General features: G+C 51.7%; 1 protein-coding gene across 1 annotated transcript; it reads right to left on the bottom strand.

Moving 5' to 3' along the window:
- Positions 1-46,846: 46,846 nt before the first annotated feature.
- On the bottom strand, positions 46,847-143,129 carry RSU1 (Ras suppressor protein 1). The gene is made up of 9 exons (XM_077154967.1): positions 143,022-143,129; positions 142,387-142,498; positions 135,760-135,810; positions 113,643-113,763; positions 108,964-109,082; positions 107,830-107,912; positions 107,486-107,600; positions 82,104-82,236; positions 46,847-47,203 (listed from the first exon to the last, which is right to left on the bottom strand). The coding sequence occupies exons 2-9, from the start codon at positions 142,493-142,495 to the stop codon at positions 47,101-47,103; spliced, it is 834 nt and encodes a 277-aa protein (XP_077011082.1). The 5' UTR covers positions 142,496-142,498; positions 143,022-143,129; the 3' UTR covers positions 46,847-47,100.
- Positions 143,130-144,179: the final 1,050 nt, after the last annotated feature.

Below are 144,179 nucleotides of genomic sequence, written 5' to 3'. Positions count from 1 at the left end.
CAGGACTGTGGAACTCTACAAGGTGGCTGCTCATAACAGAAGCTCAGTGATATGGAAACAATAATTGGGGGTGTGCTTGGTTCAAAGGGAAAAAGCAGCTCTTCCTGGGTCAAAGGGAGCCTGGGGAAACAAAAACGTGAGCCTGGGAGGAAGTTCCTGGGCGCCGCCAGGGACTCTGCGGCCCTGAAAGCCAGAGGCTGACGGCGAGGGGCGGGGTGCAGGGAGGAGCCCCAGAAAGGCAGCAGAATAAATCAGGCCATGCTGTGGGAGAACAGGACCCACTTGCCAGCTGGCCCCTTCACCCCACCCTGTCATGGACAGGTGCACGGCTGACCTGGCCCCTGGCTGCAGCCCTGAGGGTGGGGGCCCACCACTGGCTGCACTGCAGGACAGCCAGAGCCCACGAAGCTTTAGAGCAGCGTGTCTGCCCCGCGGGGCGCTTAGACCCAGGGCAGGGTGGGTGGCTGGAGGGGCTGCTGTGGGCTGCACAGCCCCACCCTCCCCCCACCCCCACCCCTGCCCCCGCATGGAAGGGGCCCAGCGGAGTATCCTGGAACTCCATCCTGGAACCCTCGGCCATGCACGCGACTCCCGTGCTGTGCCCCGTTTTTATCCAAACCCACACACGGCTCCCCTCGCCCCTCATCCCGGCAGGCCTGCCTCTTTAAAATCGGTGCTGGGAGGTGCCCAGAAAGTCCTGGTTTCTGTCCCGGGCAGGGGCCTGCGGGGCTGGGCTGGAGGCCGGCTGACTGCCTGCCTCGGCCTCTCTGCTGGTGGCCAGTGAAGCTGAGCACCTGGGCTGCTCTAAGGAGCTCTCTGCAGCAGCCCCCGGGGGTCCTCGGCTGCGGGGAGCTGGAGTCTGTTTTATTTTCTGAGGCTAGCACCCTCCAAGGTGGCCCTGCAACTCTCGTTCCCGTGGAAACACAGAGGCCCGAGCGTGACTTGAAAATGCAGTGGCAAGAAATGGCTCAAAAGAATGAGTGGCTGTAATTGGAAATCATTTGAGTCGAAGGGATATGAAAAAGGAGCTTTTTATTATTAATTCTATTCTTTTTGATCATTTGCAGCACATTTATTTTGACAGTGGCCTAAGATATTCACTTGAACCAGTTATAAACTGAGATAATCAATTTCTCAGAGATTATACTGATTAAGGAAATTATTCACTTACTATATTTTTCATCTCAGATATTTTTCAAATATCACTTAAGTCTGTTATGCTTAAAAAAAGTTGCTTTTAGCCCGGACGCACCATACATGTAAACCGATGGCACAAATGTCATGAATAGTGCCTGTAAGGACAAAATCTGACGTGTGACGGCAGCTGACCTCGTAAAGAAAAGCCGAGCTGTCAGCGTGGGTTCTCGGGGAGCTCCTTCACTCACTTACAGCATCTCTGTCACTTCATGGATTGAGAAATGACTGATGGCAACATTAATATAGAAAGTCTGTTAATATTAGAACAGCTTTCCGACCCTCCCCTGGGAAACTCTCCCCTCCTCAAAGTGGTGTAATTTGGAAGAAGGGTCTTGAGGACACAATACCTCTTAAACCACAAGCCCCTGGATGCGAAAACTGTTTTTTAGAGAATGAAATTAGTTTTATTGAGGTGCACTTTATATGCAGAAAATACCCTCATTTTCAGCGCACATTTCAGTGAGTTTTGAAAAATTGCTGTACCGTGTGACATCGCCAGTCAGGCCACAGGACATTGCGCGAGGAGGGGCCAGTGTGCCCGGAGCCCCGCGGCCGCGCCACCGTCCCCCTCCGGGATCCCACACCGTCCCCGCACCGCCATCCCCTCCCCGTCCCCACACCGTCCCCACACCGCACCGGGTCAGTCTCTGTCCTGTGGCGCCCACTGTTTGGCCGCATGCGCTCAGCAGATGCTTTGAGATCCGTCCACACTGCTGCATAGATGGGAAGTTGTTTCCTGTTGGTGTGTGTGTGAGTGTTTGAGTGTATGTGTGTGTGTGAGTGTGTGTGGGTGTATGTGAGTGTGTGAGTGTGTGTATGTGATTGTGTGTGTGAGAATGTGTGTGTATGTGTGTGTGTGAGTGTGTGTGTGAGTGTGTGTGTAAGTGTGTGTGTGCGTGTGTGTGGCTTGTGAGGATTCTCTTGTTTGAATCTGGCAGTTTCCGCATCTACCTGCTGAGGACAGACTTGTGGTGTGTAGAAGACGCTGCTCTCTACACGGGTGCGTGCGCTGCTGTGCACGCTCAGCTCTTACTTCTCTTGGGTAAACACCTGGGAAGCGTTTGGCCCGACACAGAGCGAGTGTGTATCTACCTTTATAAGAAACTGACAAGTGGCAGCGCAGTGTCCCATCCCCTGGCATGAGCAACTCGCAGCTCCGCGTGGCACCCACGAGGCCCGTCCAGGACGTACAGTCACCCGGTGGGTGCGGGGACGCGGTGGTGGGTGCGAGGACGCCGTGGTGGGTGCGAGGACGCCGTGGTGGGTGCGAGGACGCCGTGGTGGGTGCGAGGACGCCGTGGTGGGTGCGAGGACGCCGTGGTGGGTGCACGGCTGCACTGCGCTCTGTTCGGATCCGGGGCTCATTTTTAAAGTTGCGTTTGGGGGCTTACTCGAGAATTTTCAATCCTTTATGTTTTCTGGATGTAATTCTTCATCAGCTCTATGTATTACAAATGTCTTCTCCAGGCTCTAGCTTGCCTTTTCATTTTTTAAACAGTCTTGCAAACAACCAGGAGCTGTTAATTTTGATGAAAAAGGATTCTGTTTAATGCATAAAGCTTTGTCTCCCCCAAAGCTTTGATCTCCGAACAGAGCTTCTGACACAGAAGTGGGTGTGTAGTGAGTCTCTACGTTAACTCCGGGTTGAGAAGTCTGTTTCAAATGCTGACATTCCAGCATTCTTCCATCAAACTGTGCAAGGTTTTCAAAGCAGTCCTGGGAGGTGGCGGAAGTATCACAGCTCCCTTTGTATAGAAAAGCGCTCTGCGGACCGAACCTGGAGCCCCGGATATGAGGTGATGGAAGAGAAGGGGGCAGGGGCCGCAGGCGGGGAAAGGGGCCGCGGGGAGGGGGGGTGACAGGGGCCGCGGGGAGGGGTACAGGGGCCCCGGGGGGGGGTACAGGGGCTGCGGGGGGTGCAGGGGCTGCGGGGAGAGGATAGGGGCCACTGGGGGGTACAGGGCCCACAAGGTGCAGGGGCCTCTGGTCCACACCCTCCATAGGCCTGCCAGCTGTGCCCGAGTCTTTGGTTCTCCTCATTTGGCTTCTTCTCTTTTTCCACCTTCCCTCCCTCCCCCTCCCCCCTCCTCCCACCCTTGTCCCTTCAGCTACATTGTGTCCTTCATCCAGCTGCTTAGCTTTGCAGGGTTCCCTCCTTCCCCTTTCCTCTCTCTCTCTCTCTCTCTCTCTAAAAAAGAACACATACTTCATAATGAATCAAAGTCTGATTTTCTAGTTGTAGAGGAAAATGTATATTTGATGATGCCTCTTGGGTCTCCAGGTGGTGGGACGGCCAAAAGCTGAGACCAGGCACTCGGCAGCCCTCAGATGCCCAGGAGACACTGGGCAGGTTTTGGTGGAAGAGACGGAGGGTGTGTGTGTGTGTGGTTACACACACCTCACACCTTTGACCAGGTATGACATCAAACCACCCTGCAACAACGGAAAAGAGAAGTGATGGGCTCACAGGTGCTCAGCACTGCCAGGTTATTTAAACCGAGAACACACAAAGGCACCCCATAAAAGCACATTTCCCTACCCTTCCTGCTATCTTTTTCCAGTTTGGGAGGAGATCCACTCCCATCGTGGTCTAGAGAATGCCTCTGGTAAGTTGGTTTAATGGGGTTTTTTTGCAGATTTTATTGAGATATATTCATTTACCCTATCTTTCATCCAAATCATACGTCTCACAGTATCATCACTGAGTTGGTATCATTCTCACTTTTAGACCATTTTCATTGCTTCAAAGAGAAAACTATCAGATTAATACAAAAAAAGAGAGCCTTAAATACCCCATATCCCTTATCTCTCCCATCACTGACCCCTGGTATTGGTGTGAAATGCCAGTTACTGTTTGTACTGGTTTGGAATTGTTGTGCACCCCAGAAAAGCCACGTTCTTCAAAGATGCAACATGGAATCTAATTCAACATTGCTGGATTCAGTATTCAGAAATGCTGATGCAGTATTGCTGGGTGGAACATTTTTGATTGTTTCCATGGAGATGTGTCTCCACTCATTCAAGGTAGTTCCTTCCTGGAGTCCTTTAAGATGGAATCATTTTGAAAAAAGCTAGAGAACTCAACAGCCAGAGACCTTTGGAGAAGCAGAAGGAAAATGCTGCTGGGGAAGCCTGAAGAAGCCAGGAGAGAAAGCTAGCAGATGTCCCGCATGCCTTCCCAGCTGAGAGAGGTGTACCAGACGGCTTCGGCCTTTCCTGAGTGAAGGTAGCCTCTTGCTGGTGCCTTAATTTGGACATTTTCATGGCCTCAGAATTGTAAACTTGCAACTTAATAAATTCCCTTTTTAGAAGCCATTCTGTTTCTGGTATACTGCATCCCAGCAGCTTTGCTAAATAAAACACCATTGATGAAAGAATTTTAAAATATTATTGTTAGCTATAGTCTGTAGCTTGCAATAGATATTCTTCCCCGCATACCACTTGATTATTAACTCTTTGTACCAGGTTCATACATTTGTACCAGATCATGGAAGAACTTATTTAAATTTGTGTTATTAACCGATGACATGCATAGCTCTTAAGCACACTGTTCTAGTTTGCTAGCTGCCGGAATGCAATATACCAGAAACGGAATGGCTTTTAAAACAGGAATTTAATGAGTTGCTAGTTTACAGTTCTAAGGCCAAGAATATGTCCCAATTAAACCAAGTCTATAGAAATGTCCAATCAAAGGCATCTGGGGAAAGATACCTTGGTTCAAGAAGGCCGATGAAGTTCAGGGTTTCTCTCTCAAGTGAGAAGGCACATGGCGAACACAGTCAGGGCTTCTCTCTCGGCTGGAAAGGCACGTGGCAAGCACAGTGTCATCTTCTAATCTCTCTCCTGGCTTCCTGTTTCATGAAGCTCCCTGGGAGGCGTCTTCCTTCTTCATCTCCAAAGGCCGCTGGCTGGTGGACTCTGCTTCGTAGTGTTGCTCTCTCTGAATCTCTCATTCTCCAAAATGTTTCCTCTTTTATAGGACTTCAGAAACTAATCAAGACCCACTCAAATAGGTGGAGACACGTCATCCCCTAATCCAGTTTAACAATCATTCTTAACTAAATCACATCAACCAGGGAGATGATCCAATCACAGTTTCAAACATACAGTGTTGAATAGAGATCATTCTACCTTTATGAACTGGGATTTATATACTTCCTTTCAAACCAGCACACACACTTTTCAACCAAATTCACCTAAAGTACTGCACTGATCCTTATATTCCCGCTAACATTCTGAACATATTAGGCGACAGCTCCCCCTTCTCTAATTTCTGCCTGTTTCTGGGTACCTTCTATTCTACATTTTAAGACTCTGAGACTCCTGGGAGGATGGTGGATTAGGATAGATCAAGTTCATGCCTGCTCTAAGGAGCAGCTGGAGAAGGGACAGCAAAACAACGGGACAGCAGTTCCAGGGCGTAATTGACTGGGGAGGGTCTCCAGCACCACCCGGGGAGGCCCTGGCTGCGGAAGTAGAAGTGAGACACAGAAAGCCAGAGACTGCCCAGCAGGGCAAATGGCCTCGTGCACCCATTTCCAAACGGGGCCCAGAGTCCTCAGGAGTGCGCGGACGGGACATGGGGACAAGGACGAAAGCTGAGCTGCATTCTGTGAACATGCCACAGTCAGGAGCCCACGCAGCCTCCCCACCCCCACAACCTGTGACCCACCCTCCTGCGCTCCAGGCACCCCTGCCCCACCCCTCGCACCCCCCACCCAAGCCCCAAGCAACTCCACATCGACCCCCGCTGTGACCCATGACCAACCTCCACGCACACACGCCCAGCCCCCACACCCACCCATGCACACGTGCCCAGCCCCCCCGCCCCCCACATGCCCAGACCCCCTCCCCCCACATGCCCAGCCCCCCGCCCCCATGAACATGCACCTATCCCACTCAGCCCCTACCCCCTGTCCCCCTGTGCCCTGTGCACACGCACACCCACACCCTGATACCACGCACTCGTGTGCATCTGAGAACCACACACGCGTGCACACACTCTCCACCCTTGACCGGCCCCACACCCCCTGACATGTACATCTGCACCCCAACTCCCCAAACCTGAACCTGCCCTGAGCCCAGTCATGTGTCCGACCCCCATGGCACACCCCACGCCCTTCCACAAGCACAAAATCCTAGAGGATTTGGGGAAATCCACTTAAAAAGAAAAGCAGTAGTAACTATACTAATATCAGACAAAATAGCCTTTAAAGATAGCATAAGAGACAAAGAAGAACACTGTATGTTAATAAAAGATGGACACTATATAAAAATAAAAACTCACCGAGAAGAAATAACAATCTTAAATGTGTATGCTCCCAACCCAGGACTCCAAAGTACGTGATACAGACACTGGCAAAACCAAAGGGAGCAAGATGCTCCTTTTATCCAGGATATGGACAGATGAGTAAAAACATATGAATAAAAAAATAAGTAAATAAGTAAATAAATGAATAATAGTGGGGGGCAATAGGTAAAATAAATTGGGAAGCTGGAGATCCTACGGTCAATGAGAAGGAGGGGTAAGCTGTATGATACGTATGAATTTTATCTTTTTATTTATTTATTCTCTTTTTATTTCTTTTTCTGGAGTGATGCAAATTTTCAAATTTTCTAAAAAATGATCATGGTGATGAATACACAACTATGTGATGGTACTGTGAGCCACTGATTGTACACCATGTATGGAATGTATTTGTGGGAAGATTTCTCAATAAAAATATTTTAAAAAACATTGAAGGGAGTGATACATTTCAAGAATAATAGTGGGAGACTTCAATACACCACTCTCCTCTATAGAGAGAACAACCAGACAGAGGGTCAGCATGGAAACAGAGAACCGAAACCATCTGATAACCGAATCAGACCTCACAGACATACATAGATCATTACACCAAAAAACATCAGCACGTACATTCTTTTCTAGCACACATGGGCTATTCTCCAGGATAGATCATGTGATGGGACACAAAACAGGTCTTTATAAATTGAAAAAGAATAAAATTATTCATAGTACTTTCTCTGATCACAATGGAATGAAGCTGGAAATCAATAATCAGGAATGAGACAAAGATGCCCTCTGTCACTACCTAACCCTAACCCTAACCCTAACCCTAACCCCTAAACCCTAAACCCTAAACCCTAAACCCTAACCCTAACCTAACCCTAACCCCTAACCCCTAACCCCTAAACCCTAACCCTAACCCTAACCTTAACCCTAACATTGTCCTAGAAGTCAGGCAGGAAAAGAAAAATAAATAAATAAATAAATAAATAAAACACATCCAAATCAGAAAGGAAGGAGTAAAACTTTCAATATTTGCAGATGATGTGATTCTATACTTGGAAAATCCTGAGAAATCCATGACAAAGCTTCTTGAGCTAATAAACAAATTCAGCAAAGTGGCAGGATATAAGATTAATGTGCAAAAAGCAGTAATGTTTCTATACACAACCAATGAGCTAACTGAAGAGACAACTAAGGAAAAAATTCCATTCAAAACAGCAGCTAAAATAATCAAGTATCTAGGAATAAACTGTAAAGGACCTGTACTCAGAAAACTACATAACATTGCTAAAAGAAATCAAAGATCTAAACAGGTGGAAAGACTTGCCCTGCTCATCGATAGGAAGGTTAAATGTCGTTAAGATGTCAAATCTACCCAAATTGGTCTACAGATTCAAGGCAGTACCAATCAAAATCCCGACAATCTGCTTTGAAGACAGGAAAGAGACCTCGAATAACCAAAAATACACTACAGAAGAATAACAAAGTCAGAGTACTGACACTTCATGATTCTAAAACATAAAAGTGACAGTGGTCATAACAGCATGGTACAGTATGTGTGAGGATGTGTCAATAAAAATATTTTTAAAAAATACCATGGTACTGACACAAAGATAGACATACTGGCCAATGGAATAGAGTTGAGGGTGCAGAAACAGACCCCCAAATCTATGGTCAGCTGATCTCTGACAAGGCCCCCAAATCCACTGAACTGGGACAAAAAGTCTTTTCAATAAATAGGCATGGGAGAACTGGATATCAATGGTCAAGAATGAAAGAGGACCCTTACCTTACACCCTATAGAAAAATTAATTCAAAGTGGATCAAAGAACCAGTACCATAAAACTCCTAGAAGAGAATGTAGGGAAACATCTTCAAGACCTAGTAATAGGAGGTAGCTTCCTAAATTTACACCCAAAGCACAAGCAACAACAAAAAAATGGATAAATGGGAACTCCTCAAAATCAAATGCTTTTGCACCTCAAGAGACTTTGTCAAAAAGGTGAAAAGGCAGTCAATTCAATGGGATAAAATATTTGGAAACCACATTTCCCAAAAAGGTTTCATATCTTGTATATATAAAGAAATCATACAACTCAACAACAAAAGAACAAACCACCAGATTATAAAATGGGCTAAAGTTATGAATAGACATTTTTCCAGAGAGCAAATACAGATGGCTAAAAAGCACATGAAACAATGCCCATTTTCATTAGCTATCAGGGAAATGCAGATCAAGGCTATATGAGATACCACCTCACACCTATAAGCATGGCTTCTGTTAAATAAACAGGAAACTACAAATGTTGGAGAGGGTGTGGGGAAGTTGGGACACTTACGCACTGCTGGTGGGAATGTATAATGGTACAGCCACTATGGAAGATAGTCTGGCGGTTCCTCAGAAAATGAAATATCAAGTTGTCCTATAAACCCGGCAATACTACTACTCAATATTTACCCAGAAAGGCGGAAAGCAGTGACACAAACAGACATTTTCACACTGATGTTCATAGCAGCATTATTCACAATTGCCAAAAGATGGAAACAATCCATGAGTCCATCAAGTGGGCAAGTGGATAAACAAAATGTAGTATATATATAGGATGGAATATTATACACCCCAGTAAGACAAAATGACAGTCCAGAAGCATATGACAACATGGATGAACCCTGAGGACATGATGCTGAAGGAAATAAGCCAGAAAAAAAGGGTAGATACTGTATAATTTTGCTTTTATGATCTTAGTAAAGGTAAACTCAAAGGCTTATAATATAGAATATAAGGGACCTAGAGATACACTGAAGCTTGAGATGGGTGAATGTTTAGCTAACGAGGTGGAACTTAAATGTAAGAGAATGGATAGAAGTGAAGGCAGTTCACTAGTGGGTCTATAAGTAATATTACTGTATTGAAAGTGAACATGATTGAAAGGGGTTGTATAGACCCATGTGTCCCACTGCTTAACACTAGAAATATAAATAAGTTCTTGAATGAACTACTTCAGAGGTATGAATCTTGTACAAAGAGCAAATAATATCAGGGTATAGAGGGAGACTACTTTTGCAGCTATGGGCTGTGTTTAACAGGAAGATATCAACACTACCACAGCAATACCAGGGGGAAGGAATGGGGGAAAGGCCAAGAGTTAAGGGGAAGTTTGTATTTTCTATTTGGTGAGGGTGTGCTTGTCAGTTATTTTTCTCTTGGGAGCAATGAAATGAGTCTAAAATTGAGAGTGCTGATGATTATACAACTAAGTAAGGATAACCTGAGACATGGATTGTTGACTATTGACACTGTCCATGATGCACAATGAATGGAGGTGACTGAAGGATACTGTCTGAGTTTGTAAAAGCTGTCAGAATGCAATATATCAGAAATGGAACCACTTTTAAAAAGGGAAATTTATTAAATTGCAAGTTTACAGTTCTAAGGCCATGAAAATGTCCAAACTAAGGCATCCAGGGAAAGGTACTGTGTTGTCAGAGTTCTCTAGAGAAACAGAAACAAAAGGAGAGATCTATAAACATGAGATTTATAAAGGTGTCTCACACAACCTTCGGAATGGAAGAGTCCAAAATCTGTAGGGCAGGCTGTGAAGCTTGCAGCTCCGATGAAAGGTCTGGACGAACTCCACAGGAGAGGCTCACTGGCTGAAGAAGCAGTGAAAGAGTCTTTTCTTCCTTAAAAGCCTACATTGATTAGAGTATCTTGTTGTGGGAGACATGCCTTAGTTAACCACAGATGTAATCAGCCACAGATGCAATCAACCAACTGATGACATAATACACCAGCCTTCTGGTTTGTCTATCAACCAGCCACGAAGTATCCTTGCAGCAATCGTCAGGCCAGTGCTTGCCTGACCAGACAACTGGGCATCATCATTTGGCCAAGTTGACACCAGAACCTACCATCACAAATACCTAAATTCAAGAGAGGCCGATGGGTCCGGGACACATCTGTTCACTGGAAAGGCACATGGTGACGTCTGCTAGCTTCCTCTTCTCGTTTCACAGGGCTTCCCAGGGTGTTTTCCTTCTACATCTTCAAAAATCTTTGGCTCTGTGGGCTCTGTCAGTATCTCCAAAACGGTTCCCTCTTAAAGGGCCCCAGTAAGCAGCCCCACCTTGAATGGGTGGAGACACATCTCCATGTAAACCATTTAATCAAAAGTTACCAGCCGCAATTGGATGGGTTACTTCTCCACGGGAACAATAAACAAGATCTCACCCAGCAATATTGAACGAGGATTAAAGAGCATGGCTTTTCTGGGGTGCACCACAGTTTCAAACCAACACAGATATACTGACTGAGAAGTAGAATGGTGAACTGTGGTGTGTACATATGATTAGATATTGTGCTGCTACGGGAAAGGACTGTAGTCGTGAGGCATGCAATGATGTGAATGAACCTGGGGGACATAATGTGATGCAAAGTAAACCAGAAACTAATGAGAAAATATTATATGGTCTCGTTTAGAAAATACTTATAAGAAAATTGGGGCCTAGATTGTAAGCCTTTATAGCAGTCACTTTGGTCTGGAGCTGCAACTGTTACTTCTAGATTTTGAGTATATATGTATAACTCTGGAACTCTGGGTGCCTGTGTGACATCTAAACTCAGAGTAGGAGTTCTGCAGCTCTGAAAGCCAGCATTGCCACATACAACCACTGTTAAAGAAACCGACAGAGAGATGCACCTTTAATAAGAGATGAAGACAAATCCGATCACGCCAGGACTAAGGTAAAGCAGAATACAGGGGCAAGGAGGGCGTCGTCTACTGTTTTTAGAACTTCACCTACTCTATGAGACCAAAGGAAGAGAGGTTTATTTTGTCCAAAACCTAAATCTTCTGTAGCACATAATCTAATTCAACCTATCTGGATACCTCATTTAAATCACCCAAATACTTGGAGCCCAGAACGGGAACGAGGTCTTGTAATTCTGTATAGCTTAAGGTAATACCTGGATACATGCCAGAGTATGTTGTGCAGATAATTAAAAAGAATTAGCAAAGGCCCTTGGAGAATGAGGGAAAACCCTGATACTGTCTCAAACATTAAGGACTCCCAAGTCACTAAGGCCAAGCCCTTGATCTTGAAGCTTGCTCTTGTGAAGCTTATTTATGTAGTGGATAACTAAGCCTGCCAATAGTTATGCCTAAGCATTACTTCCAGAGGACCTCTTTCGTTGCTCAGATGTGGCCTCTCTCTCTCTAAGTCCAACTCTGCAAGAGGAATCGTTATCTCCCCCCCTACGTGGGACATGACATCCAAGGGCGAAAGTCTCCCTGGTGATATGGGACATGACTCCCAGGGATGAGCCTGGCCCTGGTACCATGGGATGGACAATGGCTCCCTGACCAAAAGGGAGAAAAGAATTGTAACAAAATAAGGTATCAGTGGTTGAGAGTTAAAATAGTGTTGAGAGGCAATTCTGGAGGCTACTCGTAAGCAAATTTCAACTAGGTATTTCTATTTACCATTGTTTGCCAAACTCTAACCCAAATCATTCCTGCCAACCCTAAAGAACACCTAGGACTCTATCTGAGCTCGTACAAAGGCTCCAGGCACTATGATTACCTTCCAGAAACTTACAAACTCCAGATGGTTCCTAGGCCAGATAAGTTCTAAAACTCAGAGGGTCAGCCTCTCCAAAACATCAGCTAGTTCCATCCCCCTATCCCACATTACCGATAGCCCCTTCCAACATGAAAAAGTTAGAATGGGCATTGCCCATATACCCCTAAAGATTGGGAGAAGGATCAAAGGAGAAGTGGGAATTACCACAGAGAAGATAGGATTTAACAAATGAGTGTGACTGCTGAATCATTATATTGCTATTTCTTTTAATCGTCGTGTCTTGGAGCAGCTAACAGGAGAAACCTAAAATTGTGGCACTGTAACCCATTCCAGACTCTGAAATCTGTTCTATAACTAATTATTGTAGTGTTTTGAAATTTACTCCTTTTTTATATATGCTATTTTTCACAATGAGAAAGACTCTGAGTTTACATATTCTACTTACTTCCTATTAGTGAAATCATACAATAGCTATCCTTTTGTGTCTGACGTTTCACTCAGCCTTACGCCCTCAAGGTTCCTTCATGTTGTCATATGCTTCAGGACCTCATTGCTTCTTACTGCTGCATGACATTTCATCATATGTATAGACCTTATTTTGTTTATCCATTCATCTGTTGATGGACACTTGGGGTTGTTTCCATCTTTTGGTAGTTGTGAACAATGCCACTATGATCATTGGTGTGCAAATCTCTGTTCACATGCCTGCTTTCAGCTCTTCTGGGTATATTCCTAGGAGCAGGATTGCTGGGTCATTGGACTACTCTATACTTAGCTTCCTGAGGAATCATCAAACTGTCCTCCATAGCATCTGCACCATGTTACATTCCCACCAGCAGTGAATAAGTATTTCTGTTTCTTCACATCCTCTCCAATACTTGCAGTTTCCTGTTTGTTTAATAGCTGCCATTCTTACAGGTGTGAGATGACATTTCATTGTGGTTTTGATTTGCATTCCCATAATAGCAATGAAGATGAACATTTTTCATGTGCTTTTTATCCATTTGTATATCCTCTTTGGAGAAATGTCTATTCATATTTTTGTCCATTTATAATCTGCCCAATTATAAAACCCTTACATTGTAAGATTTCTTTATATATACTGGATGTCAAACACTTATCAGATATACAGTTACCGAATATTCTTTCCCATTGAGTTGGCTGCTTTTTCACCCTTTTGACAAAGTCCAATGAAACACAGAACTGTTCAATTTTGAGGAGTTCCCACTTATCTTGTTTTTTTCTTTCGTTGGATGGGGTTTGGGTGTAGAGGTCCATCACTGGCTAGCTGAATGCCGGAACTGCTGCTCTGATTGTTTTCTGTCTGTCCTCCAGTCGCTTCCTGGTGGAGTGAGTTCTGCTGTCCTGTTCCAGCATCTCCCTGGACGTTCGAGAAGAGTAGAGAGCAGACAGCTGGTGAGAGCGCACACTTGTGGGTGTGTAGCACACAGGAGCGCCCACAGGTGGTGTTCCTAAGACTGGACCCCTAGACTCTCTATGGACTAATCAGACTTGAATGGTCAGGATCGATGGTTCTGGCAATCTTTTATTCCAGCACAAATGGTCCAAAAGAGCAGAGGAGACCTCACCACGGTCCACCTGCCGGGAAGGCCGACCAGTCGGGTCAGGGTCGGGCGATGGCAGCTCCCGTACCCCACACTGCAGTCAGGCGCAAAGACGCGCACGGATTTTAACTCAAATACAGCTCTCGCTTCAGGCAACCTTCAAAATGTGCAGGAAACAATCAGTTCCATTTCAGCCATTCATGATTTTACTTGTTCTTTTTCTAGGTTTTTTCCAATGAAAAAGTGCTCATCTTTAGATGGGTCTTTACTCGTTTTCTTACATGACTAGTGAAGGGTGTTTTGGCTTTTGGGGGACTGTTTATGTCTCCCCCCACCGCCAACGAAAAAGAACTCTCTGGGAGTATCCAAACACCTGCATCCTGTTATACTGTATTCCAGGTACCAGGTACCAGGATGGGCTTTGGCTCGGCTCCAAGCAGCCGTGATTCACACAGGCTCCTGATGGGGTGGAGGTGGGGGAGTCTGAGTGCTGTGTGCCTCTTTTAAGATTTCTTTTATAATGCATACTTATTTTTTTTTCCTTTTAAAACACTTTTTTTATTAATTAAAAAAAGAATTAACAAAACAATTAGAAATCATTCCAATCTACATGTACAATCAGTAATTCTTAATAACATCACATAGTTGCATATTCATCATTTCTTAGTACATTTGCATCGATTTAGAGAAAGAAATAAAAAGACAACAGAATAAGAATTAAAACATTAATAGAAAGAAAAAAAAAACCCTATACCTCACATGCAGCTTCATTCAGTGTTTTAACATAATTGCATTACAATTGGGTAGTATTGTGCTGTCCATTTCTGAGTTTTTATATCCAGTCCCGTTGTACAGTCTGTATCCCTTCAGCTCCAATTACCCCTTCTCTCTCTTTTTTTTTTTTAATTAACGGAAAAAAAGAAATTAACCCAACATTTAGAAATCATACCATTCTACATATGAAATCAGTAATTCTTAACATCATCACATAGATGCATGATCATCAATTCTTAGTACATTTGCATCGGTTTAGAAGAACTAGCAACATAACCGAAAAAGATATAGAATGTTAATATAGTGACAAAAATAAAAGTAATAATAGTAAAGTCAAAACAAAACAAAACAAAAACCAATAGCTCAGATGCAGCTTCATTCAGTGTTTTAACAAGATTGCTTTACAATTAGGTATTATTGTGCTGTCCATTTTTGAGGTTTTGTATCTAGTCCTGTTGCACAGTCCGTATCCCTTCAACTCCAATTGCCCATTATCTTACCCTGTTTCTACCTCCTGCTGGACTCTGTTACCAATGACATATTCCAAATTTATTCTCGAATGTCTGTTCACATCAGTGGGACCATACAGTATTTGTCCTTTAGTTTTTGGCTAGACTCACTCAGCATAATGTTCTCTAGGTCCATCCATGTTATTACATGCTTCATAAGTTTATCCTGTCTTAAAGCTGCATAATATTCCATCGTATGTATATACCACAGCTTGTTTAGCCATTCTTCTGTTGATGGAGATTTAGGCTGTTTCCATCTCTTTGCAATTGTAAATAACGCTGCTATAAACATTGGTGTGCAAATGTCCATTTGTGTCTTTGCCCTTAAGTCCTTTGAGTAGATTCCCAGCAATGGTATTGCTGGGTCGTATGGCAATTCTATATTCAGCTTTTTGAGGAACCGCCAAACTGCCTTCCACAGTGGTTGCACCTTTTGACATTCCCACCAACAGTGGATAAGTGTGCCTCTTTCTCCGCATCCTCTCCAGCACTTGTCATTTTCTGTTTTGTTGATAATGGCCATTCTGGTGGGTGTGAGATGATATCTCATTGTGGTTTTGATTTGCATTTCTCTAATGGCCAGGGACATTGAGCATCTCTTCATGTGCCTTTTGGCCATTTGTTTTTCCTCTTCTGATAGGTGTCTGTTCAAGTCTTTTTCCCATTTTGTAATTGGGTTGGCTGTCTTTTTGTTGTTGAGATGAACAATCTCTTTATAAATTCTGGATACTAGACCTTTATCTGATATATCATTTCCAAATATTGTCTCCCATTGTGTAGGCTGTCTTTCTACTTTCTTGATGAAGTTCTTTGATGCACAAAAGTGTTTAATTTTGAGGAGCTCCCATTTATTTATTTCCTTCTTCAGTGTTCTTGCTTTAGGTTTAAGGTCCATAAAACCTCCTCCAGTTGTAAGATCCATAAGATATCTCCCTACATTTTCCTCTAACTGTTTTATGGTCTTAGACCTAATGTTTAGATCTTTGATCCATTTTGAGTTAACTTTTGTATAGGGTGTGAGAGATGGGTCTTCTTTCATTCTTTTGCATATGGATATCCAGTTCTCTAGGCACCATTTATTGAAGAGACTGTTCTGTCCCAGGTGAGTTGGCTTGACTGCCTTATCAAAGATCAAATGTCCATAGATGAGAGGGTCTATATCTGAGCACTCTATTCGATTCCATTGGTTGATATATCTATCTTTATGCCAATACCATGCTGTTTTGACCACTGTGGCTTCATAATATGCCTTAAAGTCCGGCATCGCTAGACCTCCAGCTTCGTTTTTTTTCCTCAAGATGTTTTTAGCAATTCGGGGCATCCTGCCCTTCCAGATAAATTTGCTTATTGGTTTTTCTATTTCTGAAAAATAAGTTGTTGGGATTTTGATTGGTATTGCATTGAATCTGTAAATCAATTTAGGTAGGATTGACATCTTAACTATATTTAGTCTTCCAATCCATGAACACGGTATGCCCTTCCATCTATTTAGGTCTTCTGTGATTTCTTTTAACAGTTTTTTGTAGTTTTCTTTATATAGGTTTTTTGTCTCTTTAGTTAAATTTATTCCTAGGTATTTTATTCTTTTAGTTGCAATTGTAAATGGGATTCGTTTCTTGATTTCCCCCTCAGCTTGTTCATTACTAGTGTATAGAAATGCTACAGATTTTTGAATGTTGATCTTGTAACCTGCTACTTTGCTGTACTCATTTATTAGCTCTAGTAGTTTCGTTGTGGATTTTTCCGGGTTTTCGACGTATAGTATCATATCGTCTGCAAACAGTGATAGTTTTAAGTCTTCCTTTCCAATTTTGATGCCTTGTATTTCTTTTTCTTGTCTAATTGCTCTGGCTAGAACCTCCAACACAATGTTGAATAATAGTGGTGATAGTGGACATCCTTGTCTTGTTCCTGATCTTAGGGGGAAAGTTTTCAATTTTTCCCCATTGAGGATGATATTAGCTGTGGGTTTTTCATATATTCCCTCTATCATTTTAAGGAAGTTCCTTTGTATTCCTATCTTTTGAAGTGTTTTCAACAGGAAAGGATGTTGAATCTTGTCAAATGCCTTCTCTGCATCAATTGAGATGATCATGTGATTTTTCTGCTTTGATTTGTTGATATGGTGTATTACATTAATTGATTTTCTTATGTTGAACCATCCTTGCATACCTGGGATGAATCCTACTTGGTCATGATGTATAATTCTTTTAATGTGTTGTTGGATGCGATTTGCTAGAATTTTATTGAGGATTTTTGCATCTGTATTCATTAGAGAGATTGGTCTGTAGTTTTCTTTTTTTGTAATATCTTTGCCTGGTTTTGGTATGAGGGTGATGTTGGCTTCATAGAATGAATTAGGTAGTTTTCCCTCCGCTTCGATTTTTTTGAAGAGTTTGAGGAGAATTGGTACTAATTCTTTCTGGAACGTTTGGTAGAATTCACATGTGAAGCCATCTGGTCCTGGACTTTTCTTTTTAGGAAGCTTTTGAATGACTAATTCAATTTCTTTACTTGTGATTGGTTTGTTGAGGTCATCTATGTCTTCTTGAGTCAAAGTTGGTTGTTCATGTCTTTCCAGGAACCCGTCCATTTCATCTAAATTGTTGTATTTATTGGTGTAAAGTTGTTCATAGTATCCTGTTATTACCTCTTTTATTTCTGTGAGGTCAGTAGTTATGTCTCCTCTTCCATTTCTGATCTTATTTATTTGCATCCTCTCTCTTCTTCTTTTTGTCAATCTTGATAAGGGCCCATCAATCTTATTGATTTTCTCATAGAACCAACTTCTGGTCTTATTGATTTTCTCTATTGTTTTCATGTTTTCAATTTCATTTATTTCTGCTCTGATCTTTGTTATTTCTTTCCTTTTGCTTGCTTTGGGATTAATTTGCTGTTCTTTCTCCAGTTCTTCCAAGTGAACAGTTAATTCCTGCATTTTTGCCTTTTCTTCTTTTCTGATATAGGCATTTAGGGCAATAAATTTCCCTCTTAGCACTGCCTTTGCTGCATCCCATAAGTTTTGATATGTTGTGTTTTCATTTTCATTTGCCTCGAGGTATTTACTAATTTCTCTTGCAATTTCTTCTTTGACCCACTCGTTGTTTAAGAGTGTGTTGTTGAGCCTCCACGTATTTGTGAATTTTCTGGCATTCCGCCTATTATTGATTTCCAACTTCATTCCTTTATGATCCGAGAAAGTGTTGTGTATGATTTCAATCTTTTTAAATTTGTTGAGACTTGCTTTGTGACCCAGCATATGGTCTATCTTTGAGAATGATCCATGAGCACTTGAGAAAAAGGTGTATCCTGCTGTTGTGGGATTTAATGTCCTATAAATGTCTGTTAAGTCTAGCTCATTTATAGTAATATTCAGATTCTCTATTTCTTTATTGATCCTCTGTCTAGATGTTCTGTCCATTGATGAGAGTGGGGAATTGAACTCTCCAACTATTATGGTATTTGTGTCTATTTCCTTTTTCAGTGTTTGCAGTGTATTCCTCACGTATTTTGGGGCATTCTGGTTCGGTGCGTAAATATTTATGATTGTTATGTCTTCTTGTTTAATTGTTCCTTTTATTAGTATATAGTGTCCTTCTTTGTCTCTTTTAACTGTTTTACATTTGAAGTCTAACTTGTTGGATATTAGTATAGCCACTCCTGCTCTTTTCTGGTTGTTATTTGCATGAAATATCTTTTCCCAACCTTTCACTTTCAACCTATGTTTATCTTTGGGTCTAAGATGTGTTTCCTGTAGACAGCATATAGAAGGATCCTGTTTTTTAATCCATTCTGCCATTCTATGTCTTTTGATTGGGGAATTCAGTCCATTAACATTTAGTGTTATTATTGTTTGGATAATATTTTCCTCTACCATTTTGCCTTTTGTATTATATATATCATATCTGACTTTCCTTCTTTCTACACTCTTCTCCATACCTCTCTCTTCTGTCTTTTCGGTTCTGACTCTAGTGCTCCCTTTAGTATTTCTTGCAGAGCTGGTCTCTTTGTCACAAATTCTCTCAGTGACTTTTTGTCTGAGAATGTTTTAATTTCTCCCTCAATTTGAAGGACAATTTTGCTGGATATAGGAGTCTTGGTTGGCAGTTTTTCTCTTTTAGTAATTTAAATATATCATTCCACTGTCTTCTTGCCTCCATGGTTTCTGCTGAGAAATCTACACATAGTCTTATTGGGTTTCCCTTGTATGTGATGGATTGTTTTTCTCTTGCTGCTTTCAAGATCCTCTCTTTCTCTTTGACCTCTGACATTCTAACTAGTAAGTGTCTTGGAGAACGCCTATTTGGGTCTAATCTCTTTGGGGTGCGCTGCACTTCTTGGATCTGTAATTTTAGGTCTTTCATAAGAGTTGGGAAATTTTCAGTGAAAATTTCTTCCATTAGTTTTTCTCCTCCTTTTCCCTTCTCTTCTCCTTCTGGGACACCCACAACACGTATATTTGTGCAGTTCATATTGTCCTTGAGTTCCCTGATACCCTGTTCAAATTTTTCCATTCTTTTCCCGATAGTTTCTGTTTGTTTTTGGAATTCAGATGTTCCATCCTCCAAATCACTAATTCTATCTTCTGTCTCTTTGAATCTATCATTGTAGGTATCCATTGTTTTTTCTATCTTTTCTACTTTGTCCTTCACTTCCATAAGTTCTGTGATTTGTTTTTTCAGTTTTTCTATTTCTTCTTTATGTTCAGCCCATGTCTTCTTCATGTCCTCCCTCAATTTATCGATTTCGTTTTTGAAGAGGTTTTCCATTTCTGTTCGTATATTCAGCATTAGTTGTCTCAGCTCCTGTATCTCATTTGAACTATTGGTTTGTTCCTTTGACTGGGCCATATTTTCAATTATTTGAGCGTGATCCGTTATCTTCTGTTGGTGTCTGCGCATTTAGACAGATTTCCCTGGGTATTGGATCCAAAAGTTAGGAAGATTTTCCTGTGAAATCTTTGGGTTCTGTTTTTCTTATCCTGCCCAGTAGGTGGCGCTCGTGGCACACGTTTGTCTGCGGGTCCCACCAGTAAAAGGTGCTGTGGGACCTTTAACTTTGGAAAACTCTCGCCGTGTGGGAGGTTAGCTAGCCGAAGCGGCTTGGAAGAGTTCTAGCCGGCCCAGGGACTGAACGCAGGGAGGGTTGCTGGCCGCCGCAGCCCGGGAAAGCGCCCGTCTGAATTTCCTAGTCAGCCCGGGCGACAAGCGTGGCGGGAGGGCGCCAGCGGCAGCGGCCCGCCCGGGAGAGTGCACGTTCCTGGGGAGTCACGGGTTTGGAAGGGGCCTCCCCCACCCGTCACCGTTCTCTGCAGCCTGGGGATTTCCGATCCAATTCTCTCAGTTGGTCCGGGGGGGGCCGCACGTGGTGTGGGCGCCAGCCACCGCGGTTTGAGGGGACCGCCTCTCCAATTCTCCCAGCCGGCCCGGGAAGGGGGAAGGGAGTTACTCTGGCCCGGGAAGGGGGAAGAGAGCGCCACCCGCGCGCCTCGGCGATCTCACCCAAGCGGCTTCTCTCAGCCAGCCAGCTGTTCCAGGATGGGGTACGCTGTCTTTTTTATCTCTGTTGTGGCTTTGGGCGCTGTTCTGTATCGTTTCTACTCCCCTAGTAGCTGTCCTGGAGAAGAAACTAAGATCCGCGCGTCTTACTAAGCCGTCATCTTCTCCGGAAGTCTATAATGCATACTTATAATCTCTACTTTATAAAATTGGTGATCTCTGTTCTCTTACAGTCAGATAGCATAAAAAAAAAATGACGAGATTCCATGAGGGCTCTGTTAGCCCCTTGAAGAGTCAAATGGCAAAAACTAAAATAGAAATGTCACGAATTGATTCAGTGTGAAGACTTGGTTTTGCTGTCATTATATAGCCCCAATTTTATCAGTTTTCAAAAGGATGGTACAATTGTGCTAATAAATTAGTGCTCATTGTAATTCAGGATGAAATTCACTTTATTACACTTAAAAGTTAGTGTTTTTTGAGCCCAATAGTAAGTGAACCTCTTCTGTTGCTGATTACATCTGCAGTCGGCTAGGAGGGGTGCCTGCTGCAGTGGATGGTGTTTGACTTAATTGGCTGGTGCTTAAATGAGATAACGTAGCACAGCCCAAGCAGCTCAGCATTCCTCATCTCAGCACTCGCAGCTCAGCCCAGGCCTTTGGAGATGCAGAAAGGAATCACCCCAGGGAAGGTTGTTGGAACCCAGGGGCCTGGAGAGAAGACCAGCAGAGACCATCCTGTGCCTTCCCACGTAAGAAAGAACCTCAGTGGAAAGTTAGCTGCCTTTCCTCTGAAGAACCAACAAAATAAACCCCCTTTTATTAAAAGCCAGTCTGTCTCTGGTGTGTCGCATTCCCGCAGCTCGCAAACTAGAACAGCACCAAACGAGGATGGGCCTTAATCCAGTTTAACTGAAGTCTCTGTAAGCCAAGGAAGTTGGGAATAAGAAGAGAAGCCGTAGCAAGAACGGGAAGTAGAAGCCAATGGGACCTGGAACACAAAGGAGAAGACCCTGCTGTGTGCATCGCCATGTGACAAAAAAGCCGGAAACCACGCGTTCCATCATCCAGCCATAAAAATGCCACAGTCTTCAGGGAGAAAACATTACGGTGCCTGTGCCTCAGTTTTGCACTTTTTAGACTTAAAATCATGAGCTTGTAAATTCCCTTTGTTTAAGCCAACCCACTGTATGGTGTTTTTTTATTAGCAGCCAGAAAACAATCACAGATGGATTTCAAGGGAGTAATAGGTGATCCACATTAATATTAGTAGACTTCAACACACCATTATCAATGATGTATAGACCACTGAGACAGAAGTTCAATAAGGAAAAAGGGAATTTGAACCATAATACAAACCAACTAGCCCTAGTAGACATACATTGAACACTTCATTCAACAACAGCAAAGCACAGATTTTTTTCAAGTGGGCACAGATTATTCTCTAGGACAGTCCATACATTAGGTCACAAAACAAGTCTCAACTTTTAAAAAACTGAAATTATACAAAGTATCTTCTCTGACCACAATTGAATGAAACTAGAAATCAATTACAGAGAGAGAAGTGGAAATTTTTCAAATGTGTGAAACTAAACAATACATTTTCAAAAATGGATCAAAGAAGAACTGCAAGGGAAATTAGGAAATATCTTGAGAAGAATGAAAATGAGAACACAACAGACCAACACTTATGGGAAGCAGCTAAGGCAGTGCTCAGAGGGAAATTTATAGCTCTAAATTCTTGTATTAAAAAAGAAAGATGTACAACCTCCAGATGGGTCCCTGGTCCAGATAAGTCCTGAAACCTAGCCCAGCCTCTCCAGAACATCAGCTAGTTCCATTTCCCTACCCCATATTAGTGACAGACCCTTCCAATTTGAAAATTTTTCCAATATGAAAAAGTTAGAATGGCCATAGCCCAAACACTCCTAAAGAGAGGGGTGGAAAGATCAAAGGTGATGGTGGAGTTATACAGAGAAGATAGGATTTAACAAATGAATATGAATGCTGAATCATTAAATTGATATCTCTTTTAGTCTCCAGTATTTTAGAGAAGCTAGAAGTAAAAACCTAAAATTGTGGAATTGTAACCCATGTCAAACTCTGAAATATGTTCTACACCTAATTGTGGTACTGTGCTTTGAAATTTATAGCTTTTTTGCATATATGTTATTTTTCATAAAAAAGAAGGAAAAGAGTTGATTGTGATGATTAAAAAATATTTATTCCTTTTAGCCTCCTATATTCTGGAGCAGCTAGAAGGAAAAACCTGAGAGGATAATATGGTAGCCCGTGACAAATTCTGGGATCTGTCCTGTAACCACTTGTTGAAGAGTACTTTGAAAACTGTTGCTTTTTTCTTTCTTTGCTTTGTATATATGTTATACCATACAATAAAAAAGTTAAAAAAAAGACCTCTAATCAGTAACTTACCCTTAAACATGGAGTAACTAGAAAAAGAAAAGAAAACCAGAACCTCAGTGGGAGAGGAAGAAAATACTTGAATGAGTTAAGTGAAACAGAGAATAGGAAAACATTCAATAGAACCTAAAGTTGGCTGTTTAAAAAGAACAATAAAATAAAAAATCTTTAGCTAGACTAACAAAGAAAAAAGAGAAAGGAAACAAATAACAGAAATCAGAAAGGATTTTTGTTAATATTATTAGTATTAAATACTAATATTTTAATCAATATTACTGACACAAATAACAAGTCAGAAATGATTTCTGTTAACACCACCAGTATTAAATACTAGTATTTTTAATCAGTGACCTTGCAGAAATAAGGATTACAAGATGATACTATGAAAAATTGCATGCCAGCAAATTAGATGAACTAGATGAAATGGATAAATTCCTAGATGCATTAAAACTATATAAACTGGGTCAAGAATAAATAGAAGATGTCAATAGCCACTAAAATTGAATCAATAATCAAAAAAACTTCCTAACAATGTGAAGTCCAGGACCAAACCGCTTCACTGGTGAATTTTATCAAACATTGAAAAAGATTAACACTAATCCTTCTCAAACTCGTCAAAGTTTGAGACAAACAAAGCCAAAAAGAAATGTCAAAAAAGAAAAGAATATTTCTTTTTTTCCTTCTGAATATAGATGCAAAAATCCCTGACAAAATCTAACAAACCAAATCCCAATGTGCATAAAAGGATTATACATCATGACCAAGCAGGATAACTCTGAGTAATTCAAGGATAGTTCAACATAAGAAAACTAATCAGTGTAACACACCACATTAATAGAATGAAAGCTAAAAACAGCCTGATCATCTCAAGTAATGCAGAAAAGGCATCTAACAAAATCCAATATCTTTTTTTGATAAAAACACTCTGGAAAATAGGAAAAACATTTCCTCAACATGTTAACAGGCATGTATTAAAAACCCACAGGAAACGTCACATTCCACAGTGAAAGACTGAACAATTTCCCCCTAAGATCAAGAACAAGACAAAGAGGCTGCTCCATGACGGCTATTCTACATTGTGCTGGAAGTTCTGGCCAGAGCAATGTAGCAAGAAGAAATAAAAAGCATCCAAATTGGAGAGGAAGAAGTAAGAATGTCCCTATTTGCAGATGAGACAATCTTATATAGAGAAAATACTAGATAATCTATAAGGAATCTGCAAGGACTAATAAATGATTCTGCCAATTTGCAGAGTACTGGATCAATATGGAATAATCAATGGTGTTTCTGTATATGAACAATTAATAATCTGAAAAATAAATCAAGAAAACAATTTAATTTACAATATCAACTAAAAGAATAAAATATCCAGGAATAAATTTAACTAAGGAGGTAAAGGACATGTGTGCAGAAAATTACAAATCATTACTGAAAGGAGTTAAAGAAAAACTACATAAACAGAAAGATAAACCACACTCATAGATTGGAAGACTTAGTATCATTAGGATGTCAGTACTACCCAAAGCACTTTACAGAATTAACACACTCCAAATCAAACTTCCAACAGCTTTCTTTTCAGAAATGATAGAGCTAAACATTAAATTTATATGGAAGTGGAAGGGGCCCTGAGTAGGGAAAAAATCTTGAAAAAGAACAAATTTGGAGGACTCGCACTTCCTAATTTCAAAACTTATTGCAAAGCTACAATAGTCAAAACAGTATGGAGTTGGCCAAAAGACACACGTATAGACCAATGCAATAGAACTGGGAGTGCAGAAACAAAACCACACAACTGTGGCCAGCTGACTTTTGACAAGAGGTCCAAATCCATTCAATGTAGAAAGAAGAGTCTTTTTAACAAATGGTGCTGGGGAAACTGGATATCCATATGCAAAAGAAGGAAAACGAGACCTTACTCCATACTATACACAAAAATTAACCCAAAGTAGATCAGTGTCCTAAGTATAAGATCTAAACCTATAAAACTCTTAGAAGAAAACAGAGAAATATTTCAGGACAAGTAGTAGGCAACGGATTCTTAGACTTTACACTGAAAGACTGAGCAATAAAAGAAAGAATAGGCAAACTGGACATCATCAAAACTAAGAACTTTTTTTGTACCAAAGGACATTATCAGGAATGTGAGACAACTAACAGATGAGAGAAAAAATGTGTAGACCATGTGTCTGATAAATGTTGAATATCCAGAATATATAAAGAACTCTTACACCTCAATAATAAAAGGACAAACAAACCAATTAAAAAGTGGGCAAAGGAAAAAAAAGTGGGCAAAGGACCTGAATAAATATCTCTCTAAAACAGATACGCAAATGAACAAAAATCATATGAAAAGATGCTCAACATCATGAGCCATTATGGAAACAAATCAAAACAAAGAGGTACCACATCACAACAACAACCAACAGGAGACATCTGAAAATATGACATTTTACAAAAGTGCTCATGCAACTGTGGGGAATCATGAGTCCAAATTCCACAGGGCAGGCTGTGAGCTGACAGCTCCCAGGAAGGTCTTCAAGGAATCCCCCAGGAGAGGCTGGCTGGCTGAAGTAGGGAGAGCAATCCTCTTTTCTGACATCTCATTTAAAGCCTTCAGCTGGTAGTATTAATACTATTAATTGTGGAAAACACTCCCCTTGGCAAGTGCAGATGTAATCAGCCATGGATGCAATTAATGTGCTGATGATTTAAAAACCAGATTTCTGGTTTATCGACGAGCCATGAAACGTCCTTGCAGTAGCAGTGAGGCCAGTGCTTGCTTAACCGGACAATGGGGCATCATCAATGGGGCATCATCAACTGACCATGTTGACACATGAACCTAATCTTGTTAACAGTCCATCCCTTGTCAACTTGGCAGCTGTACACGTCACCTTAAATCACACTAAATCTCCAAATAGAACACAATAGCAGACTTATTTTTTGTCTAACGACACTCGACTGTCCTGCGGACAACCGGACATGTACTAACTCTCTTCAGACCAGGGGCAAGTCCTAGGGTGATGTTAACTTTTAAACTTGATATTCTATACCTTAAACACTGTGACATGAACAATACTACTTAGGTCACGTGATAAACTTGATATTCTATACCTTAAACACTGTGGCATGAACAACACTGCTTACGTCACGTGATAAACTTGATATTCTATACCTTAAACACTGTGACATGAACAACACTGCTTACGTCACGTGATAAACTTGATATTCTATACCTTAAACACTGTGACATGAACAATACTGCTTACGTCATGTGATAAACTTGATATTCTATACCTTAAACACTGTGGCATGAACAACACTACTTAGGTCACGTGATAAACTTGATATTCTATACCTTAAACACTGTGGCATGAACAACACTGCTTACGTCACGTGATAAACTTGATATTCTATACCTTAAACGCTGTGACATGAACAACACTGCTTACGTCATGTGATAAACTTGATATTCTATACCTTAAACACTGTGACATGAACAACACTGCTTACGTCATGTGATAAACTTGATATTCTATACCTTAAACGCTGTGACATGAACAACACTGCTTATGTCGTGTGATAAACTTGATATTCTATACCTTAAACACTGTGGCATGAGCAATACTACTTACGTCATGTGATAAACTTGATATTCTATACCTTAAACACTGTGACATGAACAACACTGCTTACGTCATGTGATAAGGGGATAAGACAGAGAAAAAAACAAGGATATTTGCTTTATGTACAAATATAAACATACCCGTAACAAAACCAGGAATAACTATTCATACCATGAAAGTCCTCATTTCTGTAACTGGTCATGTGGTCACAGTTCATGTTTATCACTACCTTCTTCCACTGCCCATTCCATGTTCCTTTTACCCCAGCAAGGACTTCAGCTGGCTGTGGTTTTTCACCTGGCAGGGTGACCTAAATCTTCATTCCTGAAGTTTCTGGGCCATTGGTAGTCCTACCTGGATTGGGTTGTTGTAATTTTCCATTGACTTTAATCACAGGGCATGGTAGCACTAACAGATGTCCTAGGGGATCTCTTGTATTCTAGAAAAACTCATGCTTACCTCCGCTGTGTGGCTGCAGTCTTATTAACTCTTTTTTGTTTTTTAATTTTAATTAATAAAATCCATCAACATACAAACACGAACATTCTTAACATATGAACATTTCTTTCTTGGTGTACAATCAATGGCTCACAATATTATCACATAGTTGCATGATCATTTCTCAGAACATTTACATCACTCCAGAAATAGAAATAAAAAGAAAAACCTCATACATACCATACCCCTTACCCCTCCCACTCATTGACCATTAGTATTTCCCTCTACCCAATTTATTTTAACATTTGTTCCCCCTATTATTTATTTATTTTTAATCCATATGTTTTATTCATCTGTCCATACTGTAGATAAAAGGAGCATCAGAATAAGGTTTTCACAATCACACAGTCACTCTGCAAAAGCTACATCATTATACTATCATCTTAAAGAAACAAGGCTGCTGGAACACAGCTCTACAGTTTCAGGCAGTTCCCTCCAGCCTCTCTAATACACCTTAAACTAAAAATGGGATATCTGTATAATGCATTAGAATAACCTCCAGGATAATTTCTCGACTCTGTTTGGAATCTCTCAGCCACTGACACTTTATTTTGTCTCATTTCTCTCTTCCCCTTTTGGTCGAGAAGGTTTTCTCAATCCCTTGGTGCTGAGTCCTAGCTCATTCTAGGATTTCTGTCCCACGTTGCCAGGAAGGTTTACACCCCTGGGAGTCATGTCCCTCATAGGGAGGGGGATGGCAGTGAGTCTGCTTGCCGTGTTGGTTCTATTTATTCTTGATAGTCAGGATTAATCACCCCAGGAGTGATCCCCATCTTTGTCTGTTGATTCAGAGGCATGAGAAGCCCAAAATGGCCAGGTGCCATTCTCAGCTTCTAGTTCAACGAAATCATTGCTGTGTTTCCTGGTGGGAATATCCCACTCTTTGGAAGTAAAACCTACAGAACAGCAGAGCTGAAGGCTGCAGGGACAGGGAGCAAATGTTTCCTGGTGGATCACTAGGAGTGACAGTGAGTAGTGCGCCCCATTTCCACCCCATTTCCTGGACCCGCGAATCCTGGCTGTGGGAGAAACAGCACCATACAGCGGATGCTGATTCACAGCACACACAGCCTCCGGGAGAACATCACCCCAGCCCTGCAACATTGCCACCTAGTTGGCACCATAATTGGGTCTTTAAAAGGCCATTCTACCATTCCATCAACCCAGCTGCCCCTGTATGACGGGGAACATGGTAAGTCCAGAGAATTCCATGATCATGTGCAGACTCCTGCACTGCATCTGCTGGGAAGTGGGTTCCCTGATCAGAAGAGTGCCATGTGGAATACCATGATGGCGGATAAGGCATTCCATATCTATGGATGGTAGTTTTGGCAGAAGAACTGTGTGCAGGGAAAGAAACCCATATCTGGAGTATGTGTCTATTCCAACTAGAAGAAATCACTGCCTCTTCCATGATTGAAGTGGTCCAATATAAATCAATGTGCCACCAGCTAGCAGGCTGATCACCTTGGAGAATGGTGCCATACCGGGGGCTGAGTGTGGGTCTCTGCTGTTGGCAGATTGGACACTCGGCAGTGGCTGTGGCCAGGTCAGCCTTGGTGAGTGGAAGTCCATGTTGCTGAGCCCATGCATAACCTCCATCCCTACCACCATGACCACTTTGTTCATGAGCCCATTGGGCAATAACAGGAGTTGCTGGGGAAAGAGGCTGACTGGTATCCACAGAACAGGTCGTCTTATCATTAAAACCTTCCTCTGCTGAAGTCACCCTCTGTGAGCATTCACATGGGACACAAATATCTTCATGTTCTTTGCCCACTCAGAAAGGTCTATCCACATCAACAATTTTCTACTCATGCTTCTTCTAAGTCCCTGACCACCCAGCCAAACCATTAGCAATAGCTCATGAGTCAGTACACAGATGCACCTCTGGCCAGTTTTCCTTCCAAGCAAAATGAACAACCAGGTGCACTGCTCGAAGTTCTGCCCACTGGGAGGATTTCCCCTCACCACTGTCCTTCAAGGACACCCCAGAAAGGGGTTGTAATGCTGCAGCTGGCACTTTCGGGTGGTACCTACATATCATGCTCAACCATCTGTAAACCAGGCCCGAGTTTTCTCTTCCTCAGTCAATTCACTGTAAGGAACTCCCCAAGAGGCCATAGCTCTGGTCTGGGAAAGAGAAGGTAAGTGACAGGAGTGGAGACCATGGGCATTTGAGCCACTTCCTCATGTAACCTACGTGTGCCTTCAGGACCTGCTCTGGCTCTGTCTCGTATATACCATTTCCACTTTACAATAGAGTGCTGCTGTGCACGCCCAGCTTTATGGCTTGGTGGGTCAGACAACACCCAGCTCATGATAGGCAACTCAGGTCTCACGGTAACTTGGTGGCCCATGGTTAAGCGTTGAGTCCCTACTAAGGTCCAGTAGCAGACCAAAAGTTGTTTCTCAAAAGGAAAGTTTTTTCTGAAAAACAAAAACAAAAACAAAAACAACTGCTTACCAGCAGAGCATAGTAAGGCTTTGCTCCAAAATCCTAAGGGTCTGCATTGTGATTCTCCTACTGGGGCCTGCCAAAGGCTCCAGACAGCATCTCCATTTGCCACTGACACTCCCAGCACCATTGGATCTGCTGGATCATATGGTCCAAGGGGCAGAGCAGCTTGTACAGCAGCCTGGACCTGTCGCAGAGCCTCTTGTGCCAGACCCCACTCAACACTAGCAGATTTCCTTGTTCCTCAGTAAATGGGCTGGAGTAACACACCTGAATGGGGAATATGTTGTCTCCAAAATCCAAAAAGGCCAAATCAGCATTGTGCCTCTTTTTTAGTCGTAGAAGGGGCCAGATGTAACAGTTTATCTTCACCTCAGGAGGGATATCTTGACATATGCCCCACAACACTGGACACCTAGTAACTTCACTGAGGTGCAAGGCCCCTGTATTTTTGTTGGATTTATCTCCCATCTTCTGACACACAAATACCTTACCAATAAGTCTAGAGTAGTTGCTACTTCTTGATCACTAGGTCCAATCAATATTATATCATCAATATAATGGATCAGTGTGATGTCTTGTGGGAGGGAGAAATGATCAAAGTCCCTGCGGACAAGATTATGACATAGAGCTGGAGAGTTGATATACACTTGAGGTAGGACAGTGAAAGTATCCTGCTGACCTTGCCAGATGAAAGCAAACTGTTTCTGGTAGTCCTTACTAACAGCTACTGAGAAAAAAAGCATTTTCCAGATCAATAGCTGCTTACCAGGTATCAGGGGATGCATTGACTTGCTCAAGCAATGATACCAATGATCTGGAACAGCAGCTGCAATTGGAGTTACCACCTGGTTGAGCTTATGATAATCCACTGTCATCCTTCAAGACCCATCTGTTTTCTGTACATGCCAAATAGGAGAGTTGAATGGGGATGTGGTGGGAATCACCACCCCTGCATCCTTCAAGTCAAGAGTGGCAGTAATCTCTGCAATCCCTCCGGGAATCTGTTATTGCTTCTGATTCACTATTTTGCTAGGTAGGGGCAGTTCTAATGGCTTCCACTTGGCCTTTCCCACCAAAATAGCCCTCACTACACGAGTTAGAGAGCCAGTGTGGGGATTCTCCCAGTTACTCAGTTTATCTATTCCAATTATACATTCTGGAACTGGGGAAATAACTACAGAATGGGTCTGGGGCCCCACTGGACCCACTGTGAGACGGACTTGAGCTAAAACTTCATTGATCACCTGACCTCCATAAGCCCCCACTCTGACTGGTGGACCAGAGTGATGTGTTGGGTCCCCTAGAATTAATGTCACTTCTGAACCAGTGTCTAATAATCCCCGAAATATCTCATCATTTTCTTTTCCCCAATGCACAGTTACCCTGGTAAAAGGCCATCGGTCTCCTTGGGGAAGGCTTGGAGGAAGATTAACATACAGATTTGTGGCGGTGTAACAGGTTTCTCCCCCAAAGGGACATGGTCTCTCCCTCATTCAAAGGGCTCTGGGTTTGTAACTTGTTTCAAGTCCGGGAATTGATTAAGGGGCCGTGACTCTGCTTTTGTAATTCAGGTTAGACTTCTGTTCAATTGACATGCAACTCTTCTGCTTATACAGCTCAAACAAGAATTTAGTAGACTGCCCTTCTATTTTACTTCCAGGTACCTGATGATCCACTAGCCAATGTCACACATCTTTGTGAGTCACATTATTTTGACTGCTGCTTTGAGTCTGCTGTCCATTATGGTGGCCACACCCACCTCGTCTATGGCAATGAACTGTTGCCAACCTGGCTTCTGCCAACTCGGGATCCTGTCATCCCCATTGCGTTTAAGGATTCCAGCTCAGTAACAGCAGTTCCCACAGTAATATCTGACCTACAGAGAAGTGCAACCACAGAGCTCTTCAGAGATGATGGTGCTAGTCTGACAACTTTATTCTTTAAAGTCTTGGTAAAAGGTGCATCCTCTGGACATTCCTGGGGTGTAAGAGCAGGCTTTCCATGATAAACCCACTCTAACATTCCCATCTCTCAGAGCCCCTGGATCCCCTCATGTACCTTATACTAGGGCAGTTCTGGCATTTCAACCTCAGGTAATGTCGGCCACCTTTTTTTTTTTAACTTTTTTTATTAATTAAAAAAAATTAACAAACAAAACATTTAGAAATCATTCCATTCTACATATATAGTCAGTAATTCTTAATATCATCACATAGTTGTATATTCATCATTTCTTAGTACATTTGCATTGATTTAGAAAAAGAAATAAAAAGACAACAGAAAAAGAAATAAAATGATAATAGAGAAAAAAAAACTATACGTATTATACCTCTTACCCCTCACTTTCATTTACCACTATTTCAAACTGAATTTATTTTATTTGTTCCCCCTATTATTTATTTTTATTCCATATGTTCTACTCTTCTGTTGATATAGTAGCTAAAAGGAGCATCAGACATAAGGTTTTCACATTCACAGAGTCTCATTGTGAAAGCTATATCATTGTTCAATCATCATCAAGAAACATGGCTACTGGAACACTGCACTACATTTTCAGACAATTCCCTCCAGCCTCTCCACTACCTCTTGAACAAGGTGATATCTACTTAATGCGTAAGAATAACCTCCAGGATAACCTCTCGACTCTGTTTGGAATCTCTCAGCCATTGACACTTTGTCTCATTTTACTCTTCCCCCTTTTGGTCGAGAAGTTCCTCTCAATCCCTTGATGTTAATTCTCAGCTCATTCAAGGGTTTTTCTCAGTCCTTTGATGCTGAGTCTCAGCTTATTCCAGGATCTTTGTCCCACGTTGCCAGGAAGGTCCACACCCCTGGGAGTCATGTCCCATGCAGAGAGGGGGAGGGTGGTGAGACTGCTCATCATATTGGCTGGAGAGAGGGGCCACATCTGAGCAACAAAAGAGGCTCTCTTGGGGGTGACTCTTAGGCCTAAATTTTAAGTAGACTTGACCTATCTTTTGTGGGGTTAAGTTTCATGTGAACAAACCCTAAGACTGGGGGTTCAGCCTATAGCTTTGGTTGTCCACACTGCTTGTGAGAATATCAAGAATTCAACTTGGGGAAGTTGAATTTCTCCCCACTCTCACCATTCCCCGAAGGGGGCTTGCAAATACTTTTCCAGTCACTGATCAAATCACTCTGGGATTCATCAGGGCATCACTCTGGAAAAACCAACAAAATCTCATGTCCTACCTGAGATTCCAAGTACTTATGGCATTCAATCAAACTATCTACATGAGTTATAGTAGGAAATGCTCTAGTCAAAATCTAAATTTTGTAACAAATGAACATTTTTTGCTTTAGTCTCACACATAATGTGACATTTTAAAGTATTAGTTATCATCTATTTTCAGCACCCTGCAATAAGGACAATCCTTTGTTCTTCCTCATGCAAAAACATTTTTAAAATTTGTACATTGTACATTTCACTATTATTATACACTCTAGGCATTCCTAGATTATACCATCTTGATCTTTAACATCTATCTTTCTTTCTGATTTCATTTGTCCCCAGCCCTCCTCCCTCTATCATTCTCACATGCAGCTTCATTCAGTGTTTTAACATAATTACATTACAGTTAGGTAGGATTGTGCTGTCCATTTTTGAGTTTTTGTATCTAGTCCTGTTGCACAGTCTGTATCCCTTCAGCTCCAATTACCCACTATCTTACCCTATTAATATCTCCTGATGGTCTCTGTTACCAATGACATATTCCAAGTTTATTCACTAATGTCGGTTCATATCAGTGAGACCATACAGTATTTGTCCTTTAGTTTTTGGCTAGTCTCACTCAGCATAATGTTCTCTAGGTCCATCCATGTTGTTACATACTTCATAAGTTTATTCTGTCTTAGAGCTGCATAATATTCCACCGTATGTATATACCACAGTTTGTTTAGCCACTCTTCTGTTGATGGACATTTTGGCTGTTTCCATCTCCTTGCAATTGTAAATAATGCTGCTATAAACATTGGTGTGCAAATGTCCGTTTGTGTCTTTGCCCTTAAGTCCTCTGAGTAGATACCTAGCAATGGTATTTCTGGGTCATATGGCAATTCTATATTCATCTTTTTGAGGAACCGCCAAACTGCCTTCCACAGTGGTTGCACCATTTGACATTCCCACCAACAGTGGATAAGTGTGCCTCTTTCTCCACATCCTCTCCAGCACTTGTCATTTTCTGTTTTGTTGATAATGGCCATTCTGGTGGGTGTGAGATGATATTTCATTGTGGTTTTGATTTGCATTTCTCTAATGGCCAGGGACATTGAGCATCTCTTCATGTGCCTTTTGGCCATCTGTATTTCCTCTTCTGAGAAGTGTCTGTTCAAGTCTTTTTCCCATTTTGTAATTGGATTGGCTGTCTTTTTGTTGTTGAGTTGAACAATCTCTTTATAAATTCTGGATACTAGACCTTTATCTGATATGTCGTTTCCAAATATTGTCTCCCATTGTGTAGGCTGTCTTTCTACTTTCTTGATGAAGTTCTTTGATGCACAAAACTGTTTAATTTTGAGGAGCTCCCATTTATTTATTTCTTTCTTCAGTGCTCTTGCTTTAGGTGTAAGGTCCATAAAACCGCCTCCAATTATAAGATTCATAAGATATCTCCCTACATTTTCCTCTAACTGTTTTATGGTCTTAGACCTAATGTTTAGATCTTTGATCCATTTTGAGTTAACTTTTGTATAGGGTGTGAGATACTGGTCCTCTTTCATTCTTTTGCATATGGATATCCAGTTCTCTAGGCACCATTTATTGAAGAGACTGTTCTGTCCCAGGTGAGTTGGCTTGACTGCCTTATCAAAGATCAAATGTCCATAGATAAGAGGGTCTATATCTGAGCAATTTATTCGATTCCATTGGTCAATATATCTATCTTTATGCCAGTACCATGCTGTTTTGACCACTGTGGCTTCATAATATGCCTTAAAGTCAGGCAGCGTGAGACCTCCAGCTTCGTTTTTTTTCCTCAAGATACTTTTAGCAATTCGGGGCACGCTGCCCTTCCAGATAAATTTGCTTATTGGTTTTTCTAATTCTGAAAAATAAGTTGTTGGGATTTTGATTGGTATTGCATTGAATCTGTAAATCAATTTAGGTAGAATTGACATCTTAACTATATTTAGTCTTCCAATCCATGAATACGGTATGCCCTTCCATTTATTTAGGTCTTCTGTGATTTCTTTTAACAGTATCTTGTAGTTTTCTTTGTATAGGTCTTTTGTCTCTTTAGTTAAATTTATTCCTAAGTATTTTATTCTTTTAGTTGCAATTGTAAATGGAATTCGTTTCTTGATTTCCCCCTCAGCTTGTTCATTGCTAGTGTATAGAAACACTACAGATTTTTGAATGTTGATCTTGTAACCTGCCACTTTGCTGTACTCGTTTATTAGCTCTAGTAGTTTTGCTGTGGATTTTTCAGGGTTTTCGACATATAGTATCATATCATCTGCAAACAGTGATAGTTTTACTTCTTCCTTTCCAATTTTGATGCCTTGTATTTCTTTTTCTTGTCTAATTGCTCTGGCTAGAACTTCCAACACAATGTTGAATAACAGTGGTAATAGTGGACATCCTTGTCTTGTTCCTGATCTTAGGGGGAAAGTTTTCAATTTTTCCCCATTGAGGATGATATTAGCTGTGGGTTTTTCATATATTCCCTCTATCATTTTAAGGAAGTTCCCTTGTATTCCTATCCTTTGAAGTGTTTTCAACAGGAAAGGATGTTGAATCTTGTCAAATGCCTTCTCTGCATCAATTGAGATGATCATGTGATTTTTCTGGTTTGATTTGTTGATATGGTGTATTACATTAATTGATTTTCTTATGTTGAACCATCCTTGCATACCTGGGATGAATCCTACTTGGTCATGATGTATAATTCTTTTAATGTGTTGCTGGATTCGATTTGCTAGAATTTTAGTGAGGATTTTTGCATCTATATTCATTAGAGAGACTGGTCTGTAGTTTTCTTTTTCTGTAATATCTTTGCCTGGTTTTGGTATGAGGGTGATGTTGGCTTCATAGAATGAATTAAGTAGCTTTCCCTCCACTTCAATTTTTTTGAAGAGTTTGGGCAGGGTTGGTACTAATTCTTTCTGGAATGTTTGGTAGAATTCACATGTGAAGCCGTCTGGTCCTGGACTTTTCTTTTTAGGGAGCTTTTGAATGACTGATTCAATTTCTTTACTTGTGATTGGTTTGTTGAGGTCATCCATTTCTTCTTGAGTCAAAGTTGGTTGTTCATGCCTTTCTAGGAACCTGTCCATTCATCTACACTGTTGTATTTATTAGCATAAAGTTGTTCATAGTATCCTGTTATTACCTCCTTTATTTCTGTGAGGTCAGTGGTTATGTCTCCTCTTCCATTTCTGATCTTATTTATTTGCATCCTCTCTCTTTTTCTTTTTGTCAATCTTGCTAGGGGCCCATCAATCTTGTTGATTTTCTCATAGAACCAACTTCTGGTCTTATTGATTTTCTCTATTGTTTTCACTTTCTCAATTTCATTTATTTCTGCTCTACTCTTTGTTATTTCTTTCCTTTTGCTTGCTTTGGGGTTAGTTTGCTGTTCTTTCTCCAGTTCTTCCAAGTGGACAGTTAATTCCCGAATTTTTGCCCTTTCTTCTTTTTTGATATAGGCATTTAGGGCAATACAGATCCCTCTCAGCACTGCCTTTGCTGCGTCCCATAGGTTTTGATATGTTGTGTTTTCATTTTCATTCACCTCGAGATACTTACTAATTTCTCTTGTAATTTCTTCCTTGACCCACTCGTTGTTTAAGAGTGTGTTGTTGAGCCTCCACATATTTGTGAATTTTCTGGCACTCTGCCTATTATTGATTTCCAACTTGATTCCTTTATGATCTGAGAAAGTGTTGTGTATGATTTCAATCTTTTTAAATTTGTTGAGACTTGCTTTGTGACCCAGCATATGGTCTATCTTTGAGAATGATCCATGAGCACTTGAGAAAAAGGTGTATCCTGCTGTTGTGGGGTGTAATGTCCTATAAATGTCTGTTAAGTCTAGCTCATTTATTGTAATATTCAAGTTCTCTGTTTCTTTATTGATCCTCTGTCTAGATGTTCTGTCCATTGATGAGAGTGGGGAATTGAAGTCTCCAACTATTATGGTAGATGTGTCTATTTCCCTTTTCAGTATTTGCAGTGTATACCTCATGTATTTTGGGGCATTCTGGTTCGGTGCACAAATACTTATGATTGTTATGTCTTCTTGTTGAATTGTTCCTTTTATTAGTAGATAGTATCCTTCTTTGTCTCTTTTAACTGTTTTACATTTGAAGTCTAATTTGTTGGATATTAGTATAGCCACTCCTGCTCTTTTCTGGTTGTTATTTGCATGAAATATCTTTTCCCAACCTTTCACTTTCAACCTATGTTTATCTTTGGGTCTAAGATGTGTTTCCTGTAGACAGCATATAGAAGGATCCTGTTTTTTAATCCATTCTGCCAGTCTATGTCTTTTGATTGGGGAGTTCAGTCCATTAACATTTAGTGTTATTACTGTTTGGGTAGTACTTTCCTCTACCATTTTGCCTTTTGTATTTTATATATCATATCTAATTTTCCTTCTTTCTACACTCTTCTCCACACCTCTCTCTTCCGTCTTTTCGTATCTGTCTCTAGTGCTCCCTTTAGTATTTCTTGCAGAGTTGGTCTCTTGGTCACAAATTCTCTCAGTGACTTTTTGTCTGAAAATGTTTTAATTTCTCCCTCATTTTTGAAGGACAATTTTGCTGGATATAGGAGTCTTGGTTGGCAGTTTTTCTCTTTTAGTAATTTAAATATATCATTCCACTGTCTTCTTGCCTCCATGGTTTCTGCTGAGAAATCTACACATAGTCTTATTGGGTTTCCCTTGTATGTGATGGATTGCTTTTCTCTTGCTGTTTTCAAGATCCTCTCTTTCTCTTTGATCTCTGACATTCTAACTAGTAAGTCTCTTGGAGAACATCTATTTGGATCTATTCTCTTTGGGGTACACTGCACTTCTTGGATCTGTAATTTTAGGTCTTTCATAAGAGTTGGGAAATTTTCAGTGATAATTTCTTCCATTAGTTTTTCTCCTCCTTTTCCCTTCTCTTCTCCTTCCGGGACACCCACAACACATATATTTGTGTGCTTCATATTTTCATTCAATTCCCTGACCCCTGCTCATATTTTCCCATTCTTTTCCCTATAGTTTCTGTTTTGTTTTTGGATTTCAGATGTTCCATCCTCCAGTTCACTAATTCTAACCTCTGTCTCTTAAAATCTACCATTGTAGGCTTCCATTGTTTTTTTCATCTCTTCTACTGTATCTTTCATTCCCATAAATTCTGTGATTTGTTTTTTCAGAGTTTCCATTTCTTCTTTTTGTTCATTCCTTGCCTTCTTCATGTCCTCCCTCAATTCATTGATTTGGTTTTTGAAGAGGTTTTCCATTTCTGTTTGTATATTCAGAATTAGTTGTCTCAGCTCCTGTATCTCATTTGAGCTATTGGTTTGTTCCTTTGACTGGGCCATATCTTCAATTTTCCTGGTGTGATTTGTTATTTTTTGCTGGCGTCTGGACATTTAATTACCTTAATTAGTTTATTCTGGAAATCGCTTTCACTTATCTTACCTAGGATTTTCTTGCTAGATGAGTTTGTTGTCTATCTGTTCATTGACCTTCAGTTCAGCTTTTTCTGGGCCTCTAGCTTAAGTGTTGTTTAACAGAGGGTAACTTTTCAGTTCTTGTTTTCTTGTTTCTTGTCCTACTTTAAGGGGCCTTTTCCCTCCCCACCCTTAGGAGGGTCTACATAGGTATTACATACTCCAGCTGGGTTTTCCCGGACTAAACTGGCCTCCTTTCGGGGGGAAGGAGTTACCTGTGTCAGTTTTCCCTGAGGGTGAGACCCAGCAGGTTGAAAGACTTTCCTGTGAAGTCTCTGGGCTCTGTTTTTCTTATCCTGCCCAGCAGTGGTGCTTGTCTGTCTGCAGGTCCCCCCAGCAAAAGATGTTGTGGCTCCTTTAACTTTGGAAGGCTCTCGCTGCTGGGGGTGCGGTGGAGAAAGAGGAGAGGTTGTAGGCTGGTTTTAATGGCTTCAAATTGCGAAGCCCTGGGGTCTGAATTCCTTGAGAGAGGGATTCCAGCTGAGTTGCATTTCACCCCTCCCGTGGGGAAGGTTCAGGTGGGAGACAGCCCTGAAAGCAGCCTGTTGCTGCGTTTGGGGCAGTTGCAGCCTGTGTAATCCTGCTGCTGAATCCAGAGGCAGCCAAGCCTCTGTAGAAACAGCCTCAGAAGGCTCTGTTTTGTCCCCTTTTCTCTTTTTCAGTTAGCCCAATAGGTGACCTCCGCCTTGACCAGTTTTGCCTGAGCTGGGGGCCTATTTTTAGTAGTTAGAATTTGTTTATTAATGCCACTATTGGTGTTTGGTTGGACTCAGTCCCTGCTACTGTTAGAGACTCTTTCTTTTCCCTCCGGGAAGCCGCCTGTGGGGAGGGGTGCCGGGCGCTGGCCGCCACGGCTTGGGGAACTTACTGTTCCGGAGACTCGCAGCCAGTCCAGCTGGTCCAGACTGGGGTACGCTGTGTGTCCGGTCACTGTTGTGGCTCTGGGAGCTGTTCTGTACTGTTTCTGGTTATTTAGTAGTTGCTCTGGAGGACAAACTAAAACGCGCGCACATTACTAAGCTGCCATCTTGGCCCCCTCGATCTTGTCTGTCGGCCACCTTTTGATCCATGTTTCAGCCAACCATCCAAACAAACTGTTAATGCCTTTTCTAACCCCTTAGGCTGTAACACTGAAAGCAAAACCTCTGCTTAGTGGGCCCATGTTGATAAATTAAGCCTGATCCAGCCTTATATTCCTCCCACCATTATCTCATACCCTTAAATATCCATTCCCACAAATATTCCCAATTTCTGTTTATATAGATTGGAAAACTCATGCAGGTCTTTTGGAGTATAGCGTACCTTCTCATGGGTCACACTTTGTATCTCAGATTTCGGGGCCTGTTGGGACTTCAGTCTATTTGTAGGCCTTGAAAAAAAGGGGTTGTGGGGTGGGTCATGAAAAGAAATAGAAGTGTCTTTCGAGTGAATTACCTCAGGGCATTTCGTTGCAGTTTCATCTGGTGAAACAGGATTCACTGCTCCAGACAGAGGAGGAGGGCTGTTTCCCCAGGGGAGGTGGTTACGGGGTTAGCAGGCACTGAAGGGTTAATCTCGGTAGGTGGAGATTGGAATCAGACTCCTCTGGGGAGACTGGGGGCTGGAAGCTGTTTCCTCAGGCCCGTCCATCACAGGTCTACCTGGCAAAGGCTCAGAGGGATCCAGGGTTTCCACATCCCCAACACTGTCATTGCCAGCCCACAGGCATCTTCCCATGTCCAGGGTCCCGTTCTTTTCCAATCAATACCTCTACTTTAACAGCAGACACCCGGCAAGATTGAGAATGTAATTTACATTATAAACCTGCTACTCACACAGTGAGACTCTGGGTCTGGTTTTCAGAGACCTCAACTCTGCAACCACAGGAAATAAGATTTTCTTTCAGGGCACACATAGAAACTTTTATTTTGGGCAGGTACCAGGAATCAAACCTGGGTCTCTGGCATGGCAGGCAAGAACTCTGCCACTGAGCCACCGTGGCCCGCCCTACACAGAAACTATTACATCTTTCATATGGTGCATAAGTTGCAAATTTGAAGCTTACACCTCATCTCTTTCTCTTATAACTGTATCCAGCATATCTGAGATCAAGCAGCCAACATTATTATATCTTTTAATTAAACAAACTCTGTTAAGGTGTCAATAACACTGTCACCCAGAGCCTCGTCTCATATAAGCACACAATTAGCAGGATCAGTTGGTTATTCTGCGTATCTGTGTTGCCCACTCATACCATGGACTGTGCCACCTTGATTCTGGAAACAGAGTCTAATCAGAGTAGAAAACCAATACCAAAAACCCATCTCTGAGATTCTGCTTCTCACGAACCATTCCTGTACCCAGCTGTATAAGGGTTCTCTAGCAATGGGAGATATCTGTAAATGAGATAAAATATGAGATTTTATAAAAGTGCCTCATGCAACTGTGGGGATCCATGAGTCCAAATTCCATAGGGCAGGCTGTGGGCTGGCAGCTCCCAGGAAGGTCTTCAGTGAATCCCCCAGGAGAGGTGGGCTGGGTGGTGTGCAGCAGGGAGTCTCTCTTACGACTTGTCCTTTAAAGCCTCCGGCTGATTAAATTAAACGTCACTAACTGTTGAGTGATTCCAACTGCAGACGGAATCAGCCATGGATGGGGTCAACATGCTGATGACTTAATAAATGATCTGGTTTATTAACCAGCCATGAAATGTCCTTGCAGTAACGGCTAGGCCATGCTTGCTTGACCAGACAACGGGGCACCATCACCTGGCCGCGCTGACACATGAGTCTGACCATAATAGCTTCCTACAGAGACTTTTTCAGTACGGGCCCACTGTGTGGAATGGGGCAGCTGCCATATTGTTATCTGCACATCCTGTGGTCAAGGGGACTGACCAGGCCAGTGCCCTTCCCTGCAACCCACAGCGCTCATTGCAAAATCCAAACTCCGAAAAAAAAAATCCAAACTCTGTAAGACACCATGAGTGTCTGCTCCCTGAGAGGTCTCCCATGCCCGCAGGGCCAGGCCACGACCCCTGTGTGGCCCCTCCCCTCTCCCCTCCCTTCTCCCCTCCCCCAGCCCCCCGACTGTCTTCCCAGCTGAGACAGGGCCCCGGCTCTGGCACCCCCCTCCATCTGGCTCTGACCTGCCTGCACTAAGCACCATTTCCAGAGGCCGCAGTGCACGCCTACGTGCTCCCTCTGCGCTGATCCTGCGTGCTCCCTCTGCATTGATCCTGCGTGCTCCCTCTGGGCGTTCCCTCTCATAGAACCCGAGCCTTCTCTTCACCCACCACCTATAAGGAAAGGTATAATTACATAATTACTTGTATGAATATTAGTTCACAACCATTAGACTATGCTGCAGCTTGGAGAGGGCAGGAGCAGGTGTGTTCTGTTTAAAACAGTATATGCACAATTAGCTGTAATGTCTGTGGGCAATAAACAGAAAATTGATCAAGAAATATTTATTTAAAAATTAGTTTAGGGTAGCCATTGGCATGTTAAAATTAAAATTGTATTTACTTATTTATTTAATACATGTAGATGATTTCAATACCACAAAAGGGTATTGAAAAGTAAGTCTACAGCTTGTGTCCCCAGAGGCAACCTCTACGGCTTTCCTTACCTACTTTTCCAGGGATAATCTGTGAATATAAAGCACACACATCACATACAGTCAATACACATCCTTTAGATGAAGGAAGCAGCGAATCACTCCTATTGTCACAAACCACGTGGAAGCTTTAAGTTGGCAACTGGGCGACAGGCTTCATCTGTGCATGAAGCCGCGGAGTCAGCCTTCCCCAGGCAACAAGAAAAATGATAGTTTCACAAAAACCTTTCCACGTTGATTCTTTCTGTCTTTGTTTCTATCTCTCTGTCAGAAAATAAACATAAATACAGACTGTCACCCACCACCTATAAGGAAACGAGACTTCTTTAATGAAAAGAAATTCCTCTACTCCAAAAAGGATAATTCCATGTCTAGCTTTTGCTACAGCAATAGCAGTCCCCTGATGAAATGGGGATGTCTGGGGTTGTTCACTGGGGAACCCGCTACATGGTCAGAAGGGGGTGTGGCACACTCCCAGGTGTTCAGGCAACCTACCAGCCAGGCCGACACGGTCCCCACACCCCCGCAGCCCCCTCCCATCAGCATGGACCATAACCGGTACCTGCCCTCTACACACCTGCACCTGCCCTCCACACACCTGTACCTGCCCTCCACACACCTGCACCTGCCCTCCGCACACCTGCACCTGCCCTCCGCACACCTGTAGCTGCCCTCCACACACCTGTAGCTGCCCTCCACACACCTGTAGCTGCCCTCCACACACCTGCACCTGCCCTCCGCACACCTGCACCTGCCCTCCACACACCTGCACCTGCCCTCCACACACCTGCACCTGCCCTCCACACACCTGCACCTGCCCTCCGCACACCTGCACCTGCCCTCCGCACACCTGTAGCTGCCCTCCACACACCTGTAGCTGCCCTCCACACACCTGCACCTGCCCTCCACACACCTGTAGCTGCCCTCCACACACCTGCACCTGCCCTCCACACACCTGCACCTGCCCTCCACACACCTGTAGCTGCCCTCCACACACCTGTACCTGCCCTCCACACACCTGCACCTGCCCTCCACACACCTGCACCTCTGCCTTCCATAAACCTACACTCACCTACATAAACCCTCCACACACCTGCACCTGCCCCCCACACACCTGCACCTGCCCTCCACACACCGGCACCTGCCCTCCACACACCTGCACCTGCCCTCCACACACCTGCACCTGCCATCCACACACCTGCACCTGCCCTCCACACACCTGCACCTGCCCTCCACACACCTGCAGCTGCTCCCCACACACCTGCACCTGCCCCCCACACACCTGCACCTGCTCTCCACACACCTGCACCTGCCCTCCACACACCTGCAGCTGCCCTCCACACACCTGCACCTGCCCTCCACACACCTGCACCTGCCATCCACACACCTGCACCTGCCCTCCACACACCTGCACCTGCCCTCCACACACCTGCACCTGCCCTCCACACACCTGTAGCTGCCCTCCACACACCTGCACCTGCCCTCCACACACCTGCACCTCTGCCTTCCATAAACCTACACTCACCTACATAAACCCTCCACACACCTGCACCTGCCCCCCACACACCTGCACCTGCCCTCCACACACCTGCACCTGCCCTCCACACACCTGCACCTGCCCTCCACACACCTGCACCTGCCATCCACACACCTGCACCTGCCCTCCACACACCTGCACCTGCCCTCCACACACCTGCAGCTGCCCCCCACACACCTGCACCTGCCCCCCACACACCTGCACCTGCTCTCCACACACCTGCACCTGCCCTCCACACACCTGCAGCTGCCCTCCACACACCTGCACCTGCCCTCCACACACCTGCACCTGCCATCCACACACCTGCACCTGCCCTCCACACACCTGCACCTGCCCTCCACACACCTGCACCTGCCCTCCACACACCTGTAGCTGCCCTCCACACACCTGCACCTGCCCTCCACACACCTGCACCTGCCCTCCACACACCTGCACCTCTGCCTTCCATAAACCTACACTCACCTGCAGCTGCCCCCCACACACCTGCACCTGCCCCCCACACACCTGCACCTGCCCTCCACACACCTGCACCTGCCCTCCACACACCTGCAGCTGCCCCCCACACACCTGCACCTGCCCTCCACACACCTGCACCTGCCCTCCACACACCTGCAGCTGCCCTCCACACACCTGCACCTGCCCTCCACACACCTGCACCTCTGCCTTCCATAAACCTACACTCACCTACATAAACCCTCCACACACCTGCAGCTGCCCCACACACACCTGCACCTGCCCTCCACACACCTGCACCTGCCCTCCACACACCTGCACCTGCCCTCCACACACCTGCAGCTGCCCTCCACACACCTGCAGCTGCCCTCCACACACCTGCACCTGCCCTCCACACACCTGCAGCTGCCCTCCACACACCTGCACCTGCCCTCCACACACCTGCACCTGCCCTCCACACACCTGCAGCTGCCCTCCACACACCTGTACCTGCCCTCCACACACCTGCAGCTGCCCTCCACACACCTGCACCTCTGCCTTCCATAAACCTACACTCACCTACATAAACCCTTCACACCCCTGCACCTGCCCTCCACATAACTACCATTCCAAGAGCCACTCTCCCCATGTCTGCATTTTAGCAGCTCAGGTGTTATTTTATTGCTCCTCACCCAGATCCTTTCCATTGCTGATCCTAACAACGCCCTGTGGTTGCGGAGTGGGTCGGGGACAGTGCTCTCCAGGATGCCTCTTGCATGGGCCTGGGTCTCCTGCTCTCTCCCTGCAGCACCCTAATACATGGCTCACTGTTGGTATCTCGGACAGAGGGGCAAACGTGGCTGCCACCAGAGACCTAGCCACTCACCCAGTGTTGCTGGAAGCTGCAAGATAGCAGGAGACACTGGATGGGAGGCCCTGGGCGTGGGAGACCCTGATGGTGGGACAGTCTGGGAGTGGGGAGTCTAGGTGACAGGAGACACTGGTGAGGGAAATCCTAAGAGGCAGGAGATGTGGGTGGTGGGAGAGCAGGGTGGTGAGCGGTCCTGGTGGCTGCAGACAGGAGTGGTGGGAGTTTCTTGGTGATATGAGCAGATGCCCGTGGGGAAGAGCCCGGGTGCTGGGAGCTCCCAGGTAGTGGTAGACTTGGGTGAGGGGCTGGCCATTTGGGTGGTAGGAGATCCTGATGGCGGGAACATCAGACTGTGGGAGAGCCTGAGTTTGGGGAGATCCCAGGTGGGCACAGACTTTGGGTGCTGGGAGACGACTGTAAGAGAAGGGTCTGGGTGCTGGGGGCCTGTGCTGGTAGGAGAGTCTGGATGGGGCCCTCGGGAGCCTCACGGGCAGAGCTGCTTTTGCCACTTCCAGGTGATCATGTGTGGAGAGTCTTTCAGCCTGATGGTGAAGATGGCACCTCAGGAGACAAGTGGGTCCGTGAAGACACAGGCCCAGGAGGATGGGCAGATGTGAGGACATGGGGACATGGGACGGGGGATGTGGGGAAGTGAGGACCTGGGGACGTGGGGACGTGGGGATGTGGGGACCTGGGGACATGGGGACCTGGGGATGTGGGGACACGGGGACATGAGGACGTGGGGACATGAGGACCTGGGGACCTGGGGATGTGGGGATGTGAGAATGTGAGTCCCGTGAGGGTGCTAGTCTACGCTGGTGAGATGCTGAACTGTGCCCAGTGGACACTGTGCTGGCCTCAGGGCTCCTCCCGTGACTCAAGCCCCCGAGGCTTTATAGTACGCTTGGATCTTAACTGCGTGAGCGCCTCTGGGCCTCACACCACACTATGTCACAGTACACAGAGGATCACTTTGAGAAGCATCTAATATTTTCTGATTACCAAAGTATGCATTTCCAGCATAGAAAGTAAAATAAAAGACCCTAACCCACCAGACAGAGGTCATTTTATCAGCCTTAAGGAAAATTCCTACTTAATTTTCCTGAGCATCTGGGCGTCAAACGCAGTTTCCTGAGCGCCGGGAGGGGTCTGATCTCACGCCCGGCCCTGGCCCTGCGGCCACGTCCTGGCAGCCCCGCCGTGGGCAGCTCTCGCTCCTCTCCACTCGCGTAAGTTCCTCCACAGAACCCAAGAGAGAAAACTCTGGGCCACAGACAGCGACGTGAAGGTTTTGTCATGCACTGCCAAACTGCTCCGCCTTTCTGGGGGGAAATTTATGTTCCCAGTAGAAGCAGGACAGCGTTTATTTGCAGCACTTAATTCTGCTTTAAAACCGTTTGCAGATTCCCATTGTTACACGCGCCTCATTGGACTTGCGTGTCGCCCATATTTCTATCTAGTGTTCATTGTAAAACAATTATTCGTAAGAGCCTTAATATTGTTATACTTTAATGCCTTGTAGCTGTTTCACTTTAATTCCTTCCCAATCAGCCGCAGCAGAGGCGCGCCCCACCGGACTAATGGGCCGGAAAGGATCCATTCAAACCCGTCCTGCTGGGACGCCCCGAGCGGGTGACAGCGGCTGGGCCCGGCCCGGGGCTGCTCCAGGGGAGACCCGTAGATACACGCGCCCCCCACCTGGGCCCCCGCAACCCCCTCCACCCCCCGTTCCCGGCCGCCGGGGTCTGGTTTGGCTTGTCTCTACCTGCAGACGCCCTTCCGGGACTGGCCGCGTCCGCTCCGGGTCGGGGCGTTTTGGGGCCTCTGCAGCTCAGCCGCCGCCCGGACCCACCTGGCCAGGCCAAGGACACCGGCCACCACCCACGGGGCAGGGCAGCGCGTGCGGCCTCCCGCTGGCAGTCAGAGTCGCTGGGCAGGCGGTGTGGCCACGGGCAGGTTCTCGCGTGACCGAGGCCACCACAGCCGCCCCTGTCCTCCCCCGGCCGCGCACCCCTCCCCTGGCCGCGCGCCCCTCCCCGGCCGCGCACCCCTCCTCCCGCCGCACCCCTCCTCCCGCGGGCTTCCTGCGCCTTCCTAACTTAGAAACAGGCGTCAAGGAAAGTACCAAGAGATCAATGCGAGAAGACACTGACTTAATTTTTCACTCCTTCATGGCAAGTTTCAGAGTTTAACTTCTTCAATGATAAAACTAGGCAAGACGATTTTTGGGGAAAATGCATAAATGTAAAAATGTCTATTCGCCACGGTGAGACTGTCTTTATTCGGTTAAAGAAACAACATGAGATGGAAACTCAAGGTTTTATTACAGTGATTTGTAAGTGGAACCCACGGTCCCGGTGGCGCAAGCGAGGTGAGGGCGCGCGTGTCGCGGCGCGTGTGGGGGCAGCGGGGGAGGGGCGGCCACGCGCTCTCCCCCCTCCATCCCCGCCGCGCGAGTCGGGGCGGCCGGTTCCCGCCTCGGGTCACTGCACGGAAACGGAGGGGCCGGGGCTGAGAGCTGCGGGAACCGCCGGGCCCGAAGGAGGCGCGGCCGAGCGCTCATCTGTTCTTGGCCGCCAGCGGCTTCCGGCTGACCTTCTTCGACTTGTCGTTGTTCTTCTTGGGAGGCTCCGGGTTCGCCTGCATGTGGCGGCCGTAGAGGCTGCAAGAGAGGGCACCGGTGAGCCCGCGCAGCCCCGCCCCCGCCCCGCCCCTCCACGCGCAGCCCCGCCCCTCCACGCACATCCCGCCCCTGCCCCGCACAGCCCGCCCCCCCACGCGCAGCCCTCCCCCCGCCCCGCGCAACCCCGCCCCGCGCAGTCATCCCCCACCCCGCGCAGCCCCACCCCCGCCCCGCCCCTCCACGCACAGCCGTCCCCAGCCCCGCGCAGCCCCACCCCCGCCCCGCGCAGCCCCGCCCCGCCCCCGCCCCGCCCCCGCCCCGCAAAGCCATCCCCCGCCCCGCAAAGCCCCGCCCCCCCCCACACGCAGCCCTCCCCCCGCCCCGCGCAGCCATCCCCCGCCCCGCGCAGCCCCGCCCCCGCCGCCACCCCGCGCAGCCCCGCCCCAGCCCGTGCATTTCGGCCCTGCGCAGCCTGCCTCCACCCCAGCAGCCCTCCCCCGCGTATCTCCCCTCCCTCACCCCCGCCCCGCGCCTGGTGGGCGGGGCACAGAGCAGAGCTGCCCGGTTGGCCTCAGGGTGACAGGCTGCAGGTGGTTTCCCAGGACCCCTGATTAAGCTAAATTAAACGCCACCGACACAGGCCCAGCCCCCTGCAGGAGGGCCCCCACCACGTCCTCGGGACTGAGCCCTGGGCGCACAGGTAGGCTGGCGGCTACAGCGAGGGTCAGGCCAGGCGCCCCATTCCCGCAGTGAGCCCCAGCAGCGGCCAGCAAGTACTGTCCCCCCAGTCCGGGCCGTGTGGAGGGCAGCAGGGGCGGCTGCGGGGAAGGCCCAGGCAGGCCCTGGCTCTGGGGTGGGCTGACCATAGGGGAAGTGAAAGCTGCACAGCTGCACAGATGACGCAACAGCTGCCCAGGGGAGACCCCCTAAGTGCCTGAGAAGGCCACCGAGGGGCCCTGGATGCCGCTGAGAAGCAGACTGTCCACAAGCCCCACAGGGCTGCTTCACACTCAACTGAATACACAGTTGGTTCAACACGTGTGAGCACACAGCACCTTCACACGTGAGCACGTGCCCTCATGTGCAAATACACAATGCCTTCCCGGATAAACGCGGTGTCTTCACACGGGTGACTGTAGGGCTCCTTATACGCATGAGCATGTGGCACCCTCACGTATGAACACACGCTCTGCACTCTCCCTGGAGGAAGTGTACCCGTGGCTCCTGCTCACTCCATGGGCTCCGCCTGGGCTGGAGCCTCTGCTTTCATCCCTCTTTTGCTGCCCCGAGGAACAGTGTCCACGGCTGGCCAAAGACCACTGCGGCGGCAGGGCCCCTCGCCCCAACCTGTGGACAGCAGGGCCCCTCGCCCCCACCCGCGCCTCTCGCCATGAACCCACGACCATGGAGGCCACAGCCGTGGTCAACGCCGTGGGCGAGTTCAGTCGGGTTTCTGGGCCGTGAGGGTTCCCACCCCGGACCTGGGACTGCGGGCCTCTGCGGGCCTCGCGCCTGTGCTGCCCGGGCCCTGCGCGCGCCCGCCCGCCGCCCGCCCGCCGCCCGCCCGCCGCCCACCTGCCGCCCACCTGCTGGTCCTTCCGCAGCCCCAGAAAAGACCAAAACTAAGTGCAAGTCCGCGCGGTGGCGGTCGCGGAAGCCCCTCCTGTCTTAAGTCCCCGCGTGCGGGGTAGGACGCGGGGCCGGAAATGTCCGCACCGGGCGCGGCAGTGTGAGGCTGGGTCGGCACGAGCGTCGGCGACGCCTCCGTCCTGAGCAGCTCTGCGGGGCCCGGGCGGGTGCGGGTCACCTGCCCTGCGCGGCCAGCTTGGCCTCAGGCCCCGCCCTCCCCGCGCGGGGCGCACCAGCCCCCTCGACGTGCCCCCACCCAACGCGCACGCGCAGAGTAGGCGACACCCCCCCCCCAAACCCGCCGCAGCCTCCATGCCTCGTCTGCGCCCCGCGAGGGGCCCGCAGACCCACAGAGCTAGTGTCCCCATGGCTGTCTGGTCGCCAGCCCGGCCGGGGTTCCTGCAGGGCCATGCAGTGCCCCCACGTGGCGGTCTTTCAGCCCAAGGCCCTTCCTGGCCACGGCCTCGGCCCCCCCACGCCGGCCCCCAGCCTCGGGGACAGCCCAAAAGAGACAAAACTGCATGCACAGTATCACTGAGAACTTCCTAGTGGCCAGATTAAACAGTGAAAGGAAACAAGTGAACGCAACCTCAATGACACGTCTACACAAGAATCACTTCAACATGGAATCAGCGTCAAACCACCAGGACCACTGGCCAGGGCGGCCATCTGGTTCCCCCCATCAGGGTGAGCTGCCTCAACTGCCATCCCAGCAGCCAGGTGGCCTGGCGCCACAGGGCGCGTGCGGGGACGGGCTCTTTCTTAGCATGTGGTTACTAAGAGCCTGGAAAAGGACAGACCTACCCAGAGGAACCCCACTGATTAGGGACCTCCAAACTCCTCAATCTCTAGCAATAGTTATGCGTCGGGTCCTGGAGCCCGAGGAAGAGGTGGCCGTCACTCCTTCCCCGGAACAAGACAACCTAAGGGCAGCCCCAAGGGCCCCAGCTGCAGCCACGGGGCTTGAGGCCCCTAGGAGGGCTCAGCAAGCAGCAGCTGGGAGTGCCGCCATCTCCAGACCTCCTCACCAGCTGCCTCCTGCCAACCGGCAATGCTGGGGTAGACTCAGTGCCCACGTGCCCCCATACCCATCCATCACTGACCACCGGGCTGAGGGGTCAGGCAGGAGGGATGCAGGGAGGACCCAGGGAGGAGTCATGGGAGGAGTCACAAGGAGGAGGTCTGGGAGAGACCCAGAAGGAGACCTGGGGAGGCCCAGGAGGGCCGGGAAGGAGTCATGGGGTAGGAGCCCTGGGGAGGATTCACAGGGAGGAGGCCCAGGAGGCCTGGGGAGGACTCACAGGGAAGGTGGCTACAGCCATCTAGGAGGTGGAATCCCGGCATCAGGCTTTTGATAAAGGAGATGAGTTACTTAGAAGAAAAGCAAAAATTAAATCTGCTAGTTTTATCAGCCCTAACAGTATCCTTTAATTCTCTAGTTCTTGACATGTTATAAGACTCAGAAAATCCCCAGTGAATCCTGAAGGTGGGGGAGGCCAGAGGCTGCACCGCATCCCCCCAGGGCAGGTCCCGTTTGCTGGCTGCCGCGTCCCCGAGCCATCCAGAGGCCCCATCTGTGCACCTGGGCCACTGCCACTGCTGTCACCGTGGCTTCTGAGCTGGATGGCGGTGAGTGAGGCTACCCCAACGGGAAGGCGGCAGCGGGCAGCTGCCCAGGGAGCGAGAAGGAGGCCACCGTCTCCACGTTGGGCACTGGCCTGGCCCTTAGCTCATCTGGGCTCCCTCACGGCTGCAGGCGACCGTGGTGAACGCGACATCCGACCACCCAGTGGCCCCACCGGGGCGACACGACCCTCCTCCTGCAGATGTGGGGGCTCCAGTGAGAATGGGGCTGGACACACCTCCCGGGCGCAGGACGGGCTGTTCCTAAGCGGCGTCAGTGTCCCAGACGCTCTGCAGCGGGGGCCTTGCTGCCAGGATGGACACTGACCCCGAGGGGCGGGGAGGCCTGGCACCTTCCCTGCATGTTCCTCGGTGCTATTTCTGGGCACTGAGGGGACTCGCAGCCATGCTCGCCACTCAGTGCCAGCCACTGGGCAGGGACGTGCTGGGCCATTGCTGGCTCCAAGATTGCCCGCCGCGCTGCCCGCCTGTCTGCTCCCTCCGGGACCACGCCTCCGCTGTCTTCCACTCCTGCCAAGGTCCGGTGCTCGGGCCCAAGGCCAAGAGCATACGAACACGATGCCAGGCACTTTTTCTTCAGTAATAACCCTTTGGTCAACTCGATGCCCAGGAAGTTTCCGGTGTGCCGCCCTCGCCCCATGGCCCCCCTGTGAGCGCCGTGCTGCTGTGCTGCAGTCCACCCCCTGGCACCCATGCAGGCCGTGGAAAGCGGGTCTTGGGCAGAGCATCGGCCTGGCCACCAGCCGGGGCACAGGCACCCTCGTGGGCTCATCAGTTTTCATTTGGATTTGGTGCTGTCTGCCGCGGAGCCAGGGGACGGTCAGCCACAGAAGGTAGGAGAACAGCACCCGAGGCATTAAGGACCAGGCCAGCTGCAGGCCACGCCTCAGAGCAACAGGCAGGGGCAGCCTTCCTGGGAGCCAGTGTGGTGAGCTGGGAGGGAACACAAGCCTGGGTGGGGAGGGAGCACGGCTGGGTGCAGCGGGAGCACCAAGGAGGGAGGGAGGGAGGAGGGAGCGCATGGCTGGACGGGTGGGAGCGCATGGCTGGGAGGGGAAGGAGCACAGGGCTGGGTGGGAGGGTGCACAGGGCTGGGCCATCAGGCTTCCATGAAAGGTACAAGCAGTCCTCAGCGCCCCAACAAGCTGTCCCTACCGCTTCTCGGGGACAAATGGCCAATGCATGAGTCACTTCTCACTGGGTTTCCTTATCATGGTAGGGTTGGAATGAGCCAGAAACACCCGAGGAGCAGGGGCAGAGGCGGGACAGCAGGGCAGGGTGGAGGGGACAACACTAGGTCAGTCACACGTGAAAACACACATGAAACGTCCACACACAAGACTGACGGGGGCTAGGGTAAGCTGGGACAGCAAGTGGAGGTGCCAGGACATGCGCCTGGTGGGGTGGGTGGAGGTGCCTGGACACGTGGCTGGTGGGGTGGGTGAAGGTGCCTGGACACGCGGCTGCTGAGGTGGGCAGGGGTGCCAGGACATGCGGCTGGTGCGGTGGGCGGGGGTGCCAGGACACATGGCTGCAGGGGTGGGCAGGGGTACCAGGACACTCACCTGGTGGGGTGGGTGGAGGTGCCAGAACATGTGCCTGGTGGGGTGGGCACGGGTGCCAGGACACATGGCTGGTGGGGTAGGCTGGGGTCCCAGGACATGCAGCTGCTGGGGTGGGCACGGGTGCCAGGACACGCGGCTGGTGGGGGTGGGCGGGGGTCCCAGGACACGCGGCTGGTGGGGTGGGTGGAGGTGCCAGAACATGTGCCTGGTGGGGTGGGCACGGGTGCCAGGACACATGGCTGGTGGGGTAGGCTGGGGTCCCAGGACATGTGGCTGGTGGGGTGGGCAGGGGTGCCTGGACACGTGGCTGGTGGGGTGGGCAGGGGTGCCAGGACACGCGGCTGGTGGGGTGGGCGGGGGTGCCAGGACACGCGGCTGGTGGGGTGGGCGGGGGTGCCAGGACACGTGCCCGGTGGGGTGGGCAGGGGTGCCTGGACACGTGGCTGGTGGGGTGGGCGGGGGTGCCTGGACACGCGGCTGGTGGGGTGGGCGGGGGTCCCAGGACATGTGGCTGGTGGGGTGGGCATGGTCCCACGACACGTGGCTGGTGGGGTGGGCGGGGGTCCCAGGACACGTGGCTGGTGGGGTGGGCGGGGGTCCCAGGACACGCGGCTGGTGGGGTGGGGAGGGGTGCCTGGACGAGCTAAACACTCCAGGGCCGGCGGCTGCCCAGGGAGGTGAGCTGGCCCAAGTGTCAGCAATGCTGAGGACGAGAAGCCCTGGCACAAACCAAACTTGGAAATAACCTTACACCCAAGGCCCCCAGTGAACATACGAGTAGGCTGTGGGGTCCTCACCCCTTACCCCTCACCCCTCAGCCTCTAACAGGACACCTCCCCCAGTTGACTGCCAGGGTGTCCACCCGCAGGCTTGACACTTTAATTGCTACACATGTATTTTAACTAATGGCAAATGATACTATAATTATCATTTAGAATACTGTTACGTAGTTTCTTCTACAAATAAGGTGAGCCACAGTTAGCATTATACTCAAAAGGAAAGACTGAAGGCTTTCCCCTGAAGATCAGGAATGAGGCAAGGGTCCTTGCCTGCTGCCACCACTGATGAACACTGAATAACTGGTGAACTGGAAGTTCTAACCAGAGCAGTTAGGCAAGAAAAGAACTAAGAGGCATCCAAATTGGAAAAGAAGAAATAAAATATCCTTATTCACAGATAATATTGTCCTATATATATATATATAGAAAATCCTGGAGAATCTACAAGAAAGCTACTAGAGTTAATAAAGTGTGGGCTAAAAGACCAATACACATAAATCAGGGTGTTTCTATATACCAACAAAACAAACAAAAACCTAAAATGGAAATTAAAAGAATATCTACATTCACAATAGCATCTAAAAGAATAAGACACTGGCGGGCCGCGGTGGCTCAGCGGGCAAGAGTGCTTGCCTGCCATGCCGGAGGACCCCGGTTCGATTCCCGGCCCCAGCCCATGTAAAAAACAAACAAACAAACAAAATATAATAAAACAAGAAAATGTTTAAAGATGTTTCCCTTTCTTCCTCCCTTCCTTCCTTCTATCCTTCCTTCCTTCTCTCTGTCTTTCCTTCCCTTCCTCCCTCTCTCTTTAAAAAAAAAAAAAAAAATGAAAGAATAAGACACCTAGGAATAAACTTAGACAAAGAGGTGGAGAGGACTTGCACATGGAAAACTGTAAGTCATTTTTCTGAAAGTACTCAAAGAAGACCTAAATAAATGGATGCGCTGGTTTGAAAGGAAGCATGCCCCCTAAGAAAAGCCATGTTTTAATATAAATCCCATTTCATAAAAGTTGAATAATCTCTATTCAATACTGTTGTTTGAAACTGTAATGAGATCATCTCCCTGGATGATGTGATTTAGTCACGAATGGTTGTGAAACTGGATTAAGGGACGACATGTCTCCACCCATTTGGGTGGGTCTTGATTGGTTTATTGGAGTCCTATAAAAGGAAATATTTTGGAGAATAAGAGATTCAGAGAGAGCAGCACCACGAAGCAGAGTCCACCAGCCAGTGACCTTTGGAGATGAAGAAGGAAAACACCTCCCGGGGAGCTTCATGAAACAGGAAGCCAGGAGACAAAGCTAGCAGATGACGCCGTGTTTGCCACAGGCCCTTCCAGATGAGAGAGGAACCCTGACCGTGTTCACCATGTGCCTTCTCACTTGAGAGAGACACCCTGAACTTCATCAACCTTCTTGAATCAAGGTATCTTTCCCTGGATGCCTTAGATTGGACATTTCTATAGACGTGTTTTAATTGGGACATTTTCTCAGCCTTAGAACTTTAAACTTGCAACTCATTAAAAACCCCCTTTTATTAAAAGCCAGTCCGTCTCTGGTATGTTGCATTCTGGCAGCTAGCAAACTAGAATAATGGAAATCACCGACCTTCCTGGGCTAGAGGACTTAATATCGTTAGTATCGATATCAAGTATCAGTTCTGCCTGTGGTGGTTTAGGGCTCCGGACCGCACAGAAACACGTTCCTAAACTCAACCCACCCCTCCGGGCGTGAGTCGGGAGGTAACTCCAGCCACGCCATGGCCCAGCCCAATGAGGGGGTGCTAAGCCTGACCCTCGAGTCCTTCCTAAGCAGAGGGAAATTCAGATCGAGGGAGAGCCAAAGTGGGAGCAGCGGGGAGAGCAGGGAGAGGCCACAGGATGCCAGCACATGCCTGGCCCCTGACGGAGCGGTCAAGGACCGAGGACCACCAGCAGCCAGTCTTCAGGAGGAAGGCATCACCCTGGTGACACTTTGGTGTGGACTTTCCTTTAGCCCCAAACACGAGCTAAGAGATGCCACTGTTTAGCTCAACCCACGGCACAGTGTTTGCTTGAGCGGCCAAGAAAACGAAAACACTGCCTGCAGTGGCCTACAAACCCAGTGCAACCCCAGTGAAAATGCCAATGGCCTTCTTTGCAGAAATTGTAAAACTAACCATCAAACTAAAACGGAAGGGCAAGGGACCTCAAATGGCCAAAGCCATCTTGAAAATGATGAAGAAAGATGGAGGGCTCACATTTCCTGATTTCTAAACTTATTACAAAGCTACGGTAATCAAAACATTACAGTGTTGGTGCAAGGACAGACAGATGGTACAGAACTGAGATCACATTAATGAACCCACACATCTACGACCAACCGGTTGTTGACAAGGTCCAGTCGATGGGGAAAGAAAGAGCCTCTTCAACAAATGGTGCTAGCAAAACTGGATATCCATCTGCAAAAGGACCGAGGTGGACCCCTATCTCTCATTATATAAAAAAATTAATTCAAGATGTATCCAAGACCTAAATGTAAGATCCCAAACTATAAACTCCTGGAAAAAAATAAAAGGAAATATCTTCAGGATCTTGTGTTAGGCAATAGTTTCTTGGACTTTACAGCAAAAACATTAGCTACAAAAAAAAAAAAGAGGAAGATTAATGGAGTTTCATCAAAAATAACTTTTGTACATCAAAAGACTTCATCTCAAAAGTAAAAAGACAACCTTCAGTATGGGAGAAAATATTTGGAAACCACATATCTGATAAGGGTTTGATAACCAGAATATATAAAGAACAGCCCCTGGTGGCACAGAAGGGTAGAAAAGGGGCATGGATGGAGCACACAGACTGGGCATAGATGGGCATGGATGGGCATGGATGGAGGGCACAAGTGGGGCATGGAAAGGACATGGAAGGGGACATGGACAGAGGCACAGACCGGGGTGTGGACAGGGGCACAGACAAGGACATGGAAGGGGCATGGAAGGGGCATGGACGGGGGCACTCCTACTAGGCGGGTCCTGAGATTTCCTTTGCAGCTGCTGGAGGGAGTCAGCTGGAGAGGACACTGGACCGGCTCTTCTCAGAGGCCTGGGGCACCTGTGTCCTCACTCTGGTCTCTAAGGAAGGCACAGCAGTGCAGGCAGCGTGCGCCAACATCTTTTCTAGAACCGTGCACCGCGCTTCCCAGAACAGGAACCACTCACAGATGCACAAAGTTTTATTCAAAACTTCAGGTGGAGTCTGTTGCTGTCCAGAGCTTCTTTTGAAGAAAGTGTGATGCCACACCCAGTCGGTGCTTCAGGAAGTCTACCCTTTAGCCTCTGCACCTCGAGCTGCAAAGCTTTCCTCCTGGGTGCAGTGCGGTTAGGATGCTGGCCTCCCAAAGGACACCTGGGCCGGGCAGTGTCTGTCTGTCTGTCACCACGCGGCCCAGGGCAGCAGGGGGCGGCAGAATGGGAAGGCAGGGTCCGTGCAGCCCTGGGCCCCTGGCTGCCCCTCCCGAGAGGGGTATCACCCGCCACCTCTGCAGGGCAGCCACGAAAGCAGCTGGGCAGTTCTGTGTGAGTCACAGGAGCTGCCCCCGGGCTGGGATCTGCCTATGGGCACAGGGTGGGCGCCCACAGGGGTGTCAGGGGTGCTCAGAGGGTGGCCTTTCCAACGGCCCCCACTGCATACGCTGGAACAACACCTGCAGCAGGGGGCACGTGGATGAGCTGGGACCTGCAGCAAGGGGTACGTGGATGAGCTGGGAGCTCTCTCCAGATGCTGCGGGGCGGGCCCTGCTCTCGCCCCACCCTGGGGGCCCTCGTGAGCAGGCTGTGGGGGGCTGCAGCTGTGGTGCAGCCACATGGGGACGGGAGGTGGACCCAGGCCAGGGGAGGTCCCCGGAGCAGCATGCAGGCGCACGGCCGCAGAAGGGACAAGCCCAGACCCAATGCCGCAGACCTCGGGGGACGTGTCGCCTCAGGGCGCCTGGGTGCTGGACTTCTAGCCTCAAAACTGGACCAACCAAAAAGAATTAGTACCAACTCTCCTCAAACTCTTCAAAAAAATCGAAGTGGAGGGAAAACTACCTAATTCATTCTATGAAGCCAACATCACCCTCATACCAAAACCAGGCAAAGATATTACAAAAAAAGAAAACTACAGGCCAATCTCTCTAATGAATATAGATGCAAAAATCCTCAATAAAATTCTAGCAAATCGAATCCAGCAACACATTAAAAGAATTATACATCATGACCAAGTAGGATTCATCCCAGGTATGCAAGGATGGTTCAACATAAGAAAATCAATTAATGTAATACACCATATCAACAAATCAAAGCAGAAAAATCACATGATCATCTCAATTGATGCAGAGAAGGCATTTGACAAGATTCAACATCCTTTCCTGTTGAAAACACTTCAAAAGATAGGAATACAAGGAAACTTCCTTAAAATGATAGAGGGAATATGTGAAAAACCCACAGCTAATATCATCCTCAATGGGGAAAAATTGAAAACTTTCCCCCTAAGATCAGGAACAAGACAAGGATGTCCACTATCACCACTATTATTCAACATTGTGTTGGAAGTTCTAGCCAAAGCAATTAGACAAGAAAAAGAAATACAAGGCATCAAAATTGGAAAGGAAGAAGTAAAACTATCACTGTTTGCAGATGATATGATACTATACGTCGAAAACCCGGAAAAACCCACAACAAAACTACTAGAGCTAATAAATGAGTACAGCAAAGTAGCAGGCTACAAGATCAACATTCAAGAATCCGTAGCATTTCTATACACTAGTAATGAACAAGCTGAGGGGGAAATCAAGAAACGAATCCCATTTACAATCGCAACTAAAAGAATAAAATACCTAGGAATAAATTTAACTAAAGAGACAAAAAACCTATATAAAGAAAACTACAAAAAACTGCTAAAAGAAATCACAGAAGACCTAAATAGATGGAAGGGCATACCGTGTTCATGGATTGGAAGACTAAATATAATTAAGATGTCAATCCTACCTAAATTGATTTACAGATTCAATGCAATACCAATCAAAATCCCAACAACTTATTTTTCAGAAATAGAAAAACCAATAAGCAAATTTATCTGGAAGGGCAGGGTGCCCCGAATTGCTAAAAACATCTTAAGGAAAAAAAACGAAGCTGGAGGTCTCGCGATGCCGGACTTTAAGGCATATTATGAAGCCACAGTGGTCAAACAGCATGGTATTGGCATAAAGATAGATATATCGACCAATGGAATCGAATAGAATGCTCAGATATAGACCCTCTCATCTATGGACATTTGATCTTTGATAAGGCAGTCAAGCCAACTCACCTGGGACAGAACAGTCTCTTCAATAAATGGTGCCTAGAGAACTGGATATCCATATGCAAAAGAATGAAAGAGGACCCGTATCTCACACCCTATACAAAAGTTAACTCAAAATGGATCAAAGATCTAAACATTAGGTCTAAGACCATAAAACAGTTAGAGGAAAATGTAGGGAGATATCTTATGAATCTTACAACTGGAGGCGGTTTTATGGACCTTACACCTAAAGCAAGAGCACTGAAGAAAAAAATAAATAAATGGGAGCTCCTCAAAATTAAACACTTTTGTGCATCAAAGAACTTCATCAAGAAAGTAGAAAGACAGCCTACACAATGGGAGATAATATTTGGAAATGACATATCAGATAAAGGTCTAGTATCCAGAATTTATAAAGAGATTGTTCAACTCAACAACAAAAAGACAGCCAACCCAATTACAAAATGGGAAAAAGACTTGAACAGACACCTATCAGAAGAGGAAATACGGATGGCTAAGAGGCACATGAAGAGATGCTCAATGTCCCTGGCCATTAGAGAAATGCAAATCAAAACCACAATGAGATATCATCTCACACCCACCAGAATGGCCATTATCAACAAGACAGAAAATGACAAGTGCTGGAGAGGATGCGGAGAAAGAGGCACACTTATCCACTGTTGGTGAGAATGTCAAATGGTGCAACCACTGTGGAAGGCAGTTTGGCGGTTCCTCAAAAAGCTGAATATAGAATTGCCATACGACCCAGCAATACCATTGCTAGGTATCTACTCAAAGGACTTAAGGGCAAAGACACAAACGGACATTTGCACACCAATGTTTATAGCAGTGTTATTTACAATTGCAAAGAGATGGAAACAGCCAAAATGTCCATCAACAGAAGAATGGCTAAACAAACTGTGGCATATGCATACGATGGAATATTATGCAGCTTTAAGACAAGATAAACTTATGAAGCATGTAATAACATGGATGGACCTAGAGAATATTATGCTGAGTGAGTCCAGCCAAAAACTAAAGGACAAATACTGTATGGTCCCACTGATGTGAACGGACATTCGAGAATAAACTTGAAATATGTCATTGGTAACAGAGTCCAGCAGGAGTTAGAAACAGGGTAAGATAATGGGTAATTGAAGCTGAAGGGATACAGACTGTGCAACAGGACTAGATACAAAAACTCAAAAATGGACAGCACAATAATACCTAATTGTAAAGTAATCATGTTAAAACACTGAATGAAGCTGCATCTGAGCTAAAAAAAAAAAAAAAAAAAAAAACCGGACCAAGACGTTCCCTCCGCTCAGGCCAACCAGGAAACTGAGGCAGATGGGGTGGCATCTGCTCCTGCAGGTGATGGGCAAGCAAGTGCTGCCACCCCGCCTCACCCCTTCCATCCCAGCCTCTGGCACCCTCCATGTGCCCGCCCTCCACACGGGGCTCTCCAGGACCTCGCCCTCTCCACATACCCTCCACATGGCAGTTTTCCACACCCCTCGCCCTCTCCAGCTCTCCCACCTCTGCCCTCTGATGCTGCAGGCAGCATCCTGCCTCCGGCTCCCCAGATCCGAGAGCCTGGCAGGTCTGGGTCGGGGCTGGAGCTGGTTCTGAGCCAGCGCAGCTGCAGGCAGCCAGCTTTCCACGACACGGGAAAGTCCGCAGCCTGAGTTCTCACAGCTTCCAGAGTGCGGGGACTTCCCAGATAAATGCTGTTTGCTGCGTGTGGTGAGCTGCTCCTGCCTTCCCTTGTGCCCTGCACAGAGATGGCAGCACGGGGGGTGCCCCAAAGGAGAGCCCTTTCATGGGGGGCGTGGGCCGTCAGCTGTGCCGGGGGAGGGTCGCGTGAGGGCAAAATAACTTCTTCAATGTTATGCAAAGGGAGATTCAGAGCAAACTGCAGAAAAATTATTAAGTTAGAAAATACCATTGCTAATAAAACTGTGACTCCAATAAGAAGTGTAGTGATGATCACCTGACTCTGAGCTATAAAACGATAATGTATTGACCCTAAAAGCGCATGCAGTTTATCCAGCGACTATAATTAAAATATTCTTCATCACTAACAGCTTCACCCACCTTCAAACTTCCCTGAAACCTTCTGAGAGTGAAGCAGCCTGCCCGCAGGTCTGGGCACTACCAAAACCCAGTAATAAAAAACTTTCAATATGCGATCATGTGGTACTACTGATTAGTTATGAGTTTATAACTACAAAATATTTTGGTAAAATTAATGTGCGTTTAACGGTAGGAGAAAACTCCATGCACAGGGACTGAGGGGAATCCACCAGCTCCCGTATCTCTGCCAGCGCGTGCACTCTCCCAGCAGTAGAGAGCCTTGGCGTGTCGCCGTGGACAGATGCTGCTCGGGCTCAGCCCGGGTCCTACTGAGCACACGTCCTTGTCCGCAGCCGGGCCCCAGGTAGACACTCAGTCAAACAGCTTCGCCCTGCCTGGGGACTCTGTGACAATTACGGCATCCTGGGAATTTGCTACGGTTTTTCCTACTGCATATACCTGTCTGTGCTGGAAATATTTACAGCAACACTGCAACTCACACAGTGAGCCCATCCCACTCGTGTTTCACAAGCTGGAGGTTTTTAATATAAATGAGACAATATATTTTAGCAAGTTCTACTACCAGGCCCCCATTTCATATCAGCAGGAACTGATGGAGCACTACGTATCCCAAAAGTTATGAGCTGAGAAAGTTAGGAAAATGACAACACAAGGGGGGCGGGGACGGAGAGAGAACATGACGGGGGAGAGAGGGCGGGCAGGAGCACAGCCGGGGAGAGGGAGACATGCCCATGTTCTCACTCACGTGGAAAACCCCCCGCCATGACCCAGCTCACCTGGGCCCCCTCCTGGCTCACCTGGGACCACCCCGTGTCCTGGCTCACCAGGGGACCACCCCGTGTCCTGGCTCACCTGGGACCACCCCGTGTCCTGGCTCACCTGGGACCACCCCGTGTCCTGGCTCACGGGGGACCACCCCGTGTCCTGGCTCACCTGGGACCACCCCGTGTCCTGGCTCACCTGGGACCACCCCGTGTCCTGGCTCACCTGGGACCACCCCGTGTCCTGGCTCACCTGGGACCACCTCGTGTCCTGGCTCACCTGGGACCACCCCGTGTCCTGGCTCACCTGGGACCACCCCGTGTTCTGGCTCACCTGGGACCACCCCGTGTCCTGGCTCACCTGGGACCACCCCGTGTTCTGGCTCACTTGGGACCACCCCGTGTTCTGGCTCACTTGGGACCACCCCGTGTCCTGGCTCACCTGGGACCACCTCGTGTTCTGGCTCACCTGGGACCACCTCGTGTTCTGGCTCACCTGGGGTCCTCAGTGCCTCCCTCAGGTCTGACCCCACGACAAGCTCTTGAAGCACAGGCCTTTCCACGCAGGCCACGGTGGGGACCCGGCCTCAGCCGAGGCCCATGGACATGAGAGGCGCTGGTGGCAGAGTCCTGGGCAGGCGTGAGAGGCGTGCAGAAGCCGTGGGAGCTGCAGCCGCCTCTCCTGCAGCCCGACCCCATCGACAACCCCCTCCTCCGCTGCTGGGACACTGGTCCCAGGCCTTGCATGGCCCCAGCTGCCACGGCCGTCTGTCCTCTGGCCGGGGCGCAGGTGTGAAGGCCACATGGTCTGGGGCAGGGCCCAACATGGAGACCCCACGGCCTCGGAAATAGCCTGAGGGCCGCGGGCTCCCCGTAGGGGGATGGGACAGAGAAGAGCATGGAAGCCCCTTCCCAGGTCCGTTTCTGAAGTGAAGGATGCTCAGAGGCAGGGGGCAGACGGGGACAGGAAGATGGACGGACGGACGCCGGGGAAGGGGCACCGCCAGGGGCTCCATCCTCCCCACAGCGGTTTTCACCAGCGAGGGCAGCAGCCATGCACAGAGGGGACAGACCTCGTGGCTGCTTCACAGGGACCCTGGGCAGCATGGACTCTGGAAACCCCGCTGCAGCGCGTCTCCACCGGGCATGCTGCGCAAAAGCTCTGACCGTGAATGCGTTTGCAAAGGACTGACCACTGGAGGGAACGAAATCCTGGTGAGGGCTCCATTTGGAATTAATACATGATTCTCTGCTAATCTCAAAATTTAATATATTTATGCTTTTGTTTACTTTCTTACAAGTCAGGTTTATTGGGTATGGTTCACACACAGTAAAGCTGCATGCTTGTTTAAGTAACAAGCCAAAGCAGAAATGTATCAACCTGTGAGATTAAATACCATTCCAAGGGGTGGGCGGGACCCGGCTCCCTGCTGTGCCCCACAGGGAAGGTGGGTGCTGGGCTCAGGGTGCTGGGCTCGGGGCGCTGGCGGGGTCCCTGGAGACCCGTCACTGCAGAGAGCAGGGAAGGCCCAGCCGCCTTGAAAGCCGCCCCCCTGGACCCCACCGGCACAGAGACGGTGTGTGGGGCGTGCCTGGTGGCCGGACCGAAGGCGCGTGGGGCGGCTGGGTACCTTGGGACAGGAGGCCCCTGCGGGCATTTCAGGAGTGTCGCCGCCTCACAGAGAGCGGCCACCTGGCCAACACGGCCCTGGGCAAGTCCGGCCCCAAGTCCACGCCTGGCCAAGGCGCAGCGGCCTGCGGGGTCGAGTGAGGAGACCCCAGGCCCTGCACAGGACAAGTGTCCCCTGCACAGAGGCCCCGCAGGCACGGGCCGCTGACTTGCCACGGTCACAGCACAGGCCATGCACACCCAGGTCCCCGCCGCAGACATGGCAACGGGCGGCCAGGGGCTGCAGAAAACCGCGCGGCAGCAGGGGCAGGAGGGGCAGGGCAGAGGTTTCCTGCGGCGATCAGAACAAGTGATTTCATAAGTAAAAGCATGTATTACGCAAATTTTAAGAACACCAAAGAAAACCAGGTACAGAGCATGGAGCTGCCTTTACTTCATGGCGTTTCCACAACAAAAACATTCCAGAAACCCTGCCACCCTGAAAATAAAATCAAGGAAGCTGCAACCATATTTAATAGCTCTGATTTCTGGTCTTCATACGTATTTTTTCTCTCTCTCTTTTTGCATGGGCAGGTTCTGGGAATCGGACCCAGGTCTTCTGCATGGCAGGCAAGAACTCTGCCACTGAGCCACCGTGGCCCGCCCCATGTGTATTTTTAAATGCAGTGATTCCAGAAGTTTCAAGACAGGAATCTATTCTTTAAGCCACCAAATGTCAATGGGCAAGATCATTTTACATGGCTTTCCAAAATAGCACATCAGAGCTACAGATTTAGATTGCAAATAAGGATCTGGGCTCGCCTGGCAGCTCAAAGCCACTTCTTTCGTCCGTCCTTTAAATGCTTACCTTGAGATTCTTAGGGGTTGACATTTCCAGGGGAGACTCAGCAAAGAGGGTGGCTTTATTTGTGCACCTCACAGAAGCTGAACTTTTCCTCCAAAACCATCACAGAAGATATCAGTAAAAGAAAGAATAAAAAAAACCCAAAATAAAAATATTTAACCATGTTTTACAAAAGAGAGAAAATTCTTTCTTGCATGTAAAAGATCCAGGGAGGCCATTTCATATTTCAGAAACTGAAAATTACAACTAACATTTATTTCTAAAAGGAAGTTATTTTCAGAAATAAACTGAGCACCAAAAGGATTCTTATGTGCATTTAAAACAAGGATGAAATGGACAAATTCTCAGAAATTCATGAACAACCTAGCTTCAGTCTAGCACAGAAGACCTCAACAGATCAATTACAAGAGACTGAATTAATCATCAAAAACTCCCCAACAGAGAAAAGCCCAGGACCAGAAGGCTACACAGGGGGATTCTACCAATCATTTCTAGAAGAATTAATACCAATTCTCTCAAACTCTTCTAAAAAACTGAAGAGGAGGGAAAGCTACCTAACTCATCCTATGAAGCCAACATCTCCCTAATACCAAAGCCAGGTAAAGATACTACAAAAAAAGAAAATTAAAGAGCACTGTCTCTAATGAATATAGATGCAAAAACCCTCAACAAAGTACTAGCAAATTGAGTCCAGCAGCATATTTAAGGAATTATACACCATGGCCAAGTGGGATTTATCCCAGGTATGCAAGGGTGGTTCAACATAAGAAAATCAATTCATGGACTGCACCACATTAACATAACAAAGGGGAAAACCACTGAGCTTCTCGATTGATGCATCCTTTCTTGATAAAATCCAGCATCTTTTCTTGACAAAAACACTTGGATAGACAGGAATAGAAGAAAAGTTCCTCAATAAGATACAGGGCATAGATGAAAATCGCAGAGCTAGCAGCATCCTCCCTGGAGACTGAAAGCTTTCCTCCGAGACGAGGGACAAAGCAGGGCTGCCCACTGTCGCCTCTGCCGGCCAGCACTGAGCTCCAAGTTCTCGCCAGAGCAGTTAGGCGAGAGGAAGAAATAAAAGGCATCCACCCTGGAAAGGAAGAAGTAAAACTCTCACAGTTTGCAGAGGACATGACCCTATAACTAGAAAGTCCCAAAAATCTGCAACAAAGCTGCTAGAGCTAATGGTGGGGTACAAGACCAACGTCCCCAAATCAGCAGTGTTTCTATATACTAGTAAGAAGCAACCTCAGGAGGAAGAATCAAGTATCTAGGAATAAACTCAAGTAAGGATGTAAGGACCTGTGCACAGAAAGCCACACAACGTGGCCCAAGGAACCACGGCCCTCCGGGGCTGCGTGCTGCGGTGGCCTCCCCAAGCCCTGCAGGCTGGGGGCTGCCCCTCACCCCCGTGAGGCCCTCAGGACCAGACACGCCACCTTCTCCAGCCTGTAAGTGGTGGTGGACACCGGAAGGGGACACCAGGGAGCAGGGGAGGGAAAGAAGGCTAAAGCAACAAGCAGAGTCCATTTCTTCTGAAACCGAGTAGGAGTGTCAATTATTCCCTCTTCGCCAGAGCGTTCCTGCAGCCCAGTACAACTGCCCACCAGCAGCGTGGCCGCACGGCCGAGGGCAGGGAGCAGCAGCCCCCAAATCTCAACTGTGGCACCCGGGGACAAGGTGCAAAGGCATGAGTCGAGGCGGCTGGCTTCAGGCGTCCTTTACTCACAGAGACTTTTCCGCATAGATTCATGTTCCCCTTTCCGAGGGGACACGAGATAGCCTAGAAATGGAGTTCAGTCCTCATGGCTGTGAAGAGGTACAGGAAACCCACTTTCATACTTATTTTTAAAACCACAAGAACCTTATGAACTTGCTTAATCAGAGATTTAAAAATCTTCCTTTTATTTTATTTCTGCACCATCACTACAGCTTACTTTAGGACGTTTTCAGTCCCATCTACCCACAAGACTGCCACACACGACCAGGCAGCAAGTGCAAGAACAGAGAATTAAATTACTCTCCTTCTCCAAGATATGAATCTTATTTCTTCAATATCCGAACTGGGATAACTTATTTTTGCAACTCAATTAACAAAATTAAAAAGAAAAAGACACGTTCAAAGAGGAGAATCTTATCAGTATTTAAAAAGAAAAACCATATCTGAAAGAACCGAAGTTGCAGCCTGGTAAATCCTAAGAGGTACTTAAGATCGGAGCTAAGCAGAACAGAACAAAACACCGTCACCCTGCCCTGCGGGAGCCGCACCGTGGGAGGAGGGGGAGGTGAAGTCCGTGAGCGGCTGCAGCCCAGCAGACCCGGCGGGGGACGCACAGGGGCACGCGCAGGGACGGGCTCCCCGGCCCAGACCGGTCTTCCTGAGCTAATCCTTTACGGGTAAGCGGAGACAACTCAGCCACAGTTTTCACTAAATTCAGCATGAAACTTTTATGCAGAAGAAAATAACCATCTTCACAAATCATTAATGTGCCATTACCACCCCAATTTTACTGGAAATCGCTCCTCTAACCTTGTTTGAAATGAAATTTTATAAGTGAGATAAGGCCATTTATTTTGGAGAAATCAAACAAATCATCCACTGCCCTGCAAGGCAATAAATTCCCCACCTCCCACTGCCAAAAGTCCCCGTGGCACCTGACACTGCTCTGGCACTTCTGCTTCAAACAAAAGAAAAGAAAACCAAACAGAACATGTGCCGGCACCCAAAACCCTCTCCCATGCCAACCCCACAAGGACAGGGCAGAGCCAGGGTCCTCACGGGACCTCGCGCGGCAGGACTCTATAAGCGGGCACAGGGGCCGCGACCGTGAGGTCTGACAGCCCGGGAGCGGGGTCTGCAGACAGGGCTGCACGGACAGCAGGGTGGCAGGGGAGTGGACACTGCCAGGCCCAACAGGGTGGCGGGGGAGTAGACACTGCCAGGCCCAACAGGGTGGCGGGGGAGTGGACACTGCCAGGCCCAACAGGGTGACGGGGGAGTGGACACTGCCAGGCCCAACAGGGTGGCGGGGGAGTGGACACTGCCAGGCCTGCCAGGGTGGTGGGGGAGTGGACACTGCCAGGCCGCAGACCGCCTGCTGTCAACGCTGACCAGACATGGCACATAGTAGGCACTTCATAAATGCTCGTCGTTACCGAGGCAAACCAAGGGAAAGGTGACCTTTGGAAAGAAACTCTCAGAAGGAGACAGGCATAGGACAGAAAAAGAGACCCACTGCCAAAAATTCAATCTAAGTTAACAAAGTGAAAAACCTAACTTGGTTTTTTTTCCTTTAAAAGGAAAGCAGTTAATTTTTCATAATATATATTTCATTCATGTTTTTAATATTTATAACTAACATAAAAGTTATGAACCAAAATGTGGACTATGGAATTTATTTAGATTTGATTTACTTGAATCATCTTTATTAGATAAATTAATTTTTTATTGCCACATATCAAGATGGTCTTCTGCACATGAATTTTTACTATAAAATAGTTTAAAAATTTAAATGCTCTATGCATCAAAGTTTTTACTACTGAGCCATCATGTTTCTTTTTATGTACAACGTAACTTATTCCCAGGTCTATGTCAGCCACACCCGCACAACCTGAAGCAGCCTCTTTAGTCTTTCCTTCCTAGGTTAAAAGGTGTTCAGTGCTCAGCGATGAAACTTATTCATTTATTTTGCCTTCTCTACATGTAAAATTTGTTCAAAGGGTAGCTCATTCAAATTTACATTATTTGAAGGAAAAGTGCCAAATGCTCATCCTTGAAGATGTGTTTTCACCTTACTCCGGCCGCGCAGATAAATTCTCAGCACCACTGCTGTGGAGTCCCCTGCTACTTTCATTTTCTACTGCCAGAATATTCAAAGCTGACAAATGCTGGCGAACAGGCATTGTTATTAAAAGCTTCAATTTACAGCCAATAGTGACAGTTTGCTTGTGCTGCTCATAAAGCAAAACCAAAGAGGGAGACACAGCGGCAGGTGGAGCGAACACTGCAGGGGCTAACGCCGTTCCGGTAAGTGACGCTCATTTCAGCCACAGCTTGAAGATGCTGACTTGGGTAGAAATCGCAGATAAAGGGGGAATGATGGGACAGCTTCCTGGGTACTGTAAAGGCCTCACTTCCAGATGTCTTCATAGCCAAGGAAGCCTTGAAAAGTCACAAATAATTGACTTGAAATCCAACACAGATAGTTTTGAACTAATCTGCATGTTTGCAGAGGGGAAAAAAAATAAAGCAATAATGACTTCTACTGCAAAGAAGTAGCTAGTTTGGGGTTGAGCTGAACTCCCAAAATGACAAGAGCTGAGGCCTGAACGCCGTTTTACTAAATTTTTCGGGGGAGAGCAAGCACTCGTGTGCGCAGACGCTCTGGGAGCGCTGGTGGCGGCAGGACCAAACTATGGGAGGAACTGCAGACACGGGGCTGCTTCAGTGACCCCCACGTGGCTCTTTGGAGGCTGAGGACACACTGGCCCCAGGACAGGAAACGGAGAGACAGGAAGAGAAAACAGAAGGAAGCAGGTTTTGTCCACCCACAACGTCTCCAGAGGCTGTGGCCAGTCAAAGCTCATCCTGAACAGCCCATCATGATCACACTGCACACAGCGTGGGTCCTCCTGCCCCCGGGGCAGCCAGGGGCGGGCGGGGGGACAAGAGCGGGGACAGGGGTGGGGGTGGGGATGGGAGGAGGGGGACAGGGGCAGAGAGCAGACAGAGGTGGGGACGGGGACAGGTGGAGAGGGGACAGAGGTGGGGACGGGGCAGGGACGGGGTGGGGACAGGAGTAGAGAGGGGACAGAAGTGGGGACAGGGGTGGACGGGCGACAGGGGCGGGGGCAGGCGGTGGGCTCAGGGCGGGATCTGCCGGTGCCTCTGCTGCCAGGACACAGGAGTTCGTGCGCATGCAGATTATCCCTCAATAAAAAAGAAAAGACAAACACGCTGACCACACACGTGCACTTTAAGACACTGGATGGAAAATGAGGGCTCCTTGCCTACGTTTTCTTAAAGTTTATTCACCTAAAGAACAGAAAGGCGGAAAGGGGGAGCACAGAAAACCTGGGCACGGTGCAGCGGCAGAGCAGAGACCAGCCACGCAGCTGCAGCGGCGCCCCAACCCGGAGGTCCAGGGGTGCCAGAGGGTGAGCCGCAGGCAGAGCGGAGGGAGATCTCTACTTCCACAGCCCATGGCTCTCCCAGAACGGCTCGCCGCAAGTGTGTGCGTGTGCACATGTGTGTGTGCATGTGTAAAAACCGCAGCCGCCCCATGCAGGGGGCTGGGCGCCCCAGCCACTTCTTCGTCTGGCTGTGCGTGACCTGAAACCATCAGGGATTTATTTTCTGGAACAGCCACTTCTTCATCTCAACCTGTGCCGGCAGCCGCACCTGGACATGCGAACACCCGTGTGCCAGGCTGCAGTAACGTGCTGTGTCCTCAGTGAAGCTGGTGGCCGGGCTCCCCAACACGGTGGGGACGGCGAGACTCAGCCTTCGGTGGACAGAACCGGGGGAGACGCTGCTCCCCAAGGGCCCAAGGCTCCTCGAGACCGCGACGCTGCGACGGTCATCAGCCCGCGGTGAAAACACAGGTGTGAGCTCCTGTTTTGCTTAAGTGACTTCTAATGATTAAAGTTTATCACAGCACTTACATGTGTCAGTGAAAAACAATTAAGCTACGGGTAGCAGGGAGAATCACAAAGTGCCAGCGAGCGTGGGAGCGACCCCACACACCCAGCCCGGGGAACGGCTCTCACGGCGCCCGCCCAGGCCTCGCCTGTTTCCCCCGCAAACTTGCATGCGGGTAAGGCAGTGTGGCGCGCTTTTAAACCTGAACAGGTCACAGAAATGCCGGCCCCACACGGGCGCACCAGCCTCCAGCGGGCGCAGGAAGGGGCCTTGGGTCTCGCGCAGTGCGTCCTTGCGCTGGGGACAGCACAGCCAGCGGAGGGGCCACAGTGCGCACGGTGGCTTTCGGTCTCCTCCCTCCTGCCTCCCTGACCACAGAGAGCCCAGGCACGCACAGAACGGGGCACTGAACTGGTACCGCCCGCCTATAGTCGGCTCCCACAAACGCAGTGTGGGCGTCACAAACCCACGAAGTCAGGGGAAGCTGCTGGAAATATGCCATTCAGTAAAAAGTCCTTAGTCCCTGTAAACACTGTTTAATGAACAAAACTGGCAGCCGGCAACACCACAGCAAGAGACGGGGCAGGGCTGCCCAGTGGCCCCACACAGCTGGCACCCCGAGGACAGCACCCGTGCCCTGCGGCCTGGACACCCACGAGCACCACACAGCGCCCGTGCCTGCACGCTGGCTCTCCGCCCGGCAGCTCGCCCTGCTCCATGGCGATTGGCACATGCTGAGCAGCTGGGGCACTGGGGGCCCACAGGGCGGGGGACGCCAGCAGGCAGGCGCCAGGCCACTCTGTGGCCACCAGGCTCCCAAACCCACGCCGGGAAATGTCTCCCCAAGGCGGGACCGCCATTCCCTGTGCCCACCTGGCGGTCAGGTAACTCATACCACCTGGTCAGCGGGGCCTATGGACTTTGGCCAGAGGCTGCTGGGTGGCGAGGATGTCCCAGTGACACCCAAAGTCACGGGAAACTAGGAACTTCAAGAACTGGGCAACTGCCGGGAAGCTACACGCAGTTACCCGCCGGGGGTTTCTCCTCCAGCGTCCCGCCATGCGACATCACCGTCACACCCGCTGAAGGAGCGAATCAGGGAGCCTCACTCTTCCAGACGCGAGGTTCGGCTGCAGTAACCCGGGACGTAGGGTCGGGCTCTCTCGGTGCTCCCCACACCTTGCTCACCAGTGCCCGCGGCGACCCACCTGCTGTCCACATGTGGCCTGGCCGGGTCTCAGCAGATGACCACTGGCCGCTTCCCCGGGCACGCGCAGGGCTTCCTGCCACGGCGACTGCAGCTCAGCGTTCCTGCCAGCGCCTGACTTTTACACAAACAATCCCCAACCGGCAACCGAGGCTGCGCTGTCTAGAAAACCCAATGGAATCCACAAAAAGGCTGCTAGAGTTAATAAGAGTTCAGCAAGGTACTAGGTACAAATTCAATATGCAAAACTCAACTATATTTATATACACCAGCAACAAATAGAGTAAACTGAAACTTAAAATGCTGTTCTAATAGCATTAAAATATGACACATTTAGGAATAAAGCTGATAAAAGGAGTGAAGACCTGTACCATGAACACTGCACCTGATGAGAAAAATCAAAGCAGACCTACAAAAAGAGAGAAACTCCGGACTGACATGGAGACGCAAAGCTGGCAATTCTGTGCAGACTGGTGCCCAGGCTGAACAACAGCTCAGTCAAAATAGCTACTGGCAATTTCGGCAGAAATTGGTGAGATGATCCCAACATTCACATGGAAGTACAGAAACCTTTGCGAGCCAAACAGCTCTGATAAAGAATGGAGGTGGAAAAGTAACACTCTGATGTGAAGGCGGACCGTAGGCTGGTCACCGTGCCGGGGGTTCGGGTGCACAGACCGCCCTGGACAGAAATAGCCACCCACCCGCGGCCCACCAACTGCAGGCAATTTAGGGGGAAAGGGCAGTCCTTCCAGCACGCGCGGAAACAATCCGATATACGTGTGCGAACACGCGGATCTCAATCCGCCCCTCACTGCATACGCGGAGATGAGCTCAAACGGCTCTAGGACACACGCAAAACTTGCAACTAAAGCTTCCAGAAGAAAACGCAGCAGAACGTCTTTGTACGCTTGCATTAGACAAAGAATGCCTGATGCGACACGAACAGCACAATTTATAAAAGAACAAACTGATAAAATGAAGAACTAAAAGGTTCAGTTCTTCAAAGGACACTGAGAAAAGCTTTGCGAAGCACACATCGGATGAAGGGTTTGTATCCCGACTGTGTAAAGAACCGCAGAACTCAATGAAACAAAGTACTCAAGGGGGAAATGGGGAGATCTGAGTGGACATTTCCCTCCAGAAGTCGGGCTGGAGGGACGCTCAGCCTCGAGGGCGGCCGGCAGACGCAGTGAGGACGGCGGGAGCTCCACGGGCGGGAACCTGGCCGGGCCGAAGCGGAAGCCAGCAGAAGCCGGCACGTGCCAGCAAGGAGGAACTGGGCCCTGGACACCGCCGTGGGAGGGAATAAGCCACGCCGGAAAACAGCTCGGCAGTTCCTAACAATTACCAGACTGACCCCAGGCCCGGCACAGCTGACATCCGAGGCTGGAGGCTCTGCCTGCTGCAGACAACCCGCTCCCCGCTTTCCACGAGGCAGTCACACTCCCATTAAAAGCAGCAACTTCATGTGATGTCAACGGGGCAGCCATAGCGCCTTCCTTTGGCTTCTTTGAGCTGCACAGAATTAAAGGTAACTCACACGATTTCCATGACTTAGGAAAAATACCTAAGATGCCATCCCTTTCCTTAAGCACTTAAGTAGCAAGAAATTTGAGAAGAATTTTGTTTGAAAAACGGAAGGTTAACTGGCTCTGGCACACATTGTTAGGGAGCACTGACAATGCCCTGCGTGGGGCTGGCCCCCCACCTGGGGACCTCCCGGCCAGCACAGGTCCAGCCGGTGGCATGCGGGTCTGACAGGTGGCAGGTGGGAGTCTGGCGGGTGGTGGCACACAGGTCTGGCGGGTGGCACACGGGGTCTGGCTGGTGGCAGATGGGGTCTGGCAGGTGGCACATGGGGTCTGGCTGGTGGCAGATGGGGTCTGGCAGGTGGCACATGGGGTCTGGCAGGTGGCACACGGGTCTGGCAGGTGGCACACGGGTCTGGTGGGTGGTGGCACACGGGGTCTGGCTGGTGGCACATGGGGTCTGGCTGGTGGCACACGGGGTCTGGCGGGTGGTGGCACACAGGTCTGGCCGGTGGCACACGGGTCTGGTGGGTGGCACAACACGTGGCAGGCTATGGCTGTGGCTCCGTTCCCACGGGACCAGGCTTGACCCCTGGTGGATGGGGAATGGGGGGTCCAGGACACATTTTGACACGTCGCCACCCAAGCAAACTTGAATGAGGTGAGGGAAGCTGCCGAGGGTCACCCAGAAACAAGTGCTGGAGGGGAGCAATTTGGGGGCAATGTCAAGACCGTGGAGACTGACAGGCAGAGCCCGGAGAGCCTGTGCTGTGCGTCCCTCAGCCTTCTCTCCCCCAGGGGGCCTCTATCCCCACGGCTGGGACCCAAGGCCACCTGGGTGGTGGCGAGAACCTGGGGGCCTACGGCCCCTTTCCTCCTGACAGCCGGTGCTGGCTCTGGCGCGAGACCCCAGAATGTTCTCAAAGCGGCCCACCCAGGGCAGGGGGAAAAGGACTCTCTCCCATGCGGGCCCCAAGGCTGGCCTGGCCTGGGCAGTAGCCAAGGGGTCCAGGATGCCACACCCCGAGACTGGAGCCAAGGTGGTGGACCTGGAGGGCAGCAGCACACCAGCAGCCTCGGGGGGCTGAGACAACTCTGCACAAGGGGATTTCCGGGGACCCTACCCCAGTCCACTCACGTGGCACATCAGAACCGGGGACTATTTATTTCCACTCAAGGAACTGGGTGCCTTGGAGGTGAACACAAGAGGCCCTGGGGCGGTCACGGGAAGAGGGCGGGGGAGACAGAACCACGCCGCACGCCACCCACCAGCGCGCCGACCTGCCCCCGCGTGCCCCCCACCAGCGCGCCGACCCGCCCCTCTGCAAGGACTGGTGGAGGAGCCGGAGCGGGCCTTAATCTGGATCCTGCAGACCTTAGAAGAGAGCCACGGGGAGAAGCTGGAATTGAGGAGACCCCAGAGAGACAGGAGAGGCCACCGCAGGGCCGGGAAAGCCAGAGTGCCCCCAGCCCCCCCAGCACCTCCTGGAAGAGGCCACCGGAGCCCCTGCCCCTTCCCACACAGAAAGGCCTACTTCTCCACACCACAACCTTGGGTGGGAAAACATCACAAAGAAACTCGCTGCAGAAGCCCACGTTCCGGGCCGGGGAGCCCCTGGGACCACAGGCCCCAGCCCCTGGCGGGCACCACGCACGAGGACGCCCCTGGCCCTTGGACGGCGACCACACGGGCTCCCGGCCCGGCTGCAGAGGTCACCCCCCGGGGGACCCCTGCGTGGGCCTTCACAGGCCAGCTCTCTGCCGTGCCAAGGCCCTCCTTGTTCCTTTGATTTATCTGATAATAAATTTTTGATGACTGGTAAGTCTCATAAAATTGCTCGGCTGCTGACTACACTGATTAATACATCTGAAGAATCGAAAGTGTCAGGATTTCATGTGTGAGAATAAGTTACTGCCAAACATATATTAGATATTTCATAAAATATAGAATAAAAAGGTGGATCTGATAACTTTACCCTGTATCCATTTTCCTTAACAATTTACATTTGGGGTCATCATTATATTCCATAGCCTTAAAAAAATCAATAAAATCCATCCAGCCGGGGAACAAATCCAAGAATTAAATAAAATTAAACATGTTTCAAAAAAAAGCAGTGCCGCGATTTGCAGGAGGACGTGAGTGTGGGGAGGTTTGTGGAGGTGGCCAGGGCTGACCGGTGGCCCAGCGGTGACCTAGCAGGCTGGGTCTCCAGGGACGCGCCCCATTCATGTGTATATACACTGCCTGTAAACCCCAAAATAGTCACAGATTTTTCTTTAAAAAGACTAGGTCTTTAATGAAAACCGCCCCCTCTACCCTTCCACCCGGGGCTCCCTCCTCAGGGCACCTCCCATACCACCAGCCCCATATCCAGAGACAGGACCCCCTGAGACTGTGCCTCGCCCGCCGACCTGGAGACCCCAAGGTGGGCGGGCGCCTGACCCCAGCTGGCGGGCACGGTCCAGCAGAGGCCACACGGGCCAGCCGAGGCCCTGAGAGGTCCCGGGGGTGGGCGCCCACCTGTACCCTTGGCCAAATGTGATCAACAGAGATCCCCAAATTCCCCGGGGATCCCTAAATTCTGACCAGCTTCTGCTTCAACATGGTCCATTCTTAAAAGAATGGTTTAAAAAACACAACTGCTTTGCGGAAATGGGGGCTGACCCATGCCCCCCAAACGAGATGGGGAGTGTCCGCGGGGCCCAGCGCAGCCGGAGAGCAGCAAGCCCAGCGCTCGCAGGCGCTGAGGGGCTGGGGGAGGGGGCGCAGGGCGGAGGGGGCGCAGGGCGGAGGGGGCGCAGGGGGGAGGGGGCGCAGGGGGGAGGGGCGCAGGGGGGAGGGGGCGCAGGGCGGAGGGGGCGCAGGGCGGAGGGGGCGCAGGGCAAAGTCAAGTGCGCCTCGGGGCGTGTGGGTGACAGAGTAAAGCAAACTGAGGCAACAACAGAGAAAAAGAGGAAGTCAAGACTTTATTCTAGCAAACCTGCCACAGAAAATGACTGGGGCCTCGCTGACAATTTCCTCTCTAAACAAACACTATCTAATTGGAAGGAGACTAAAAAATAGTACATTTTCGAGATGATGAATTTCATACACTGCAAATGAGACTATTTAAAAATTAACTATTACAGTGGAAAACATTATTTTTTGACCACAGTTTGTTTTTTTTAACCCTGAGTATTAAAGAACTATACAGGATAATTTAGACAAGCACAACAGAATACAACAGGGAAGCTGTTTTCTTATTGCTTGATGAATAAAGAGGGGCAATACCAAATCCCCCTGAATATAACTTATACGTAAGCTTTTGTCTAATAAGGTTGATAAAAACTTCTATCATAGTTTTTTCATTTTAAACCAAAATACCTGTCCACACAGAATCTTCAACTGCCAAAAAATACAAAATAAATAAATACATGAATATAGCCTAACCCCAAAACCAAAAAAATAAAAACTCTCACAAAGCTGGAACAGAACAAGAGACCAGAGCTCAATAAAAAACCAGCGTGTGGTGAACCAAGATATTACTGCATAGAGAATAGAAACAGCAGTTTTGTTTGATTATAAAACCACCACTTTTAAATTTATCTCTCAAATAAAAACAGCAAATGCAGATAATCACTCAGCTGCAGAGGAGAGCAGGGAGCAGAGAACTTCAGGATTACTGGGTGTTAATAAAGGTTATCAATATTTCCCTTCATTGACTAGGTCAATAATCAATAGTTCAATATGACTGTATCAAGTGAATAATCTAAAAATGAAACTCAGAATGTCTCCTCCTGCAAGGAGAAGAGCCACTGCCTCCTTCGGGAGTGTCTCGCGTTCGGCCTGTGTGCCGTCTCCTCCCTTCCCGTGGGACACGTCCCCGGGCTCCCGTGGCCTACACTGACCACGTCCCCTGGCTCCTGTGGCCTACACTAACCCCGTGACAGTTCGCCTGGTCGGGGCTTGGTGGTCAGCAGGGAGGGCGGAGGGGGGATGCCGCTTCCCCTGCGGAGTCGCGGGCACGGCGCTGGCTCAAGTGGGTACCTCCCACCTCCCTGGCCGGGCAGTGTCACCCCTCGGCCCCTCCCGCGGCCACCCCAGCCCCGGGCGACACTGAGAGCCGAGCCCCACACCCCTCATCAGGGTTGACCCTGCGCGGCCAACAGGACCCACAGTGCATCAGACCAAAGAAGTTCCAGAATGGTTTGGAAACGGGGTCCACTCTGCCCCTGCACAGGTGGGGGTTCCCTCCCGCAACTCGCCGGGGCTCAGACATGGGGAACACCCCACAGTGGGAAAACAACCATTCTGGATGAGCTATGAAATCACACAACCAGAAGGCTTCAAAGACTGCGAAAACTTCACTTCCAAAAACGTGTATTTTCCTCCACAAAGGAAAACACTCACTCCTTGTGGAGTGTCTGTGAAGAATAGTGAGAGGGCAGGAAAGGAAAAACCCTTCAATGTTAAATGTAAAATACAGTAAGGGACATCTGGAAAACTTGGGCAGAGAGAGCGGCCTGTCGCATGCGCTCTGTCTCAGGTCTCTCCAGACACCCCCATCCCCGCAGGGTCTGTGCCTGGGCTCCTGGGGCTGGGGAGGGGCTTCCTGCCGGTGGGGGTGGGGGCTGGGGCACGCCGGCCTCTGGGCCCACAGGGGCCTGGGCAAGCTGGGCAGGAGGGACCCCCCCCATCGGGCATAAAGCGGCTTCCTCTCTCCATGTTGCTTAGCAACAGTCTGTGTGCAGGTGAGCCAGAGACGCTAAACTGAGTCGTATATCGTCTCATGGAGGAAACGTGGTAATGCATTTGTTAACTTAAAAGTGTATATATACATATATCATATGTAGCATCTACAGAGGAAATGTAAATTCCCAGGAAGAGCATACACTGCTCTCTCTGAAAAATAAAAACAATATTTATGTCAGAGCTTTGGGAAAAAAAATATCAGTTCTCCATCTGCATGTCTACTATAAAGAAACACTGCTTTTTTCATGACTCTGAGCTATTTTCGGGCACCTTCCCGAGGACACTCACGGGGAGCCTGTCCCAGCAGCCCGGGCCCTGCCTTCCCGGGCGCTCACGCAACCTCTGCGCGCTCCCCAGGAAACAGCGTGGTGTCTGTGCTCGTGCCAACAACAGGCCTCTGCCAGGCGGCGGGCAGCAGCTCGCCGGGAAGGACCCCCATCCCGCCCCGCACGGAGAAGCGGGAAAGGCCTCCCTGCGCAGCAGCCCGCAGGCTCTGGGACGCCGGCCGCACTGGGCGTGAACTCACCAAGGTCCAACAGCGGCTTTACTCGGGTAGAAACAGGACCCAGGGCAGGTGGAGGGCACGGGGTGCAGAGAAAGGAAGGGGAGGGGTCTGGGTGGGCTGGGACACCTGCTCTCCAAGGGGCTCTCCGTGTGCTCGTTTCTCTCCAGGCCTGCCTCTGCACCTGCACTCCAGGCTTCACCCCGCATCTGCCCCTAACCCCCATGGCTCATTTCACCCCACACCTGCCCCGCCACAGCCCCTCCACTGCACCTGCCCCCCCACAGCTCCTCCACTGCACCTGCCCCCCCACAGCTCCTCCACCAGCACGTGCCCCGCCACAGCCCCTCCACTGCACCTGCCCCCCCACAGCTCCTCCACCTGCACCTGCCCCCAACAGCCCCTCCACTGCACCTGCCCCCCCACAGCTCCTCCACCTGCACCTGCCCCCACACAGCTCCTTCACCTGCACCTGCCCCCCCACAGCTCCTCCACCTGCACCTGCCCCCCCACAGCTCCTGCACCTGCCCCCAACAGCCCCTCCACTGCACCTGCCCCCCCACAGCTCCTCCACCTGCACCTGCCCCCCCACAGCTCCTTCACCTGCACCTGCCCCCAACAGCCCCTCCACCTGCACCTGCCCCCCCACAGCTCCTCCACCTGCACCTGCCCCCCCACAGCTCCTCCACCAGCACGTGCCCCGCCACAGCCCCTCCACTGCACCTGCCCCCCCACAGCTCCTCCACCTGCACCTGCCCCCAACAGCCCCTCCACTGCACCTGCCCCCCCACAGCTCCTCCACCTGCACCTGCCCCCCCACAGCTCCTTCACCTGCACCTGCCCCCAACAGCCCCTCCACCTGCACCTGCCCCCCCACAGCTCCTCCACCTGCACCTGCCCCCCCACAGCTCCTCCACCTGCACCTGCCCCCCCACAGCTCCTTCACCTGCACCTGCCCCCCACAGCTCCTCCACCAGCACGTGCCCCGCCACAGCCCCTCCACCAGCACCTGCCCCCCCACAGCTCCTCCACCTGCACCTGCCCCCCCCACAGCTCCTCCACCTGCACCTGCCCCCCCCACAGCTCCTCCACCTGCACCTGCCCCCCCACAGCTCCTCCACCTGCACCTGCCCCCCCCACAGCTCCTCCACCTGCACCTGCCCCCCCCACAGCTCCTCCACCTGCACCTGCCCCCCCACAGCTCCTCCACCAGCACGTGCCCCGCCACAGCTCCTCCACCTGCACCTGCCCCCAACAGCCCCTCCACCTGCACCTGCCCCCACAGCTCCTCCACCTGCACCTGCCCCCAACAGCCCCTCCACCTGCACCTGCCCCCACAGCTCCTCCACCAGCACGTGCCCCGCCACAGCCCCTCCACTGCACCTGCCCCCCCACAGCTCCTTCACCTGCACCTGCCCCCAACAGCAACTCCACCTGCACCTGCCCCCAACAGCCCCTCCACTGCACCTGCCCCCCCACAGCTCCTCCACCTGCACCTGCCCCCCCACAGCTCCTTCACCTGCACCTGCCCCCAACAGCCCCTCCACCTGCACCTGCCCCCCCACAGCTCCTCCACCTGCACCTGCCCCCCCACAGCTCCTCCACCTGCACCTGCCCCCCCACAGCTCCTTCACCTGCACCTGCCCCCCACAGCTCCTCCACCAGCACGTGCCCCGCCACAGCCCCTCCACCAGCACCTGCCCCCCCACAGCTCCTCCACCTGCACCTGCCCCCCCCACAGCTCCTCCACCTGCACCTGCCCCCCCCACAGCTCCTCCACCTGCACCTGCCCCCCCACAGCTCCTCCACCTGCACCTGCCCCCCCACAGCTCCTCCACCTGCACCTGCCCCCCCCACAGCTCCTCCACCTGCACCTGCCCCCCCACAGCTCCTCCACCAGCACGTGCCCCGCCACAGCTCCTCCACCTGCACCTGCCCCCAACAGCCCCTCCACCTGCACCTGCCCCCACAGCTCCTCCACCTGCACCTGCCCCCAACAGCCCCTCCACCTGCACCTGCCCCCACAGCTCCTCCACCAGCACGTGCCCCGCCACAGCCCCTCCACTGCACCTGCCCCCCCACAGCTCCTTCACCTGCACCTGCCCCCAACAGCAACTCCACCTGCACCTGCCCCCAACAGCCCCTCCACCTGCACCTGCCCCCCCACAGCTCCTTCACCTGCACCTGCCCCCCCCACAGCTCCTTCACCTGCACCTGCCCCCAACAGCCCCTCCACCTGCACCTGCCCCCCCACAGCTCCTTCACCTGCACCTGCCCCCAACAGCAACTCCACCTGCACCTGCCCCCAACAGCCCCTCCACCTGCACCTGCCCCCCCACAGCTCCTCCACCTGCACCTGCCCCCACACAGCTCCACCCCACACCTGCCCCCCACAGCTCCTCCACCTGCACCTGCCCCCCCACAGCTCCTCCACCTGCACCTGCCCCCACACAGCTCCACCCCACACCTGCCCCCAACAGCCCCTCCACCTGCACCTGCCCCCCCACAGCTCCTTCACCTGCACCTGCCCCCAACAGCAACTCCACCTGCACCTGCCCCCAACAGCCCCTCCACCTGCACCTGCCCCCCCACAGCTCCTCCACCTGCACCTGCCCCCCCACAGCCCCTCCACCTACACCTGCCTCTGTACCCACACCCCATGCTTCGGCCCACACCTGCCCCCTGCAGCCTACTCCCCTGTACCTGCCCCCACCGAGCCCCTCCCCTGCTCCCCCGCTGGGTTCCCAAGTACTGAAGTTCAACTTTCATCCAGTTAAATCACCTCCAAGCATTTTAATTCTTCCTAAGCTCTGAGCCGAGTGTCTTGCTCGCAGGCCCCAGACTCCCCACGCCACTGGAACCTGTAAATCGGCTCATCCGTCATCCCTGCTCTGGGCGCGGACGTGGGGCCTCAGAGGAGGTGCCTCCGCCAAGGTCAGCAGGGGGAAGCCGCAGCCCCCCCGCTGCCATCTCCGTGAGGGCGGGGACGCTCAGTGGTGTTTTATGTGCCAAAGCAGAATTAAATATACACTCACAGGATTCTAAAGATCTGGAAAAAAGCAGGGTAGTTTTATTTCCTGGAAGGGGTGTCTGTGGTCTGAAGAAAAGGAGCCAAGGAAGTGCAGACCAGGAACTTCAGGCTTTAGAGCAGGGCCCAGGACTCAGGTGCGGAGTGGAAATCTTCCTTTCGGTTTTGTGAGTTTAAGGAATAAAGTGCCCACGTGATGCGGTCGCACGCGCAGCTGTAAAAAGGCGCCAAGTCCGGCTGGTGAGCAGCAGCCTGCCTCCGAGCGTGGGGAGGGCGCTGCGGTCCCCCCATGAGGAAGTGGCTGCGCGGGAAGTGGACGCGATGCAGGTGCTGCGTGTGACCTGAAGTGCAGTGACGTGAGCTCACCTGAAAGAGGACCTCAGACTCAAGTCGGGGTGTTCGCCGCTGGAGCACAGGGCTGCATTTCCTAACAGGATTTGTAAAGCGCCGAGAGCTCACGGTGACCGTGTGCAGCTCACACTCCAGGGCTGGGCAGGGGGTGGGGCCAGGAGGACTGGGCAGGCCCAGGGGCAGCGCGGCAGGTGGGGGAGCCCCGAGAGCCCACCCCGGCTCAGGATGCTACTGAATGCTGATACAACTGTGTAGAAGGTGGCTCAATTCTCCATGGAAACGGAGAAAATCACAAAAAAGTAGGGAAGCTGGCAAACGCCCTAGGTTACCTAAACCTCAGGATGCGGACACTGAAATGAGAGGGGAGGCAAGAGAGGCAGCGTGCCAGGCAGGGCCAAAGCCATGCTCAGACACGCAGAAGGCGCCTGGGGCAGCACGCAGTGGGGAGCGATGGCCGAACAGCCGTACGAGCCTAATTTATTCTTGAAACTACAATTAAGATTAGAAGCAGTGTCATTTGCTGTCTCGTTCTCTGTAAATTACACACCAATACATGACAAATTTAAAAATCATTAACAGAATGGTGAACATTTTCCCCTGAGACAGGGTTAATAGGAGCTTATTTCTGTATTTTCCTACATACCACCACGTACGGTTAACTTTTTAAAAAGATCCCTTACAAACCCAACCTCCCAGCCCTCACCGCAGAGGTGGTGTCGTGAGCGGCGCCCTGCAAACCTGCCCATGAGCTCCCCACCCCGGATAGGCTGCCGGGCCTGGGCTGTGCCCACCTGGGGCGCGGGGGCCTCACGCAGGGGCCCCTCCCGCCTGACCCCGCGGCGAGGCAGGGAATCATCGCAGACCATCTCTGCCGTGCTCCGCGCCGCACCTGAGTGCGAGGATGTCTGTCATTCGGCCATCCCAGCGTGTCCCGCTGCGGCCCACGGGACGGTGGGCCAGCGGTGGGGTCGGCCAGTTTTCTGACACCAAAAAGAAGAGGCTCCTAAGCCGAGGTGACCCTGGCCTTCCTCCAGCAGACCCCTGAATTCTCTAGGGCTGCTGCTGGACAGAGACAAATCTGACTGTGGACACTGCCAAGTCCCTTCTGTCGGTGCTGATGATGGGAGGGAGGCCACTAGATTCGGCCACATGGGTCACTTACGCAGAGACATGACGATGTCTGAGTGTGGGGGGAGGCTGGGCAGGGAAACCGCATCGCCTGGCCTGGGGCCCGTGGACCCGAGGACCCCGTGCTAACAGGCCGAACCCCCCTTTCCCTCTGCCCTGGAGAAATGGTCCTACTCTAGGGCGTTTCCCGTATTCCCTGCTGCTTTGGTAGATGAGCTGACGCTAAGGGGCACAATTCTGTTCACGACCTTTGTAATTCCTCACATTAAGGAAGAGAAAACACGTTCGGATCTTCCTGTGTCTGGTGAATTTCCTTAGCACCATAAATACCCAAAGAATCCAGGACCTCACAGTTTTCCTAAACATAATGAACAAATGCCCTTGAGAAAGTCAATTAAAAATAATCTATAAACAGTAAAAGCCATGACCACATTTAAATAAAACGCTTAAACTGCCATGAGTTAACTGCCACCGACACGACAGCACACGGGACGCTCCTCAGCTGCTCGGCCGCAGCGCCCCGCACACCAGGGCCTCCGGGTCAGAGGTCACGGCTACTCACTACTTGTACGTCTCGGAGCGGATGTACTCGAACACGTGGGACACGCCGAGCTGGAACTGGTCAGCAATCGGAGTCACCCAGGGGTTGTTCTCAGCTTTGAACACCTGCTTCTGCCCAGTCAGATCCAAGTTTCCTGGAAGGCGGAAGAGAAAACACTGAAGGCGTCCCACGTGCACAGCCGGGGAGCCGAGCCAGGCACTGGGCTGGGCCTTGCTCAGGCCCTGAGGCCAGGCCATCGTGGTGCCCAGCCAACTTACCACCCACAGTGACCCAAGAAAGCAAGCGAGGGAAGAAGGCGGGAAAGCTGGAGGGAATTTTCACCACGTGGCAAAAGCCTCATCCTGGAGGGGGCACAGGGCCGAGCCGGAGGGAAGCCGGGCTCCAGGGTGACCAGGCACAGCCGCTGGGCACCTGGCCACATCCGGCCACCTGGCTTCTTTCAGCAGCTTAAGGAGGACATGGGGAAGAGGGGAACATCCCCCCCTAGAGGACAGCACATCTCAGGGGCATGGTCGGGCATACGGTGGGCAGCCACTGACACCCCATGTCAGGGGGCATGGCCAGGCAGCCACTGTCACCCCGTCTCAGGGTGCAGAGGGGCAGCCAGCATCACCCCATGTCAGGGTCATGGCTGGGCAGCCACTGTCATCCCGTCCCCTCCAGCCTGTGAAGAGCATTTCCCACTGCATCCTGAGCCGCTCCGGGGCCAGTGACGACACAGTTTACAGGGACAGAGAGGGGGCCGTGGGGAACGCAGGCGTGTGTCCGAGACGGGACCCAGCCCGAGGCTCTCCACGGGCCACGCTTCACCCCAGGCCGTGCGCTGCCCTCGCCCTCCGGGAACTGATGCAGCTCTGGAGGGCCCAGCCTCGGTCCTCCTGAGACAGGGTCTGCTGAGGCCGCGGGTGGGAGGGAGGGTGGGGGCTGGAAGAGGACGGGGTCTCCTGCAAGGGGACAGGCCTTGGGCTCGCCTCTGTGTCGGACGGCCTGCAGCTGCTCAGGACTGAGGTGGAGCGGCCCACCCCAGAGGGAGCCAACCCCACAGGTGGGCTTCGAGGGCAGGCCAGCGAGGACGCGGGGACACTGCGGCACCGTGGCCGTCCAGGGCTCAGACGTGTTGTGAGGATGAGCAGACAATTTCTTGCCAAGGTGACCAATACTGTCCGTCTCCTCGCACAAAGCCCAGCACCCTCAGTCAGGCGCCAGGCGCTTCAGGGAACGAACGCGCGTGAGTCTCTGAGCCTGCGAGGCCTGGACGCGGCACAGTGGCCCAGTTGGACCCACCAGGGGGCCCACGTTCGCCTTGGCCACCTCTCCTTCAACTGCCGGAGATGGCACGGGGCCCCCAAGACGGAGACGGGGAGCCTGCGAAAACGTCTCTGAACCTTACTTCCGCTGCACCTGCGCCCCGGCCCCGCCTCCTCAGCATTCCTTAGGAAATACTCGTTTTCCTCCAATTCCCCCTTCTACCTGAAAATGACTCCCCGTAAATTTCTAGGGCAACAGTCACCCATCTACAAACAAGTCTGCGTTTCTGAACAGCCGCGTTCCAAAGACTCACATGCCAGGGCTCCCTGCTCTGGGGGTCTTTGGGCGAGACCCTCCCCGGGGGCCGGCACGCACCTCCGAGGAGCCCACAGCCGGGGCAGGTGGGAGCACAGCCAGTGAAGCCCAGCCCCGCCCACCGACACGAACCCGAAGTGGAGGAAACACCTCGGGGGGCACGTGCACCTCCCGGAGGAGAACCAAGGTCCCCAGACCCCACGTGCAAAGAGGGGCTCAATTCCCAGTGGGGGACCCACCAGCGGTTTCCCTGCCCGAAGCACCTCACCTCCCCGTGCCCAGGAGCATGTCTCGGTTTCCACTTCCATGGCCTTGCCAGCGTCGGCCAAGGCAGGAACTGTGCTCAGGACCCCCACAGTCAACCAGGACCCTCGCGGTCAACCAGGATCCCCATGGTCAACCAGGACCCCCGCAGTCAACCAGGACCCCAGCGGTCAACCAGGACCCCCGCAGTCAACCAGGACCCCAGCGGTCAACCAGGACCCCCGCAGTCAACCAGGATCCCCGTGGTCAACCAGGACCCTCGCGGTCAACCAGGATCCCCGCGGTCAACCAGGACCCTCGCGGTCAACCAGGACCCCCGCGGTCAACCAGGATCCCCGCGGTCAACCAGGACCCCCGCGGTCAACCAGGACCCCCGCGGTCAACCAGGATCCCCGCGGTCAACCAGGACCCCCGCGGTCAACCAGGATCCCCGCGGTCAACCAGGACCCTCGCGGTCAACCAGGATCCCCGCGGTCAACCAGGACCCCCGCGGTCAACCAGGACTCCTGCGGTCAACCAGGATCCCCGCGGTCAACCAGGACCCCCGCGGTCAACCAGGATCCCCGCGGTCAACCAGGACCCTCGCGGTCAACCAGGACCCCCGCGGTCAACCAGGACCCTCGCGGTCAACCAGCATCCCCGCGGTCAACCAGGACCCTCGCGGTCAACCAGGACCCCCACGGTCAACCAGGATCCCCGCGGTCAACCAGGAACCTCGCGGTCAATCAGGACCCCTGCAGTCAACCAGGACTGCTGTGGTCAACCAGGATCCCCACGGTCAACCAGGACCCCCGCGATCAACCAGGACCCCGGCAGCCGGCTCAACGGGGCAGCAAGAGCAGAGTGAGGCCAAGGAGCAGCGGGACAGACCGCACAGGGAGCTGCGGGAACAGGGGTGGGCGAGTGGCGGGATGGGGGGGCGGCACGCAGTGGGGGAGCGGCAGGACAGGGGGATGCGGGCAGTGAGCTTTCACGGGCCACCCAGACCGTGGGGCCAGGTGCACGTTCCAGGAAAGGGTCTGGGTCCTCCCACCCAACCCCATGTCCACCCCAGGGGCAGAGCCCGCGCTGGCCGATCCAGGCCTCCCACTGACCTCTGGACATGCACTAATAACCGCCCAATGTCCCCTTCGCCGCTGCGCAGGCCAGCCAGGTCAGAAGCGACCACTAAGCCGCGTGCTGCCGGGCCGGGTGCTGCTGCCCAGTGGGCCCGGGGCTGGGGTCACGCAGTTTCTCACGTGGGCTGGGGCGTCTGCCCTGCGCCTGGAAGAAGGGCCAGCAGACGCTGCCACGTGCCTGGGACGGCCAGATGCAGCGACCTTTTGTGTGACACCCCCTCTGGTTCACGCCTTAATGTGGACATTTCTGTGCGAGAACTGGAACTTGTCAGCTCATGACCCCCCTGGCAATCCATTTGGGGTGCGGCACCCGAAAACCCGCCGTGGAGAGGGTGGAGTCGGCGCACGTCACCCACCCACGGGGAGCCCAGGTTCCACCGCCGCCCCCGCCCCTCCCTCTCCAAGGTCCCAAGCCCAGGGGTGAGCTCAAGACAGCCTTCCGGCCTCCTGGCCCCCCAGAAATGTCACACCAGGAGCCCCGGAGAAGCCACCGGCCACACGACATAAGGCACAGGAGACACACCGCGCCTTTTTACAGCGTCAGGAGCAGCCGCGACCCCGCCTCGGCCCATCGCCCACTTCAGTCGGCAGCAGCAGGACCCGAGACGCTGCGGGTGGAAACTGCCCTCCTCCCTGGCGCCCCCAGCTCCTCCTGCCCCACAGCTGGGCCCACCTGGGGACGCCAGGGACACCTGCAGCCTCGCCACAGGGGCGGTGGTGCTGACGTTCAAGAGACACTGTGCCCTGGACGTGAACCCCTCATGCCTATGGGGAGCAGTGCTGCGGCCGCCCCGAGGGGAACAGGGCGGGGGCAGGGCCGCCCCAAGGGGTGCAGGGTGGGGAGCACGGGCAGGGCCGCCCCAAGGGGTGCAGGGTGGGGAGCACGGGCAGGGCCGCCCCAAGGGGTGAAGGGCGGGGAGCACGGGCAGGGCCGCCCCGAGGGGTGCAGGGTGGGGGCAGGGCCGCCCCGAGGGGTACAGGGCGGGGGCAGGGCCGCCCCGAGGGGTGCAGGGTGGGGGCAGGGCTGCCCTGAGGGGTGCAGGGCGGGGAGCACGGGCAGGGCCGCCCCAAGGGGAGCAGGGCGGGGAGCACGGGCAGGGCCGCCCCGAGAGGTGCAGGGTGGGGGCAGGGCCGCCCCAAGGGGAGCAGGGCGGGGGCAGGGCCGCCCCGAGGGGAGCAGGGCGGGGAGCAGAGGCAGGGCCGCCTCGAGGGTGCAGGGCAGGGGCAGGGCCGCCCCGAGGGGTGCAGGGCGGGGAGCACAGGCAGGGCCGCCCCAAGGGGAGCAGGGCGGGGAGCAGAGGCAGGGCCGCCCCGAGGGGTGCAGGGTGGGGGCAGAGCCGCCCTGAGGGGTGCAGGGCGGGGAGCAGAGGCAGGGCCGCCCTGAGGAGTGCAGGTTGGGGCCCACGTGCACCCTCCCAAAAGGCAGTTTGCAGTATATACTGGGAGCCATAAAAAGGCTCACAGGTTGACCAGCAATTCCACTCCAGTGATAAATCCATGCTGAGGAGATAATCACAGATAATCACGGTGACTGATGAGTGCAAGTTTCCCCGCAGAGCCGCATAGGCTCCCCCGGGCAGCTGAAAACAACTCCACGCTACGGGGTGGGTTAGTAAAGAATGGGACACACAGGAGGGGTAATCTGCAGCCACAGGATTAACAACGTTTTCAGACGAAATGTGACGACACGGGTGATGATCTAATATCAAAGGTCAAGAAGTAGGCTCTCAACTCACATAAGACCCAACTTCATTTTTTTAAAAGCATAAGTATACACACAGATGCTTTAATGAGGGTCATTTCTGGGTGGTGGCATCACCCCTTCTGCATTTCCCAGACGCTCTGAAGCAGGGGTTCAGAAGACTGAGCAGGTACCGGGGGGGGCCCAGGAATCTGCATTCCCCATGAGTTCCCAGGTGCAGGGACCTCACTGCGGGAAATCCCTGGTCTGGCATAATCATACAAAGCTACTTAAATAATTGAAAGTTAAAAATTTACCTAGGAGAACAAAAACATGCAATCTATTAGAGCACTGAGAAAAGTGAATTCCTAGAAACCGCTATCATTATTGCCACACGTGGGGGAGGATGCCATCATTACTGCCACATGTGAGGCAGCACCACCATTACTGCCACACACTCGAGGGGGTGCTGTCATTACTGCCCCCAGAGTGGAGGAGGCGCTGTCACTGCGGCCCGAGCATGGAGGGGCCCTCATGGGGCGCTGGCAGCACACACAGACGCCGATCCCGGACGGGACACACGCACCCCACTTGAAAAGGAACCGAGGCGTGCCTGAGCAGCCAGCAGCACAGCTCCTGGGCACCCCCTTTCCTCCCACCATCATTTTTGGACGCGAGGCCTCCTGGCCTCCAGGACGTTCACTCCATCCCTGGACTGGGCGAGCATCGGGTGGGCACGCGTCCCTTAGCCTGAGAGCCGAGGCCTGCCCAGGTCATCAGGACATACACTTCCCACCAGCAACCACTTAGGAAACCCATGTGGGAGCCAGGCACCCTTCAGGGGCACAGGGCTCAGGGTCAGGGCACCACATAGGCCCTGGGGAGGGCTGGGGGACAGGGCAGGACAAGGGAGGACAGGGCAGGATGGGGGAGGACGGAGAGGACATGGGAGAACAGAGAGGATGGGGAGGATGGAGAGGACGTAGGAGGACCGGGCAGGACGGGGAGGACAGGGAAGGACAGGGCAGGACGTGGGAGGTCCAGGCAGTTCGGGGAGGACAGAGAGGATGGGGAGGACAGGGCAGGATGTGGGAGGTCCGGGTAGGACGGGGAGGACAGGGCAGGACGTGGGAAAACAGGACAGGATGTGGGAGGACGGGCAGGACGGGGAGGACAGGGCAGGACGTGGGAAAACAGGACAGGACGTGGGAGGACAGGGCAGGACGTGGGAGGACGGGGAGGACAGGGGAGGACAGGGCAGGACGTGGGAGGTCCAGGCAGTTCGGGGAGGACAGAGAGGATGGGGAGGACAGGGCAGGATGTGGGAGGTCCGGGCAGGACGGGGAGGACAGGGCAGGACGGGGAGGACAGGACAGGACGTGGGAGGACAGGGCAGGATGTGGGAGGTCCGGGCAGGACGGGGAGGACCGGGCAGGACGGGGAGGACAGGGCAAGACGGGGAGGACATGGGAGGACAGAGAGGATGGGGAGGACGTGGGAGGACCAGGCAGGATGTGGGAGGACAGAGGATGGAGAGACCAGGGAGGCCGGGACACCTGAGCGTGGGCCCCAGGACCAGGTGTCTGGGGAGGCTCCTGACACTGGATGGCCCATCCCAGTGGCAGGACCTGAGAAGCGCAGCGCCCGCACCGCGGTGGAGCAGAGCTGAGACGCAGCGCCCACAGCTGGATGCAAGCGCCTCTGAGAGGCCCAGCAAGCTCCCACCCGTTTCACAGGGCAGCTTCCTTGGGCAGCTGGGGTGGAGGACATGGGCTGTGCCCTCCACGCACCCCATCAGCCTCTGTGCCCCACCGGAGGACACGGGCCCGGTGTGGGAAGCGGCCTGAGCCCATGTGAACGTGCTCCCTTCCCGCTGATGGAACCGCCCTGCACAGCAGGGCGCAGCAAAGGGTGTGCGAGGAAAGCTTAGGGGCTCTGAGGGGTGGCGTGGGGCTGAGTCCAGATTTCTGTCCAATTTCCACATCTAAAACATGTGAAAGAAGAAATGTCTGCGCAAATGACCTCAGGAGAAAAAAGGTTGACCAGCCTGGCTCAGTTTAATATGATCACATGATCTTAAAAATAATCATCTTAATTATAATCCTCAAGCCCCTCCCAGATGGTAACACCTTATCTATTAGCAGCTATCCTCAAAACGGCTGCCGAAAACTGTGGCAATTTTCAGGCACGAGGGTGAGCCCTGAGGCTGAACCATCACTGTAACGCGTGACGTGAACAGTCCTTGCTCATAAGGACGTAAGGAACGAAATTAACTTTATTTTTTATTTCTATATAAAGACTCTTGAATCCATTTTTTATTAAAGGTTAAGTAAGGGATCAACCTACTACACAGAACCTAAACTTAAGTTATATGTAAAAATGGCTTGTTTCAGCTTTGCTTCTCGCTCTGGAGCTTACATTTTTATTACTTCGGTGCCAAGTATCCTGCTCTCTGCACAAGCTGAAAGGGTGCAGCTTTTATGTCACATAAAATATGTGCTTGGATAATTAAGAATTGTGAGGGACACAAATGCTAAGTCTAGCTGAAAATTTGTCATAATTATAATTTAAATGTATTCAAATTATTCATGCTCTGAAACAATGTAAATGTTTTCAGATTGCATGTTAACCATACACTACGATGATGACACGAATCTCCGAAGTAAGAGGCAGTGGGGGAAACGCACAAATCCCTGAAAGCAGAGTCCCCACAGAGCGCAGCAGGCAGACACAGCTCCCCCCACCTCAGGCCCTGAGGTCCATGAAGGCAAAGACACAAACTGCAGCGGGGGAAAAGCGTACAGAAGAAGGAGGAACCCTTGTGAATCTCTGCATTTAGGGAGCACCACCGACTTTTTTCGATACATATAAAAAAGGCAAATAAGCATCCCAGAACATAAACAAAGGGTTCCTTGAACACTCTGCTAATCCAGAATCATAAATTCACACAATTATAAACCAAACCGGTCAATCGGCGGCATCGAGAAGGCAAAGTGAGACACTCCGGGCTCCACCCTGCACACGCTGTAGCACAGCGAGGAGTGCCAATTCCAGAAGTGTGGAGTAGACTCGAAAACGGTAGGATTTCAGGACTGGCTTGCAGGCTGCTCACCCATCTCCTCTGCAGCTTATGGCAGAGCCACCCACCCTCCCAGCACAGGCCCCCAGGCCCTAGTTCCAGAGGGAGTGCAGTAACCCTCGTGCACACGCTGGGAGCTTGGACTCCAAGTCTGTGGGGCTGAAGTGGGACATTCATCTCTGGCTCACCACACCACAATTCGCCCTGAGCTTAGGGCAGCTCACTGAAGTCTCTTGCCAAATGGGGCAAAGAATTGCCAGCTTTGGGATGTCCAGTGCAGTGTCAGGGACCGTGAAGGCACACTGTTTCCGAGGATAAAGGGGACATCTGGACCCATGGAAACAGGTGAATGCACTCCAGCTAGGAACACAAAGAATCAGCGAACAAGAATAGTCAGTAATGGAAGAAATGAGGGCCAAGAAAGGTAAAGGAATTAAAAAACCATAGAGCAAAACAGCAGTTGTAAGTACAGTATCATCAATAGTTACTTTAAACGTTAACGTTAGACTTTCCAGTCAAAAAGCAGAGATCGGCAGAATGGATAAAAACGCACAATCCAACTATGGTATACGCTGCTTATAAGAGTCACCTTTTAAATTCAAAACACAGGTAGGTTGAAAGGAAAAGGTTGAAAAAATATTCCATGAAATAATAATACTAATATCAGCCAAAATAGACTCTAAATAAAAAACCATTAAAAGGACAGGAAGGGCACTATATGTTGATAAAAGGGGCAATCCATGAAAGAGATACAACAATATTCACCCACGGTAGTTTGAAGCTGTTATGTACCCCTGAAAAGGCCATGTTCTTTTAATCCATTCCCGTGGGCGTAGACAGATTGTAGGTAGGACCTTCCGATTAAGTTCTTTCAATTGAGGAGCTGCTGGTTCTTCATAAGAGGATAAAACAAACAGTCTGAAAGGTGAAATTAAGAGAAGCTCACAAAAAAAGCCCCAGAGAAGTTTACAGAAAAAGCCACACGGAGAAGACAGAAGCTGAAGCAACGAAACCCGGGAGAGAAGGACGAGCAGACGCCACGGTACACCTCGCTGTGACGCTTCGACTGGTCTCCAGAGAACGTATCACCCTGCTGATGCCTTAACTGGGACATTTCCACGGCCTTAGAACGTAAACTCATACCTTGTTCAAGCCGACCCAGTTCTGGTGTATCGTATTTCATCAGCTTTAGCAAATCAAACAGCACCTGACAACAGAGCCCCAAATATAAAGCAAAGATTGGGAGATTTGAAGAAAGAAATAGATAGTTCTACTTTAAACACTGTTTGATTTTTTTTTTTTTTTTTGCATGGACAGGCACAGGGAAATGAACCCATCTACTTTAATATTAGGAAACTTCAATACACCACTTTTAATGGACAGACACATGGAGAGAAGATCAATAAGGAAATGAAAAACTTGAACAATAATATAAACTAAGTATTCTAACAGATACACATAAAACACTTAGTCTATAAATAGCAGAATACATACTCTTCTCAAGTGTACGTGGATTATTCTGTAGGTTAGACAAATGTAAATCACAAAACAAAGTATCTTCTTCAACCACAATGAACTGAAGCTAGAAATTAGTAACAGAGGGTGAAGTTGAAATGCAGAAATATATGGAAAATATAGAACTCTTAAACAAGCAATGGGTCCATGAAGAAATTAAGGAAATATCTTAAGATAAATGAAAACACAACATAAGAAAACTAATAGGATGCAGCAAAGGCAGTATTGAGGGGGAAATTTATAGCTCTAAAAATTTATACTAAAAAAAAAGGAAAGTTCTCAAATCAGTAATCTAACCTCACACCTGGAGAAAACAGAAAAAAAAAAAGAGAGAGAGAGCCAACTAAACCCAAAGTGAGCAGAAGAAAATAAAAAAGATTAAAGCAAACTCCTCAAAATCAAATGCTTCAGTGCTTCAAGGGACTTTGTTAAAAGGACGAAAAGGTAACTGACTCAATGGGAGAAAATATTTCAAACTACATGTGTCCGTTTGAAAATATTATGCACCCCACAGGAGCCATGTTTTAACCCTCACCCGATCTTGTGGAGGCAGCGTTTCTTTTAATTCTGATTCAATACTGTAGGATGGAAACTTCTGATTAGGTTATCTCCATGGAGAGGTTTCACACCCAATTGTGGGTGTGACCCTTTGATTAGATGGAGATGTGATTCCACCCATTTCAGGTGGTCTTAATTAGTTTACTGGAATCCTTTAAAAGAGGAAACATTTGGGAGACAGTGAGAACTGACAGAAGCCACAGAGCAGACAGAAATGAGAGAGCTGACAGAAGTTCAGAGCAGAGCTGACACAGATGCCGACATGTGGAGACAGAGACACGGATGTCTGGAGATGCTTGGAGCCCAGAAGACGTCACCCTGAGATGTTAAACCAGCCAGAACTGGAGAGAGCCAGGGGAAGCCACAAGATGGAAGCCAGCCCTGGAGAAGCAAAGTGAGAACCCCCAGAGGAACAGAGGCTGAAAGCAACAGAGCCCAGGAGCAAGGGACCAGCAGATGCAGCCACGGGACCACCAGCTGACAGAGGGTTCCTGACCCATCAGCCTTTCTTGAGTGAAGGTATCTTTATCTGGATGTCTTAGTTTGTACATTTGTATAGGCTTAGAACTGCAAGGTTATAACTCATTAAATTTCCACTTTTAAAAGCCGTTCCAGTTCTAGTATATTGCATTCCAGCAGCTTTCAAACTAACACACTACATATCTATCTGATAAAGGTTTGATATCCAGAATATACAAAGAAATCCTACAACTCAAGAATAAAAAGACAAACAACCTCATTAAAAAATGGGCAGAAGGCATGAATAGAAGTTTTTTCAAAAAGGTAATACAGATGGCTCAAAAGCACAGGAAGAGACGCTCATCCTCATCAGCTATTAGGGAAATGCAAAGGAAAACCACAGTGAGGTATCATCTCACACCTACTAGGATGGATGCTCTTAAACAAACAGGAAGCTACAAACATTGGAGAAGATGTGGAGAAACGGGGACTCTTATGCACTGCTGGTAGCAATGTAAAACGGTGCAGCCACTGTGAAAGACGGTTTGGCAGTTTCTCAGGAAGCTAAGTAGAGAGATGCCCTACGACTCAGCAGTTCTGCAACTTGGTATATACCCAGAAGATCTGAAAGTAGGGATGTGAACAGACATTTGCACACCAATGATTACAGTGGCATTGTTCAAAATTGCCGAAAAATGGAAACAACCCAAGTGTCCATCAACCAAGGAATAGATAAACAATATGAGGTCTACACACATGATGAATATTACTCAGCAGTAATAAGGAGTGAAGTCCTGAAGCACGAGTCACCATGGATGAACCTAGAGGACATTATGTTGAGTCAAATAAGGCAGATATGAAAGGACAAACATCATGTGATCTCACTGATATGAACTTAATAGAATATGCAAACTCATAGAATCTGGTATAAGGGTTACCAGGATATAGAATGAGACTAAAGAATGGAGAGCAGCTGTTTAATATGTGCAGAATGCTTAACTAGGGTGAAGTTAAACCTTTGGAAATGGTCAGAGGTGAGAGCAGCATGTTATTTTCAGAATAATTAACAATATCACGTGAATGTGGTGGAAAGGAGACGTTTAGAGTCATGTGTCACCATCAGGATAGCTGGAGGGTAAGACATGGGAACTGATAACACGGTGAATCTTGTGGTGGACAATGTCTGTGATTAACTGTATAAATAAAAAACAAGCTATTTCGTGAACTAGAACAAATGTAGAACACTGTTACAAGGAGTTAATTAAAGAGAGGTATACGGGACAAATAGCGCCTACTGCAAACCATGGACTAAAACTAACAGCAATATTTAATCCTCATTCATCAACAGTAACAAATGTACCACGCCAATGCTAGGGGACAATAATGGGAGTGGGTGGGGGCTGGATTAAGATTAAGGGGGGATAAGAGGTACAAGAGGATTTGGGTTTTCCTTTTTACGTTTACTTCTTTTCTGGAATAATGAAAATGTTCTAAAATTGACCACGGGAAGAAGGTATGCATAGCTATGATACTATGAGCCAGCGATTGTATACTATGGATGGTTTGTATGCTGTGCAAATTTATCTCAATAAAACTGCATTAAAAAAAAAGCCTTGCCTGGGAATGCCAAGACGAGACACGATTTGCGCTGCTACCTGAACCAAACTGCATTCTAAGACTCCAGATAAATGCCTTTGTTTTCTTGCAAAAACAAAAAAAAAAAGAGTAGGGCAGAGATAAGTAAAACAGAGGCTAGAAAACAAGATAATCAATAAAAGTGATGAACTACTAGCTAAACTGACGAAGAAAGGCAGAAGACTCAAAGGACAAAAGTCCCAAATGGAAGGGGGACACTACTACCTATCTTGCAGAAGAAAAAGGATTGTAAGGTGATATTCTGAACAATCACAGGCCAACAAATTAGACAATCGAGATAAAACAGACAAATCCCTAGAAACATACAAAATACCTAAACTGACTCAAGAATAAACAGAAAATCTCCACAGACCAATGATAAGTTTGGAGATCAAGTCAATAATCAAAAACCTCCCAACAAAGACAAGCTCGGGACAGATGACTTCACTGGTGAATTTTGCTAAACATAAAAAAGAATGAACCCCATCCATTTGCAAACTCTCTCAGAACACTGAAGGGGGGGGAGACTTCCTAATTCATGCTACGAGGTAGCCTCAGCCTAATAATCAAAGCCAGACTGAGATTCATGAGAAAAGAAAAAACTGCAGACGTTTCCCTTTTTTATATTATTTATGAATAAAAATATAGATGATGTGTGCACAAGCATGCATGCACACATGCGCACATGCAAACACTACACATGCACACAGGCGTGCATGCGCACATGCAAGCACAACACACATGCACACACAGGTATACATGCACACATGCACACGTTCAAGCACAACACACATGCACACACAGGCGAGCACATATGTGCACACACTTATACTACGCACACACACACGTGCACACACAGCAGCAGAGCTACTAACAGAGAGTCCACGAGAAACCAACGCCCACCAGCCCCACGGTGCCCAGAGAGCTCATGGCCACGTGCATGCCAACAGCAGAGGCCACCAGGCTGAGAGGGCACGCTGTCCACCCGTCCCGTCACTTTCACAGTCGAGGGCGAGGAGTGCGGTCAGTCTGGTCATCCACCCAGCTGAGGCCTCACTCAGTCACTACACATTTGCTTTGGGCAGTTTGTGCCACAACGTTCAGGAAGGACCTGCCCCAAGTGCCAGGGGCTGGGAACCCCACCATGGGCATGTGGGGCTGAGAGGATGGCAGGGCAGGGGCAGCTGGTCTGCGAGGGTGAACGGGGGTGAGGAGAGGGAACGAGGAGAGGGCAAGGAGGAGGCCAAGAGGGGGGAGTGGGAGGGGGAACGAGGAGGGGGCAAGGAGGAGAGAGGGAGGGGTGAGCAGGGGGTGAGGGAGAACAGGGAGGGGGTGAAGAGGGGGAACGAGGAGGGGGCAAGGAGGAGGCCAAGAGGGGGGAGTGGGAGGGGGTGAGGAGGGGGAACGAGGAGGGGGCGAGGAGGGGAGAGAGGGAGGGGTGAGGGAGAACGGGGAGGGGGTGAAGAGGGGGCAGCCGGGCCTCACTCTGAGCCCCCAGGGATGGGAGGAAGGGGGACCAGCCTGAGTGTGGGCGGGGGCACGTTGGGGAGCTCAGGAGGAGTGCCCCCGCCTCTGCAGCTGGCAGGAGAGGGGTCCGACATGCCAAGTGAGACATGCCTGGGTGGTGGAGACACCTGTGGGCAGCTGGGGCCACAGGGTCCCAGCTAGGCTGACCCAGAAAGGGGCCTAAGCGCTATTTTCAGAACAACATGGCGACAGGGCGGCAGCTGTGAGGGCACTTCCGCCACACAGGCTCGGTGTGGGCACCCAGGAGGCATGCGGTGCTGGGGTCTGGCCCGGTGCTCGGCCCTGCGCACTGGGCATCCCAGGAGGGCAGGTGGGCGGTGGCCTGGTGGACAGGAGAGGACGGCCTGGGCGTAAAGGAACAATTTCTCTTTATCATGTGACAGCCAGCATTCGCCCCTCCTCTAGACAAATACCTTCTCTCAAGTGGCTCCACTTTAAAGCTGTCATCTGCAGACTCGGACGGTGCACATCTCCTTCTGGACCCCGTGCTGCAGCCCAGGCCACAGGGCTCCGCCCACATCGGGGAAGAAGGCGTCGGGGCCGTTCCAGGCTGCAGGCCGGGCAGCGACAGGTGCCCACTCTGTGCTCCCCACCCCCAGCGCCCCACACTCCACATGACACACTCCAGGCCCGGCGCCCTGCACTCCACACCGTGCACCCCACACCCCACGCCTGGCACTTGACACCCGCACTCGGTGCTCCCCACCCGCCTGAGCCTCGGAGGCACCTGCTCCTTCCACCCTGGATCGGGAGCGGCTTGGGCTACAGGAGGCTGGCCCCGAGCCAAGGGCACCCCGTTCAGGAAGCATGGGTGAGCACTCTCAGACCCTACCCAGACACCGACGCAGCGAGCAAACTGTGACTTGAGTGGAAAAGGGAAAGGCACGCCAGCCCAAAGCACAGATGTGACGAATGCTGACCGGACGCGGGAAATTCCGCACAAACCAGACACTGGCAGGTGTCGTGTCAGTGCTGGAGACGCAAACCCAGCACAGAGCACCCCAGAGTCCTGACCACCACGCAGTCGCTGCTGGGTAGGCTGAGAGCCGACAGCGAGCCCACTGAGAGGACACCAGCTCCACAGCGTGCCACGAGGCTCACACCCCCTCCACGCCAGCACCCGGCCACAGCAGGAGACAGACACGCCCAGGGGACAAGATGGCAATGGGGTGGACGCAGAGACACTTCCCACCACGCGAGCCATGAAAACGGGGGAACATGCAGCACAGGCACTCTTGAAGCAACATCAAATGGAAAAGGCCAGAACACGTGCTGGACGGCTCTGCTTACTTACAGCTGATAACAAGTATCGAAGCACAAGGCCGTAGCTACCGGTTAGCAGAAAGGAAGGGATGGGAGTGAGGGAGCCTGAGCAGTTCCGGGGTCCTGCAGAAGCCCACCCTGCAGTAATTCACTGAGCTGTGAGCTTACACCATATGCAGTTCTCTGTACACAGGTTCTGGGCATGACGAAAGAGAGATAAATAATCCCACAGGCATCCTGGTAGAAAAAACAAGTAATTCAGTAAGCAGAAAACTCAGGCTGTCTTCTAACATCTTTTACCAAGATCCAGTGTCAAAGATGATGCCTACAAAGGTCTGGGAAAAGAGAAGGAGAAGCTAGGTTTTTATACCCAGATGGACTGTCTACCAAATAAGAAAGGACCTGACAGACACTCTCAGACTTGCAGAACCAAGGGCAAGCAATGTCACAGACTCTGGGGAGAAGTCCTGCAAAAACCTGGCAATTACATCTAGCCAACTAAGCAATAAATCAAACAGCTATTCACTATCTTGAAAACTATACTCGAAAATATACTTTAAATATATATGATAATTGTTCTAGTTTGCTAGCTGCCAGAATACAATATACCAGAAACAGAACAGCTTTTAAAAACGGGAGTTTAATAATGCAAGTTAACAGCTTATAGGCCATGGAAATGTCCCAATTAAACAAGTCTATAGAAATGTCCAATCACAGGCATCCAGGGAGAGATACCTTGGTTCAAGAAGGCCGATGAAGTTCAGTTTCTCTCTCAAGTGAGAGGCACATGGTGAACACAGTCAGGGTTCCTTTCTCATCTGGAAGGGCACATGGCGAACACTGTGTCATCTGCTAGCTTCCTCTCCTGGGTTCCTGTTTCCTGGAGCTCCCTGGGAGGCGTTTTCCTTCTTCATCTCCAAAGGAGGCTGGCTGGTAGACTCTGCTTCTCATGGCTATGTCATTCTGCTCTCTCAGAAGCTCCTGCTTTCTCCAAAATGTTTCCTCTTTTATAGGATTCCAGTAAACTAATCAAGACCCACCCAAATGGGCGGAGACACGTCTCCACCTAATCCAGTGTAACAATCACTCTTGACTGAATCACATCTCCAGGGAGATGATCTAATTAGTTTCAAACATGCAGTACTGAATAGGGATTAGAAGAAACGGCTGTCTTTACAAAACGGGATTAGGATTAAACACAGCTTTTCTAGGGTACACACATCCTTTCAAATCGGCACAGCAGTCTATTTTTATTCTTCACTCTAGAAAATATGGTAACTAATATTTTAATATTTTCTGGGCTAAAATGGTCAGCCCAGTCATTTCTTCCTTTGAGTCTCCTTTCTGAAACTCAGATTAAATTTAATATTTTTACGAAGTCTTTATTTATCATTATCTTCCCATATCTCAACAACCCCACTGCTGTTTCTCAGGATCTTGAGTGATGGTCTCCAACAGGTCACAATTGTCATTTCAAGGTGATAAGATTTTAAGTAAATTTTCTGAGCTTTCTAAATGCTTTAGTTTAAAAAATACAAACATAAACTATTTTTATGGTAACATGACAGCAAATAAAGGCCCCCCTTCCTTTTGCATACCATCCTCCCTACCATTAAAAAAAAAATCTGTGAATTCTGATGTCCCTCACCTGACCCCATTACCCACAGGCAGGATGAGGGGAGCCCCAGGCCCAAGCCCCCCACCACCCAGGATGGAATTTCACACGAGGATGCCAAGAGTAAATGTCTCTTTTCACTCTTTGCCGAAACCAATGCTCTGACCCCGTAAATGTCCCCTCAGCCTGCGCGCAGGGCAGTCTCCAGTGGCCGTCCGCACCTCCAGTCACCCTGCTTGGACGTGGACTTGGGGAGGCCCCGCCTGGGGCAGGGGCTGCTCCGTGCACACGAGTCCGCCTAGATGTCCCACTCAGCTCGCGCCCGGGAAGCAGCAGCCCCAGTGGCGTCACGGGGAGGCTGACTGAGCTCCAGACAGAAGCTGCAGGAATTGAGAATCCATTTTCCACAGAAGCAGCAGAAGGCTTTTCCCCCAGACAGCAACGGCACATGCACAGCCAGCAGTTCACTGCCACGACGCGCTGCAGGAACGGCCCCGCGCCCCAGACATCACATTTCTAAAAAGACACAAAGTCTCCAACGCAGGCCCCTGGTTCCCACACCAATTTCAGGAGCCTCTTAAGGAGAACTTTTGGCACGTTGCACCCCAGATCCCTACCATAAACCAGCTCTGATGTTTCCAGGGAGAGACAAGTAAGCAGAACCCGAAAGTGATGGCATAAGAAAGACGTTACTCGATGTGGAAGACGCTGTTACCCAACAGCATCGGCCCATGGCTTCAAACGGCTATTTAAACTGCAGACATCCGCGGGAAGGGACCACCCCCCACCACAGCAGGACCCACCCAGCTCCCCCCGCACCCCCCACCCACAGCAGGGAGGGAGCCCGGCCCCTGCGAGTCGAGGCAGCCCCGACAAACAGAGCCGGGAGCAAACAGGAGGGTTCTGTTTCAATTCACCAAATTTTTTTTTTAACCATAATTTAATAAATGAAATCCTAAATGAATAAAACGGATAAGAACGTTGGGAATTTCAGAGAAGTAACATGCACATGGATATGGAAGGGATAAATTTAAGACTTCAAGATGGAAGAGAGATTCGTTCTGAGCTGTAAAGGAGGGAGAGAGAATTATGAGACGGTGGGACGGGCTGCCAAATTCTGAAGTAGTTTGTTATGAAGCAAAAGCTAACTTTACTCAGTTTATAAAGCTAACACAAACATCACAGAAACATTGAAAACTAAAAGACAAACAGGCAGGGGCCGGCACGGGGAGGAGGGCCGCCCGCCCTGCAGGTTTAGACTGTCCACCCCTCGGCTGTGAGACGCGACAGGCACGGCTGCTTTCTGTTCTTTCTTTTTGTTTTGCTGTGGTGGCGGATGATTCTGGAAGCCCCTCTGGACTACCCAAGGCAGCCACAGCTGGGACCCAAGCCTCCCGGCACCCTCCTTCCCGTGGGGTTGGCAGGCTGTGCACAGCGTCGGGAGACAAAGGGTATGGAGTCTGCGGGTAAGGGGCACACAGCCCATCCTGGGGGGTGTGGTCACTGCCCTGTGTGGGCTCCTCACCTAGGAGCAGCCAGAAGGGCACATCTGAAGCGTGAAGCCCAGTCCACCCCGGGAAACCAAGGCACTCAGCAGCAGCAGCTCGTGCATCATCCTCGACACAGGAGCAACTGTATTCATTTGTAAAGCAAAGAAATGCAAAGCCAAGAAATCTCAACGTCACCCAAAGCTGCGCCTGCTACAGCTCCGACCCTAGGCATGAAGGGAAGGAAAGCCCGGCCGTGCGACCCCGTGACCGCTGTGATGTGGGGGTGCGAGGAACTGCGACGAAGGACAGAGGCACGGAAGGTTTTGTGAGTAGGAGAGCAGCTACAGTATAAACGCACACTGGCTGACGGAAGGTTCTGGACTCTCAATTAAGAGCACGAGTGAGGGTGGCGACTGTCATCTCGACCTGGCGGGCAGAGTCCAGAGAAAGGCGCACGCCCCGAGGTGCTGCCAGGGCAGCTCACTTCCCTGCACTCCTCAACAGAACCTGCAAATGCAAAGTCTTGGACGGCAAGTGCTTTCTCCGGTCAACTAGAGGACCAAGCAATGAACCTGGAGCACGGGCATCCATCTTGCTAATTGCATCTGCCACTACATTTGCTTCTTCTGTTCCCAATCAGCCCTCCTTCCCCACACTACTCCGATTGTTAAATGGTCAGATCACACAAAGTGACAGATTTAGTGTTTCCCTGGCAATTTGTATTAACTGACTGCAAGCTGTGGTAGCAAGTCGTGATTTATTGTCTGACACTGTGGCACAGCCTTTCAAATGCAAAGGGGAGAGGCAGCACCCCTTTAAAGTTTATCTATGACCCCGACCCCGCAGCCTGTGGCCTGGGCGGGAGCGATGGGTCTCTCGCTCTGCAGCCTTCATGGCATGCAGAGTCCTCTGGTGCTGGCCAGGCAGACAGGGCCAAGGGAAAAGGCTAAAACACAGAGTATTTGGGGTGGGACTTTACACCAAACGGTGTGTGGATATTTTGGGGACATTTTACAAACCCCTCAAATTACGTGCGAAGCTCCCTATGTGAAAATGGAGATTTGGGAGCCAGGGTCTCCCATGGGTCTCACCGTCTCTGAGAGGGGTTAGGGATTCCTGAAAAGATGAAAAAGAATGGCTTCAGGGAACATGACCATAAATATGCATGTGCATAAGGGAGGGACATCAAGTTTCACACCAAGGAATATAAATAAAAAGAGAAAGGTGTTAGGAGCAGGTGGTCTCGGCTACGGCAGTGATGGAGAGATTCTTTACAAAGCAGTGAAGCCTGAGACCCTCCAGGGACTTCAAATGGGGTCATGCCAGCAACGATGGGGAAACGGCCCCAGGGAGCGTCTGTGAGCAGCACGGAAGATACCCCATTACTCCATGCTTGTGAGGCACTGCCAGTGAATGTAAGGGTGAGGGGACAAACCAAGGAAAAAGGCTGCATGCGGGGCAAGAAAGGGGCAGAGGGGCAAGTACAATGCACTAGCCCAAACCGAAAGTTAGCAAACGCCAGTCCTGGCATGGGCCCATCGCCCCAGGGTGCAGCCAGGTGAGATGCAGGGAGTCGCCTCTGCCTGGGGATGGGCACCTGGAGAGCAGGGACAGAGCACCAGAGCCCACCAGCACCAGGCCTCCCACGGGCATCTCCAGGGAGGGTAGACCCCACAGAGTAAGGCTGCTGAGCTGAAGGGGGCAGAGCAGAGCTTGAGCTACAGAGAGAGCTGGAATTTGTGGGGCAGTGCAGCAGGAAGAAAGGAACTGCAAAGAAAAAGAGCTCCAGAAAGCTGCGCAGGGGTTCGCATCAGTCGTGCAGGGTAAGACTACTTGAGCTGGAAACGACAGGCAAAACGAAAAAACACTACCAAGGAAAGAGCAACTAAAGACGTGAGACAGTCTCACCACATGCACAGTAACTAAGAATGGCTCAAGACCCAAATATCAGAGCCGAAACTATGAAACTCCTTGAATAAAACAGAGGCAAACCCTTGTGACCTGGGATCTGGCAATGCATTCTTAGATGAGACAATCAAAGAAAGAACAAGAGAAAAAAGAGATAACTTTGACTTCATGAAAACTTTTGTGCTTCAAAGGGTACTATCATGAAAGGAAGATGATAATTCATAAAATTGGAGAAAATATTTGCAAATCACATTAACTGCTAGGGGACTTGTCTCTAGAATGCATAAAGAACTCATTCAGCTCAATAATAAAAAGACAAATAACCCAATTAAAAACTGGGCAAAGGATCTGAACAGATATTTCTACAAAGATGAACAAATGACCAATAAACACAAGAAAAGATGCCCATCGACACTGGCCTAAGAGAACCGGAGTCAAAACCATACTGAAATACAAGTTCACGGCCAACAGGTTGGGTGTTAGGAAAACCTCGGTGCTGGTGGGCTGTGGAGAAAGGAGCGCGTACTCCTGCTATGGGTACAAAGTGTTGCACTCACTCAGGAAAACAGCCGGTGACTCCGGCTCCACCATGTGGCCCAGCAATTCCGCCCCTAGGTACACGGACGCGACAGGTCACAGCACCCTTCTCCAAACAGCCCAAAGCACGGCAGCCCAAGTTGCACCAAAGGAGGACGGATAGACGGACGGATGCCAGAGCCACACAGCGGAAGAGGCGCCGATAACGCTGCAATGTGGGAAACACTGCAAGCGGAAGAACCAGCTCAAAAGCCCATGCGCTCTAGGGCTTCTGTGCAAGGTCCGAGCGGGTAAGACGAGACGGGCAGGCGAGATGAGATGGGCCCGGGGCTCAGCGGGCAGAGGCGGGGGCCTCAGTCAGAAGGCGTGATTCCCTGAGGTGGGAAAAGTGTTGTAAAGCCTCATCATGGGTGCACTGCTGTGAGGACTCACTAAAACCACCGACCTGGCTTCTTACGTGGGTGGGTCATGGGGTGTACAAGTTCCATTTCGGTAATGGGCAACACAGTGTGATCAAGTGGGTTTTAGCAAGGTCAGCTCACGGCGCCCAACACCAGCCAATTCACCAATTACCAGCTAAGGAGGATGTACTAGTTCTTAATTGCTGTATTAGTTACTGACGGCTGCATCACCTGCCAATTATGAAAATTCAACAAAACCTACCACGCTGACAGATAAAGGAGACGCCCTAGCTGTCTGCAGCTGCACAGTGTCGCCTCCAAACCTGGAGGGCGAACACGATGGCACGCATCATCTCCTCACCTCCAAGACCAGCAGCTGGGCGCAGCTGACCCAGGCAGCACGTCAGGTAGGCCAAAAGGCTGCTGCAGGACGCACGTCCAAGCGGGCACAGGCTGCTGGGGACCCACAACCAAGCGGGCACGAACTGCTGGGGACCCTAGACCAAGTGGGCACAGGCTGCTGAGCACCCACGTCGAAGCAGGCACAGGCTGGTAAGGACCCACGACCAAGCAAACACAGCTGCTGGGGACCCACATCCAAGTGGGCACAGGCTGGTAGGGACCCAGGTTCAAGTGGACACAGACTGGTGAGGACCCATGATCAACCGAGCACAGGCTACTGGGGCCCACGGCCAAGTGGGCACAGGCTGGTAGGGACCCAGGTTCAAGTGGGCACAGAATGGTGAGGACCCATGATCAAGTGAGCACAGCTGCTGGGGAACGACGACTAAAGGGGCACAGCTGCTGGGGACCCACGTCCGAGCGGGTACAGCTGCTGGAGAACGACGACTAAAGGGGCACAGCTGCTGGGGACCCACGTCCAAGCGGGCACAGCAGCTGGCCTGAGCCATGTGGTCTCTCCACGGATCTGCTCAGGCACAGGAGGCAGCCCCTGAGCGAGGGGCCCCTGAGCAGCTGAGGACGTGAAGGGCTTGCTCGGAAGCAGCCTCAGGCACTGCCCCCATACCACCAACCGGCCCTGGGACCACCAGGCCGGGGAACCAAACGTGCAGACCCTGAGACCAGAAGAAAGCTACGTGACCACCTGGACAGGAGCAAGTGCCTCGGGTGACCAAGTACTTCCAGCAGCGAGAAGTGGACGGAGGCCCTCTCCTGCTGGACGGCACTGCCTGCAGTCCAGGGCTCGGCCTTCCCTGCCCAGTGCAAGAGAACAGGAAAAATGGGTGAAAATCGCAAAGACTGGAAAAAGAGACAAATTTCTTTATTTGGAAATATATTGTATCTGGAGAAGGCTCCAGGGAAAGCCAAACAAACGAGGATTAACTTACAGAAACCCACCGTGCCTCCACATACCAGCAACCACAGAAATTCAAAAGGACCGTCTGCAACAGCACACACATGAACCCCTCAGGGGTAAATTTTACAAAATCTGTGCAAGACACCAGGATGAAAGCTGCAGCACTGCTGCACACACATTTTCACAGCCAGAAGAGGCAGACGGGTGTCAGGGCGCGGATGGGCTCACTCGCGCGGTCCCCAGGCCCGACGTCAGCGCTGCAGCCCAGGCTGGCCCTGAGGTCTGTGGCGTCTGGGGCCGAGAACAGCTCTGGAAGGTCCAAGACTCGGGCTGGGGACAAAAGTCCCGGGCAGCGGTGCTGAGGGGGCAGGGCGAGGGCGCAGGGCAGCACAGCCCAGGGCCCCCCGTCCTCAGGGAGGAGGCAGGAGGCAGGAGGCAGGAGGCAGGCCGGGGAGGGAGAGGGAGGTGCCGCCCGCGGGGCTGGGACAGGAGGGGAGGAACCCACCTCTGTGCAGCAGCCTTGCGCTGGCCGCACAGGCCCGGGCAGGTGCCTCCCTTCCACGGGGATGGCCTGTGGGCTCGCGGTGGGCGCCGACCGGTGTTTGCCCAAAAGGTGCTGCCAGGGGGCTGCTGGGCTGCGGGTGCCAGGAGGGGCCCGAGGGAAGCCCGTGCTGGGCCCCAGCTGGATCGACGTGCGGACACAGGCACCCTGGGGCGTGGCAGACCCACTCGGGCGTGGGGGGCGCAAGCAGGTGAGGTGGGCACAGTGGGCAGCTCCTGATGGGAACGGCAGAGGGCGGAGGAGAGCACCAGGGGGCCAGGCTGCAGGGGCTGGGGGCCAGGTTGCATGGGGCTGGGGGCCAAGCTGCAGGGGCTGGGGGTCAGGTTGCATGGGGCTGGGGGCCAGGCTGCAGGGGCTGGGGGCCAGGTTGCATGGGGCTGGGGGCCAGGCTGCAGGGGCTGGGGGCCACCCTGAAGCAGGTGCAGCCTTTGTCGGCCTGGGAGGCTTGGAGCAGGCAGCCCCCACGCTGTAGCCGAGCCCCCCTGGCAGGCCCTGCCCCCACCCGCCCCAATTCCCAGGGGCTCCCCACACCCCTCGACCCAGGCCCAACCTACAGTCTCACGTTCCTGTGTCGTAATAAAAAGTCGGAGAGGAGGCACGCCACACACCTGAGACCTTTTGGGGGACAGGAGATATGCAGACAGGTTTCTGGATATTAAAAAAAGTTACCGTGGGGGTGTGAGGGGAGTTCAGTGGTAGAATTCTCACCTGCCATGCAGGAGACCTGGGTTCGATTCCCAATCGATGTATTTCCCCCCAAAAAAACAAACACAAGCAAACAAACAAAAAACAAGCAGAAATTCAACAACTGATGCTGCAGTAACAGGACAGTCACATGGAAAAAGAACAAAATGTGACCCCCGCCACGCAGCACACTCAAAAAAGTAACTTGGACCCTGGTCCTGCCAGCACCCCCCCCCAGGGTGAGAGCAGGCACGTCCTGGGGAGTGGTCCCGCTGTGCTGGCCCACGTGGCTTCCTTCTCCCAAGACAAGGGTCCAGCAGCCCAGGAGGGCCCAAGAACCAGAGAAGCCACAGGGCACAGACACCGATGCCTGTGGTACTGCACGGGGTACCCAGAGGGCCCCTCAAACTTCAGGTGCCCAGGACGGCTCGCACGACCAGCCTCCATCTCTGCGGCCCCCTGAACCCACCTGGCCGTGCAGCTGCTCGGAGCAAACCGCCAGCCCCCTGGGCCACCTCCGCTTTAGAAGTACCTGGACCCTCCGCCCCTCCCCGAACTGGACACCACGCCACCTCCAACCTGCTCTCGGCATGCCAGCCCAGGGCTGGGGGAAACAGTTGTAGCTGCTGAGCTGGGCCCCAAATCCCCACCGCCGCCGTCCAACTGCCCCCTACCCTGCTGGATCCCCACACCCCCACCACTGCTGCCCCCCTGCTGTTCCACCTGCCCCAACTACCACTTTACAGAGCACAACGGATGGGCAGCCAGGTGTGGCTCCAGCACACTCAGACAGGACGGAGGATACGAGAGACTCAATCATCTGCTCTTCTAAAGCGTTATCTGATGGAAAAAACAGTTTAGCAAATGCCCTACACTGCCCTACTGCTCGAAAACAACAAAGCACAACACAGGCCTCCCCTTTACTGCCCCAGCCAGCCAGCGAGCCCTGCTGAGCACTCGTATTCCACAGCGCTGGCATTCCATGGCACTCATGTATGGGAGCTGGAGATCCACGGGCGCTGGCATTCCACAGCACTCGTATTCCTCGGGAGCTGGCATTCCATGGCACTTGTGTATGGGAGCTGGAGATCCACGGGCGCTGGCATACCACAGCACTCACATTCCACAGGCACTCGCGTTCCACAGGATCTGGCGTTGCACGGGAGCTCACATTCCACAGCACTCACATTTCATGGGAGCTGGCGTTCCATGGGCACTCGCGTTCCATGGGAGCTGGCGCTCCACAGGAGCTGTATTCCATGGGCACTTGCGTTCCATGGGAGCTGGCACTCCACAGGAGCCGGGCTCGTGTCTGGAGCACTATTGCTCACCTGGAACGGCACCTGGCACCTGGCACCTGCATCTCACACGAGCTCCAGGTGTTAAGGCCATACCCTACGAGAAGACTCTGCTTTAAAATCCTTCGCAAAAAGTGTTTCCAGACCCCGCACCCTTCCCCACGGACGGGCTGACCACCAGCGCTGCGTGGAGAAGGTCCCAGGAAGCTCCTGGGAACCGAGTGTGTCCTGCACCCCTGAGGAAGGTGTGGGGCGCAGCTTCTGACCAGGGAACCCTGACCAGGGTGTCCACGGCCACCTGCCCTTTCCCACGGGGCAGCCACCAGTATGATGGGGCGGCCGGCACCCCAGCCACGCCTCGTTCCCATCCTTTAAATTCCGAACCCGGCATGGCGAAACGCTGCTCAGCTCCCTGGGCCTGCACCCTCAGAGGGGTCTGGTTGAGCGTGTGACGAGCGCGGTCTTTGGGAGCACGTGCAGAGCAGGACTGAGGAACACACAGCGCAGAATCTGCTCACAAACCCTCTGGGGCAGGCGGCGTGGCCTGGGGGCCTGACCAGTGTGAGGGGCTTCAGAGGGGCCTGAGCCACCCTGGGGCCCAGGGACCCCGGCCAGAGAGCAGGTCTCCTCTGCAAGCAGCTGCACCAAGGCCATCCACACCCGCTAGACATTTTTAGGGGAAGTCGTGATGGAGGGCGAGCAGGGCTGAGTGTGCTGACCGTCCTGCTCAGAGGGGCAGCTGGGCAGGGCCACAGCTCTTGTGCCTGCCAGACAGGGCCAGCTAGGGGCTCCCTTCCCAGCAACGTGGGGACACAGGGCGTGGAGCTGCCCACCGGCGCCAGACCAGCCAGTCCTGGATGCCGGCTCTGGCCAGGGGTGGAGGTGCAGGAGTGACCAGGCGCCTCACCCAGCTCCGGGGGCAGCACGGTCAAGCGGTTCCCCTGGATGTGCAGCTCCTTGAGCTGGGCCAGCTCCCCGGTCTCCTTGGGCAGTGAGATCAGGTCGTTGTCCCGCAGGCTGAGCTGGAGGGAGGCAATGGGGGCTGTCAGGGCTGCGGCCACCCAAGCGGCCCCCAGGCCCCATGCCCTCCCGCCCCCAGAGCCGCTTCCAATTTATTTACGAGAGTCTGCAGGGAAACAAGGGGCAGCGCGTCCTGCGGGGCAAACTGCCTCCTTCCCAATTGACTTGATTCCAGCACACGAGGGCTGCAGAAGCAAATTGATTTTCTCAGAATTTAGATAAATTACTTACGATCTGCAGCTTGGTGAGCTTCCCGATATCTGGCGGCAGGACTTCAAAGTCGTTGTCACTTAGATAGAGGGCACGCAGGGTGGCTGCAAATTAAACAGCAAGATAAACAGGCTGGAGGGGCGGCCACCTGAGGTTGGATCGATGCAGGGGAGGGCGTGGTGATGAATGGCCGCCTGGGGACGCGGTCACGGTCAGCACAAGCGGGTGAGACAGCGCGCCGCGGCCCTGAGTGGCCGGAGAGCCCAGGAGAGCCCAGGAGAGCTCCCGGCCAGAGTCCGCACGCGGCCGGGGCACGGGCACCAAAGCTGCAGCAGCGCCTCCAGGGAGGGCTCCTGCCTGCCCTGTTTGAGGCCATTTTGGTTGTTTTCAGACATTTACTTACATTTCAACAGATAAGCATGTTCATATATGTAATAAAAACAATTTCATCAAATGAAAATCAAGACATATGGTCCAAGAACACATTTCAGAGTTGGTTTCCCAAGCTGGAAAAGTCTGGGAGAGATGGACACAGAGGGGAAAAAATGGAAGCGGGCTCAGAAGGCTTTTCCGTGGGAGAAGCAGCACTTCTCAGAGCAGCTGGACGCAAGGTCCTGGACGTCACCTGTACTGATCTCTGAACCTGGGCAGCCAGAGCGTGTCTGCATGGGAATGGACACAGCATGTGTAGGCATGACAGACGGCTTCCTGCATGTGGTTGCGTGCCAGACAAAGGAGACAGCGTTCACGGGGTTCTTATAAAGGCTGTACGCAGCTTATTAATAGGTACTTTATAGATTATTGATTCTGATATCTTTGGGCAAATATCCAAAGTGAACAGCAGCATGGATCTTGTTTTTTCTAAACTCAACCCCCACACAGGCCCCGACGTCATTAGGCACGGGCACTCGATTGGCACAGCAAGTCTCACCAGCGCAGGGCATCAGGGGCACCTGGACTCGGGATGCGTGGTGCCCGGTCCCAGTGTGCCCTGCCGAGCTGCAAGGAACATTCAAAAGAATTTACAAAGAAAACACCAGGTGTCCAGTGATTTCTCTTGGACACCTGGCAAAACACTTCATTTTCAGAATGCAACCTCATTTTCAGAACGCAAAACAGAGTTTTACGGAGATGTATAAATTATAAGTTTCTTACTAAGGTAGAAGAAGTTTCCAGGGAGAGAGTTCTCGCTGAGGTTGTTGTAGGTCAGGTCGAGGACCTCGAGGGCAGGCAGCGAGCCGAATCCCCGGGGCAGGGCGCTCAGCCGGTTCATGCTGCAGGGGGGCCCAGAATCAGGCCTGCCACCCGACCCAGCCCTGCCCTGCCCGGCCCCACCCGCCCCACCCCCACTGCGCCCCCACCTCGCCCCCACCCCAGCGGGCACATAGGGCCCCTGCTCACAGAACCCTGGGCCACCCCCCACCCTTCCCCCCAAGGCGAGCTCAGCCACCATTCGCTCAGAAAGGCAATCACAGGACGCCTGTCCTTTAGGGGTGCCGGGCTGCAGCCGCAGCAAAACCTCAGTACATACCAAGCTTGGAGGATTTCCGAGTTTTGTCTCATTTTATCTCATTTATTCCTTCCAAGGGGAAAGGTCACTCTTCCGTTCTACAATTACTTTCAAAGTAACCGCTAATGAAACCTAAGGGAAAAGCTTTTCCTTCCTGTCTCCCGTCATTTTCTTCAAGACCCCTACTTTGCTTAATGCAGTTCCCTTGGGCGTGTGCAGAAACTGCTTGGAAGAAATGACTCGCACCACGAGGGGTGCTAAGCACTATGCGAAGCGGCTGCTGCAGGCGGGAAGCTCGGTCCCAGCTCTGCCCCCGGCGGCACAGGCAACGGACGGCACGCACGCGGCAGGAGGGACGTGGCCGCCCAGGGGCAGCGGTCAGGTGGCTGGGCCTGCAAGCTGTCTCCGAGGCGATCACATCGCTGTCCTCTACACAGTCAGGGCTCAAGATGCTCGTCACGGGCCCTCGGGCAGCCAATGCCTCCTGGGCGCCAAAGGACAGCCCTGTTCCCCAGCTGCCCAGGGCCGGCACCACTGAGTGCAGGAGGCTGAGGGCTCCCAGAAGGCGCACGGGCGCATTCAGGAAATACCCCTAACTTCAGGTTTTGGGGTCTGGGAGACAGGTTTCCGATCTATTGGATGCAGGAGATCCGCGGCCTCCCAAAGGCCAGGTCCCCACCCTGCCGAGCAGGCCCTAGATGCCGCGGCCACCCACGTCCGCCGGGGCTGCAGCAGGGCCCGCAGGAGGCCGGGGCCGACCCCTCACGGCACCTTCTCTGCTCAGCTTGCCCGGAGATCCCTCCTGTTCAGAGCTGTGCAGAGCTGTGCCCTCCATGGAGCCAGCATCAAACACTCGATGAAGCACCAAGAGCCCCAAAGCCAGCAGCCCCCAAGGACGAGAGGCAACCCACACCCCAGCCAGCCCCGCGAGAGCCCCAGCTCCAGCCCCAGCTCCAGCCCCAGCCCCAAGCCACCAACCAGCACCCGTCCCCACGGGCACCTCCGTCCCGGTGCCCACAGCTCACGCCTAGGGTTGCCCACCCCAAATCACGGTGTCGTGTCAGTCTACTGCCACACCTGGCCCTGGAAACCTGCGCAGCTGCAGCGCCCCTACCCCCGAGCCCTGCCCAGGAGTCCCCTGGACGCCAGCCTCTCCTGCCTCCACAACTCCCGAGCCCCAACCCCTTGTTCTGGTTTATTTTTATGCTGTCAGATGTGATAAGCCAGAACCAGGATACTTGTCTTTTTATTGTTGAGTTGCAGAATTTCTTCACATATTCTGGATGTTAATACCCTTATCAGATATGTGGTTTCCAAATATTTTCTCCCACTGAGTAAGCTTTCTTTTCACTTTTGTGGCAAAGCCTTTTCATGCACAAAGGTCTTAATCTTGAGGAGGTCCCAGTTATCTACTTTTTCTTTCACTGCTTGTGCTCTGCGTGTAAAGTCCAAGAAATCATGACCCAAGAGAAGACTGCAAAGACGCATCCCTACATTTTCTCCTACGAGTTTTATAGTCCTTGTGTGTTAGTTTGCACGCTGCCAGAATACAATACACCAGAAATGGAACAGCTTTTAAAAAGGAGAATTTAATAAGTTACAAGTTTACAGTTCTAACCCTGTGAAAACGTCCAAACTAAGCCTTCCAGGGAAAGAAGCCTAATTCAAGGAAGGCCAATGGGTCAGGAACCCTCTGTCAGCTGGTGGTCACGTGGCTGCATCTGCTGGTCCCTTGCTCCTGGGCTCTGTTGCTTTCAGCCTCTGTTCCTGTGGGGTTCCTCACTCTGCTTCTCCAGGGCTGGCTTCCATCTCGTGGCTTCCCCTGGCTCTCTCCAGGCTCTGGCTTCCTTAACATCTTATGGGGACATCTGCTGGGCTCCAAGCATCTCCAGACATCTGTGTCTCTTCTCTGAAGCAACAATTCTCCAAATGCCTACATTTGTTCTGTTGACTCTCTGTCATTTCTGAGGCTTCTCCAAAATGCTTCCTCTTTTAAAGGATTCCAGTAAACTAATAAGACCCACGTGGAATGGTGGAGCCACATCTCCATCTGGTCAAAGGTCACACCCACAATTGGGGGTGTGACATCTCCGTGGAGACAATCTAATCAGATTTTCTGCCCTGCAGTGCTGAATTAGGATTAAAAGAAACAGCTGTCCCCACAAATCTGAATCCAGGTTAGAGCACAGCTTTTCTGGGTCCATAATCCTTTCAAACCAGCACACCTCCGCCTGCCTCCCCTGACCCCCGACCTCTTACCCCACCTCTCCCTGACCTACATCAGTGGAGGCCCTTTCTTTTCCACTCTGCCAGGTGGCATGTGACCATCTGACCAGAAACATCCCCTCAGAAATGAGGATCCCAGAAGGACTGTGGGTCGGCCAGGAGGGACCTCAGGTCCGAGTCTGACTGAGCTCCATGTGGAAAGAACACACTGAGAGTCATTCCGTGAGCGAGATGACTTTCATCCTGACCACTCCACTGGAGCACGGGCTGGCTGGGGCATGGCGGGTGCTAGTGTGACGGGAACAGGCACGGCGGGTGCTGATGTGACGGGAACAGGCGCGGTGGGTGCTAGTGTGACGGGAACAGGCACGGCGGGTGCTGGTGTGACGGGCGCAGGTGTGACAGGTGCTGGTGTGACGGGAACAGGCATGGCGGGTGCTAGTGTGACGGGAACAGGCACGGCGGGTGCTGGTGTGACGGGCGCAGGTGTGCCAGGTGCTGGTGTGACGGGAACAGGCGCGGTGGGTGCTGGTGTGACAGGAACAGGCGTGGCAGGTGCTGGTGTGACGGGAACAGGCGCGGCGAGCGCTGGTGTGACGGGCGCAGGTGTGCCAGGTGCTGGTGTGATGGGAACAGGTGTGGCGGGTGCTAGTGTGACGGGCCCAGGTGTGACGGGTGCTGTGTCCTGGACACTGACCGTGGTGGGTGCTGCTGTGATGGGCTTCGACATGGCAGGTGCTGGTGTGATAGGTTCAGGCGTGGCAGGTGCTAGGTGTGATGGGCTCAGGTGTGGCATGTGCTGGCATGACGGGTGCAGGCGTGGCAGGTGCTGGTGTTCTGGGCACTGAAGTAGCAGGTGCTGGTGTGATGGGAAGAGGTGTGGCAGGTGCTGGTGTGATGGGTGTAAGTGTGACAGGTGTTGGTGATGGGCCCAGGTGTGGCATGTTAGTGTGACAGGTGAAGGTGTGGCACGTGCCAGCATGACAGGCGCAGGTGTGGTTGGTGCTGTGTTCTGGGCACAGACGTGGTGGGTGCGGGTGAGTGAGCTGGGCGGAGGGACCCCAGGCCTCGGGGAGGGAGCCAGGAGGATGCTGCCCACAGAAGCACGGCGTTCTGCGAGTGGATCCAGCTTAACGCCGCGGCAGAGAGACAGGCCCGTCAGGTCCGGAGCAAACTGGCACCTGAGCCTGGGGCACTGGGCCAACACCCTCCCAGGCTGTCAGCAGATGTCAGGCCCCGGTCCGCGGGCACAACAGGTTTAGGGGCTCCTGGTCTGGGAGCTGGAAGAAGTCCGAATCCCAGATGGCAGCAGGCGACACTTTCTCCTGGAACAGCCATCCCTGGGCCTTGGCTTCTCCCGCCTCCCCCCCAACCTCCCACCTTGCCGCTCCTCCAGGCTCCCCCCTCCTCCAGGACCCCCCCCAGGCTCCTCCAGTCCTCCCCCCTCCTCCGGGCTCCCCTCCCAGCCTCCCCCCACCTTCCCTCTCCCCCAGGCTCCCGCCCTTCCCAGCCCCGCGGAGGCTCGGCTTCCTGCTGCTCCTTGGCGCTGTATTTCCGTCCCATTCACCCCGTCATAAAGGAACCAGAAAGGCAGACGAGAGCCCAGCCTGAGTCCCGTGGCCGCCCTGCTACTGGGGACAACCAGCCCAGGCCATGGGGAAGGATGTTCCTTAGGAACCGGTCCTGGTGCGCCCCTCGGCCCAACTGAAAACGTTACTGGAAACCCAGCATAGAAGCTGTTCCCTCCTGAGCCACCTTCTCCCACGGCTCTCAGGGACCCAGGCAGGCACCGCGGGCTGCATTAGAGCAACCAGTGTCCAACCGCCACAACTAAAGCAACACAACACTGCACACGCCGCAGCACAGAAGGAATTGGGGGAGAGCTTCTCCTGGGCAGGCCGAAGGGCCACCCCGCCCGTGGCTGTCCCAGTGCTGCCCTCCACATGCTCCCCAAGCTCGTGCCCTCCCTCACCCCAGGCCACCTGCTCACCGCACCCCAGGCCTCCCCCTCCTCTGCACCCTCCCCCCTCCCCCTCCCCCAGGCCTCCCCTCCCTTGCTCCCCCCCCCCCCCCCCGCCTCCCCTCCCCGCCCACTCACCCCAGGTTCAGGTGCTTGAGCTTCTGCAGGCTGCTGATCTGCGTGGGCAGCTCCTCGATCTGGTTGTTGAAGAAGTTCAGCACCTCCAGGTTCTTCAGCTCAGCCACATTGGGCGGTACAGCTGCGGGACACGGGCGGGAGCTGGCACCTGCCCTGCCCTCCCGGGACCACAGCCCCGGAGTCCGCCCACTGCCCCAGGCTCCGCCCACTGCCCCAGAGTCCACCCACCACCCTTCTCGCCCGGGAGCCGGTCCTCAGGGCAGCAGCTGGCACTGGGCAGACAGGGAAGGGTCTTCCCAGGAGGAGGGACCCGGGCTGTGGGGGTGCAGAAGGAAGGAGGGGCAGAAGGGGCAGCCGTGTAACCCAAGCCCGCCTCTGAGGGCCACGGCCATGCAGCTGCCCAGATGCCCTGACTCTGCAGAGCCTCAGCCCGGAGGAAATCACAGCTCCGGCCGCTGGTGGGGGACATGGCAGGGGACATGCCACCCAGTACATCCTGACCTCGGCCTATGGGGCAACCGGCCCGGGCCAGCACACGCACATAAGCACACATGGCACACACTTCCCACACCCATGCTTTCCACACACACACTTTCCACTCACTCCCCAGGCAAGCGTGTTCCATGCACGTGTCACACATGAAACACATGGCAAATACACATCACACGCAAATGCTTTCCATACACACGCTGCCCAAACACTTCTCACACGCACACTTCACGTGCATGACATGCTGCCCAGGCGTGTGCACCACATGAAACACGTGCCAAACACACATCACATGCATACCTGATGCACACATCACACATACATACATGTGGACACATGAGGCACATGCTTCCCACACATGCACTACACATGTGAAACATACCACAAATGTCACGTGCACACGTCATACGTGCAGATGATGTATGCACATGCACTGTGCACATGGGACACATGGCAAATGCACACCACATACATACTCGTGTCGCACATGTACGCACACACACCAGGCCACATCAGGCTGGCACCGCATCAGTCCCGGGCATCACAGGGAAACATGGAAAACCACCCCACGTGGCTGAGCGACACTTGCGTGCACATCCCAGGCACAACTGGCACCAGGGCGGCAGCAACCCCTCCTTTCCCAGTGGGCACCTAAGCAGCCGAGGGCACCCTTGCCCCAAAAGTACCCACAGTCTAGGGGCTGAGGTCGCCATCACAGGGCAGGAGCTTCGGGGTGCGCTGCCCACCAGGGGCAGACGACGTGCTGGGTTCCCCCAAGGGTCCCGCTAAGCCGGGGCCTGCTGGGGCCGTGCACCTGGCACAAAACCCAGATCACGCCGTGCGAGGGTCCTGAGGGAGTGAAGGGGGAGGATAGGCAATGCCCTGTCCTGTCCTCCAACCCCCCCAGCCCATCCTGTCCTGCCCTACACTGCCCGCACCATCCTTGCCCGGCCTCCACCCTCGGTCCGCTGTGGATTCGCTGGGAAAGCAAGGAAGAAAGTCAGTGAGCCAAGAGAGTAGGGTCTCAACTTGGCCACAGCCCAAGGATGACACAGCTGGCTCCGGGCCCAACTACAGCCTGTGCAGGTGTCACCTTCCTGATGGGCGGGGCTGAGCCCACCCCCGCCAAACGCATCATCTCCTGTCCGCTCCACAGCCGTACACGTCAGGCCACGTGTGGACACAACTAACAACCCCACCTGCAACGGCCCAGGCCTCTCCTGCCTCTGCCCACGTGGTGTCCTTGGCTGCACTGGACAGCAGACCTCACCCAGCTTCTGGCCTCCTGCGCTGCACACTTCCCCTGACCACAGTCAAAATAAACAAGTACCCAGACTGCCGAAGGGACAGCACAGCGTGGCTACAGGGCAGGGGGCACAGGGCAAGGGGGCAGGTCCCCGGACTCCAAGGGATCACCTACCAGCTCCCCTGACTCCAAAAGATCCCTGCCGCATCCCCCAAATCCAAGGGGCCCACCTGGCGCCTCCCCCAACCTCCAAGGGATCCACCCACCATTCCCATGACTTCCGAGGGATCCACCTGCCTCATCCCCCAACCTCCAAGGGATCCACCCATTTCCCATGATCTCCGAGGGATCCACCTGCTGCCTCCTCCAACCTCTGAGGGATCCACCCGCTTCCCAGACACGGCCATGTGCTGTGCTGGCCCGACAGGCTGTCTCTTTGCCCCTTTTACAGACAGGATTCCTCAGGAACTGGGGAAAGAACCACGGCTGGAGTTTCAGCATCTGGATCTTGCACAGGCTTGATTCCTTCCTGCCAGAGTAACACATTCAGTCCAAATCTGGGACAGCATCACTGGAGCACAGATAAGAAACTACCAGCATTTAGAAGCCAAATAGCCAAGTGTGACATTCAGGTGACAACAGGGAGAGAGTGTGAGGAGCTGGGGAAGTGACAGCCCTGATCACTGCCCCAGGAGCTCACCCTCAGGCCACGTGGTCAGCTGTCGCGCACAGGCAGTGGAGCCCTGGCAGCGCAGGACACGCAGCTCACTGGGAAACAAGCAGCCAGCAAGAGACAGGCAACCCAGAGAGAGGAAGGACGGCAGGAGAGGAAGGGGCAGGGGACTGGTTTTGTATAGGTTGGGCATGAAGCTGTGCAAAGACCCCAGATGAGGGACAACCTTTGCAAAGGTCTCAGGTGAGGGACGACCCGTGCAAGGGCCCCAGGTGAGGGATGACCTGAGGTGTGGCCCATGCAAAGCCCCAGGCGAGCATACACCATGTGTGTTTAAGCAGAACTGAAACTGTTGCCCTAGACGTCACTCCAGTGACAGGCACTCTCATGTGCTTTTTAACAGTGACCAAGGAGGCAGGTGAGGCTGGACGAGGGTGGATGGGGGCGAGGAGAGGGGCCAAGAGGGAGGAGCAGCGAGGCGGGGCAGCTACGCATGCCTTCCAGGCCTTGACCTTGCGGGAGGTACCCACGCTGAGGCCCCGACTGCTGCGCTGCCGGCAGATCTGGACGGGGCGGAGCACGCGGGCAGGTGCCCAGAGAGGGAGAGTCTACAGGGAAAGCCCCCTGGACTGGCCCTGAGCAGCGGGGGTGGGATCCCCCCTCAGGGGAGGGGTGGCACGGGGCGGGCAGCCAGAAGCACTGTCCCGCCGTCAGCTCGCCGGGCACAGAGCTGCAGGTGCCAATGTGGGGGAAGCTGCTGCGTGGGAGCAGGTGCGGAGAAGCCCTCAGCAGACGGGAGGTCTCTAAGTGTCCTCTCCCACTGAGCCGGCAGCCTTTCCACCTTTTAGACAAAGTCCTTCGATGCACAGAAGTGTTCATTCTTGAGGGGTTCCCACTTATCCTTCTTTTTCGTTGCTTGTGCTTTAGGTGAAAAGTCTAAGAAGTTACCCCTATCACTAGGTCCCGAAGATGCTTCTCGACATCGTCTTCTAGTAGTTTTATGGTACTAGCTCTTATATTTAGGTCTCTGATCCACTCTGAGTTAATTTTTGAACAGCGTTTGGGCTAGGGGTCCTCTTTCGCTCCTTCGGATATGAATATCCAGTTCTCCCTGTCCCATTCACTGAAGAGACTGTCCTGTCCCAGTTGAGTGGACTTGGCAGCCTTGTCAAAAACCATCTGGCCAAAGGTCTGAGGCCTATTTCTGAACTCTCAGCTCAATTCCATTAATCAATATGTCTATCCTTAGTTAATACCATGCTGTTTTGACGCTGGAGTCTTATAATATGTGTTAAAGTCAGGCAGCGAGCCCTCCAAGTTCCTTCTTTTTCAGGATGCTTTTGGCTATGCAGGGTCCCTTGCTAATAAGTGTGATGAGTAGTTTTTCTACTTCTTCAAAGTAGGCCACTGGAATTTTGATCGGGATTGTATTGAATGTATAAATCATTTTGAGTAGGACTGACATCTTAATGATACTTAGTTTTACAATCCATGACCATGGAACGGCCTTCCGTTTACTCAGGTCTTCTTTGATCCCTTTTAGCAATGTTTTATAGTGTTCTGCGTACAGGTCCTATGTCCTCAGTTAGATTTATTCCTAGATACTTGATTCTTTTAGTTGCTATTGTTAGTGGGATTTTTTTCCAATTTGCTCCTCAGATTGCTCGTGACAGTGTACAGAATCACTGCTGACGCTCACACATGGACCTCGCATCCTGCCACTGGGGTGGACTCATTGCAGTCATTCTGACATGGGTTTTTTGAAACTTTCTATAGGCTCACGTCACCCACAAACACGGAACGTTTCGCTTCTTCCTTTCCAATATGGATGCCTTTTGTTTCTTCTTTTGGCCTAAATGCTCTAACGAGGGCTCCCAGTGCAATGCTGGATAAGAATGGCAGCAGTGGGCACCCTTGTCTTACTCCTGACCTTACAGAGAAAGCTTTCCATCTTTCCCCACTGAGGATGGTGGTAGTTCTGGGTTTTTCATTTATGCCCTTTATCTTGTCGAGGAAGTTTGCTTTTATTCCTGTCTTTTGAAGTGCTTTTATTAACAAAGGATGCTGGACTTTGCCAAATGCTTTTTCTGTATCAATCGAGATGACCATGTGTTTTTATCTCCTTTGATTTTTAAAGGTGGTGCATTACATTAATTGATTTTCTTGTGTTGAGCCACGCTTGCATACTTGGGATAAGACCCACTTGATCATGGTGTATGATTCTTTTAATGCGCTGTTGGGTTGGATTTGCAAGTATTTTGGTGAGAACTTTGCCTCTCTATGTATTAGAGGACCAATTTCATCGGCCAGTAGTTGGACCGACCGGGGCTGTACCCCTCTGTTCCCAGGGGTTTGGGTGTTTCCCCGGCTCTCCCAGTCCGACCAAAACATACTGGCTTCGAGGGTGGAGGGGTCACTTCTGATAATTTAAATTTTTTCAAGAGGAGAGGATAAAGGACAGTCAATGACACTAAAATGCACTTAGGTTCCCAAGTTACATCTACTGCCCAAGGTCACAGACAGAGTAGAACGGACAGGGAGTGAGACTTTTCTCCAGGCGCACACGGGAGGGTGGCCCCAGAAGAGCCCCCCTGGAGAAGCCCTTAGGGGAGCCCCTTAGATGAGCCACTACTGAGAGGAGCCCCTTAGAGGAACCCCCTAGAGGAGCCCCTTAGAGGAACCCCCTAGAGGAATCCCCCGAGGAAATCCCAGAGGAAGCACCTAGAGGAGCCCCCCTGGAGGAGTCCCCGGGAGGAACCCCTGGAGGACATGAACTGGCCCTTCCTGGCCCCCAAGTGAAATGGGGTTGGGAAAGAGCTGCCCCTTCCTGAATGAAGCGAACTAGCAGAAATTCTCCAAGTGCGACTGGAAACATCCTGGAGCAAGTGAAAGCATGGCCTTGGGCCGCTGCCACGAAAGTGGGAAGCACCGTCTGTCACCTGCAGAGCTGGCCTAGAGGCTGTCACCCAGGGGCAGCTGGTCAGCCAATGAGGCCTCTCCACTAACACCTTCCGGAAAGAAAAACCGTGTGTTCACCTACAGATAACTGCAGCCTCAGGACTGCATGTGCAAGGGCCATGCGTACGGTGACCGAGGGCCTCTGCTTTCTGCGCAGGCCACAGGCGACAAGCAGGCGCACCGTGGCATGAGCACGGGATGTCAGCAGGATGCTCATGACAACAACCGCAGGTTCCAGGGGACCCCCAAGCAGCCGTGCAGATACTCAATTACAGTTAGCTTCAGGTTTGCTAAAAACATGGTTTATGAAACAGTGAAGGAAATTCTTGCTTAAAAGGATCTACATTTGTCAAGATAAAAATAGAACAGCCAAGGACCTCAGAGGCCACCCACTAAAGGCCAGCGCCCAGCCCTCCTGCTCTACAGCCTACATGCTGTCCGCCTGCACACCCGGACACACAGACCCAGGACTAACTGATAGAACTACGGGCCTGAGAGCCTCCAGGATAACTAAGTGCAGCAGCAAGAAACGCCCGATTCATCTGCGGTGAAAAACAGTCACACTCCTCAGCCATGATGAGAATGGTCACCTGTCCACAGATGAGCGGAAGGTCCTGAGCAGGCGGGGGGGAGGAGGGAGAAGCACCCTACCCACCACTGGACAGGCACCCCACTCACTGCCAGGGGAGGATCCTGCCCACTGCCCAGGGCGCGCCCCACTCACCACCAAGGGAATACCCTGTTCACGGCCTGGGGAGCACCCACTCACCACTGGGGGAGCATCTCACTCACTGCCAGCGGGGCAACCGCTCACCACTGGGGGAGCACTGTGCTTACTATCCGGGGAGCATCCACTCACCACTGGGGGAGCATTTCACTCACCGCCGGGGGGGCAACCCACTCACCGCTGGAGAAGCACTGTGCTTACTATCCAGGGAGCACCCACTCACCACTGGGGGAGCATTTCACTCACCGCCGGGGGGGGGCAACCCACTCACCGCTGGAGAAGCACTGTGCTTACTATCCGGGGAGCACCCACTCACCACTGGGGGAGCACTGTGCTTACTATCCTGGGAGCACCCACTCACCACTGGGGGAGCATCTCACTCACTGCTGGGGGAGCACCATGCTTACTATCTGGGGTGCACCCACTTACCACTGGGGGAGCATCTCACTCACTGCCGTAGGGGGCAACCCACTCACTGCTGGAGGAGCACTGTGCTTACTATCCGGGGAGCATCCACTCACCACTGGGGCGCAGCACACTCACCGCCGGGGGGGCAACCCGCTCACCACTGGGGGTGCACTGTGCTTACTATCCGGGGAGCACTCACTCACCACTGGGGGGCACCATACTCACCGCCGGGGGGGCAACCCGCTCACCACTGGGGGAGTACTGTGCTTACTATCCAGGGAGCACCCACTCACCACTGGGGGAGCACCTCACTCACTGCCAGGGGGGAGCACCTCACCCACTGCCAGGGGGGAGCACCATGCTTACTATCCCAGGAGCACCCACTCACCACTGGGGGAGCACCTCACTCACCACTGGGAGAGCACCTCACTCACTGCCAGGGGGGAGCACCATGCTTACTATCCCAGGAGCACCCATTCACCACTGGGGGAGCAGCACACTCACCATCAGAGAAACACCCTGCTCAACTTTAGAGGCAGCACCTCGCTCACATCTGGGGAGTCACCTCTCCCACCACGTGGAGAATAGCAGCACAGGCAGCAGTCGGGGCCACAGAGAGTCCTCCCCATTCTGATCCGGGCACTCGACCTTGGAAGCCTGTTCCCTCCACCTGACACAGCTGGGGTTACAACCTGCCCATGACAGACTCCTCTTCCTTCTACACTGATGCGGCCACATGTGTGGGGCCTAAAGGTGCCTGTACTTTAATCCCACCCAGTGCAAGGAGAGAGCAGGGCTGCATGGAGAACACTGAGCCCTCAGCCTGGAGAGGGGCAGGCACTTCAGACAGGAAGGAAGTGAATACCACAGAATATGTATGCCGGAAAAATAGGCTAAAGTAACAGCAAATAACTAGATGAGTGAGTGCAGACTGAAAAGAGAAGGCAGCGCACTTGTGCATGGGTGGACAGGCTACCAGAGTGAATCTATTGTCAAAAAGAAAGAAAAATCAAAATGGAAGAGGCATTCCCAGGGCCTTTATAAAATACATGCATTCCATTCAAGCCTGGATGTTAGATAATCATAAATTAGGTGGAGTTTATGAGCATCTTAATAGCGCTAACAAGAATGGGTGTCACAGTAGATTAAAAAATCTTTCTTTTGAAGCTTTGTACAAGTTTCCAGAAAGCACGTACTTGAGAAAATGGTGTTGGTGCATCCTTACTGCAAATATGCCAGTGCTGTCCGTTCCTTTTCTCCAGAGTCTCTAAACCAGGGAGACACGGGCCCCAAAGGAAAACGCATGGGGGCTACCCAGGACCCCACACCCGGTGCACTGAGAGCCATCAGCTGCATTTCTCCAGGGACCACGGCTGTGGCTGCACCATGTTGACCACCAAGGTCAAGCCAAGGGCACCACTCTAGGAATGGACATGCCCAAGAAGTGACCCTCAAGCCTGTACCCCCATCATCAACACACACCGTGGGGGACGGAGTCAACGGCAATTTAACAAGTCTCTTGCTCAATCTGTTCTGTGCAACATGAGGTCTACTGTAAATAGTAGCAGAAACCCTTGGAGGATCAGCTTTCACGAAGGGCTCTAAGAACTGGGAGGAGACACGATCAAGTGCCACAAGATATTTTCTCCCCAGGGCACTTCCAATCTGGAATGTTCATGATTGAAGTCTTTCATTTAAAAACATACGGTAGGGCAGTGCAATGGTGGCTCAGTGGCAGAATTCTTGCCTGCCATGCTCGAAACTAAGGTTCAATTCCGGAGCCTGCCCATGTAAAAAAAATATATATATATACCGTAGACACCATGACCAAGTGGGGTTTACTCCAGGAATGCAAGGAGAGCTCAACACAAGAAAATCAATCCGTGTAACACAACACATTAATAGAATAAAGGAAAAAATGCATGACCATATTAATTGATACAGAAAAACACTGAACAAAAAGCCAATATCCTTTCATGACAAAACCACTCAGAAAACCAAGAATGAAAGGAAACTTCCTTAATATGATAAAGGGCATTTATTTAAAACCCACCAGTAACATCACACTTGATGGTGAAAGACTGAAACCTTTCCTCCTGAGATGCGGAACAAGAAGTCAAGGGAGCCCACTGTCGCCCCTGGAATTCAACACTGTGTTGGAAGTTCTAGCCAGAGCAGTCAGGCACAAGAAGCAAATAAATGGCACCCAAATTGGAAAGGAAGATGTCAAATTATCTCTGTTCATAGATGGCCTGATCCTATAGACAGAAAATCCCAAAGACTCTACAAGAAAGCTTCTAGAACTAATCAATGAATTCAGCAAAGTTTCAGGATGCAAGATAAACATGCAGAAATGAGTTGTGTCCCTAAACACTGGTAACGGATTCAATCTGAAAAGGAAATTAAGAAAATTTCACTTGTAACACCAAAGGATAAAATACCTAGAAGCAAATTTAACCAAGGAGGTAAAGACTTGAACACTGAAAACTGCAAAATGCTGCTGAAAGATATTAAAGAGCTAAATAAATACAATGACATCCTGTGGTCATGAATTGGAAAACTTAATAGTATATTAAGATGTCAACACCACCCGAAGTGGTCTGCAAATTGAACGCAGTTCCTATCAAAATTCTAGTAGCCTTTTCTGCAGAAATAGAAAAGCTGATCCTCAACTCATACGGAATGGCATGAGCCCAAACAAACAACCTTAAAAAGAAGGAAAAATATTGGAGGACACATACTTCTTGACTGGAAAACATATTACACTGTCTAAACAGCTACTATTAACAAAAAGGAAACTTACAAGTGTGAGAATGCAGAGAAACAGAAACGCTCATTGATTGCTGGTGGGAATGTGGAGAGGTGCCATCGCTGTGAAAGACAGTTGGGCGGTTCCTCAGGAAGCTGAGTACAGAACTGCCATGCGACCGGGCAAGCCCGCTACCAGTCATACACCAAGAATAACTGAAAGGGGGGCCTCAAGCAGGTATGTGCACACCAGTGTTCACAGAGGCATTATTCACAATTGCCCAAAGATGGAAGCAGCCCCAGTGTCCATCAACCAACAAGAGGATAAACAAAATGGGGTCTATACTTATGATGGAATACCATGCAGCTGTAAAAAAGAATGATACCCTGATGCATACGGCAACACAGATGCACCTGGAAGACACAACACTGAGTGAAATGAGCTACACACAAGAGGACAGGTAGTGCACAATCTACCATGAAATAATTAGAAGAAGCAAATTCACAGAGTCAGAAATCAGAATATAGGTGTGCTGCCATGAAACTGTTCTGTCCCACAGAAAAGCCATGCTGTTTTATTCCCATCTTGTGAGTGCAGACTTAGCGTGGGTGGAGTCTTTTGATTAGGTTATTTCTGTGGAGATGTGCCCCTGCCCACTCAAGGTGGGTCTTAATCTGTTTATTGGGATCCTTAAAAGAGCTCCTGGAGAGAGAGTTCCTAGCTGGCGCAGAGAGCAGAGAGACACAGACTTCCACCGGTACAAAGGCTGAGAGCCATGTGACGCTGGAAGCCAGGGGAAGAAGTCGGCAGATGTCACCATGCGCCTTCCCATGTGACAGAGGAGACCTGGCATGATTGGCCTTTCTTGGGTGAGGGTATCCTCTCGTTGGTGCCTTAATTTGGCCATTTTCATGGCTTTAGAATTTAACTTAATAAATACCCTTTGTAAAAGTCAACCCATTTTTGGTATATTACATTCAGCAGCTTCAGCAAATTGAAACAGATTTTGGTACCGGAGAAGTGGGGTGCTGCGAGATGCAAACACCAAAAATGTTGGGACAGCTTTTTAAATGGATAAGGGGAAGGCTCTGGAAGAACTGTGAGAGGCTTGGGAGAGAAGGCCTAGGCTGTACTGAAGGTGGAAATATGCACTCTAAAGACACTTCTGATGAGGCTCTACAAATAAACGAATGTTTCATGCAAACCAGAAGGCAACCCTTGCTTTGAAGTGGCAGAGAATTTGGCAAAATTAAGTGCTGGTGTTGGATGGAAGGTAGAGTTTGAAGGCAACACAAGTTGGGACACACAGCTGAAAAAGTTTCCAAACTAAATGTGGAAAATGCAGCTTGGCTTCAACTTACAGCTTATAGTAAACTACAACAGGAGAGGGATAAGCTGAGAACTGAACTCTTGGGTACAAAGACAACAGAAACTGATAGTTTGGAAAATTCTGACATTCTGGAAAATGAGACCCCAAAGAATAGGGGATGATTTAACCAAACATGGAACCAGTCAGTCATTTCAGAAAGTAACAGAATTGGAGATGGAGTTGAGAGTCCTATTCTCTGACGGTTTTAACCCTCATATGCTGCATACCAACTCTATCAATTTTCACAAGATCCGTATGAACGGAACCACCATCAGTGTGGACTAAAGACAGAAAAGGGACAGACTGAAGGAAAGAACGACTTCAAAGGCAGAACCATGGAAGCTAAGGTATAGAGCCAGGAAGTCCCAGGCCAGGCGAGCAGACCCACCCATGAATGTGGAGGGTGTGAGCTTGCCCCGGAAGCAGAGAGCACGCTTTTTGTTTTGTTGTTCAGGAACAGTCTTGGTGCCTCAGCCTCAGAGAGGATAGGGCACATGCCCCAGGGACTGGCAGGAGCCTGGCCACAGCCCACAGTTCTGGCCAGGTTGAGCATGTACCCTGGAGAGGGCAGGGTCCAGGTGCTGCCCTGATGCTTGAGGAGGGCAGGGCCGAGAACAAGGTGGTCTCCCCAGCACGTGGACACGCTGGAATGCTCAGCCCAGTGTTTGGAGCGGAAGGGGTCGCTGTGCAGGCCCTGGGAGAGGGTGGGACAGCTGAACTCTCAAGACACAAGGATGAATTGACATTCAATAAAAGGCCCTTAGACTCTGAAAGCCAATGGTGTTTGCCCTCAGGTTTTCAGAACTGTTTGGGGCTTGTGACCTGTTTTCCTTCCGGTTTCTCCCTATGGAAAAGGAAATACTTATCCTATGACTATCCCTTCTTTGTATACTGGAAGCAGACACTTGTTCTCAGTCTCAAAGGTTTATGGCCAGAGGAGAGTTTTGCCTTAGGACAGACCATGCCTGTAACTGACTTTGATGAGATTTTGTACTGTTTTTGACTCTTTATCATATATGTATTGTTACTGAAATGGTTTAAGGCTTTTGCAATATTGTAACGGAATGGATGAATTTTGCCTCTGGAAAGAGGACAGAATGTGCTGGTTTGAAATTGTTATATACCACAAAAAAGCCATGTTCTCTTAATCCATCCACTGGTGTAGACCTAGTCAGGTGGGACCTTTTGATTAGATGGAGATGGGACCCCACCCAATCAAGTTGGGTTATAATTAGTTTACTCGGGTCTTAAAAGGACCCCTGGAGAAAGAGCGTTCAGAGCCGACGCAGAGGGCAGGGAGACGCAGACATTCGCTGGCACAGAAGCTGAGAGAGCCGTGTGACCCTGGAAGCCAGAGGGAATGACAAGGAGACATCGCCACGCACCTTCCCACGTGACAGATGAGCTCGGTGTGAACGGCCTTTCTTGGGTGAGGATATTCTATCGCTGGTGCCTTAGTTTGGACATTTTCACAGCCTTAACATTATAACTTATACCTTGATAAATCCCCGTTATAAAATCCAATCAATTTTGGATGTACTGCACTCCCGTAGCTTTAGAAAACCAAACCAAGAGGTTACCAGGGGCTATGGAAAAGGGGAGTTAAGGCTCAAATTGTACAGTTTTTGTGTAGGAGGAAGGAAAAGTTTTGCTGATGGATGATACTCATGGCAGCACAGAACCGTGAACGTAATTAACAGCACTATAGTTTTGAATGTAGGTAAAAGAAATTTTAGGTTATAAGCATATTACTAAAATAAAAATTAAGAAAAAAAACCTAGGACTGTACATATCAAACAGGGAACCCCAATGTAAACCATGGACAATACTTAATAGAATAATTTTAATAATATTTTTTCATCAAGTGTAACAAATGTACTAGACTAATGCAAGGACTTACTAATAGGGAGATGTATGAAAATTCTGTATTTTCTGCATGATTTTTTTCTATAAACCAACAACTCCATGATAAAAAAGCACTTACTACAAAGCTACAGAAATTAAAACAGTGTAGTGCTAGGCATAAGAACAGATATCTAGACCAGTGGAGTAGAACTGAATGCCCAGAGATAAAACCACATGTCCAAAGCCAGATGATTTTCTACAAGGTGCCTGGTCCGTTCAATAAGGAACTAACAGAATCCTCAACAAACGGTGCTGGGACAGCAGAAAATCCACACACAAAAGAATGAATGTGAACTCCACCTCTTATCACATACAAAAATTATCTCAAAATGGATCAAAGACCTAAATAAAAAAGCTAATACTATAATAGTATTTTTAAAAGAAAACATAGGGAAGTATTTTCAAAACCCTGTAGTAGGAAACAAATTTTTAGATTTTACACCAAAAACATGAGCAACAAACAAAAGATAAAAACACATAAAACAAAAAACCTTTTGTCCATTATAAAGGACATTATAAACAAAGTGAAAAGAAGACCTACAGAATGGGAAAAAAAATTTTGGAAGCCACATACCTGATAATGACTTAAAATCCAGGATATACAAAGCACTCCTACAACTGCAGGACAAAAGACAAACAACCTAATTTAAAAACGGGCCAAGAATGAGATTTTATAGATTTAGCCAGAGTGAGGCCTCAAAACATCCCAAAAGGATTTGAACAGTGAATAAAAATGTATTTGCAAAGTCCCCACGGGGGAATGGTAAGAAAGGGGTAAAATTCAACTTCCCCAAGTAGAGAATTCTTGATATTCTCACAAGCAGTGTGGACAACCAAAGCTATACGCTGAGCCCTCAATCTTGGGGTTTGTTCATATGAACTTAACCCCACAAAGTATAGGCTAAGCCTACTTAAATCAAGCCTAAGAGTCACCCCCAGAGAACCTCTTTTGTTGCTCAGATGTGGTCTCTCTCAGCCAACACCACAAGTAAACTCACTGCCCTCCCCCATCTACGTGGGATGTCACGGTCAGGTTCATGTGTCAACCTGGCCAAGTGGTGGTACCTGTTTGTCTGGTTGGGCAAGTGCTGGCCTGTCTGTTGCAATGACGACATTTTATAGAATTAAATCAGGATCACGTCAGCTGCATCCACAGCTGATGCCATTTGTAATCAGCCAAGGGGAGTGTCTTCTGCAATGATGATGCTCAGTCTAATCACAGGAAGCCTTTTAAGGAGGATTCAGAGGAGAGAGCCTCTCTTCCTGCTTCAGCTGGCGAGCCTCTCCTGTGGAGTTCATCCAGACCCTCCATTGGAATCATTGGCTTCACAGCCTGCCCTGTGGATTTTGAACTCTGCGTTCCCGTGATCACATGAGACACTTATAAATTTTTATATTTGCAAGTAGTCCCTGTTGATTCTGCTTCTCTAGAGAACCCAAATTAATATATGGGACATGACTCCCAGGGGTGTGGATCATCCTGACAACATGGGACAGAAATCCTAGAGTGAGCTGGGACTCAGCACCAAGGGATTGAGAAAACCTTCTCGACTGAAAGGGGGAAGAGGGAAATGAGACAAAATAAAGTGTTAATGGCTGAGAGATTCCAAACAGTCGAGAGTTTATCCTGGAGGTTATTCTTAAGCATGAAATGGATATCACCGTTTCAGTTAAGATGTAACAGAGAGGCTGAAGGGAGCTGCCTGAAACTGTGGAGCTGTGTTCCAGTAGTCACGTTTCTTGAAGATGATTGTATAATGATACAACTTTCTCGACGTGACTGTGTGATTGTGAAAGACTTATGTCTTTTGCTTCTTTTATCTACCTTATGGACAGATGAGTAAAACATATAGATTAAAAATAAATAAATAATAGGGGGAACAAATGTTAAATGTAGTAGATTGAAATGCTAGTGATCAAAGAAAGGGAGGAGTAAGGGGTACGGTACGTATGAATTTTTTTCTGTTTTCTTTTTATTTCTTTTTCTGAATTGATGCAAATGTTCTAAGAAATGATCATGATGATGAATGTACAATAATGTAATGGAAAAAAAAGAATGTTCATATTGTATATTAAAAAAACAAATGGACCAAGAATTCTTCGGTTCAGTATATACTAAGAACTGAAAGCAGAGACACGAACAGACATTTGCACACCAATACTCACAATGGCATTATTCACAATTGCCAAAAAATGAAAGCAACCCAGGAGTCCATCAACAGATCAGAGAATAAACAGAAGGTGGTATATATACATATGTGTTAGTTTGCTAGCTGCCAGAATGCAACATACCAGAATGGAATGGTTTTTAAATAGGGGAATTTAATAAGTTACAAGTTCGTAGTTCTAAGCCAGTGGAAATGTCCAAACTAAGGCATCCAGGGAAGGATACTTTAATTCAAGGAAGTCCGATGGGTCAGGGACCCCTCTATCAGCTGGTGGTCACGTGGCTGCATCTGCTGGTCCCTTGCTCCTGGGCTCTGCTGCTTTCAGCCTCTGTTCCTATGGAGACTCCTCACTTTGCTTCTCCAGGGCTGGCTTTCATCTCTTGGCTTCCCTTGGCTCCCTCTAGGTTCTGGTTGGTTTAACATCTCATGGTGACATCTGCTGGGCTCCAAGCATCTCCAAACATCCGTGTCTCTGTCTCCACGTGTCGGCATCTGTGTCAGCTCTGCTCCAAAGTTCCTGTCAGCTCTGAGGCTTCTGTCATTCCTCTCATTTCTGAGGTTTTGCCAAAATGTTTCCTCTTTTAAAGCATTCCAGTGAACTAATGAAGACCCACCTGGAATGGGAGGAGACACATCTCCATCTAATCAAATGCCACACCTACAATTGGGCGTGCCACATCTCCGTGGAGATAATCTAATCAACCCCAGCCTGCATAGGGATTAAAAGAAACAGCTGCCCCACAAGACTGGGTCAGGATTTATACACGGCCTTCCTGGGTACACGCTTTCAAACAAGTGCAATGTGCGATGGAGTATTACACTGCAGGAGGTCCTGAGGCCACGATAATGTGAATGAACCTTCAGGACGTAAGACTGAGTAAAGTAAGGCTGACACGAAAGGACAGACGCAGCGCGATCTCAGTGATATGAACTAACTAGAATATGCAAAGTCAGAGTCTTAAAACGTGGCCTACAGACAACTGGAGATAGAAGCTAGAGAAGGGAGCAGCCATCCACCACACACAGAGCTTCTGAAGACGTTGAACTTAGAAGTCTGGGAGTGACAGAGGTGAGGGGAACCCACCGTGACCGCAAGCGTGACTACTAGTGCTGTCGTGTAGGCAAACGTCGTGTAAAGGGGTTTGCAGCCTTGCGTGTCACCAGTCAACATTACAAACATCAGTAAGTTCTTGCATGATCTACTGCAAACACACCACACTTGTACGAACACTTAGTAAGAGAGCTCTACGGGGAAAATACCTATTGCAAACCACAGACCACAGCTAACAGTAAGACCTTAATGTTCCTTCATCCACAGTAACAGGTGAACTACACCACTGCCAGGGGTCGATGATGGGGGAAGAGGGTACACAGGTTTGGGGTTTCTTTTTTGCATGTATATATCTGATACTTTGCTTTCTGGAGCAATGAAAATGGTCTAAAATCGAGTATGAAGATGATTGCACAACTAAGTGAGGATGCTCTGAGGAACTGATTGTATACCTGGATGGAATATATGGCATGTGAATATATCCTATCTCAATCAAATCTGCAAAGTAGATGCAAAGCCAAAAAGAAATCAACCTAGGCCTGTACAACCCAAACAGTGAACCCTACTAAAACAATGGACTAAAGCTAATGGCACAATTATAGCTAAGAGTACAGTTACAAAAACGGTCTTTCATTACTTGTAACAAATACAACACACTAATAAAAGGTGTTAAAAATAATAAGAGGGCCAAGGATTTGAATAGAAACTTCTCCAAAGAAGATAACCAAATGGCAAAAAGAATTCATGAAAAAATGTTCAACATCATTAGCCATTAGAGAAATGCAAATTAAAACAACAAAGAGGTTCTACTCCACACCCAGTGGGAAGGCCCTTGTGGAGAACAGACTGAAAATGACAACTGTGAGCAGGAGATGGAAGGATAGGCGTGCCTGGGCCACACGGAAGGGGGTGGAAGATGGAGTCGCCGCTGTGCAGATGCGGTTGGCGGCTCCTTGGAGGCTCTGCCCAGTTTCCACGTGACCCGGCAACCCCACTCCTAATACCAAAGCAGGTGCTCAGGTCCCTGTACGGTAACATCCACCACAGCATTACTCACATTGCCAGACAGTGGGACAGCCAAGCGCCCGTCAGCAGATGCTCGCACAAGCGGGGTATGCGGAAAGGGTCCAGCCTGGAAGGAAGCGCGGTGCGGGGCACAGGGCAGTGCGGCCCACCTGAAGACGCCATGCTGAGCAAAATTAGCCAGGCACAAAGGCAGACACCTTGTGCTTCCTCGTATGAACCCTCCGCAGCAGCAAAGTCACGGAGGCTGAAAGCAAACAGTGGGACCGGGGGAGGAGGGAACGCCAAGCTAGTGCTACACGGGCCCAACCTCGCTTTGGGAAGGTGAAGGCAGCCTGGAGATAGCGGTGCAGGTTCAACGGTGTCATCAGGGCCTTATGTGAAAGGCTGCCCACTCACAGAAACGTGTGTCAGGTGTACCTACCACTAGTAAAAATAAATAGATTTTATGTCTATCTTAACATGGAAGAATTTATACACCACACTTAGGAAGCTCCTTTCCCCACAGCAAACAGATTCCGAAACCAGCACATTTTGGATGGTGGAGCAGGTAGATGGGGTCAGGAGGACACGCTGCAGGGCTGCACACAGACAGACAGACAGGAGCTCCCACCTGCTCACCTCATGGCCCTACATGCTTCCCCAGAGCTGAACACAACCAAAGACTCCCACCTGCAGGCAGTGCTCTGCACAACCCAACCACCACGTGGTAGATAAGTGCGTCTAATTAACAGCCATCAGACTGAAAAACACCCGGCAGACGTGTTTTCAAATCCAATCCTTCAAACGATGGGACAGCACTAAACTGATAAATGCTCACTAATTTAAAAAGTAAGCGATTGATCAAAGCCTCTGTATTATAAATACATTTATACTCTGTTAAAATGCAAATAGCACGTTGTTTTGATACTGTCAGAAGATAAATTCATGGCACCAAAACAACCTATTTGCATATTCCCCCGGTAGTTTAATTTCAAACAAGCCAAGCACAGGGGCTCTTGCAGGAGGCAGGACAAATAATCCATCAAAGATCCACGGAAGGGGACAAGCAGAGGCTCAGGGGCAGCGAAGCCCCCAGGGAGCAGCAGTTCAGTCTCCGGAGCTGGGGCAGGCCCCGCTTCTCATCCCTTCCAACAATCCATCACACCTGCAGGGCTTCCGTTTACTATGCTGTAAAAGTTGCTTCATTTAATTCTCTTCATAGTAGTGGCATTTGCATATTCTGAGAACGTGACATTTTCACACAGAACGTGCTGCTTAGCTCATCTGCGAGAGGCCTTACAGGGACCCTCACACACTGCGGCCACCACACCTGCAGGGTTAAGCCACTAAAGAAATCACCTTTCTCGCACTGGGGTATCCAGTCCCTGCATGAGTACACCTGTCGGAAGGTCTGTAGCAAGCCCACGCTGGGCCACGACCCGGAGGCTACCAGCCTGGACACGCCCGACAATCCGGAGAGAACTCGTGCACTCTCCCTAGGCAGGTGCCACTGAGAGCAGGAGCCCAAACGACCCCACCAAGACCCCACGAGGGAGAGCCCTGCACGGAGCACAGGGTGGGGGGTCCTGATGTCCTGTATGGAGCACGGGGGGGTCTAGATGCCCTGCATGGAGCCCGGTGACACCTGATGCCCTGCATGGAGCACGGGGGGTCCTGACGTCCTGCGTGGAGCACGGGGGGTCCTGACGTCCTGCGTGGAGCACGGGGGGTCCTGACATCCTGTGTGGAGCACGGGGGGTCCTGACGTCCTGCGTGGAGCACGGGGGGTCCTGACATCCTGCGTGGAGCACAGGGGGGTCCTGACATCCTGTGTGGAGCACGGGGGGTCCTGACGTCCTGCGTGGAGCCTGGGGGGACCTGATGCCTTGTGGGGGCACAGGGGGGTGGTCCTGACATCCTGAGTGGAGCACGGGGGGTCCTGACGTCCTGAGTGGAGCACGGGAGGTCCTGACGCCCTGTGTGGAGCATGGTGCCACCCCGCGTGTTCCTGCACGGACGTTGAGTGCCACCTCCCCACGCCCCAGTCACCAGGTGGAAACCACCATGCCCGTATTTTAGGGGCAGGCAACATGTCAGAATAAAATTATTTCTAAAAATTAAGGAAGTATTCGCATTAAAAAGTTGACCCCAGAGACTGCTGCATGACAGATGTGGGTAGAATTCACGTCCCTGTGCACAGCCTTCCCTACATTCCTGGGGCCCAGCAGCCAGGAATCAATAAAAATAGGAAAAAACACACGTTTACCCAGGTTTGAAACTGTTTTTTTGAATTAAAACCTGTGACACACATGAACATGTCAAACCACGTTCCACAGGAACGAGCTCATGAGCGTCCAATACAAAATGCAATAAGGCGACGGCATTCTTCCAGCGTGAGACACTGGAGAAAGGGGGCGCATGGAACAGCCTACCAGGCGCTGGCACATGGCACGCGTACTGAATGCTTATTTAATTTTAGGAGCAAAACCAAACACCACACGTCCTTCGGGAAACCCACAGCATCATGGTGGGGCCAGCTCGGCAGACACAAGCCCCACACAGGCATCCAGGGCAGGCCGAGGTGTCCAGGGCACAGAGCGTCCAGGGCACAGGGCGTCCAGGGTACGAGGCATCCTGGGCACAGGGAGTGCGGGGCAGCCCGGGGCTGGGAGCAGAGCTGCGTGGGGCACAGTGGCCTCTAGAGGCACATCCGGAGCAGCCACCTCACAACGGCTACCCTGGAGGAAACCGACCCACACGGCAGGACACGGGCCAGACTAGCATCAAAAGCAACAGAATAAAAAGACCTGCTTGGCCTCCTCCCATGTCCTCAGAGGTATCAGCAAAAGCAGCTGCAGCCCTGCGCCCACCAGCAGCCCTCCCCCGCCTGCCCCAGAGGCCACTCTGTATGGCTCACAGGGGACCTAACTGCAGGAGCTGGTGGCCCTGGGCAGCCTCACAGGCTGCAGGACCGACAGTGGCAGGCATCTGCCCCCCACACCCAGGCACTCAGGGGCCATATCTGGGGCTGACCACACCAAACACACCAGGAGAGCCAGCCATCAAGCTGGTCACACGCTGTGAGGCCCCTGGCAGTCCATCGTGCCCCCGATTCAAGACCCCTATGAGTGAGCCAGTCACTCCTTGTGGACACAGGACAGGACACGGCCAGTTGAAGAGTGCAAGGGCAGGGGCTTCATGCCCCAGACGTGGGGAGCACTGTCAGAGGCCCCTCGGGAGCGGTGAGGGAGCACCAGCCTCAGGGCGTAGGGAGGACCGTCAGTGACCCCTCAGGAGCAGTGGAGGAGCACTGGCCTCATGGCACGGGGAACACTCGGCCTCATGGCACGGGGAACACTATCAGTGGCCCCTTGGGTCGGTGGAGGAGCACTGGCCTCAGGGCACTGGGAACACCATCAGTGGCCCCTCGGGAGCAATGAGGGAGCACTGGCCTCAGGGCACAGGGAACACCGTCAGTGACCCCTCAGGAGCAGTGGATGAGCACTGGCCTCAGGGCACAGGGAACACCGTCAGTGGCCCCTCAGGAGCAGTGGAGGAGCACCGGCCTCATGGCATGGGGAATACCATCAGTGGCCGCTCGGGTTGGTGGAGGAGCACCAGCCTCAGGGCGCTGGGAACACCATCAGTGGCCCCTCGGGAGTAGTGAGGGAGCACCGGCCTCAGGGCACATCGCCAGTTGGCCCTCGGGAGTGGTGGAGGAGCACCGGCCTCAGGGCACGAGAAACACCTTCGGTGGCCCCTTGGGAGTGGTGGGGGAGCACCGGCCTCAGCACGGGAGCCCCGACCTCAGCACGGGAGCCCCATCAGCAGCCCCTGCGGAGTGGGGTGGGGGTGGGGGGCACCGGCGTCAGCAGAGAGGAGCTGGGGCTGCACTCATGTACATGCACAGACCTGTCAAAGGATGACTTACTACCCGCACCTGAGAGAGCACTGCAAAGCCACTCAATTAAATGCCAGAAAGCCCCAAAATGCTAATGTGACCTTCGTGGGGCAGCCGGGCGTCGTGCACCAGGATGGCGCTCACCAGGACAGTTGATCGGAGTTTGCTGGATTAGGTCAGGACTGTCTCAAATGGCAAGAAAAACAACAAAAATGAGGAAGGAAGGAGTGCGGAGTTTGCACCTTTCAGAGCAGACATGGTTTAACGCCATCTCTCTGCCTCTCCCCCCAAATCACCTCCCATTACGCCTTCCTCATGCCCTGAGAAGGGAGCCGAAGCCCTGACCTGGAGATGCCCATCTCCGTGAACACACGTTAAAGGGAACAAACTACAACCTCCCGAAAGGTGCCCCAATGGAGAGACGCAACCCTGACACGACAGGGCACAGCACCTTTTGCTCTCGGATGGAAACATAAATCACTTCCCCACAACAGCGAGGCAGCGCTAGTCAGGAGAATTCAGCAAGCGAGCCCTGTTACGTGCTACAGGGGAACTTGGAATCCTGCAGTTCCAAAGTGAGCTGCAAGCCCACTGTGTGCAGGGCCAGGGTGCTGCGGACGGCAGGGCCCTGCCACAAGAGGTGGCAGCATGCGGTCGACCCCTGGACGGCCCACCCCCTGGACAGCTGACCTCCTGGATGGTTGAACTCCTGGACAGCCCACTCCCTGGACAGCTGACCCCCTGGAAAAGGCACAAGGCATCGGCACAGCACATGGCCAACCCCCTGGACAGCTGAGTTCCTGGGCAGCTGAACTCTGGACGGCTGAGCCCCTGGCTGGGGCACACAGCCAATCCACTGGGCCCAGAAGCCACCACCGAGTTCTCGCCACAGACCAGGAAGCCCCAGGGTAGGGGGTCAGCCAGCAGGTGATGGGAGGGTGGGCTCTGGCCTGACACCCCACAGCACAGGCACGAACCCCGTATCCCGCCATGACTCTGCGGACACCCAGGGCTTGAATGAAAACCATTCTCAAAAACATGAAAAACTGAACTAAATGAGCAAGATAAATTTATATACTGTGCACAACTTTGTACCTTTCCCTTCCTGAACATGCAGGGAAGAGAGCACACCGACAGCTAAATTCCCCCTTTGGAAGAACCAGAGGGAACAAGTACATGTGTCCTGACGCTGGGGCAGCAGTTTTCATGACGCCTCCAGAGCTCCGCGGCTCCCCGCCACCCTGACCTGAGCCACTTCGGGAGAAAAGACGTCGATTTCTGGCGTCAGTTCACGTCCACGACAAGCAACATCCTCAAAGCTCCACAAAGCGTAAAACTCGCAGGACAACACGCTCAGCACAATCAGGCCCAAGTTTCCCCAAACAGTCCATCACCATTCACCTCCGCGAGGGCGCCGGGCCGGGGCGCGCTCGTCACGGGAAGGGGGAAGCCCACGGCACCCACTTACCTGTCAGCTTGTTGTGGCTGAGCACGAGCTGCGTGAGGTGCGCCAGCGAGACTGCAAGAGAAGACAGGGCACGTCAGGCTGCGCAGCACAGCGGGCAGGGAGCTCCAGGCCCGGCCAAGCCCAGCACCTCAAAACGGGTGCCCACGCGTGGGATGGCCTGGCGTCCCGCCCACTGCCCACCCCGAGGGGCCTTCGCCCACCCCCCCCAGCCAGCCCTCCACCCCCAACCCAACTCCCCACATCCCCGACCCCGCACCCCTCACCCCCAATTCCCCCCACCCCCGACCCTCCCACCCCCCACCCCTATTCCCCCCACCCCCGACCCCCCACCCCCCACCCCGAATTCCCCCCACCCCCGACCCCCCAACCCCCGACCCTCACACCCCCCACCCCTGGCCCTCCGCACCCCCCTATCTCCACCCCCAATCCTCACCCCCCCCAGCCAGCCCTCCATGCCCCCCCAGTCACTGCGGGGCCGTTTCAGAACACCTGTGCCCCATGCGCCAGCTCCAACCTGCCCGAGGTGGAGTCCGCTACAGGGTGGCTTCCCCAGCATGAAGGAAGGAAGCACATGCTGACAAAAAGAGTCATAAGACAAAAAGCGACTGGCAGAAACAGGCAAGAATTTTTCCATTATCTTTACAAGAACATCCTTACGCTAACACAGTAGTGTCTTCATGAAGGGTTAATAAGTGTCTTCTCCGGCAGTCTCAGCGTCAGACCCCAGCATGTTCAGTGTGTATCACTCATGGCCACAATTTTGTTTTCTCATAAACTGTCACTAAGTTAGTGAAAAATTCAAAGTAACAGCAGAAAGACCTGATTCCCTGAACCACCAGTGGCCGCTGTGACGCCCCATAAACCTCAGCAGACATCCCTACAAAGCCGCATGCGACCGCCGAGACGGAAGGTCCACTCAGGACCCCAGGCCTCGCTGCGGTCTAACCCTGGCCTGAGAAGGTCTGGCAGCGCACAGACCCGATGCCACAGGCACTGGGTCCATCTCTGCGGGAACTTTGACCCTCCCCTTGCAGTGTGCCCCTACACAAGGACCTGCCAGGTTTGCTGCCTTCTCCTGGGGCGCCCCACCAGGTAGCCTTCCCCCCACCCCGACTCAGGAAGTGGCCTTTCACCCCCACATCCAGCCCCTCCAAGCACCTCTATTCCTTTGAAATTAGTAAGGGGCAGAGGGGTGTGTGATACACTCTAAACAGCCCTTTCCTCACCAAACTTTAAATGCACTTGTGAATGCTGGGGTCTCAGGGTGGCCTTGAGTCCAGGGGTGCAGGGCAGGTGCCGCTGCTGTCCCAGCGGCTACAGAAGAACTCGGTCGTCTCTGCCCTTCTAGAGGCCCCGAGCCCTGGAACAAGGCCCCGGCACAGCCCGGGATCACTTCCGCGCCCTTCTTCATGCTGCCGTGCTTCACGCCGACGGCTGTTCCCCCCGAGCCGGCCACCCTGCCCCCTCGACGCGCCCCGGCTTCCTCTGGGCAGCTCTCCCCAGCTCCCGAGCACAAGAGGCTCAAGCTCATCCTGTCCGTACTCACACTGGTCCTGGGGTCCCCCCCCTCCGGGGGTCTCCCTCTCTCTGCCTGGACTTCCAGGGTGCACCATTCCTCCAGGAGCCCCAGGGTCTGCCCTTTCTCCCGTCTGTGGGAGATCACACTCAAAGCCAAGCTCTGGGCTCGAGATGTGCCCACTGCCACGGGGGGTCAGTACCCAAGCTCTCTCAGTGAGCAGAGCGAGGGGCACATGCACATGTGTACACACAAGCCCACACACATGCACACGCGTCACACATGCACACGTGTACTTATACACACACAAGCAGACACTTGACATATCGTTCACATATGCACACGTATTTAGTACTACAGAAAGTGACAAAGTCTTAGTCTTTCCTATAAAGAGAATCAATTCAGTTGTTGCTTTCACTGATCACTCTACCCAGACACATTTTCCTTCCTCACTGTTGGTAGAGGTCTACCCCCTAAAGTGGGCAAGATGGAGAAAAATGAGAACAGAGAAAACGTCTTTAGGGCACCAGAGTGCCGGGCAGCGACGTGCCCAGGCCGGGTGATGGGCGCAGGGGTGCCAGCTCCTCCCACCTGCCCACGCACGTGCGCATCTCAGGTAAAACTGCCCGCTGAGAGGCAGGCAGGAGGGTCTATGGAGGGGCAGCGCTGCACCCCACAGTGGAAACGGGGGCTGCGCCCAGGCCCGCCATCCCGCCGTGGGCCTGCACCATGCTCTGGGGCCAGCTAACCCAGCATCAGGCAGCCCCGTGACGGTCGCCTCACCCACGCACTCCTGGGGGAGCTCACCCCCAGGCCCACGAAACACCACAGAGCCGTGTCCATGCACGGTTTGGCCTCGTGGCTGCAACCATAGCGCTGGCCTCCTGGAAGTGGCGTCTGGGTGAGCGGTTCAGGGCCACTGTGCAGGGAGACCTGGGTCCAGGGGCTGCTCGGGGCCGGGGGAGGGCAAAGAAGGGCAGGTTCTGAAGGTGCCCAGGAATGCCCACCCGTCAAGGCCACCCAAACTCCCAGAGAGCCGCCCACGGGCCAGGGCTGGAGGGGAAACACAGGGGGAGGGGGCGCACAGGGCCCGGTCAGACGTGGGCAGCAGCTCGGGCACAGGGGGCGGCCCAGGCGCAGTGGGCAGCCCGGGTGCAGTGGGCGGCCCGGGCGCAGAGGGCAGCTCAAGCACACTGAGTGGCTTGGGCAGTGGGTGGCTCTGGAACAGAGGGCGGCTCGGGCACAGAGGGCAGCTCGGGCATGGGGAACAGCTCTGGCACAGCGTGTGGCTCAGGCACAGAGGGCAGCTCGGGTGCAAGGGCGGCGCGGGAGCAGGGGTCAGCTTGGCCAGGGTGGTCCCCCACCCAGCCCTGGCCCTGGTTCTTTAACCCTGGAGGCACAGCACAGCTGCGCCAGGTTCTCCCCGCAGGGTGTCCGCACCCTTCTCCTGGACTCCCACGCCAGGTGAGAAGGAGGTAACGGGCACAGGCAGGAAGAGACCCTGCGGCAAAGGGGCAGCCCCCCTGGGGACGCCCTGGCACCGAGACATCCAAGGACCCAAGAGACTTCCTGGTGTTCTAAACCATCACAGGAAATCAGCAGCAAAGCCCCGCGCATGCGGCCCTGAGGCTGCCCTGTGCCAGGTGGGCACTGGACGCTCTGAGCTGCTACCTCACAGCAACCCACCACACCCCACCAGGCAGGGGCAAGCACCTTGCCTGCGTCCACAGCGGGGCACCAAGAGGAAGCTTCCAGGGGCTGCAGACCTGGGCACTGTGCGGGCAGCCACTGGAAACACTGCCTCACTCAGCTCAGTGACATGGAGTGGCCAGCCTGTCCTCTCCACTTGTGCCCGGTCCTGGACAAGGAGGGGGCGCTCCACATGCTCCCCGATCTCCTCGGGTGCTCCTCCTCCCCTTGGGAAGGTGCCGGCACACAGGGCCAAAGTGGCCACGCCCGCAGGCAGCTCCCAGCTCACCGGGGGACCCAGGCAGGGGCACAGGTAGGCAGCTGGGGCGGCAGCTAAGCGGTCACTGGCAGGGGAGCCACTGGCCATGGAGGGCCAGGGCACAGCAGAGGGGTCACCCCCACAGGTCAGACCCTGCACGTGGCCTTCCCGAGGGCCCCGACACCTGCGCCGGCCGCTCCCAGGCGAGCCCGGAGGGCGACGCCGTGTGTCCTGCGGAACACAGAAAGCCGGCCCCCTGGAGGCAGGCTGTCTCTCCTTCCAGAGGGTCCCCTGAAAGGTATTTCAGCCTAACCGGAAAGATGACTAGCAAAGGCTCGGCCACTTCGAAGCCGATGGGTCTCAAGAGACTAAAGTCACAAGAAGACCTGCCGAGAGGACCGCAGGCGCCCGGCTGCGGGTGGACGGCAGTGTTGGCACCAGAGGAGCTTCCCCGGGCACCCCGCTCCGGTGAGAGGACGCAGGCCCTGACTTCTGGGCGCCAAGGGTGCCCCAGGGTAGACGCAGGCTGGTGGGACACGGCGAAGGGGAGGAAATACAGAGGGTGTGCGGCCACGTCCCAGCCTGGCTCTAAGACAACCCAAAGGGACATGCCCAGCCCCGCTGCCCCCCCCCCCCCCCACTGCAAGCCTGGGGCACCCGGCCACGGGGAGCTCGGACCAGGGGAGGCACAGGAGCTGGTCCACGTTGAGGCTAAGCACAGGGACAGAGAAGGCACCAAGGCCCGGCAGACAGGGGGGACACTGCCCAGTGCGGGGGGGGGGGGGGGCAGTATGGGAGATGCTGCCCGGTGGGGGTAGAACGGGGGACGCTGACCAGCGAGGGGACAGGGGACAGGGGATGCTGACTCCACCATGGCCCCTGGGTGGGCCTCTGCAGCAAGCACCCCCAGAGGCGCGGGCATCTGAGACGCGGGAAGGACAGGGCTGCATCCCCGAAGTGCAGTCCCTGCAGGAAGGAGGCGTCCTGGGCTGGCGTGCGCTCCAGCCTCCCTTCTTACCTGCAAAGCTGAATTCCCGCTTGTCTTCAGTGAAACGTAACAGGTGGTGAAGGAAGCTCAGGACACAAGGAATAACCACCTTTTGTACAAGCAGCTGAATCGCTTGTATTTAGCCCCAAAAGTGCTGCGCGCAATTCCAGTTAAGTCAAATTTCACAACCAGAGGCGCACAGGAGCTCTCACCCTGCAGCTCACACACCATCAGGTACTTCAGCACACCCGAGGAATAAATATCACGTACTCCCTGCGAAGGGGCCTGGCTGAGGAGTAGGCTTCGGGAAGGGTCCCGGGAACGGGGCCCAGCATGCAGGGCTTGGGGAGAGCGAGGGGCTGCCCTGTGACCTGCAGCGGGCAGGCCCCCATGTCCACAGTGCTGAGCCCTGGATGGAGCTCCACATTCACTTCCCCACTTCCTGAGCTGCTGTTTGGGAGAAAGTTAAAAATGATTTTGCATTTCACCACCCATTGTGATGCCAGGAACATGTCTTTCAGGAAACAAGTGGCTATCTCTTCTTCAACAAGACCAAGGCTTCAAAGAGATAGCGGAGCTGAGCTGAAAAAGCTTCCCCTCATCCACTTTCAAACATCGCACAAGGCTTCCTCAAGAAGCCGATAGGAAAAGCCCCGCTGCAGGCAGCCTCTCCATCCGCTCCAGGGACAGTGAGTGGCAGGGGACAGGGCACACCCAGGCCCTCTGTGACAGCGCAGGGCCCCGGGAGCCCGGCATCCCAACACGTCAGCACCCTGAGAGGCCAAAACCCCCAAGGGCACCCCTGAGAGTCTCAGCATCCCCAAAAGGCCAGCATCCCCAAGAGTCTAAGCACCTCCGAGGGCCCAACATCCCCAGAGTCTCAGTACCCCCAAGGGCTCAACATCCCCGAGGGCCCAGCACCCCTGAGAGTCAAGCACCCCTGAAGGCCCAGCGTCCCCAGAGTCTCGGCACCCCCGAGGGCCCAGCACCCCTGAAGGCCCGGCACCCCCGAGGGCCCAGCACCCCTGAAGGCCCGGCACCCCCGAGGGCCCACAGCACCCCTGAGAGCGTCCAGCACCCCGCAGGCCTGACGCAGGCCGAGGCCAAGCTGCTAACTGGTACAACCGGAGGTGGATGGTATCTCCCTTCGCGGTGGTCACCCACAGGGACCCAGGAAACAGCGCTTCAGTCCCCCCAGCCTCCCAGTAGGAAGCTCTGGATTCCTGAGTCCAGCAGCCTGGAGGCCCAGAGCAGGTCGGGACACACCACGATTTCAGTGAAGAGGAGGCAGGGGAGGTGCCTGGCTCAGGGGGAGGGTTCGTTCAGTTCTCCTGGAAGGACAAAGGCAGGCCGTGGCCAGATTTGGGAGGCTGTGGGGCAACCCCGTTGGCAACGGGGCCACACACAGCCCCAATTCATGTTTTATTCAGTACAAAGTCATTTTTGGAAACACCAAAATTAGTGGCCAACATTTAAAAATTAGAAAATCCCACATAAAACCCTGTGTTCTTGACTTCTTAAAAATAAATGGCAAAGGAAAAAAAGACCTGGCAACGCGAGACCATCATCCCACACCGCATAGCAGGTACAGCAGCTGCCCCCTCTGATGGGGACATGCCATGGAATCGGCCACCCTCGCCTGGCCCTGCTAAGCCAGGGGGCAGAGACACAGGATGCAGAGGCTAGCCGGGAAGACAGCAGGTCAGCTCCAGGAAGAAAAACAACAAACACCTCAAGGAACGCAATGAGTCAGGGCGTCTCAAGATACTCTAGGCACAAAAATGTTACACAAGACGTCTGCTCAAGGAGCAAAGCGGACATCTACCGGGAGAGAGGAAGAATGGCTCAAAACGGTCCACAATTGGAAACCAAGGGGCCACTGAGTGAACTGCAGAGAGAAGCCCCAAAGTGCCACAAGGAGCTGAGGTTCTCATTCCAGACACGCCTGAGCCCCCCGCAAGTGGTGAGCAGGGTCTGTCCCTGGGGGACCTGCCACCCCCGACTCCCCTCAACTGGAGGCTCACAGGCCTTAGGAGGACCCAGCTGGCCTGACTGTCCACCTCCCCCGGGATCTCCAGGGGCACCTATCCGTCCCCTCTCCCTGGTCCTCTCTATGGGGGCACACACCCGCTGCCCCCTGACCCTGAGGCCATCCCCTGACCCCCCAGCACTCACAGAGGCCGCTGATGTCCAGCATGCTGGAGATGCCACGGTCACTCATGTCCACCTCGGGCTGGCTCTTCTCCCGGCTCTCCTCCACCAGCTTCTTCAGGGACTTGGACATGGCCTGCACAAGCGACGACGGCGGTACTCGTGGGTGACGGCGTGGGGGGGGGGCGCGGCGCAGGGTCGGGGAGCGCCCTGGGGGGCAGGGACAACCGGGGGGGGGGGGGCGCAGGGACCACAAGGGACGCAGGGACGATCGGGGGGCACAGGGGACGCAGGGACCACAGGGGACGCAGGGATGACCAGGGGGCATAGGGGATGACCGGGGGGCACAGGAGACGGAGGGTCGGGGAAGGGCCCTGGGGGGCAGGGACAACCGGAGGGGGGGCGCAGGGACCACAAGGGACGCAGGGACGACCGGGGGGCACAGGGGACGCAGGGACGACCGGGGGACATAGGGGATGACCGGGGGGCACAGGGGACGGAGGGTCGGGGAAGGGCCCTGGGGGGCAGGGGCAGCGGGGACGCAGCGACGACCAGGGAGCGCAGGGTCGGGGACTTGGAGTGTCCGCGGCGTCGGGGGTCTGCGCGGCAAGCGGAGCAGGGCGGGGCGCGAGGCGGGGCCGGGGCGAGGCGGCACTCACCGAAGGAAAGCGCTGCCAAGCCGCCAGAGAAGCACCGGGTACACGCTCCAGCCACCGAGAAGCTCCCGCTCCGCGGTCTGCGCAGGCGCACTCACCCGGGATTGGACACGCCCATCCCCGCGCAGGCGCACTCATCCCCTCCGGACACGCCTTGCGCCCCGCGCAGGCGCACTCGGCTCCGCCCCCGTCCTGCCCGGCCCTTCCCAAATTAGGAGAACAATTCACCAAACCGGGCCCCGGGGTGCGGCTCCGCCTACAAAGGAACGCATACCCTGCGGCTGGCCAATCATAGGCGTTGTTCGGCTCCGAGATCCCGCCCACCCGCATATTGGTCCGTCCTCCTTGGCTTCCCTAGAAGTGGGACATAATTGGACCAGAACAGGTGCGTGCGCACTATCTCTGGCGCAGGCGCAGTCCGCTGGTCGAAGCGCGGAGTGCTGTGGGCGGAAGCGAGGACGCTTGGGGACTCCTGTGGGAGGTAATGTAGCGGAGGTTTTGTCCCTGGTCGTGAGTGTGTCCTCCCGCTCCTGCTTCCCTGAGTCCCTTCCCCGCCGTTGCCCCACAGACAGAGCCCTTCGGTGTCCTGGGCCTCCCCGCCCCCAGCCCTGCCCTTTGAAAAGCCTGCGGGTTTCTGGGGTGCGTCTCACACCTGGTCCTGCGGGTCTGAGCTACAGGTAAGTCTGACCACCACACAGGTGGGCTTTCCCACCCGTGAAGCACGTGAGTGTGCCTCCCACGAGCCCCCCACTTCCTGTTCTTCTTAGACGTTACACACAAAGCACAAGCATCCAAAGAAAAACGGATAAATGGGACTTCATTAAAATTAAACGGGGCGGGCCACGGTGGCTCAGCAGGTAAGAACGCTTGCCTGCCATGCCCGAGGACCCGGGTTCGATTCCCGGTGCCTGCCCATGTAAAAAAAAAAAAATTAAACGTCTGTGCCTCATAGAAATGCATTGTGAATGTAAAGTGACAGCCCACAGGATAGCAGGAATATATTTGGAAACTACATGTCCATGAGGGTTTAATGTCCAGAATATATAAAGAAATGCTTCCATTCAACAATGAAAAGACAGACGTCTGAATAGACATTTCTCTAAAGAAGATACACAACTGGCCAGAAAGCACATGAAAAGATGTTCAACATCAATAACCACA

This window comes from Tamandua tetradactyla, chromosome 1, assembly GCF_023851605.1.
Source record: "Tamandua tetradactyla isolate mTamTet1 chromosome 1, mTamTet1.pri, whole genome shotgun sequence".
In the NCBI taxonomy this organism is placed as follows: domain Eukaryota; kingdom Metazoa; phylum Chordata; class Mammalia; order Pilosa; family Myrmecophagidae; genus Tamandua; species Tamandua tetradactyla.
Note: the sequence above shows the minus strand (reverse complement) of the source record. Positions and strands in the feature narration are given on the sequence as shown.

Bases quoted from the DNA above. Each gene is read 5' to 3' on its own strand.
- RSU1 (XM_077154967.1), bottom strand. From the start codon at position 142,495: ATGTCCAAGTCCCTGAAGAAGCTGGTGGAGGAGAGCCGGGAGAAGAGC. The intron at 135,811-142,386 runs GTGAGTGCTGGG...CTTCTCTTGCAG, and splicing joins GCTGGACATCAGCGGCCTCT to TCTCGCTGGCGCACCTCACG. The intron at 107,913-108,963 runs GTAAGAAACTTA...TTTAATTTGCAG, and splicing joins TGGAAACTTCTTCTACCTTA to CCACCCTGCGTGCCCTCTAT.